The following is a 121897-nucleotide window of genomic DNA, read 5'->3' as shown; positions in this document are numbered from 1 at the left end:
GTTTGAGAGTATAACAGATTTTGTTAAACCACTGCTGGGAAGCTTGTCTTAGGCTGTATAGAGATCGAGTAAGTCGGCATACAAGTCCTTGGTTTTGTTTTGGATGCCCCAAAGGAATCTCCATGTAGACCTCTTCATCTAAACTCCCATTTAAAAATGCATTATTTATGTCCAACTGCATGAAATTCCAGTTTCTCACTGCTGTAATGGAGAGTAAAACTCTGACTGTCGAGACCTTGGCTACTGGACTGAATGTGTCTTTAAAGTCAATGCCAGCTTGTTGCGTGTAACCTTTGGCAACGAGCCTGGCTTTGTATCTTTCCAAACTACCATCAGCCTTAAGCTTTGCTTTGTAAACCCATCTAGAATCGATTGTATTTTTGTTAGGAGGTAGAGGAACCAACTCCCAAGTGTGATTGGATTCCAGAGCGTCCAGCTCTTCCTTCATTGCTTGCCGCCACTCATAATGATGTACTGCTTGGTGATAAAATTGAGGTTCATGTATAGTACTGACTTGATAGATTGCTGCATGGTAGATGTGGTTGAGTCTGTGGTTGCTTATGTAGTTGGTAATAGGATATGGTGTATTAAGGTTGCATACATAGTCATTTAGGTATCTTGGTGGTTGAATGGTCCTGGTGGTTCTTCGGGGTGGGTTAGAATTGGTGGAGGGAGCTGTTTGACGTGAGGCATTTTGGTGGGAGCTAAAGGAGTTTGTTGAAAGGCGTTGTGTGTTCTCTGTGGTAGGAATATTAGAGAGTGTTAAGTCATCAGTGACTTTTGGAAGTGGAATGTGATCAAACGGGTCAGGAAGTATAAAGGTGTGAGAGCTTTTAGTGAAGGGTAGTGTCTCTTCATGAAAGATGGTATCTCTAGAGATGAAGAATTGTTTTGTTTTGAGATTGTAAAGGCTGTAGCCTTTGTAGCCAATAGGGTATCCCAAGAAGACCATTGGGTCTGCTTTAGGATTAAACTTAGGTCTGGAGTCTGATTTTGTAGCAACATATGTAAGGCAACCAAAAACCCTTAGAGCTTGATAATTTGGTTGTTTTTGAAAGAGTTTCTCAAATAGAGACTTTATGTTGAGAAGTGGGGTTGGGGTTCTGTTTACTAGAAAAACAGCAGTACAAACACATTCTCCCCAAAAGGCAATGGGGACTTGGGATTGAAAATAGAGGGCTCTGGCCACATTCAACAAGTGTTGATGTTTTCTTTCTACTACTGCATTCTGTTGAAGTTTGTATGGACAAGAAAATTGATGGAGGACTCCCCGTTCCAGTAAAAAATTAGTGATTGCTAACTCTTTGGCATTATCAGACTTGAAGAACTTGATCTTGCTGTTAAATTGAGTTTCTATCAAAGAGAAAAATTGTTTCATACATGCTACAGCTTCAGATTTGTTAGTTAGCAAATAAATCTATGTAAAACGAGTAGCATCATCAACCAATGTAAGAAAATATCTCTTGTCATTATAGGTTGGAACATGGTAAGATCCCCATACATCACAATGTACAAGATCAAAAGGATATGAAGACAAATTATTGTTGGATTCAAAAGGAAGTTGCTTGAATTTTACTAATGGACAGACATGATAATTAGACTTTTTCGTAAGCAAACTATCTTTATTTGAAAATTCTAAGACCGAAGTAAGAGAGTTCAAAACTTTATTTGAAACATGACCTAAATGAGAATGCCATAACTGTGAATTATTGCACAAATTTATGCTATGATTATCTTTTTGTATTATCAATTGGTTGGAGGAAATTGAAACTTTTAGGATGTATAAGCCTCCATCAAGCTCACCCTTCCCAATTTTCTTCTGTGACTTGTTGTCCTTAATAGTAAAATTACAAGAGTTAATTGTTATTGTGAGTGTAGTGGCTTTAGGGAAGGAAGACACTGAGAGCAAATTGACACTAAAATCTGGCACATATAAAACATTTTTTAAGATGATGGTTGAACTGATAATGACAGTGCCAATGAACTTGGCTTTGAATTTGGCATTATTGGGGAGTGAAACAGAATAATTCTGAGATGTGTAAACTGAATGAAAAAAAGATAGATCACAAGCAATATGGATAGTGGCTCCACTATCAAGAATCCAATCATGTTTTGATAGTTTTGATCTTGAGATTGAGGTGTTGAGGACAACACCTGTTGGAGTAGACACTTCAGTTGCTGCATTTGTTGCTATTTCTTGAATCTTGTGACTATTCAACAAGTTCATTAACTGCTGGATCTGAGTTGCATTCAGAGTCAGGCTTGAATTGGATTTTGGACATTGTGCCTCAGTGACGTTATCAGTAATATTGTGTGCAGATTGTCTAGCTCCTCTACCTTTGCCATAACTTGGTGGAGAACCATGTATTTTGTAACATTTGTCCACTATGTGTCCAAGCAATCCACAGTGTGAGCACAAAGGTCTATCCTTCTTCGTGAATCCCCTTCCTTTCCCTGAGGGATTTGGTATGTTCTAGTTTCTTGCTAAGAAGGCAAGTTGATTCGGGACTGATGGGCTCCCCAAAGAGCGGTGTTTCTCTTCTTAAACCACTAAGGACAGAACTTTGTTTATTGCAGGTAAGGGCTCCATAAGCAAGATCTGGCCTTTGATTTACGTGAAAGAATCGTCCAAACCCATGAGAAAACAGTGCACATACTCAGCTTGCAAGAATTCTTGAAGCGGTTTAGCATCTCCACAATTGCATTGGACTGGGCGATAAAAGTTCAATTCCTCCCAAAGGACCTTGATCTTCATAAAGTATTGCGAGACTGTTAGGACACCTTGACATAAATTCATCAATTCCCTTTTGATTTCGAAAATTCGAGGGCCATTTTCATGTTGAAATCTTTCTTTAAGATCATTCCAAAGCTCTTCAGCAGAATCAGCATACACTAGCGAGGTGGTAATCTCTTTGGACACAGAATTCAAAATCCAGGTACTTACCACATCATTGATACATTGCCAAGTCTCAAATTACTCTGGATCGAGCGCAGGATCAGGTCAGGAAATGGTTCCAGTAACGAAACCGAGTTTGCGTTTTGCATTTAGGGCTTTCTTCATGGCACTGCTCCAAGAATGATAGTTCTCCTCTGTAAGTTGCTGTGTTACTAACACTAAATTCGGTTGATCAGCCGGAGCGAGAAAGAAGGGGTCCGCCATTGATGCAAAAATTGGTAGCAAGAAAGGAAAAAGAAAGGTTCTGGAAGAAGTTTGAAGAGGATAGAAGAAGTGGTGTTGAGAGCGAAAGAGAGAGGTAAGGTTAGAAAATTTCTTCTAATACCATGTTAAACCAGTGATTTTAGAAAATAGAAAAATGATTTCATTTTCATCAAGTAATGAATGAGAGAGGTTAGGTTTTATATACAAGTGATTGAGGAGTAAAAAACTAACGTTGGTAATTAATTATTGTAACTAATCTAATTTTACATAATTAATTTATAAATACATGTGGGTCTAATAAGTGATTAAGACTCATAGATATAAGTGATTTATTTTTAAGACTCATAGATATAAGTGATAAAAAAAGATTAAGACTCAGATATAAGTGATTTATTTTTATCTCAACTTATAATTCTTTTTTTCTTCGTCTCTCTGTTTCCTTTTCTTATTGTACAAGCAATTAATTCAGTTTTGTATCAAGTGTAAGGTAAGGAGTCTTCAATTTATTTTTATATAATTTATTGTAACTTAAATGAAAAATTCTATGAGCATAAATAAGGATAATCTTTAGATAGTTTTATTATTCTATTCACTGTTTAATTTTTAAACATGATATTTGTATTTTTTTTAAAAAAATATTTTTTATTATTTTTATATTTTTTATTTATGTAAAACTAATTCTAACAATTTAACTTATAATTTATCGGTTGAATTAATAAATTAGTAAATTAATAATTTAGTCAATTGGATTAGCGATTCAATTTTGACAACTACACGCTAGAAAGGCCATTATTTAATTATAGGAACCGCAAAACCAAGTTGTATTGGTACTTGGTACTACTTTAGCAATTAACAAAAACAATAAAATAAAATAAAATAAAACGACGAGTAGCTAAAACCAAAGTCAATAGAAATTGTAGAGATCCGAAATCTCGTCTTGAATCATATAAGTTAAATTCAGTTGAAGTTTATTACCCCCAATAAACTAATCTAAAATGCATGATTTTTTGGTACTATTTATATGCAGTTCACATACACATACATATACATAATATTAATTAAGTACAGCATTTTAGTTTAATGTTTTTCTAACTGTGTTGCTGGCTTCAATTGGATCTGATCATGTGGTATCATTGACCAAACTACAAAAATAGTGTACTAGTCAAAGGCCACACAGTGACTCAAATAGTCAAAGGGAATACCACCAAATTTAAATTAATTAATTAATTAATTAACCCCCCACCCCCCAAAATTACTACATATATATAAGACAATGCCAGGTAGGATTAGCATCATGCTTACATCGTTAATTACATGAAAGAAGATGGGAAATTAAAGTGATGATGGAGAATTAGTTAATAATTAAGTGCTTGTGACCACCAGCATGTTTCTACAATTATAGGTTAGTTCCATTTAGGTGAAATGAATGATGTCATTAAATCTTTATTCCATAATTAGTGACAGCTATTAGATTAGTTAATGATTATTCATTTGGTATAAGAGGTGTTAATAAATCGGATCAAAATTGTAAATTTGTATTTATACACAACGTTACTAAAACACAAACATAACATAACATACGTCTCTAGATTAAAGATCACTAAACCAATAAACTATATGTAACAGTTTGGGGAGCACAACATCAATTTATTTCAATCTAGATATTGCATGCTATTGAATAAAGGCTGATAGCAACTTTTCCTTTTTGGGCATATCTTCCTTTAGGCGTTTGACATTTAATAGCAACTAAAAGCATTCTCAAATAGCTAGAGCTAGAGAAAGAAATAAAAAAGTTTATATATTTTTAAATTTATTTATTATTAGATGAAATATGAATTAAAGTTAAATTTATATTTCGTCTAATAATTTTTAAAACACAATGAGTGTTTCTTTTAGTGTAGATGCACTTATTAATTTCTTAGAGCAGCATATATAAGTGGCTCATTTTTTTTATATGAGAAGTATGTGTGTGTTGTGCGTTGTTATAGAGAATGTGAGTGCTCGATATGGATGTGGGACAACTTTTTTTGAAATAATGGATGAAAAAATCGGACTATCTGATTTCTTTGTAAAAAAAATTAAGCCTACTAATCAGATAGTCCAATTAGTGTAAAAGAGAAAATTTAAATTTTGGCGAAGGTAATCGGACGGTTCGATTTTTGCTCCTAACACTACAGTTGTGTAAAGCACCTATACACTTTATAACTGCGTTCTACACCATTCCCCGTACAAGTTGATATAACAATGGAAAATAACTTATATTATTTTTTTTTCAAAAACAAAAATGATCCTAATTTTTTATTTGTCTTTTGAGAAAAAAAAAAGAGATGAATAAAGAAAATGATGGAAATGATGTGTGACAAGAGGGTAAGAATAAGGAGAAAGGGACTTTGGTGTAAAAGGCTTTCAGTGTAAGAAAGAAACTCATTCTCTCACTCTCTTCTCTTCTCACTTTCTCACTTTAGCTATACCAACCAACAAACTCTCTCTCTCTCTCTCTCTCTCTCTCTAATGGTGCCTAGTAGCTAGAGAGTAGAGAGAGTATAGTGAAGTTAAGGCCTTTTGATTTGTTTGTAATTGTAAGAGCAAAAAACAAAACAAGAAACCAGGCTCTGAAATTTGTATTACCGGGGGACCAATTATAAAATTAGTGGGCATCAAGTTCTATGCATATTTTTGGATCTCTCTTCTTCTTCCATTGACTTTCATCCTCAAAAACCCTTATTAGCTTCTCCTTGCTTCCCACATGCCATGATTTGTGTAAACCCAAAAATGGTGTTAATTTTGTTGATCTTACTATTGACCACTACTACTCCTCCATCATCTATTGAAGCTGCTTATGATGGGAGGATGATGATGAGACCAACATTATCTCAACTCAAATCTTCTACAACATTCCATGGAGGTGGTGCCACCAATGGGAAGAACAATGATGATCATCAAGTTTTTGGTGCAGACAAGAGGAAAGTATACACTGGTCCTAATCCTCTCCACAACAGATAAGTTTGTTTTATTTATATCTCAAAAGAGATATATTCACATCTTGGATATTTCTAATTCATGTCCTCAATCCTAGTTTCTTCCTTTTTTTTTATTTATATATTACATTTTGAAAGAGCATTTTTGGTGCTCCCACCATAGTCTTTTTCCGGTAATTATATAAGTTTACAGAGATGTATATGATGATAAATTTAGGTTTCATGAGATATAATATATATATATTTTGGTGATGATCATGATGATGATGAAGAATATTATGAGTTTAGATTATTTTTTTTTTATGATATATAGATATAGATATAATGAATAATGTTGATGATGAATTTGGTTTAGGTAGTAATTGATGGTGTTTGTTTGCATGCTTATAAGCTTCTAAATTCTCTTCCCTCTTTGTCCTCTCATGTTTTGGTTTATTTCAAGATTCTCTGATCTATTGTCTCTATACACATACATCATCAAGTTTTCTACATTTGGTTAACACTCATTCCCTTACACAATAAAGTCTTGTGTATCCATATATATATCACAACAACAACAATAATTACATTGTAATTATTCTTTTATTTTCTTCAAACTTCTAAAAATTATATTCTATTTTGTCCTTAATTAATTTAAAACAAAACACAAATGTATGTATGTCCAAGTTCCTATAACATATATATATGTGACTGTATATATATAAGAGAGAAAGCTTTTGTCTGTAGTTCACTGTATGGAAATTAAATAAATCTGCATAAAGTGTTGGGGATCTATGAATAATGAACATGATGCATTATGGGGGCCGGCTAGGGTAGCAGAGTATGGTGAAAAAATAATATATAATTAATTTCATAGAGTTAAAACTACTAAAGGGGGTGTCCTACACATACATTAGGAAACATTTCAAGTGTACCGGGAAATACCGATACACCAATTTTTTTAACCGTTAATTTTAATTAATATATATTATATATATTTTTTATAATTCAGATCAACGGTTAAAACAAACAACTGGTGCATCAGTCTTAAAATGTTTCCCATACATTATATTGTGTGATATTGTTCTTGGGAATCCACAGTGTGATAATATATAATGAGATAGATGAATTCTTAGCCATGGATCCACATAAAATTTTTCAACCTACATTAACACTTTTAATCATGAAGCTGAGTAAAGAATCAAATGTCCATAGCCGTCCACTCATCTTAATTTCTCTTTCGTTATTATGAGCCAGGTCCCACTGTAATAACTTTCAATTTTCATTTTCTGTTTTTTTTTTATATATATTCTTTTTTATTTATTATTTGCCAGCCATATATCCACTTTAGTGGGCTTCACATAAATAATAATAATAATAATAATGTTCTACCCATTTGCAAGGGAAAAAAAAATATAACAATTTAACAGGGATTAATTTTCTTACCCTTTTCTAATATTTTGGCAAGGAGCATATAGAACTATAAAGTGTTTTTGAAAATTTTCTTTTTGGCTGAAAATGCATCAGAATTATAGAGACTCCTCAGAAACGGCCAAATTTGACATTTAATGCACTTCAAAAGATATATAATATTATAATATCTTTAAAGATTGAGCAAATCATTGAGGACGGTGATTTAAAAAACTATATGGTAGCTATATAATAGTAGTAGTACTTTCTTTTATTGATGAGTCTATATATATGGTAGCAGTAGTACTTTTAATTTAACATGCATGAATAAAATTAAATGCCACACAGCACCATCACTTGCATTTGTATACACAATTCAAGTCCTTGCTTCTACAATCTAAAGTTGAAGGACAACATTCATCAATGATACCTATATCTATGTAGATACAAAATAAGTAGTAGTAGTATATATATATATATATATATATATACATGACCAAAACAATATAGAAACAATTCATATAGGACCTGCATCCTAAAATGGATGCGGAACCATATGCTAAACTAATAATTAAATTATTTGATTATTCCCACGAAAATATAAATTTATTTTATTTGACTAAATTACTTAATATTTTGATTATGGTAATTAAGGTTTGAGTGTGAATGTGAGGTCACTTTCAGGGCAACAGAATGTCACAGGGATGCATAAATGTAAGACGACAAGGTTCTGGCATTTAAAGTGAGAGACCCCCATTTGAGTATCTTTAATGAAATTCAATCAGCAGCATCCATATTCATCATCATCTTCATGTATATGCTCATATAGAAGACAACAACACAATGATGATGATGATTATTTTTTTTAAGAGAAAATTCTTTATTAATTAAGAGGTATAGTTGACAGTTGAGAGCTCAAATAAGTTAGAATGTGAAATAAATAACATGATAATATAAATGGATCTCAAATTCTCAATGATATGACCATATAATAATATAATAAGTGCATGTATAGATAAAAGAGAAACTCCAATCTGGTGAATTTACCGAACTTTGTCTATCATATGATTTTAGGGAGAAAGCGACAATATAATATGGGGTCTATTAATTTATGACAAATGACTAATGAGTTTTATTATCACGTGATTTAAGCAAACTTTTGCTTAAGAATTCAAAAATAGAGAATACATACAAGTTGACTGATAATGATCCTTTATAGTTAAATTTAACATAAATTTTCATGGACTTGGGATTTCACATTTTAGTATTTACCAAGTAGATTTTTGAATTATTTTTGTATATTGTGCGTTTCACCAGAATATGTAAGTTTGATTATGTGTAGTTGTGTACCCCTATGAGGGTGAAAACAAGGCTAGCTAGGGAGACAAAATCCTCAGTACATTAAATGTTGAAACAATGAAGCAGCACAGATTGAGTTGAAAGTCCACGTTAAAAAGAAGGTGCAATAACTACCTTGTTGATGCCACCACCAACTCCCTTCAATAACTATAAATTTCTTTCTGCTCTCACACAGTTATAATGTATACACATGCATGCACAATTCTCTCTCTAATTGGGAGGGAGAAAATCAAAAACAGTGTCAGTTAAAAGGACATAAAGATTTTTCACTTCACTTCACACAGTGACAGTGGTATACACATTCAGCTTTCTAGTTCTGTTACTTGATACATAACATTGTTCATTATTAGTGATTCTTGTGTTATTAGTGTTTGGATTCTTTATGTGCTCCTCAAGTAAACTGTACAACCATGACATCAAATTTAAATGTTCTCAGCATTGATGTCATCTAGATTCTTCATTTGATTTTGTTGGACTATTTTGGATTCAACTCCCTATTCATATATGGGATTGGATTCCAGGGATCTTTATGAATGGAAAGGCATGCATTTCTTCCTAGTTAACCTTGTGTCACACATCATATTATTGGAGTAGAGTACAAGGTAATCACAGCATGAAAAGCATTAATGTCTTTAATCATTTCATTATTTAAAACATTTGTCTTTAAGATCACAATGCTGAACATGTGATGCTTCAATAATCAAAGCGATGCAACTCTCCTCTTTCTCTTTCTCTATGGTCATAAAAGCACATGAACAGAAGTTATGCAGTGGATAAATTCATTAACCTATGTATCATGTGGATTGCATTGTGTAGCTTTAACATATTCAAAGTTTGGAAGCATGAGCTTTAACTTTACTCAACGCAGTTGCGGCTCTTGAATTCGATGCACGTCCTAAATGCTTGCAGATGAAATCTCCGGCCTGCATAAGCTTTCCGAGGTCCACGTTGGTTTTCACTCCAATTCCATCCAGCATGTAAACAACATCCTCTGTGGCAACATTTCCAGTTGCACCCTTTGCATACGGACAACCCCCAAGGCCGGAAACAGATGAATCCACTACACTGATCCCCATCTGCATAACGTTACACATATAGTTATAACAAGGGATAGGTTCAGAACCAAGGTTATCCATTATGATTAGAGAAATTCCAAGTGTTTCTTTCATTGTTTACTTTGAGAGAATGGGGACACAACTCAACACCAGAAAAATCCCAACGCAAACTGGCTACAAAATGACAAGTATAAGCGAAAAAGAAAGTAAACGAAATCATTTACCTGAAGTGAAATTAGAGTATTTGAAAGCGCCTGACCATAAGTATCATGAAAGTGGACAGCAAGCTTGTCAACTGGAACAACATCAAGAACAGCTTCCAGCATTGGAACGACAGTGCCTGCGAAGATGAAGCAGATTGAGTCCAATCAAAAAATTTGAAAATTAAAACTAAAACAGCAGGGTAGAAAATGGAAGGGAATTTTAAGTAAGATTATTGTAAAATATGCAAGGACTCCATACAATTCATCACTGACGAGACAACATTATAATATAACTAAAGAAGGGAACCAGATCAACACAAATAAGAGCTAAAAACTTTAACATATCTATACATACAGCACCACTGCAATCAAATCCAATATAGCTAAAAAAACATACATGACAACAAACAGAAGAAACATTACCAGGTGTACCAACACCAATCGTATCACCTAGTGAAATCTCTGAGCAACCCATCTCATAAAGTGCCTTTGCCACATATGCTACTTTGGCTGGAGCAACATGTCCTTCAAAAGGACATCCCACAACACATGATATATATCTGAAGTATAAAACCAGTCACATGGCTGATTATATAATTTACTATGATGGTTTTGAAATTTAAAGTGAAGAGTAACAGCATGGTCCTTTTGTGATTGTTCAAATAATTTGAAGGAAAAGTACCTATATTCTAGTTAGGACGAAAGATGAGTCTAAGATACATCCTATGATCAACAAAACCATTTCTATAATCTAAATCATCTTTTCATTAATTCCCTCTTACAACCATCGAAATGCAAATATAATAGGAAGAGACTATGGTTGAAAGTACTTTAATAGTGGGCATACCATCAAATGTTGCCATTGAAAAAACAAATCAGCATCTATATATCATGAAAAATGAATTAGGATGTGTCAATTACAACAACAATTCAAAGACGTAAATAAACTCATTTTGAATAAACTAGTAGAAACAGAAAACCTCAGAAAATGTTGTAACTTTTCTGTAGAGATTGACAAGTAACAATTGAAAAATGAAAACTATACCCACGAACAGGGATTGAGTAGCTTCGAGAAGCTGAAGCAATGTCTCGGCAACGAGCAAGATTATCCTCAATGCCAGAGTTGAGATTTGCTTTAGAGAATGATTCAGAAGCTGCTGGAAAAACAGCCACTTCCTTAGCCCCAGCAGCAACAGCTGCCTCAAAGCCCTGAAAGAAACAGGTTTAGATAATTAAATGCATATGCAAATACTTAATGAATAATAATTTTTAAAACATATATATCTTACTTTGACATGTATATCTTACTTTGAGGTTTGGAGTTAATACAGGAAAGCTAACACCTTCCACATCTTGAATGCCTTCCAATACATCCTTTGCATCTGCCAACTGAATTTGGTTTCAAAGATGTGAAATCAGTTTGTCAGATAACTTGTTTTGAAGAAACATGCAGTCTGAAAAACTTTTATGGCTGCAACACAATTTTAAAAGTACAATAGAAATCATAACTAACTCTACCATCCCAGGCTATAGATCATGTGAAGAATTGAAGAGAGGAGGGGGGAAGGGGACCCAGCAAAATATAAAAGAATTATGGGAACAATAATCAAGAAGAGAATCTCAGCATACAATAACTTGACAAATAGCAGCTTCCTTAACTTCTAATAAAATAAATTATGTAAACATGGTAGAAAACATACCAAAAACACATAATTATGATCAAGAACATTGCAGGAGTTCATCATAGTGTTGACTAGAAAATTGTGAATAGATCAATTTTATCTAGGAATAACAGTTACCTGTGGAACCCATTTTGGTGATACAAAACTTGTTGCCTCGACGACAGACAACCCAGAAGAAACCAGCAGCTTTATCAACTCAACTTTTACATCAGTTGGAACGATAGACTTCTCATTCTGCAATCCATCCCTTGGACCAACCTCCACTATCTTTACAAAGTCTGGAATACCTTTAAGAAGCTGAAGCATTGTATAAATTATGAGTCACAAATGATCCAATATGATGCAACAAATAGAATGAAAAATGTTAATAAAGCAAAGAAATACTTAATTAGACATAATAATGGAGATATCATATCGCATCAGCATTAAATGTACAACAGAGAAGTTTGAGTTTTTCATTGAAAGAAATTTACAGATTCAACATGGCTGCTAGCTTAATATTTTATATCGGAGGTTAAATACATAACAATAGAAGGTGGATAGGGAGTATCATAACATAAGATCCACTGCACCTTACTTGAGAAATCCTTTGCATCTGTATTTCGATCAGATGTAAAATGATGGTTTACCAAGTAGCTGGCAGGATGAGAATTATCATTAAACCTTTTAGGCCAATTCAGGCATTGAGATAGGCCCCTTATATTGTATTTGTTGAATGCACTCCTATGTTCTGTGGCCTTTGTACTGTCCCTTGTGTATTCAGGATAACTAAAGCAGAGCACATTATTTAAGATCAAGCCAATTGATTTCTTGAAAATGCTGATATAATGTTAAAATTAATTATGTACCAAAAAATAAACCATTAAAAATGAAAATCCATTAGAGCTTAATGGACAGAGCTCTAATGTCATCATGTCAACATCCAAAGAACATGCATGGATAAAGTTCCAAAAACCAATTACCCTGCCTCATCTACCTTTAGATAGACTCCAAATATTATGTTAAGTAATCACCAAAATATCTCACAATACAGAGCAACTTCCATTATGCTCAAACAATGCTGATTCTACCATGCATTATCTTTAATTCTTTATATGAGAATATAAACGAGCAACAAACTGATATTAAATTTTATGCTTGGAGCAACAACTTTTACAAGTACTGTTCAGCATCCCCAAGACATATCTATCTAAATAAACCATTAATCCAACTTCTTAGTCACAACTAATTAGGTTCGATCCAAACACAATGTAAATAGAAAATTCCAGCTCAATGAGAAATCAATTGAAATTGAATAATTAACTAAAAGGTTTCTGATTTACCGAGAATGAAGAGATTGCAGTTGATTAGCTGTATCCATGGCATCACAAGAGCTTGCAGCAGCAGAGCTTGATAATCCAGTAACAAGTTGGGGTATAGGATTCAAGAATCGCCCCCTTTGCATACCCTTGATTGTAATCATTGAGTTAGCAACAAAATCTGAGTCCAACAAGAGAAGGAAAAATCTGGACTTGAATCCAGAAAGAAGAGAGAAGTGAAATTAGTTTGATATTGAATGAAAAGGAATATGGTGATTGTGATTAACAAACGTGTTTATCCTTCTACTTTCAATGCTCCTCACTTTTTTGGTTTTGTTCCAATATTAAATATTATCTTCAGGATGGGTTCTAAATTTCAACTATATAATATAGTTCTAAGTACTTTAAAAATCATAATAATACATTTTTAAGGGCCCAACCGGGTTCGAACCGGTGACCTCTTGATCTGCAGTCAAATGCTCTACCACTGAGCTATGGACCCATTGATGCTATTATTTAGATTGTACGTTACATAGCTTTGTTTATTTTTTTTGTCATTTGGTCTACAGTCAATTCTAATATTCTCTATGAGACATTTAGCCCATGACTTTGTATCCTCTTTACAAGTCTCTCTATTTGGGCCATAATTTAAAATAGTGGGACAGAATGAAAGCCCAAACTTGTAAACCTAATAAAAACTCTCTTTGGTAAAACAATACTGGGAAGCCCGTCCAAAAAAAATTACAGGGAAGTTCACGTCCAAAAAATATATGAAAGTTTGATAAGAAGCTGGGTTAGATTTATTACAGTTGACATGACCCATTAAATATGTGACTTTTTCTTTTGGGCTTCGAATATGCGACTTGGTATGCCACTCCAAAATCTGCAGTGTCCACAAATGACATACCCAATGAAAAGCTTTCGATAATATAACTAATTATCTTTTTAAGTCCAAAAAAAAAAACCCACATGATAATATTTTTTTCAAGAGAATGTTATAAGGCTCTGAAAAATTCAGCTGAAGCCTAGATCCGATGGCAAATTAAATTGTTCTCGCACTCAAGGTTTACTTTAATGGTGAAATTCTTTGCCTTGTAATAGATACATCCGAATTTGAGACTTTGTTAAAGCTAATTGTGGCTGAAAACCCTTAATATTATGTGTATGAATGTTAGTATGCGTGACGTGAATATTATGATGTTATAATGTTTTATAGTTGGTTGAATGAGGTTTAAAAACCTCATATTGTGGGTATGTGACTTGTGTGATAAATAAAAAAGGCTCTCACAAATAAAAAGAAAAACAAAAAAGTCTTCGGTCTGACTCTTCTATAAGCATCGGATAAGAGAACAAAAGTATCTAGTTTTAGTTTTCTCTATGCAATATCAATGCATAAAAAAAAAACTAAAAAAAACTATATATATATATATATATATATATATAACGAAAGTTTTCAAGTATACTGATACACTGATATTTAAATAATTTTTAACTGTTAATTTTAATTATATATATTATATATTTTTTTTTATAATTAAAATCAACGATTAAAAATCACTAAAATACCGATATATTGATACACTTGAAATTTTTTAATATCTATATTCTTAACGAGTGTTATAGATATATAGATGGTTGGCGCATTTTGTTAGACATAATTATATTGTCCCTCTTTGATTAAGACCCAACAATGAAAAGTTATTGATATTTGGGCAGAGAGCGCTGCGATATTCACTTCTTCCGCACGAAAACAAGATACAAAAGTGTATCTTTGGGATTCTCTTCTTATGTTTTTTTTTTAATAATAAAATTGGAGTATTTAAGCTATCCACCACAATTAACAAGCTTTTGATCTTAAAATTAGTATCTTGAAGGTTTGTTGAGAAAACACTGAATATAATAAGTGAAAATGGCACATATTTGGGCTTTTATGGTTATATACCTAATAGATCCACGGTTGCAGAGTATTCAATTATGTATCAGTAATTCAGTAGTACTGTGACTGGAGTATTCGGTTGCTTGTTCCCATAATACAAATACGTCACACTCATCTCATTATATCATATCATACATTATTGTATGATTAATAATTGATTTACTACTTGTCATTCCATTCAATACAATGTTGCTGCATGGTCGCTTTCTTGCTTACCTATCCTTAGAAATTATTCCATACATGTCTTTTCTTCATGGTTTTGCTCCTTTAATTTCAAGTTTAATAAAACAAAAATTGTCTACTCATATATTTCATTTGAAAACATAGCACTAACTAATTCACGGTAAATTAAATTATAGTTTATTCCATCTCCAAACTAGGAATAATATTGTTTAATATTAGTATTAATTGAAATGGTAGAGTAATTGTGATGGGAATTTGGGCTTTTGTAGATAACGTGTGAAGAGGTGAGTTGTCATGTGTTGAGGGTATGGGAGACACCGAAAGGGACAGGGCCCTGTCACTGAATCCAAACGCAGTCGTTTTCGGCCTCCAAACATTCAAAATGACCATTACACCCACCGTAATAATTATTGCAATTTTATTTAAAAAGGAGTAATGTGTAATGTATGTATGGTAAAGTTACTGTATCTAAAGAGCGGCGCCGCCTGTGGCCTGTCATAATAAGTCTTAAATATTTTACACAAGAATGATCTTATCGAAATCTATTAAATTGAGGTATATATAAAAAGATTATTGAATTATTTATTCTTCAATTTTTCCTATCTTGACACACACACTATATTTTGTTGTAAATGAATTAGATATTGAAACAACATCATTCTACCTTTTGAGGCCATGCTAATTGCTAGTTAATTAGGAAAAAGATCCTCTCCAGTTTTTTTAACAATTGATAGAATTCAGTGTGATCTATCACCTTTAATTCTATGAGTGGGACCAGAAATAAATAAGAGAGAGAACGCAATGAATGATTAGATTGAACACTGGATATCATTCAGTTTTTTTCTCACTGGAGAGGATCCACTCCCAATTAATTATGTATTTGGCAGAATTGGTTCCAGAGCCATTTGGGATTTAATTTGTCATTTGTTCTTTATGTGTGCGTGGGATAATCGAGATGATTGATTCTAATTTCTAAGCCATTCACTACTCCTTTTCTTAATTACTTACATTCTTCTTCTTTGTTCTTTTCCTCGTTTTAATTACTTAGCTTATTTGCTATGTTTGTTTACAAACACAAAATACTAAAATAAAATATAAAAATATAAAATTATATTTATTAGATAAAATATAAATAAAAATATTATATTTAAAAATATTAAATTTATATATTTTATATTATTTCTGATAAAAAATATAAAAATACTAATAAAAATATAATTTATTTTTTATTTTTTATTTATTTATATTAATTTTATATAATTATATTTTTTTAATTTTTTGTATAAAAAATTAAATATTTTGTCAATCTCTTGTCTTAGTCATTTTTATAACCAAATAGAGCTTAATAAGCGAGCCTATGCGCTATACCATGCACCTCCCTCGCTCACACCAGGCAACTGTCTCAATAATAATAATAATCGCTTTTTTAACTCTTTATTGTAGTTTCGAAGTCATGCATCATATATAAGTAACTAACTAACAAGCATGCATACAATCCCAAAATTTTAGCATTTGATTACGTACAGTATGTTGTTAAGCTTTTTTCTTCGCTGAAATGATATTGCAATTTTATAATGATATCATATACCAATTATTTAGAGTTCTAATCCCTAATTCATATCTAATAAACTAAGGTTGTTAGAGAATGGTAAAGATTGCAGAGCGCGTTAGTCTATAGAGCAAGTTTAATTAAGTTTTAAAAAGGTTTAGTCTGTTTCTCTATATTACTATATAGTAAAAAAGACATTCTAACGGAAACACTATAAAAAAAATATATTGTGTATCATCGAATTTATCATTAGATTTAGCAGAATTAATTACCATCGGATTTAGCGTTAGTTTTTGTGTCGGATACAAGGCAGCTTGGATCTTCCAAAATGTTTACCGTCGAATTTCATATTCCAACTCTAAATCTGACGGTGATTAGTGGGGCAAAATATGATTTTGTTGGAGCCAACTTTACCGTCGGTTTTATCGTCAGATTTAACCGATAATTTTGCCGACGGTAAAGTTGGTTTCAAATTCAAACGCAAATCCCTCCTCCCTCACTTGTCCGAGATCACTCCATTTCTTCTCTCTCCTCTCGCTCTCTTTCTTAGGGGTGTCAAAAATCTTCAAGGGGCAGGGGGATCCCCGCAATGACCGCCCCAAATGGAACCCCGATGGCGAGAAATTTTTCCTGTGGAGACGGGGATGGGGGACAAAATTTTCCCGAAGCAAGTGCGGGGACCCGAGTAGGGATCCCTGTTCCCGTATTCCCCACAGTCCCCGAATATATTAAATTACTTAAACACCCTTAGTAATTTATTTTTTACTTTGGTTTTTTAGTCATTTCACCTTCCATATATATATTCAAAAGTTAGAAACCCTAATTCCTCTTTCCAGTTTCCACACTAGCGCCGCATTCCAATTCCCAGTCACCCTCACCCTCCTCGCGACACCCCTTTTGCATTCTCTTTGGCGTCTTTGCACCTAGCAAGCCACCTCCGAACACCTCCCTCGCGGCCTCGCCACTGTCCGTTTCAGCCGGCCCACTCACCGCGTCATCACCGCACTGCGCCGTTCCCTCTCTTCCTTCGCCAATGTCGCTGCTCTGTTTAGTCAGTTTAACTACTACGCCACCGCCGTCTTGCATTGCTACTCTGCGTCTCTGCTCTTCTCTTCTTCCCACCACTCTGCAAGTCCGAAAATGGCATCAAAGGGAAAGTTGATTTCTATTCCAATCTGTTGTGTATCTACGGTCACAAGTGATTCTTGGAAACCAAGTAGCTTCTCAATGGCTAAGATCCGGTTTACCATTGGAAGACTTTTGTGGTTGTTGTTTTATGGCTTTCGGTCAACAAGAGAAGGTCAGAAGCAAAGTTTTTACTCTGATGATTAATGAGAAAAAGTGAGTTTGTGGGTTGGTGAAGCACAAGACTCAAGAAGTTGACCTAGGAAGAAGAACCCAGCAACATGCAAGGAGATATAAGAAGATTTTATGTTCATTCAAAGGTAAGGAGAGATAACCAGAGTTTGGTGAGTTATGTTCTGAGAAGAGTTCCCTGAAGAAGTTCCTCTACTTGGACAGTGCTTTCTTTCAAAGAAGCATTCCACCAAAAATGAAGAACTGAATCAGAGACATGCAAATCTGGTTTATCACATAGCAAAGAGGCTGTTGTAGAGTCAATCTCCTTCATGTTTTACAGATTGTAATTTACTTTTCAATGTTTATCTTTTTGTAATTTCTTGAGTGAAAAGGCATATTGAGAGAGCTCAAGTAAAAGCCAAAGAGTGGAAAGAGGCTGAGTGATACACTTGAGAGAAAAGCCTAGAGTTATTTTCAGATTTCTTTAGGTAAGTTTGTGTCTTATGTCTAGTACCAGTGAGGTACCCCTTTCTTAGTTGGGTAAGCACTAAGAGTGAAGAGTTAGGTATTAGCATAGCCAATGTCAAATTAGGTTAGAACTTGAGTGTGAAAGGATTGTGTCAATCCTGTGGAATTGGTGTATGTAATACTTTAACTATAGTGGAAATTCCACCACTGTTGTGGTGGAGACTGGATGTAAGTTGCATAGCACAAGGCAACCGAACCAGGATACATGATGGTGTTAGCTCTTCTCCTTTCTGCTCTGTTCTATTTTCTGATATTCATGAGACAAAAATAAATTGTCTCATAAATTTTTGCTGCTGAGTTCAAACTGAATCAGAATTGCAAGTTTAATTAAAAAAGGGTTATTTCAGTAACTTAAAGAAAGGCATAGATTCAACCCCCCTTCTCTAAGCCTACTACAACCTTCAATTGGTATCAGGAGCTAAGGTCTCAAGAATAAATCTTAACCGCTTTGAGCAAAGATCCAATGGCGAACAACTTGGGCACAACCACAGTGGCATATACCCTCACTGAAGGCCAATCAAACAACAGGCCTCCTTTCTTCAACGGGAAGAACTATGCCTACTGGAAAGAGAGGATGAGGATCTTCATCCAATCCATTGACTACAACATTTGGAAGATTGTTATAAGCGGTTCCAAGATTCCAACAAAAATAAGTGCTGATGGAGTGGTGACTCTAAAAGAAGAAGCTTAGTGGAATGAAGAAGATAAGAAGAAGATGGAGCTAAATGCTAAAGCAATCAACCTTTTTCACTGTGCTATCAGCTTTGAAGAGTACCGAAAGGTGTCTAGATGTAAGACAGTCAAAGAAATCTAGGAGAAACTCCATGTTACACACAAAGGCACTAAACAAGTCAAAGAAACGAGGATTGATATGATACGAAAAGAGTACGAGATGTTCAACATGAAGGATGGAGAAAGCATTGATAAAGTGTTTGAGAGATTCTTAATCATAATCAACAACCTTGATGCTATGGGTACAAACTACTCAGAACAAATCCTAGTGAGAAAACTCCTTAGAAGCCTCACAAAAGAATGGGCTAAACGGGCTTAATTTTAGAGGCAAAGCCCGCCCATTTAAACGGGTAAACGAGCTAGCCCGATGGGTTTAACCCATTTTGACGGCCCTAACCGAACCTACTTCAAATAGGTCAGGTCTGGGGTACATTTTGAAAAATGAGGTTGCTTTCAGGAAACCTTCATTTCACAACAAAACCTCATCTTCGAAAAGCCCAAAAGTTTTCAAAAATTCTGGTGAAAATGCTTTTGCAAAGAGGAATAATTATAACAAAAATCAATTTGTCAAAAGAAAAGCACCTCTTCCAAAAACTAGAAAATTTCAGCCCTTTAATCATTTTCAGCATGGTAGCTCATCTCGATTTCAGCGACATGTATAAGAAAATTATTGTTTTAATTGTAAGAAATTTGGTCACTCATATGCACAATGTTTTATTAAAAAGAGAGTGGTGGAAAACCAAATTTACAATGTTGTTTGTGATTTCAATGCACTTGGGCAACCAATATTGATTAACTTCAAAGGATCCAAATTAATTTGGATACCTAAGGTTACTTGAAGTTTTTCATGTAGATTTGCCTAGCATCCAAGAACAAAAAAGATATGTGGTACTTGGATAGTGGATGCTCTAGGCACATGACTGAAAGGTCAACTTGCTTCATCAAACTAAACAAGTATGATGGAGGTTTTGTGACCTTTGGAGATGATGGTAAAGGTAAAATAATTACTGTTGGAAAAGAAGGTAATGAACAATCTACTTTCATTGATGATGTATTTTTGGTTTATGGACTGAAGCACAATCTTTTGAGTATAAGTCAGCTGTGTGACTTAGGATATTTAGTGACTTTCAAAAGACTTGAATGCTATGTTGTAAATGAAAAGATTAATGAAGTGATTTTTGTTGCCAAGCATTGTAATAATGTGTATGGACTTACCCTTGATGAACTAAAAGATCAAAATGTAGCATGTTTTCATTCTAAAGAATCTGAAATTCAATAAGATTTTTTTACAATTAGCTAAAATTCATTACAAATAATGTTCAAAATTAATTAACTTCTGTACTCATAGGACTTTTTTAAGCATATAACTCTTATTTTATATATACGTGTGAGTGTGATCCTCGCTATCCCATTCTTGAAGATTAATATAGTCCCATAAACATTCCAAGGACCATTAACCAAGAATTTGGCAAGGTAACCAATTTAATTTCATAGGAGATTACAATCTTCGAACTCTACAATTTTATATATATGGCAAAGTGATCCTTACATCAATAGTGAAAAATAAGCTTAAATTCTTACAATCATCTTTGTAACAAGCTAAGTTGATTTTTAATTCAAGGCCCAAGTTTTTGTTTACTGATGGGAGTATCTACAAGGCTCTACCACTAATGGTGAAGACAGTGTTGACATCTGAAGAATCAAAGGGTGACATGAAAAGTGAAAGAGGAAAGAAATTGGATGAAGAGGGAAATTGCAGGCTGGTTGGTGTGGCAAAAGTTGATATGTTAATGATTTTCTCATGAATTCTTTTCTTGCCTTTCCAACTGAGTGCCTTGCTGACCTCAATGCTGTGATCTCAATTTCTGGCTCATTTTAAAAAAGAGATCATCGTCACACTTTGGATGTTGTTGAAACCTATTTTAATTCATTTCATAATCCAAGTTGAAAATATTGAGTAAAGGCTTCAGTGAATTGATCATACTATTAGTAAAGAAATTGCTTTATCTTTATAAAGTACTAAAGGTAATTGAACTTTATCTTTTTCTTTTGTTATTGGATTCTTTAGTTGTGAATTGTTCAATTTGTTGTATTACATTTATCTCATTTCAGATAAACATGACTTCAAGAATGCATAAGGAGCAAACAAAGGAAAAAAATCTCAAGGAATAAAGCTACAAGAGGAGAAGACAAAGTCCTAATATCTTATGATGGCTGTTGGGATATTAATAGACTTTGAAAGTTGTATTTTTCTTTTGTGATATTTGGCTTTATATCTTTACAATGGATCATGACAAACAATAGCATAAGACTTATATTGGTATAGCTTTAGCAAATACACAATTGATTGTTGGGTCCTTCATTTGTAATGAAATTATATGAATTGAAAATTTAATGGAAAGTTGTTTCTTTGATGTTTATTTTGGTTTGCTCTGTTTCTTTTTTTAGCTAATAGTATTTGGAGAATATCTTGTATGATTTGCACAAATATATAAGTGCAGAATTTAAGAATTCAAGTTATAAACATCAACACAGGATTAAGAAAACATAAGTTGTAAGCAAGACTTGATTCTAAATCTGCAAAAGTGCATAAATTTTTGAGACAAAATTATACAATACAATTAATATTCACCTGATAAATAAATTAAGTGCAGAAGATTAACATAAATAATACAGAATTCAATGAAATTTTACATTTTTGCACAAATATGAGACAAAATTGCACAATACAAATAACACTCACTTAATAAATAATTTAAGTGCAGAAAATTAATATACATAATGCAGAATTCAATAGAATTTGGTAGGATTACACAATTTTAAGTGCAAATTGCACAACACAATAAACATTTGCCTGATGGATAACTTAGTTGCATAATAGCAGAAAATCAACACAGAAAACTGGACAATATGAATAAAATTCTGTTCACGCATAAAAGAGTTGCAAACTAGTTAGTGTACTTCACTTGATTAGCATCCGAAAAAACAACATAACACTAAAAAGTCTAATAAGTTCTAGCAAAATACACATAATAAGTTAACAACTAAGACCACCAACATCACCAACAATAGCTAAAAGTTGTCTATTATATCTCGTGCGAATGCCGCCCTTTCCTCGTCCAAACTCCAAAAGGTTGCCTTCAATTATGGATTTTGCACAAATTTCTTTGCAATTTGTATGATCTCCATTGTGTCGAAACCAAGACTCTTCAACGTTCGGCCAAGATTCACTTGCTCATTAACCCCAGACATTGCATTGGCTAGTACCTACACATGCTTTCCTTGATCCTCAATCGCAGCCTTAAAAGTTTCAGCCAAGTTTGATAGGATTGCAGCATCATTGCTTTTTTTAGTTGCAGTTTGACGTACTTGATTTCTCTCACTTGATGAAGCAAAAGAGGTCGAAAAGGTGTTGGGTAGTTCGCTCTTGGCAGCTGCTAAATCTTCAATGTCAATATCGTCTCCGCCTAAACCTAAGCCACCAAATGTGGCCGCAGCAAATGTAGAGCCCGGTGTGACATCTTCTTCGGCATCTTTTTCACTGCATGCATCAAGACCGGTAGCTCTATCCTTGCCAAAAATGTTCCCAAGACGTTCAAACAATGAAAATGGCTTGCCTGGAGTGTAAAGTGTAACATTGCGATCCTATACAACATAAAACAAAGTATACATTATAAATTCATATACGTACAATTACATGAAAATTAAAAAATACTTGTAAGAAGAATGATTAAATGTTCAAAAATTCACACCTTTCCCCATGCTTCTAATACTTGTTTACTATCCACTTCAACACACATCTTTTCAGAATTCCACCCAAAACCACTACAACTCAACATCTCAACCACAAACATATATTTTTCTTTGAGGCGCTTGTGTTTATTTCTGATGTGCTTTACAGTGAGACCACATCCAGAAAACTTCTCATTCATTTTGTCTGCCAGCTTTTGAAATGTCCCTGGTTTAAATTGACCGGCATCTGTCCTCTTGTCTTCAACAACCAATTTCTCCATGAACACCACAAATTGTTCAGTTTCTTCTTCAGTCTATTGGCGGGGTATGGAGGTCATTTGCTGCTAGATAATATTCATGCACAATAACGAATAAAATAAATCATGGCAGCAAAATTACTATTAAAATTAGAGTTCAATGGTAGTAGAATTATCTTGTCTAATTAAAACAATTAAAACAAACACTTGTAATACAAGTTATAAATCTGAATTGGCAAATACATATTGCACAACGAAAAAAACTCAAATGAATTCAAATACAAATAGTCTAGGACAATTGTATACATAACAAAACTTGCAAAGATAAAAACTCTACACGCCATGTTCTCCTCTCCATATTTGCCACATCTCGGTTGCTAGGTCCTCACGCCATTGATTCCACTCATGGCTACTTTCCACAATATCAATTGTATCAGCTTCATCAACTATAGTGTCATCTTCTACGGGTATATGTTCTGATAAAAGAGTTGCATCTTCTTCAGGATCAACATCCATGTTCATACGAATAAAATTTTGTAACAAACAACAAGAAATAATAATGTGACTTTGAATCCTAATAGGATAGAACGGGGGACTTCGTAGAATTGCCCATCTTTTCTTAAGCAACCCAAAACACCGCTCAATCACATTTCTAGTCGAAGAGTGCTTCTTATTAAATAACTCTAGACAATTTTATGGTGCCCGATGATCTTGAACCCACTCATTCACATGATAGCGGACATTTCTATAAGGAGATAAAAATTCTCTCCCATTAGTATAGCCAGCATCCACTAAGTAATAACACCCTAAAATGGAAGGATGGAGAGATATAAGAAATAGATTGTAATTCTCATAATAAATAGTTATTATTCTTTTCAAAAGATTGATTTAGACATACTAACAAGTATTTTCAAGCCATTATGTTGAGTAATAGCATCCCTAAGTATCCGTGAATCAGATGCCGATCCTTTCCAATCGCTAAGGACATAGACGAAATTCATGTTCTGATTGCAAACTCCTAAGACATTGGTGGATATTCTAGATTTTCTTGTCCGATATCTAGATTTGTCACTCTTCAGGACTGTGACATCTATGAAAGTTCCATCTAATGCTCCTATACAACCCTATCAAATGTAAAAAGAAAAATTTATTACATGCAGAGTTAACTTGACCAATAAAAATTGGAGCTACATACACGACCTACCTTGAACCATTTTCATCTGGGATCTACACAATCTTCCGGTACAGGGTCTGCCTTTGCAAATAAGATACTTTGGACACGCAAAATCGAACACAGTACCTTGTAAAAATACCTACTAATAGTTTCACCAGATCTATAGAACCTAACTTGTAAGCTGTGATTTTTCGTATGGTGAGCTAATATGATGATTAAGAAAGTTGCTACTTGCTCACCTATGCCAACATGACCGTCTTCGTCTAATTCACCTTGAACTTGTAGCAATTCACATAAAGTTGCAAATACATTTAAACTCATTTTTAACTCCTATATACAATTTCTATCTCCATCCTCCCTGATGATATTATCTAATGCATCTCGCCTTAATGGTAGTGTGTTCACTCTTCGACCAATCGAAGAATGACCCCGCCTTCTATTCCTAATATACATATATAAAGTAACTAAACATAGCAGCATTAACGTATCAAATTGCATTCTCATAATCCAATAATATCCAACACATAGCTTAATATGTTCAGAATGATCCATTATCACTTCCTAAGAAATAATAACAAGTAAATACATAAATGAAGAACTCTAATAATTTGTACGAATAAGAAAAATGCTTAATTAAACTAAAAATAGGAAAAACACTCGTTACATAAGCATATGTAATTTTATTAAGTAGCGATGAACAAAATAAAAAAGACATGATTGAAATCTAATTAAATACATATCAATAAAAATATCAGCTAAAAATAATTAAGAGTTTTAATATGTAATTTTATTAAGTAAAAGAAAGGAAATAATACTTTGAGATAGGTGATTGATAACTTTTTAAGACAAAATTGACTCTAACTACTACCATAATGAAAAAAGATCAATTTCTACAAACAATTATCATCCAACTTAATCAATTTCTACGACACATAATACAAACAATCTGATCAACGGCTTAGTAAGCAGATTAATAAGCAATTTTATAGACACAATACAAATAAATTGCCCTCTTTGAATTAGAAACATGGCTTTTTCCATTATTTTTCCTCTTCAATTAGGGAAAATAAACAACCACCACCGAAATTATTTATTGTGTATTGAAGAATTCAGATGAAAATAAAATGAGTAATTATAAAGAAATCTTAGGTGTACCTACAATTCGATCAGCCATATATCCAAACACTAGATAGCACTCAATCAATAATAACACATCTTATCAATAATCAAAATTAAAAAATATACATCACAAGAGAAAAATACCAGAGGCAACAAGGCAAAGCATAGATAGGAGGAGGCTAATGCGGTTGCGGGATGGAAAGGCAAAGGCGGTGGAGTAGCAACACAAGCTCATCGCGACCGGAGCACAGCACGCAATAATCAGAGAGGAGAGTCAGCGAGAAACGGAGACGATGTGCGGCGGTGGTACAGCTTCAATAGTGCAGAACAATTGCAGAAGAAATCATCGGTTAGGGTTTGTAACACAAAAGGGAGATATTTGGAATTTCAGAAAATGAATGAGGATAAAATAGTCTAAAAAAAGAATACAGATCCGTGTCCATCACCCAAAATCCGTGTCTCACCATTTTATTGAGATATGAAATACATGTATTTTGTGTATGTTTGTGTGTAAGCATGTCCTTCTTATTTTTGTGTCTGACAAACCAAACAATAGACACGTCCCACCGTGTCTATGTCTTTGCAAGACGCGGGCATCAAACAAAGTAACAAACGGGGCCTAAGGTATAGGCTGAAAATTTTTTTCGTTTACAATATTTTTTTGCATACAAAATCGTCCCTAAAGTTTAAAACCAAGTTTTAAAATCGTCATTTTTACTTAAATTTTAAAATTTTGGATCAAATTACGCATAACAAAAAATTATAAAATAAAATAAATAAAAAAAATAAGAGAAAGAGATTATTTTTGCTCCTGCAAATGGAAAAGGAAATAAGAAGAAGAAGCTGTCCACGATCTACTTCTGTCTCTGCTTCCGCCGCCACCTTCGTATAATTTTGGTCCCTAAAATAAGGACGATTTTAAAACCAAGTTAATCTTTAGAACGATTTTGTATGAAAAAAAAAAGGTTAAAAATAAAAAAAATTCGACCTATACCTTGAAGACCAAAATCGTACTTAACTCAACATTTTATTACAATTTTCAAATTGAATTAGTAATAGTTTGACTCATAAGCTATGAATAATATTAATTTTTTTTTAAATTTAAATATTCACGTACCAATGAATTAAAGACCTATTTATCCTTTTCTTATAATATTATTATATAAAGTTATAACCACCTCTTATATCATGTCATAGGAATCAAACTCCACCATGAATTAAATACATTATGATACTAAGACGACCCATTAAATTATGAATCAATTATGCACTTACAAACTGAGCCAAATCATAAATATGATTACTTTTCCTTAAATTGCGATGTGTAAAAATTTAAACAATATGCGATGATGATCATATTGTTGCATCACGCTCTCATCTCTAGTGTTAATTTCTGTAAGATGAAATTTAATCAACGAAGTGGCATTTATTATAAGATATTTTTAATTGATGTCTTTAGGATTTCTATTTTGGGATATTAGTTAAGATATTAATTTAATCAACATCACTACTAATTTAACAATTTTATTTGTTAATAAAATTTTCATTTAAATTTTTTTAACCAAAGTCCTTATTCCTTAGGCATAATTAAGTAGCAAAACCCTTTAATTTGTTACACTTAAAAACAACTCCTTTGATTAGATTAGTTGATAGGTACGTATCTCTCTACTAATATATTATTATAATACGGAAATTCTATGATGAATAATCTAACATTTATAGGAAAAAAAATAAAATATTAACTAATATTAACTTAAATAAACAAATATAAAGAAAAAATATTAGTTAATAATATTTTTCAACTAACCACTAATAATAATACAATCCAAAACGGATATATCTAGATGCATTTGGATTTAAGTGACTTCGTTTAAGTTATTCACTTATATTCTTCATAAAACATGTACCCCGAATTTTCTGGATTCCATTACAAAAATAAAACAACCTGACGTATAGCTTTTTTATTTTTTATTTTTTTTCGACGTTGATTGGTTGGCGTACACAAGTCTAAGTCCAAAAGTTCCACCTAAACGTTGACTCTATCATGCTGAAGCGATAAATGCGAATTTTTCCGCTCCAAAATTATAGGTTGGAAACAAAAGAGCTTTTTTTTTTTGTTATATGAAAGTAAAAGTGGTGATATATTTTAATATTGTAATTTTTGGTGTTTTTTAAAAGTGTAAAAGATACACAAATTGGAGGGTCCAATTTCTATACTTCAAATTTTTTAATTTTTTTTAAATAGAAATTTTTCGGTCCGATTTTTGTTTCCTCACAAATCCCTCAGTCCGATTTCTATATCCTCATAAATTGGACGGTCCGATTTCTGTACTTCTCACAAATTGAACTGTCTGATTTTTATTTATCTAATTAAACAGTTACACATTTGAGAATAACACCCCATCAACACACATTTTAAAAAAATATCGTTGCTACTCTAATATCAAAAACAAAATCTAAACAAAAAAAGTCATCATATAAATTCCATATAAAAAAATTTTGGCAGAAACTTTTAGTATTTTTGTTATTATTTAATCAGTATAAATATTAAATTATTTTTAATAAATAAAATTTGTTAATTTATGTATATAAATTTTAAAAAATTTAAATATAAATTACATTAATTTATATGCGTAAAATTTTAATAAATATAAATATAAATTATATATTATTGTGTATAAAATATTTGTAAACATAGATATAAATTATTATTAGCCAAAAATAATAATATTTTATTCAATTCAAAAGACGAATTTATAGTGAAATTATTATTATTAATTTATTATCTTGTATTTTTAAAAAGTACTACATTTCACTCTGTTCAAAATAAAATATTTTAATAATTAATTTACTAATCTATTTAAATAAATATCAAAAATTTAAATTTTGTGTTGCGTATGTAACAATATATTTATGAGTAACTATCTTACCTATCGGGTCGGAAGATAAGATTAAGCAAGTGTTGGGGGTTCGAATTTCGCCTTGTGCATGCAATAATTCATTGGCTAGCGACAAACCCTTAAATGAAGCTTAATACCGCGACGGATTAGTCCTTGACCTGCTGGTTTATGGGATACTGTGGAAAACCAAAAAAAAAAAAAATTAAATGCCATGTAAATTGCGATCAATTAAAACTCTTCCTGACTTGATCTTTTTAATTTTAATCGTGTGAATACTCGTTTATGGGAAATAGCATTATATCAATTTTTAACATGTTAAAGATGTTAATAGTATATGAAAGTGAGATTATTTTTGTACGTGACATAAGGAGCACGTTTTAAGTTTTTAAAATATACATCAATGATTAAAATTTAAAATTATTAAAAAAAAAAAAAACTCATGCTCTGCTTTGTCTTTCATTTTTTTAGTGTAATAATAAAGAACTTTTTATTACACTAGAAGTTAAATAAAATCAGAGTCAAACGATCTAAATACCGTATCACATATCATAACGATAACAAGTCCAAGTAACAAAAAATATAAAACATATTAAATATAGACACATAGTAAATATGTTTTGTGGAGAAAAATAAAAAATGGTTAATAAACAGAATAGAAATAATAGAGTCTTGTAGTATTGATATATATCTTTCTAGTATGCAGTAAACAGATTATATTTTATTATCTAGAAGCGATTTTTACAGTAGAATTTCACCTATACTAATTGGTATTTGCTATTAGAGTTTTTCATGAATTATGCGGAGTCATTGAGTGGAATAATATCGAGATAGTATTGATTAGATCCAAATATATCAAGATGAAAATTTTGGAATTATGTGTATTATTACATGTGATTTTACACAGGACTCTCATTGATTTTAAATCTTCTTATTGATTTTGGTGTTAGAGCTTGTATTAGATATGGTATTTTAGTTCCTGTTTTTTTTTTAGATTAATAACGATGTTCTATTCTTAATTATTATTCTTGATGATAATGTAAAAAAAAATATAACAAAAAGTTATATTTTATTTGTATCTTTTCTCCTCCCTTTAGGTCGAGTTTATAAGTCAACCATTGGAAAAAAATAGACACATATTTAAAGCTCCCAACAAAAATCTGGTAAATATTTTATAAATTAGTAAAAATTCAGGTGTAGTTAATTTTATATGAAATTAATAGTTAAAAACTGTTAAATAAAAATTTAATCAAATTAATTAAATTATTTTATGATTCTCAACTATTAACTTCAAGTAAATTTAACTACACCTTAATTTTCACTTTATAAATTCTATCTTTCTCATATTTGCACTTGATATGCTACTTGTCTTTTTGTTTTTTTGACAGTGATGTGTGCCTCTACTCTCTAGTAAGAAAGGTTGCCAACTTGCCAAAGAAAAGATGGCTTTTCGAAAAAAAAAAAAAAAAGAATATTACAATATTTTTTTTTTTAAATGGAAGAAGTTTATATTAGAATTTATTATTCCCTCTCTCTCTTTATAAAACTTTTACTTAAATAATGAAAAGAATAGTTTAATAAATAAAAATATTTTATAACAAAAAAAAAAACAAAAAATAATAATAATTTACCTTATTTAATATTTATTAATTATTATGATAATTAATAAATATTAAATAAGATAAATTCTAACTTTTTTTTTTTGTCTTTTTAATATTACCAATAACTTAAACGCCTTATTAAAAATACTTACAACAATACTAATTTAATAATCCTATAAAGTTAGGTACTTTATTGAATATCATATTTGTCTTTAACTAATTTATATTTAAGTGATTTATTTTATAATTTTTCTGTTGATTTGTGATTGCCCTAAGTAAATAATGCACATATTTAATAAGGACAAAAAATTAAAACCATTTGTTATCTAAAAAATAGAGACAACAAAATTCACATATAATAAGGTATTTTATATAAAGTAGTTAATAATTAAAAATTATTAAATAATAAATTATTTATATAAAAATAATTATACGTAAATTTTAACTAAATAAGAAAAATTTCTTACAAGAAAAAAGAAAACAGAAGAAAATAATAATAAAAAATATAAAAATAATAATTAAATAAAAAGAGAAATAAATAAATAAAAAGAAATTGTTAGAAGGTTTTTTGTGTTATAAAATGGTGGAGAAAAGGCTTCACCTTTTTCATTTGTGTTGAGCTTTCCCTTCTCCTCTGATCTCCGGCCACCCACCAATGCCCCTCTCTCCTTTTCAGCAAAGTCTGCATCTTTGAGCTCTTAGAACCACAAAAATGATAAGCCTTTCGGACTTGTACCATGTTCTCACTGCAGTTGTTCCACTCTATGTAGCCATGATCCTAGCTTACGGCTCAGTCAAATGGTGGAAGATTTTCAGCCCCGACCAATGCTCCGGCATAAACCGTTTCGTTGCTCTCTTTGCGGTTCCACTTCTCTCTTTTCACTTCATCTCCACCAACAACCCTTACGCCATGAATTACAAGTTCATTGCAGCAGACTCACTCCAAAAAGCCATTGTTCTTGTGGTGCTTGCAATATGGTCTAGAATAAGCTCAAGGGGTTCTTTGGAATGGTCCATAACACTCTTCTCTCTCTCAACTCTCCCTAACACACTCGTCATGGGGATTCCATTGTTGAAGGGTATGTATGGTGATTCATCAGGGAGCCTCATGGTTCAGATTGTGGTGCTTCAGTGTATCATATGGTACACTCTCATGTTGTTCTTGTTTGAGTATAGAGGTGCCAGGTTACTCATAGTGGAGCAGTTCCCTGATACTGCAGCCTCTATTATCTCATTCAAGGTTGATTCTGATATTATTTCTCTTGATGGCAAGGAACCTCTTCACACTGAGGCTGAGGTTGGTGAAGATGGCAAGTTGCACGTCACTGTGAGAAAGAGCACAAGTTCAAGGTCTGACATTTTCTCTAGGCGTTCACATGGTGCTGTTTCAATGACTCCACGCGCTTCTAACTTGACCAATGCCGAGATATACTCTCTTCAATCCTCTAGGAACCCTACACCTAGAGGCTCTAGCTTCAACCACACTGATTTTTATTCTATGGTGAATAATGGGAGGAATGTTAGTCCAAGGCAATCAAATTTTGGCAACTTGGGGTTTGATGAGGAAAATGGTAGAGCTGTGTATTCTTCTCATGCTGGTGGTGGTGGTGGGGTGTATCCTGGTCCTACGAGTGCAGGGATCTTTTCACCTGTGACAGGTCCTGGGGCCAAGAAGAAAGGTGGCGGTGGTGCTGCTGATGGTGGGGGAAAGGATCTTCACATGTTTGTATGGAGTTCAAGTGCTTCTCCTGTCTCAGAAGGTGGAATCCATGTCTTCAGAGGTGGAGATTATGGAAATGATCATCTTGGTGGGGTAGCTCACCAGAAAGGTAATGTTTTTCATGCTCTATTCTCCCTCCTTTTGACTTGTTTTTGGTCTTTGGTTGTTGGTTGGTTGGTTTTGTTTATGTCCATTTAAGCGTTAAATTTTGCATTTGAACATGATCATTTATTGCCCCTTGGAACTTTTCCTGTTTTTGTTTTTCAACCATGCATGTTTCTTTTGTCCCTTTGTATAAAGATAAATGGTTGTTGGTGTTCAAAGTTGGAGTGTGGGGTTTGTTAGGTCTTTGTTTTGTTTCTATTCCCTTTTTCATGTTCACATCTCCTATTCTTGTGGGCTCTCATGTTTTTCTTGGTTCTCTTCCTATTATTTGGTTGGTATATTTAATCTTTAATAATAATATTGTAGTAATTAGTCTCTTATATGCTACTTCAGTGGAGTGTGTATTTTATTTTCCACTTTGTTTTGGTTAGATTATGAAGAGTTTGGGCACGATGAGTTCAGCTTTGGTAACAGAACAGTTGCTAATGGTGTTGACAAGGAAGGGCCAGTGCTTTCAAAGCTTGGTTCAAGTTCCACAGCTGAGCTTCACCCCAAAAATGGAGCTCAAGGTGAGTCCAAACCAGCCAACATGCCACCTACTAGTGTTATGACAAGACTCATCTTGATCATGGTTTGGAGGAAGCTGATTAGGAATCCCAACACTTACTCTAGCCTAATTGGCCTCACATGGTCTTTGATCTCATTCAAGTATGCAATCTTTACTCATTTTAATTTGTTTTAATCTTAGACTTAGGAATTGTTAACTTTCTTAATGTTGTTTTGAAGGTGGAATGTTGTTATGCCTGCCATTGTTGCCAAATCAATATCAATTCTATCTGATGCAGGCCTTGGCATGGCCATGTTTAGCCTTGGTATGATTTTTCTTTTAAACTCATGACATTGTTTGATTTTCAGTTGTTAGGATAATTGAATTCCTTGGTGGAATTTGCAGGGCTATTTATGGCATTGCAACCAAAGATCATTGCCTGCGGAAACACGGTCGCTTCATTCGCCATGGCGGTTCGTTTCCTCACCGGCCCTGCAGTAATGGCTGTAGCATCAATTGTGGTAGGACTAAGGGGAGTTTTGTTGCACGTTGCCATTGTACAGGTAAATAATAATAATAATTTAAACAAAAATTTGATTATGAATGTTTTGTTCTGTAATTTATAGTCTTATAATCAATTGAATTCTTCAATGTAATGTGCATATTTTCAGGCTGCCCTGCCTCAAGGAATTGTACCCTTTGTGTTTGCTAAGGAATACAACGTTCATCCTGATATATTAAGCACAGGGTTTGAACTTTGTTCATCTTGTTCTTGTTAGTAATCTTAAAATGTGTTGAAAATCTGAAAGCTTTGTGTTTATTTTGTTGCAGGGTTATATTTGGGATGCTAATTGCTCTTCCTATTACTCTAGTTTACTATATTTTGTTGGGGCTGTGAAGAAGACTAATTGTAGTGGTGTTACATTTACATTTACACCCTTTTGTTATATTAATATTATTATAGGGTAATTTTTTTTACCATCCTCTAACAATGTAGAATTTGGAAGCTTAGTCAGAGTTGGGAATGAATGAAGTGTGTTTGTAGAGAGGACTTAATAGCTATAATTTAATTACTACTAAATAGGAAAAGCTTTGTGCTTGGGGCATGTTTTTGCCTTTTAACTATGGAACCCCACTCTTGTTATAATATTTTGCTTGGTTTAATGGAAAAAAGAGAGAAAAATGAAGCTTGTTTTCTTGTCCACAACACCCTTTTTCACTCTTTTCTTTTCCCTTGTACTATACTACTGTATAATGGTAGCTTGCTTTTATTTTTTTTAGCCCCCAAGAACAGGTGGGAATCTCTATTATATCCAATATGCAAAGTAAAGTTAATAATAATGGATCAGAAAACAGGCTAAAATTTTTAGATATGGATAATTTTAATGTGAAATACGACAATATTTGTTCATTTTGGTATTTTACAATGCTATGATGGTAGTACAAAACGTCACTAACATTTTGTAAAACAAATATTTTTTTAAATATAAAAAAACAAAACGTCACCAACGTTTTGTAAAAAAATATTTTTTAATTATAAAATGAGAAAACGTCATTGACGTTTTGTAAAAAAAATATTATTTTAATTATATAAAGTGAAAACGTCACTGACGTTTTGTAAACACCCACAATAACGTTTAACACCTAATTTAGATCACTTTTAAAGACTTCACCACTCATAATCCAATATACAAAAATAAAAGTTCTCAGAAAACACAAGTGGTTTCTATGTAGAAAAATAGAAAGTGGGAAACCAGTAGAAACAACTTTTGATGGGGTTTGTCTACTTGATGTTTCTACTTTCTACTCTCTCTACTCTCTAGTATTTCAACAAGGCTAAGCTGTCTTCCACACACACCATAAAAATATTGTTGGGACTTGAAGCTAGCACAGGGCTATTATCTATCCATCTAGATTGATTTTTGGTGCTAGCTACCATTCTAGCCCTCACCACACCTTTCAGCCTTTAAAGGACTCTGCTTGCCTTTATTTGCAGGGTTTATCTATTTTCCTATTCTAACAAATTTTAAAGATATATGTTAATATTATAAATTAAAATAATTATTAAAAATATAAAAATGTTAAATTTTTTATGTATTTATTATATATTTATTAAATAAAATAAATTAAAATTTTTATTCATAATAAATTTATCATATACTTTTAAAAAATATATTAGCTAAATCCCTATTTGTATTTTTACTCATTCAGTATTATGGTTATGAAAATTGAGAGATGGAATTAGAAATTTAATTGGAAAAGTTTATTTTTAATAAAATTATTATGTATCTTAAAGATACATATTAAAATTATTTTTAATAAAAGTTTTTAAATTTTTTGTATTAATAATTATGTAGTAAATATATTGAAATGTTAATTATGTATTTTTTGTTGATAATTTTAATTTTTAATTTTAGAATATATAATAATTAAATATAAAAAATAATATATTTATATATATAATATATAAATTTTTAAAAATAATTTTTTGTTTTATTTTTTAAACGGATTAATTACTAGAAAATCTAATTAATTCAACTAATTTATATTTTTGACGAAATTTTTCAATTTTTTTACTGATTCATGAATAATTGGTTTTTACTTTGAATCAGACTAATCAAATGAATAATTTTCGATTAATCTGGTCGAACTAGTCGATTGGATTTAGTTTTAAGAACCATGTTCATGTTCCGTACATGTTTATTTTATGGATTCGGTGAAATGTAAAATGTATGGATTAATTAATGCGTCGCTAACAAATATTCAAAAGACATTTATTAAAAAAATTGGATAAAATTTATATCATCTCCAATAATAAATGAGCGTACGTTGTCTAATCGAAGAAGCAAATAATAAATGAAATTATGAAAACACTAACATTTATGTTTGGTTTATGATACATTTTACATGGTTGTGTCGTGGTTATTTTTTGCTGAGCTATGTTTTAGTAATGCTGTGTTTGCCTTATTGGACACGCCATGAATTTATTGTTGGTAAATTTAATTAATGTCTTCAAAGCTATTTAAGGTTTTTGTTGGGGCAATTTTCGACAAATTTCCTAACCTGTTTCATAGTGCAATTAATGGAACCACAAACCACTGTTAGGCTTATACGGTTAGTAGTAATTATTATCATGGTTTGTCTAACAAATTCACCTTGGATAATTTCATGTTCAAGGAAGATCATATTCGAATGAATCTCCATGATTCAAATCGCCTAGCCTTTCACCACTTATATGCATCTGTCAAATCATGTCAAGAGTTTAACCGTAATGATTGTTAACTAAAAAGGTGAATCCCTTTGTCATAACTATAACTATTCTATTATTGTAATTAGATTACATGGTCACAACAAAATTATAATTTTAAAACTATTATAAAATTGTTTATTTTAAAGTAAAAATATTATTTATATATTAAAATTAATTATTAAAATTAGTTTATATATATTTGTATATAAATATATGTATAATTTTATTTATTTTTAATATATATTTTATATTTTAATATATATTTTATTCTGATGATTAATTTTAATATAATTAATTTTAATGTATACTTAACATAGTTGAATAAAAAGAAGCATATGAATAGTTATATTTCTAATACATCTCCTTAAATTATATTTTAGACTTTTCAATCATTAAAATTTTGATACTATATTAAAATACTATTTTTTTAAAATTTAAATTAATAAAAAAATATACATAAATAATTATATTTCTAATGAAAATTAAAAAAAATTAACATTTATCCTATTGTTTATCTGTTTGTCCATTTTTAGGTATACAACAACTTTTTTATTTAAATTAATACTAATTAACCCTATTTGTTTCTACTTATTAAAGTGCTAGTTTTCTAGTATTTTTCAATAATTTTTTTTATTAGGTTTAATAAATTCTAACTGATATTCTTTATATATTATAAAATAAGTGTTCATTTAATTCCAATAAAATCTACTAGTGAATAATAGTATATAAGAATTATATCAAAATTAAGAAATATTAGTGTGTAGTTTTATAAATAATGATAAATAATGATAGATTGAATATCATCAAGTTGAATGTTTTTCTTATAGTTTTATACTAATATCTTGCCTTAATTGCTTGTTCCTCGCTGAATATTGAATAATACAATTAAATTAAATTATTAATACCGCTAAAGCTACTTTAATGATGTTGCATCATTTCAGTGAGTGTAAAAGGCCGCATTTTCTGATAAAGCAAAGCCGAATTCATGAAACAAAAATAATCAAACATCAACAACATATAACAATATTAAAAACACATACATCAATAAATCAAACTATGATATTGAATTTGTGTACTCTACACCTGCAAATTTAGTAGTCAATGATAGCTGAAAGTGATCATCTAAAAAGTGCTTTAATTTTTTTATGTGTATGACACCAATCTCAATCAAAGGAGACAAGTATTGTCTGTCATGTTGCTATAATATTAAAAGGGCCATAAGCTTTTTTCCATTCTCTTTTGATTAGCTCAAGTGAGAAAAAAAGAAAGGCTCAATAAATAATTAAATTTGTGAATATAATGTTGAAGTCAGTTTAGTTTTTCATATATATTTATTGAGGATAAAGTATATTTTTTATTTTTAAAATTTTTTAAATTTTAAAAATATCTTTAAATTTTATTTTGTTCTAATTTTGTCTTAAAAATTTTTAATTGGCATCAAATATATTTTTGATGATTAAATTTTTATATATGACAATAATATATGACAATTATCTCTGATTTACTGTGTTTATGATTATTCTTATAAAATTTTTATTGAATTAGTCATAAATTTTTTAAAAAATTAGCCTTCATTAATAAATTTGATACAAATAAAAAATTTTTATAATAAAATTAAAATAAAATAAAATTTAAAAATATATTTTCAAGTACAAAAAATTACTTTATCCTATTTGTTTATATTTTGAGAGATATATGTAATTTAATTGAAAGAATGTGCAGCACATGCGTGTGCCACTTGAGCCAGGCAATTGCACTTTGGCTTTAGGCACTATATGAGTATATATGCTACTTTGAAATATTTTGTTTATAATAATGTAATTTATTACTTTATTGAGATATTGATGGACATGAGTGATTGGTATTATAGGGATTAATTAGAAAAATGTTTTGTAGGAGCTGTAAAGTCAAACTAAAGGATAAACTGGCATGATAATATAATGTGCATACCTTGTTGAAGTGCAATTGATCATGATTCATGAACAATAAGATGTAGTGTCTGTGAAAAGAATCAAAGATAATGTAGTACAAAATATGGTGGAAAGATGATGTTGAATTTTGCTCATATTTTTAATCAATTATTGTTAGAGTAAATAGTCAAATCAGCCCCAAAAAAAGTACGCAATCTCCAATTTTGTTTTTAAAATTTTTTTTAAATCAAATTTATCTCCAAAAAATTTCAGTTTAGTCACTTTAATTTTTCTGTTACTTTTTATATTGACAGTGTTAACAATGACTTAACAAAAACGGATGTGACACATTAAGTTACATATCAGCACACCTTTCTATATTTTAATCACCATGGTATCTTTATGAAATTTGGTAAAATCAGTCCCTAAGTGACAAATCCTAATCCCAAAATGTTTAACCAATTAGAACGAAATCCTAACTCTAAAAACGATTTTCAGTTTTAGCAAAACCAACAAGAAACATAATTTAACAATGGCACAATCCTAAATAAAAGTTCATTAACAAAAAAAATTTTCCTTCCACAAAATTAAATTTCATGAAGAAAATGCAAACACCATAACCAAATAACAAAACAAAACACTAAACATAAATTATGAACAGAGAAATTGATAGCTAGTAGACATTTTTAATATTCAGAAAAACAAAATCTTTGATCAACTTTCATGGTCAATAAAGAGTAAAATCTTAGCCTCACAAATTGTTTTCAGTTCCAACAAAAACCACTAACGAAAAACAAATTTTATCAATGGCAAAATCCTAACAAAAAGTTTGGTAACAAAAAAAAACATTAAACAACAATGAAAATGACCGTCGGTACCCCACAAACAGTTTTTAATTCCAACAAAATCACTAATAAGAAACAAATTTTATTAATGGCACAATCTTAACAAGTTTAATAACCAGGAAAAAAATAAAATCTTAAACAACGAAAATGGCCGTCGGTCACGTCTTCAATCATTGTACTAAAATCACTTCTCAATGGCAAACTCGCGAACACGCTATGCCGGATGCTTCAATCGGCGACGATGATAAAGGCTTTTTCGTCTTCTCCTCAGCGACGTCGAAAAGAAAGTGAGAGGAAGGGTTTTATGAGAGAAATAGAGACGCCGCGCCAGATGCTTCAATCGGCGACGATGATGAAGGCTTCTTAACAAAGAAGGCGAGAGGGAGAGTTTTGTGAAAAAAATAGGAATTACGCCGTTTCAATCACTACCTCTCACCCTTTATTGCCATCTCGTGTGCGAAACGTGAACCGACCTTCACCGAAAGAAACGCATATGACACCCGTCGTTTAATCGCGCGTCGAAATCTAACTTGATTTCTCTTCCAGTAAGCATGTTGCTCGGTTTAGAGAGCAACAAAGAACATGGTTTTTTTTTTTTTTTTTTTGCTGAAAGTGAAAGAAAGTGTGCTTGAAGAATGAAAAGTGATGGAAGGATTAACGTGACTAAACTGAAATTTTTTGAAAATAGATTTGATTAAAAAAATCTTTCAAAAACTAAATTGAAAATCATATAATCTTTCAGGATTAATTTGACCATCTATTTATTATTGTTACATAAATTTTCATGATATAATTTGTTTGTTATAGTAATAATTGATTATAACTTATAAGTTGTATGGCCACTCTTCAATTCGAAATAAATATAACATTTAACGGGTGACCAAGAAAATAATGGATTATACAGACATAAACATGAAATGCACGAGTTATTGGTAGGTCAGGACACAAACATGACTTTAGGTTCTTGTAAATTTAAAGGTGTCATTTAATTAATTGATCCGTACAATTTGATAATTATTTTTAAGTGGGCACTACTATCGAATACAAACGTACACATCATTATTATTTGATGTGCAAAATAGTGAGTCTTATGAAAGATGATGTCAGAAATCATCCCTAGTTAAGAATTTCTGTTGAATACTTATTATATATCAAATAGTTTTTAAGCAATTTGGTTGTTATATATAACATTATAAATTAAGGTTCACATTTTCTAGGAATATACTTTAAACTATTAATTGAAAAAAGATTGCATGATGAATTCAGAAGCAATTAAATTAACTAAATAAGCAAGAAGATTAAGAGCTGCATTTTCTATTGATATACTAAGAATTATAATGATGGAGATGCGGGGTATCGATCCCCGTACCTCTCGCATGCTAAGCGAGCGCTCTACCATCTGAGCTACATCCCCTTATGAAGTTGTTATTTAGTGTAGCTTTATAATAATTGTGAATTGCTGAGAGCAGTTTTTTTTTTTTTTTTGACGTTAGAGCTCGTCTTTGTTGGGCCTGGATTGTTTGAACTTTGAAGGGCAGTTTTTACACTCTGCTTTCAATCGTTACCCAGCCCAAACTTTATTAACATCGTGTTTGTAGTGGCAATAAAACCCACTAGGACACATAATTAAGTGGTACAATTCCAACATGGTTATGGCTTCAAGAGCTACTAACTTAAGTACTCCCTTTATTCTTAGGGATGGCAACACCACCCGAACTTGCGGGTACCTATTTTGTTCCTATTTGCATGGGATGGATTTTTAATGGGATGGGTTCTTGGATGGGGCAGGGCGAAGTCGGGTTTATGTACTATCTGTCCCTACCCGCCCCGATATATATATAATATATAATTTTAATATATAATATGTGTAATATGTATAAAATAATTAATAAAATAATTGATAATATTGTATCATATTTAAAAATTTACTTTAATTTATATTATGTATGTTATTATGGTTATATAAATTTTGAAATTTAATTTTATTTATTAAATTTTAATAATTATAGGGACGGGTAGGGAGAGAGGCAGGTTAGAGTTCAACCATTTACTACCTGCAGGTAGAAACGGACCGAATTTTATGTGGATTATTGTAAGGTGGGACGGGATCGGGTAGAGTAAAAATCTGCCCTTACTTGCCCCATTGCCACCCCTATTCATTCCATAAAAGCATATGTTTACTGTTTAAATAAAGTGCTTAGAAGAATAAAAAGGTATCTCTTAAGAGTATATTAAATCTTTTAATTAAAAGTATTTTGTTTGGATATTAATATATATATTTTTTTTTTTACAATCTTGAAGCATTTTTACTTCTTTAAAATTTGAAAAACTCTATCCATCATTGCTGAAACGAGTCTCCAAGTTCATACATACATAGAGTGTGCAAAATATTTTCCCTTAACAATATATCAAAATCAATGAAAGACACAAAATTATTGAACATCATTTGTAATACTTAGGCTTGGTTTTTTCCAAGTTTATTATATTATATAACAAGTTAGAGAACCTCATTTGGTAATTCTTGAGAATGGGAAAGGATGGCCGAAACTGGAAGATATATTCTTTTGTTCAACCCTAAAATTACGAGACATGTTAATGATTACTTGTGTTCATAAAAGGAGGGCACTTTAGACGCATGTAAAGTAAAACCATTTGAAAGCAAGGGCAAGCCAGACAAACCCAAAGTAACTTTTTACTCGACAAACTCATTTTCTATTCAAACCAATAACATCTACTCTATCATCATATTCCACTCACCTTTTCTTCCTACGGATATTTTTCTATTCAAATCAATTTTGTATCACTCACTTAATAAATGAATCCATTGCTGAATCTAATTAAATTGCTTGTATTGCCATTGTTTAATAATAATAATAATAATATGCCAACAATTATAACTCAAATGATATAGTCTCTCTATACTCATTTAAAAGTTGCACATTCGAGTCTTATTCTTAACTTTGGAATAATAATAATAATAATAATAATAAAGAGATAGAAAGTTAGAAACTTATATCCGTAAAAGGCTAAAGTTTTTGCTTTTTCAGCATTCATGAGTTATGATGTTTTTGTTTTCGAATTTGTTTTTTTTTTTTTTTTAATTACTCCCTGAAAGAGAAAGTTTGGAAGATAAAAACATCATTTACACATTAAAATTAATGTTTGTTTTATGGATACTCATTGAATTTATAAATTTTTTATTTATAAATAAAATATATACTTTTATTCACCAATATGTGTTCTGTTATTAAGCATCTCAAGTTCAAAGGACAGAAGATAAATAAGTACAAAAATTAGTACTGTATACCCGAGATGAACCCACTTGAAAAATAAAATATTTTTTTGTATATCCAGAATATATCTGCGTAGATGCACATATTTAGAGTGTTGTACACTCGAAATAAAATATAAAAAAAATTTAGCACAGTCTATTCGAGGTATATTACAATCTAATTTGATTTATTTTTTTTGTCTATCCAATTTTATTCAAATAATACAAAAAAATAATATTCGTATCATTGATTCCTATGGTTAATGAGAAGTATTTTTTAATTAATTTATATTTTTTTAAATATGAGTATAATGATACAAGTATGTTTATTTGTATTAGATTGGATTAAATCGTTAATATTTTAAATTAAAAAATTTGTAATTTAAAATTATTTTAATAAAATTAAATGAAACAGAGAAACAAAAATTAAACCAATACAACACAATCGAAAACATTATATCCACGTATAAATTTTGAGTTGGTTTTGCACATATTTTAGATATATTTAAAATTTTAAATTGTTAATTTTTTAATTTAAAAACTTTAAATTATTAATTTTATTTTTTAAAATGGAATATATAAACATAATTAACCATACTAGTATAATAATACAAGTAAGCTTTATAAAGCATAAAGAGATAATCATGCATATTCTTTATAAAAGGTCGTCTTAATAATTGTAGAAAATAAGAATGTTCGTCTTTAAATTTCATTCGAGAACCACAAAATAAAATAAAACAAGACAAAATTTTCTAAAGTTCTCTTCAACATTGTCATTAGCAAAACTTTTGAAAACTAAATCATATGTTCAATTACCAGAGATTTTTTTTTAAATGTTTATCGTCTCTTCCTACTTAAACTATTCTATATCATCATATTTTGGTTTAAAAAAATGTCTCGTCCAAAATTTTATCAACCAAGTTTATTTTAATTTCAACCGATATTATAATATGGAATTGAGCTCATAAACTGCTATAAGCTACGCAGAATTATCTTAAACTATCTCTTCATCATAAACTACTACTCCTCTTTGCGAATTTATTTTAGTATTTCGTGTATAATCCGCTGTATCATATAGCAATGTTTTGTGTAGCTTTATTTTTGTGCATATAGCGTTTTATGCTTTGACATATAAATTCTTCATAATCCATCATAAGTTATAGCGATTTACATAATAACAGATTTGAGATGTAAACCGTTTTTAAATGTTACATCAATATATATAATTCTAAAGTCCAGTTATTTTAAATATGTGATTTGTCCAATTAATCAAGTATTGGCTCTCTAAAAAGTAAAAACTAATCATAGGAACAAAATTAAATTTATTTACACATTAAAGATAATTTTAAAAATTTAAAATTAAAGCAGATTTTATCTTTCTTTATATATAACATGTTCACAATACAAGACTAATTTGATGTATATAAGAAAACAAATTTTGGTAAAGATATATATTGTTATTAGAATTTAATTTTGATATATTATTAACCTAAAATAATTTTATATATATATCTAATAACATAATACCATTTCAAATTTTCACTAAAAATACTTATTTTTTAATTAATAGTCTTTATATATGACTATTTTAAAAAATAAATATAATTAAGTAAATGTATAAAATATTCACATTATCAAAATTAAATTTTTATTATTATCGCAAAAATAATATGTAATAAAATATAAGGAATGAAATGAACGCTAAAAGGCTAATGAACTATAACTCAAATGGTATAGTCTTTTCATACTCATTTGGAAGTTGTATGTTCTAATCTCCTTATCTAAAGAAATAGGCACCGAAAGGCAATGGGAAGATTAAGTAGGAAGAAGAGAAGTCGATGATGTTGAAGAAAGACAAAGTGGGAATGGTGTGAGTCAAAAAGCGTAATCATAATAACCACAATATCCTTCATTTTCAACATTCAACGCAACACACTATACATTCATTCATAAACACACACTCACTCATCAAACTCAACAACCAACATGGACCATAACAACTCTGACCTGTTCCAACTGCTTGGTGCCGGTGCCGGTGGTGGGTATTACCCGGCTGCTGCCATGTTGATGATGGATCATCATCATCAGCATCAGGTGTCCTCTGATGATAACATGAGCGCCATAGAGACACAAGCCTCTCATCATCAACAACAAGATAGAGCACTGGCTGCCCTCAGAAACCACAAGGAAGCTGAGAAGAGACGCAGGGAGAGAATCAATTCCCACCTTGCTCGTCTTCGCACTCTTCTCCCTTGCAACTCCAAGGTCTCTTCTTATTTCTACACTACAATACTGCCTCCATTTTTCTCTTACTCTTAACAATTAAATCCATAGTCTGGATCATCAAGTTAGTATTAATTAATCTCATTATCATCTATCCAACTTTGGTAGGTTAGTCAAGTCATCAACACACTTGTTATAAAGATAACTGCATATGAATTTTTAATAAATTCAAGGAATAAATATTAAACCACTCTTTCATCTTAGTCTATGACAACAATAAAAACATCTCACGGCACACAAATTCAGTCCAACAGAATACACAAATCTGAAGAAGATAATAGTAATTTGTGTTATGGTGCAGACAGATAAAGCATCGCTTCTTGCAAAGGTGGTGCAGAGAGTGAAAGAGTTAAAACAGCAAACATCAGAAATAATCACCGAATTCGAAACCCTACCCTCCGAAACAGACGAGATCAGCGTCCTTTCCACCGCAGACGGCGGCCACGGAGGGCTGATATTCAAGGCCTCCCTGTGCTGCGAGGACCGCTCCGATCTCATCCCGGAGCTCATAGAGATTCTCAAATCTCTGCACCTGAAGACGCTGAGGGCAGAAATGGCAACCCTAGGCGGAAGAACCCGCAACGTTCTGGTGGTTGCCGCCGACAAAGAACACAACAGCATAGAGTCCATTCATTTTCTTCAGAACTCGTTGAGGTCCTTGCTTGAACGCTCTGGTTCCGCCGATCGCTCCAAACGACGCCGTGCCATGGATCGAAGATTCACGCCTGCTTCATCATGAAATTCAAATTCTAACCGCCCATATAAGATATATTATTAGGTGTTTTTTCTTTTTTTAATTGGGAAATTATGTTAGGTACTTTGAATTTTGTTATTATGCAGATTTTTATTTTATTTTTCAAATGTAGCATCCAATGTCTTATCAATATAGTCCAAAAGTATTGGAGAGTTTGAAAAAGGAGTGACCAATTAGTTAAGGTGGTTAATTAAGGGGTTTAAATATTTAGATTTAATTTGTTAAGATTTAGGGTTTATGTGATGATGTTTGGAATGATGTGGATCCTTGCATGCAAGTAGAAAAAAACAGGAGGCAAAGAATCTTACTGAGAATTAGTGTAATTGAAGAAAGAAATGTAGTTTTTGGTTATTAATATTATTGTGCAAGTTGTATAATGTATTTGAATTGTCTGAATTCTCTGGAAAAAGCAAATGGTTGTGTGAGTTTCCAAGCTATAGAAAGAATGGCATATTCGGTTTCTATATATATTACACTGATTCTTAAGAATTGGGAGGAAAAAGAGAAGAAATACATACATGTTGGGAACTGGGTTTTATATTTAGGGTTAGATTCTAATGAGAATGCTGAGGTTTTCAGTTACAGCACAGTACAGTTGTTGTGAGTGTATGTGACAGTGAAGTGACAAAGTGGAAGAATGTGTTCCCAAAATGTTGTTTTGTAGTGTCTGCTGAAATGAACTAAAGGGATCACTACTACTCTTGTAGCCTAGCTACAATCAAAAAATTATTGAAGCCTTTTAATTCAAATCACAATCTATATCTACACTTTCTATATGCTCTTTGTAAAGGAGAAATGGATAGTTGGATTGGATTATTATAAGGGAAAGAATGAGGAGCCAATATTTGTATAATGTGTACAATGGAGGTTTAGGGAGTATTAGAGATATAATCATTAGTGTTACCTTTTTCCATCAGCTGAAGTTTTTGGGATGCGTGGTATCATGACATGGTATTAGAGTTCTAGATTCGAAAGATCAAGAGTTATTATCCCTAGTACTTAGATGGTTATTCTAGATAGTATGGGAGATGTTCATTTTGTAACTCAATAGCCCATTGTACACATTATACAAATAGTCCGGTGACTCTCTAGCAAGACTCTTATTATAATTATATGTTGCCACTCATTTTTTTTTACTTTAATTTTTCTTATTCTTTGATTGAAAAGATAATATAGTGTTTAAACAAACATAAACCTTATTGTAAAACAAGATTTTTTAGAATTCATGATAATAATTTAAAAATAAATTTAATATTCAGATATTATTTAAATATATAATGAAAAGTATCTGTTTATAAACCATAAATAGAATTTTAAAAATATTATTTGTATATTAATATTTGTGTATAAATATATATATGTTGTTTAATTTATTTTCATTATATATTTTATATTTTAACATATCTTTTAGAAAAATATTAGAAACTATCAGAATTTATTATTTTTTATCATCGCTTATCTATCAATTTAATTTTTTTTATTTTAGTTTAATTTCTTTAATCTAGTAATACAATAATTTATCCCATACTTTTAAATATTCATGGTTAAGTGATAACAAAAAAAAAATTGATAGTTCTTTAACATTTTTCTATATTTTATGTTAGTAACTGATTTTAGTATACACCTAACATAATTGATATAATTTAATCAGAATAACAAAATTAACCTAATATATATCAACCAAAATGGTTAGGAGATAGATTCATCTTATCTTTTTAATCATTTTGAGTTCAAATCTTAAAATGAATTATTAAACAGAAAACTGTGTTAGGAGATAGAGAACTTCACCTTTAATTATTACTATATTTGTTTCCTTGATGAAGTCTCTGGAGAGTGGAGTGTTCAATTTTTATTGGAATCCAACGTAAGATGTTGTATCATTGGTTTGAATGTCTTGAGTGTTGACCAGCATAGTGCACTAGTGAGGGTAGTCATGCAGGTTAAAAGCTTTTTACTTCATTATTTGTGTCTCACTGCCATCGATTCTTAATCATTATAATCCGTCCTCGCCTCTTAATTATTGAATTTTCTTAGTTTTAAATTAAGTTACATTAAAATATTAGTAAATGAACCAGTATTACTTAAAGGGATGGAAGAATTTTAAATGTTTTTGGAATAACAGTGTTTAAGTGTTTTAATCGCTAATTTCAATTATAAAAAATATATAGAATATATATTAATTAAAATTAACCATTAAAATTTCTGAAACACAGTATTTTAAGAATATTTAAAAATTTTCCTAAAGAAACTATTGGACACACCGAATATAAATACCATTTCTAACTGAAATTCGAACTATAGCAGTATTATTGCATATAAAAAATAATAAAAATATTATTTTTATATTAAAATTTACTATTAAAATTAATTATTATATATTTATGTATAAATATATATGTAGTTTAATTTATTTTTAATATATATTTTATATTAGTAACTAATTTTAATATATATCTAATATGATTAGAAAAATAATTAATCGGTTTTAACAATTTTCGTAATAAAAATTTGATAGAAATGGCATCTAATTATTTTATTAGAGTTAGAAGATGTTTTAAAGTTATTTAAACATACATATATAGAAACGCCTATTTATAAAATGTCCATTCAAATAGTTCTAACTTTAATTATGGGAATAATCAAACCTTGGATATTTTTTTTTTACAAAAAAAAAAAAAAATAAAATACAAGCTTATTTCTTATTAGTAACTGTTTCTCTATCATCTTTGATTAAACATATAAACCCACCTCTACTGATATCGTGAGTGCGATTATTGTTAAAAGTTAGCTTTGTTGTTTAACACTAACAATATAATAACAACAATAATGTAGTGCAATTATGATAGTAATAATAATACTAATTATGGCTAATAATAATAAGGGTTTTAGTGATGAATATTTTGATGTATATATCGATGTGAAGTTAAACATAGTACCATCATTAATCAACAAATAATATAATTAAAATGTTATCTAAGTATACAACAAAATTAACTTATAGTTTAATTTGTATGTGTCATTGCTCATTGTGACACAAAATATATAGTAGTGTTACATAAGAAAAGGTTAATTGTAGCCAATTAAAATCAGTTCGGTTCTCATCACAATCATTCTACTAAGCCTCCTTATAACTTTTAAGTTTAATTCTTAGGAGAGCTTGAATTCATGTCCTCATCTTAACTCGAGTCAATATTTTTGTTAAACCAATTAAAAAGCACAACGATAAAATTGTCGATCTTTGTCATGTGTCATGAAGAATAATTAAAAAAAAAAAAACCCTTTTTTTTTAATATTGCTTTATAAACTCAGCAACAAACTAGGGAATGAATGGATTAATTGTGGAAAATGCAGGAGAAAGAAGAGCAATCACAAAAAGGAAAAAGCAAAACTGACTATAATGTATATAGATAGGTGGCATGAATTATAGCTGCTGCATTGTGAATGTGTACGTATTGAGATTTATATGTAATAATAATGTGAACACCAAAGAACACGCGAGAAAGAAGCGTGCATAAAGGAAGCTGACAAAAGGTAACACTATAATCTATATACTCATATACTAGGGACCGAAACAAAAAGAAAAAAAGAAAAAAAAAACTGTAGAATAGAGAAAGAAAAAAGAAATACATGGTATATAGAATTGAATTTGAGCATATGGAATTTTAAATATTAAAAAATTTTTGTATCTCCAAATGATGCAAACATAAACATCAGAATAATCAAAACTATTTTATATTGGTGATACACAACTATATAATTATAAGTAAGGAAAGCTTTCAAGCATACATCGGTGTTTTAATGAATTTTAACCATTAATCTTAATTATATATATTATATATTTTTTTATAATTAAGATCAATAGTTAAAAATTACTGAAATATTAATGTACCGGTTTACTTGAAAGTTTTTCACAAATATATATAGTACATATAAGAAAATAATGCTACCTAATAAAAAAATAATAGTAGAAATTTTAATAAATACCACATAAAAATATGTAATAAAATAAAATGAACTATTTATTCGTTCAAGGAACTAATTAATTCTGAATCTGTTCTCCTTTTCTTTACTTTCTATACTTTGTAATGTAAGATAAGGTTTCAATATTTTCCTATGTTAGATAGAAAAACCGAAGGAGTGAATCTAATTTAATCTAATGTTTGTCTTCATGTGGAGTCTATGAAAAAAAGGTTTTACTTATCATAATGATGGCAGTACTAATAAACAGTGGGTTAAACTTTAAACTTGAGAAAGAAGATGAAGTAGTTTTCAAAGTGCAGACAAAGTGCATTGTGTAAAGAGTGATTTGTCGGGAACGTGCTTAGCTTGGTATACACACTTTTTTTTAACTCGATTCCCTTTTTGTCCTCATAAGCATTGTTCTGCCTTCCCCTTTCTTCTCCATCCAGACCCATAAACTACAAGTTTCATTTTATCTCTAGAACTAGAATAAATCTTCTGCTAAATCTTTTTACATGGTTAATCGTAGAATGCGATTCAAATCGACACACGATTACATGCAACCAAGTAAAAATCGGACTCCGTTTGGTTTCTATTCTGAGATAGAAATATATATACAGAAATAAAATATTTGAAAAAAGAGACATGAACAGATATAGAAAAAGGATTTTGTCTCTATAACTTTTCTATCCACTCTGAAATGAAAGACACATCAAATGGAGAGAGAGAGAGAGACAAAAGCTTTTGTTGGTCAAAAATAGTGTTGAAAGAAGGAAGATAGTAATTTGATGTGGATGGAATAAAATAATAAAAGCAAAATAAAAATATAAACATTTTTTTTATATTTTTATATCTCTATCTCTCTATTTTCATATTTATTATATCTAAGATAAATATCCAAACTAAATCAGAGCTTTATGTTTGTTTCAGTTTAACAGCATGTACTAAGCCGACAATCCACACACATTCTTTGTTTGTGAAGAGGTTTGTATCGGGCTCAGAGGTCAAATGGGTAAAAAGGACACATTCTTTACCAAAATTATGTAAATGTACACTATATATGATTCTCTAACTTCTGTTTCAGCCATACAAAAGCAAACACGTGTCTACAAATTACCTGGACTATCTAATCAACAAAGGGGTTTCCCATCCTCGTACTCACCGTTGAATCTGCAGCTGAGAAATCTAGCATCTAATTATTCTATTGTTATCCTTAGTTAGTTCAGTTCGAAACCTGTGAATAATGGTAACTCTTGAAATCTGAATCTCTCCTGCCCCTAATTGTTTTCTAGTTCCTTAGAAACAATAAATTTCATAGGTCTACTAGCATTATGACCTTATTTTACCTCTTGATTAGTAAGAAGTTGAAGATTAATGCGTGGATTATGTTAAAGAAGAAGAAGAAAACCACACAATAAGAGAAAATCTGAATCTGAATAAGAAACAAAAAAGCGTCTAGTATATATTCTGTAAGTGATACTGATTGTAGAAGTTCTATAAGGCGCACACACAAGATTACAAGAATGATAACGAGAACAAATCTTCTATGATAAACTATAATAAGAATATCATGTTAGCTGCAGTTAGAAGTTCATAGCAATGATTGGCAAATGTAAATATCATGTAAATATTTTATGCAAAGCAGTGATGATTTAATAAAATATTATCTGCAAGCAAGAACAGTGGGGTCAGCCCAGAGATTTTTTTAAAAAAAATCTACAAGATTTTACCGCTTACTTCTAAACTTGACATAGAGATCCTCATTCAAATGGGACAACCGTTACATGTGCCTCAATTTCCAGCAAAGAATAAAAGGCGGAAAAGGATCAGTTGTTGTTGCAGTTTAAAATGGTAAAGAAAAATCTCACCACAGTATAAATAATCTCCATTCGGTTCCTGCAAAGCATTTCCTGTTCAACGGCTTGCATCAAGATCAAACCATTCTGATCCATGAGCATATGGTAATGTTAGTCTTATGCCTTGAAACACAAAAATCATCAGTCCAGTAGGTGGATTGAATCTGGTAATGAGACAGTATAGAACACCTAGGTGGATGTTTTAACACAAGGGTCGAAGCTTGGCAATCACTGTGCAGTGGTTACTGAATTAGAATGCCTGAAACTCTCACAGCCTGGGCAGTTATGTAAGCTCTCGTGAATGTAAATATCACAATCGAGGCAAAATTGTTGCTTGCATTTTGGGCAAGTAACAGAAAGTCCTGGCTTGTTTCCTGCGCCACAAACAGTCAAGGGAGGGATTTTAAGAAAATATTGAGCAACAGCATACTTTACAAGCAATACTATTTGGAAGAAATGAGAAATCGCAAGGATAATACAACATTAACTAATGCTACAATCATTTCAGGTTGGCTTATGTAGCAACAAACTAACTAAATAAAGCACAAATACCTACCTAAGGAGACAAATTTTTATTTTTACAAAAAAAAAAAAAAAAAAGAATGAAACAAAATCTCGGTCTTGACTATCTTTCTGCAGAAGCTTACCCTGACTTAGAAGACTTTGTTGACAGCCAAAACAATCACTGGAAAAATTGTGACTACTACCATTTTGAGATGTTTGAGAGACCTCATCAAATGGCACTATTGGAAAAAGATGATGATATGACCTTGCCAAATGGGGTGAAGAGATAAGCGTCAATCCACAGATGCGACATTCAGTTGGTAGCTCACAAACACGAACTTTGCATCTTGGACAAGTGTAACCTCCTCCTGTCCTAGCCTCTTCATGACATGTACAAATAGCAACAGCACTCTCGGCGGCTCTTTGTGGAAAACCCATCTTAATTAGATTAGCAGTAGCATACTCTGCTATTGCTGGAGGTGGTGGAGCATGCTCCAGAACTAACTCTTTCAGGTGGGACTGCATGAGAGTATATAACTATATGAATTCAAACATCCATGTATACAAACTCCAAGCCTACTACAACAAAAAATAAAGTCTTATCCCATTAAGTGGAGTTAGCTACATAGATCAAATGACACCATTGCACTCTATCATCCATGTATATACAAACTAAAATTTGAAAACATTACGACATTTTAGGTGATGAGCAATATTCCAAGTTCTTATTTACAGGAAGTTTGCTTGACTAACTAAATCAATTTGATACAGGAGGATTTTTTGTATATGAACAGTAATAATAACTAACCTCATCTAGTGCAACAGAGTAAGTTCCTCCAGTTTCTTGGCTGAGATGTTTGCATATGAACATTTCAGCAGCAAGGCCAATGACAGAACACCTTATTTTACTCTTTTTGCATTTCTGGATGGTTTCCATGAGGTCACCAGGATCACACGTACTAAGAGCTGAATATAAGATCAGAACTTCTCGATGGCCATATGATGGAATTTGGTTTAGATAGCCAAGAACAAGCTCTAGTGCGTTTTGCAGGGAAGCATCACCTGAGCATTCCAGTTTACCCATCAAAGCTTTAATGTGGGACTCAGGACTGCCTCCAAGTTCTGTTAAACAATGTGCAATCCCATCTTTTATGGTCACCAGACCAATATGACTAAGTGGATTCTGATCAAAGAACTCCCTGATAAATGCCTCAACCTGTCTTCCAATCACAGCCATCCTACTTGGTTTTAAATCTGTCTCCGAAGCTGCCTTCAAATAATGACAGAAACCAAGTTATGAATACAAAGAGGAGGAATGAAATAGGACACATAAATAAATTTAATGTTTTACATTTATTTTTAGAACTTTTATTACATATTTCTCCGATATCTTTTTATTATTATTACTACAGTTGCAACTTCAATTACAATTTGAATGAGATACTTCTCAAGTCCTTTCAGGCATGATGTTCATGGAGAAACTACAAAGGAATTCAAATCAAAATCCAGTCTCAAATACGATGTTCATGGAGAAACTATAAAGTAATAATTAAAATACCTTGGACAGGTCAACAACAATGTATAGGTAACGGATAAGACCCTTCTGAATTCGAGCAGTAGCTGCTGTGGAAGCAAGGGCACGAAGCCGTCTGCGATACTGGGCATGGTGAATGGCTGTAGTATCTATGGGGCGAAGAAGTCCAGATTCATCCTCTTGCAAAGACTCCCATGATCTATCTTCTGCATAAGTTCTCTCCCAGGCTTCAAGGTCTGCACCATCAGCTTCATCCTCATCATCGTCTTCTACCCCTCCGTTAAGTGGTCTTTTAACAGTATTATTCATAATTCCTAGAGCAAAAGATGTGCTAACAGCTAATTATCAAGGGCAACAATAGCAGCAATCAAAGAAATTGTGTGTCTTAATCCACTCATAAAAGACATGAATCTTTGAACACTAAAGAAAAAGAGATCTTAAGGTGTAATCACATCACAAACACAGAAAGTAACTGTCTGTAAACAATAAAAGGCTACAAAAGAAAATACATTACACGTAGTAAAATTAGGACAAATGAAATATGCCAAACCTAATAACAAAATTCTGATTTGATTTAAAAAAAATAAAAGATAAAAAACATTTTGCACAAATACAGGCTAAGTGTTTCACTTTTGATTTGTGACTCCTTTGGAATTTGCCATACTTTAATTATGATTGACGCATTTTCCATAACGAGTAGCATACAACCAATCAACCTGAGACGCTCCATTCACACTGTGCAGAGGGCTGCTCATGGTTAAGGTTAACGAAAAAACCAAATATAATTCCAGAATCCAGTTAACCAAAAATTTGGTTAACATTAGTAAACCAAACTGGTTTTAAATGAGAAAACCAATTCTTAAACACTTACAAAAGTAATAAACTGGTTTTAAATCGGTTTTGAAAATAAAAACTGGTTTTAAAAAACAACTGGTTTTTTCATTTAAAAACCAGATTTTGCATTTCAAAACCAACTTTCATTTAAAAACCAGTTTTATGCAAAATCAATTTTGACTTATAAACCCATTTTGTATACTTTAAAAAACCAGTTTAGCCTTTTTAACCATGATAACACTGATTTAAATCTATAAAATGGTTTTTTCAATAAGATTATATTGCACCATTGAAAAGATATGCTTCAATAACAACAATAGAAAAAAATCAAAATGTAGAAAGAGATCATTCACGAAATTAGATAAAAATTAGCAAAATCAAAACATATGCAACAACTTACAGCTAATAAACTAGGAAACTATGAAGTAAAGAACAAACAAAATGACAATAAGCATTGTTACAACTAAAAGCTATATGCACACAACAATGTAAAAGAAATCCATGGGAATATGATAATACTTGCAAGACCTTAGCAACAAGAAAAATGTATGTTTTGATCAATTTCACCACAACCTATCATTCTTTTCCTCTACTTTCTACAAACAACCACTAAAATCAAAGAAAAAGCAGAGACAATTATGTTAAAATGACTATTTGTGAACAGAAAACAAGAACTGTATACATGTAAAATGCAGAATTAGTTTGCATCCAAACAGGCTCAATATGCAAGCAAGTTTTCACAGCATCTTGTACAACATTCCAACATATTTTAATAACCCAAGCAGAAGAAATGTAATATAATTAGAAATTGATTTCATATCATGGTACAACATGCCATGTCTTGCATCCTATACTCATTTGTGGTTGCCTTGCCTTATATAGCTTTTTGTAATGTCACAGTAATACATTTTGATTGCCAATTAACAACATATAATATCTTGTATTTCCCAATATGAGAAATTCCTAGTTTGAATGTAACACGCTCAAGTCTCAATAAATTCATTATTACTATTTAACAATTATTTCCACTGTTATTAGCAAACAAATCAGTGTAGGCATAGAATATATAAAAGAAATATTGTCTTCAGAGGGGAAACAAGAAACAAGAAACAAGACATGAGATGAAAAATCAAAATAGATGCTTGATCAAAGTGGAAACAAGGAAAACTGGCTGAAAAGGTTGTTGTTTTCACCCTAGAGATAAGCCAGAAAAATAGAGAATAATCATGTAATCATCATTCTTAACATACAATGTAGATCAGAATATCAGACTCCAAAAGAATCATATGTTAAAAAAAAATAAAGAATAAATTCAACAGAGTAATCCTAAATAAAGAATAAAGTCATGCTCTAGTTTGACTAGCTTGACGGTGGGCTTGCTTAGCAGTAGGAATTGGATATAGAGCTGCAAAAGCTTTACTTGGTTATAGGGTAAGGTTGGAGTTCACACCCGCTTTAATTTAATATTTATAGAAACCCCTGTAGTTCAGTGAGCTGAGGGCAAGAGTCCTTCATGGCATGCTTTTTCCAGGTCCTACCGATCAACGAGAGACGGACTTACCAGTTATGATAGTCGCTAGTCCAGAGTCAGTCTAACACACTATTATTAATTAGCTTTACAAGAACAACTAACAGTCTAACACATCAGAAATATGAACATAGCAAATAAATTAAAAACCACCTTAGCACCAAGAAGATAAACCAACAACACAACAAGGGATCAAAGAGGAGTAGAGAACCTACCGGAACTGAGGTGATGACAGCGACCGGAGGGCACTGCAGGAAGGCAGCAGCACCGATGACCGGACAACTACTGGAAGGTGAGGACTGCAAAAGGCAATGGCGACGGGAAGGAGAAGACGGTGAGAACTGAGAAGGAGAATCAGGCTGGAGAAATTCGCACAGCTGGGAGAGTGAGAAGGGAACTCACAGCAGCTGGCTGGAAGAGAACGATGGAACTCGCAGTTGGGCTGGGAGAGGAAGAGGAGAGGCAAAGACTGGATTTCATTTTGGAATTAGGTATTTTGAAAATAAATATAAAAGTTTTTTTGGATTTTACATGTATAAGCCTATTGCGCATTTCATCAAACAGCTCAAGTGCAAAATCACCCGAAGGAGCACACAATCAATAAGCTCATAAATCAAACCAGCAACATTATTAACAAAACGCGCAGGCTTCCTATCTCTATCTCAGCATGCATATTTCTTACCATAACAAAACAGATCATCCAACATTCAAAAACAAAAACAAGGATCCAATAGTGGAAATTCCAAAAGCAAATTCACACAATAAAATAAAACAAATAAAAAAGCTACTAGAAAGCAAGCTGACTCTGACACTGACATTGTATCAAACACCTTGAAGGTGAGCAAAACTTGAAACGCACCAAACCCTCAATTACTAAGTTCCTTATATATATACATGGTCATAAAAGAAACATTATAATAAATGAGATTAGATCAGAGGGAAGTAGCAGTAGATGGTACTTACTAAGTAGATTCTTCTGAGTAAGATGATGGCTCTGCTATGAACTCCGTTCCTACGTAAGAGAAGAACCTCCCTTCCCGTGGCAGTTTGGTTTCGCCGTCTTGTTAAGTTGGGCTACTTGGGCTTGGGCCTTTAACTTTAACCTCTTTGTTTGGGCTACATGGGCTTCTCCGCTAATTGAAGGAAGAGCGAGCAATAACGAAGCCGTGTCTATCTCTCTTCGTCGTCCGTTCCGAGCATCTGCCCTGGAAGCGCAGCGGTGTGGCGCCTATCTCATGCGAGTGGAGCAGAGGAAGAATGAAGATCTGCAACCCGAAAAGAAAGGCGTCTCAGCAGCGGCAGCCATGGAAGACGATGATCTGGGTTGTCCGGGTCGGATTATGCTTGGGTGTTGTGGCCCGGTCCAGTTGGGCTTCTCTAACTGGGTTGGACCGTGACCAAAAAGCTATGAATATATGGGCCTAATTATGAGTTCCATACTGGGCCTCCCTAAATGGGTTTATCCGCTCATAGGCCCAAATTATTTATTTAGTAGTTTTACGTAACATAAAGCAAAACATGAAAGAAAAATAGAATGAAAATGAGCATCAAAGTTAAACTTTGGGAGGGAATTTGGGCAGAGATTCTCTAATCCCTAAGGTAGCGTTTGTTTTGAGGTACTGAGACAGAGACTGAGAGACTGAGACTCAGTATCATGTTTGTTGGTTCAGAGACTGGTACTAAAATTTCTGTCTCTGTCTCCAAAATTTCAGTATTTCAGTACCTCCAAAAAGTGGGGACACAGGGGACTAAAATTTTTAGAGATGGAGACTGAAACTTTAATAACATTTTATACCTAAAATACCCTTATTTTAATTAATTAATTCCAATTTTATCCTTTGTACAAATTAAATTAGAGTTTTATTCTTGTTTCAATTTCTGTCTCTCATTTTGCACCAAACAGAATACTGAGATTTATTTCAATCTCTGTCTCTTAGTCTCTGTCTCTCAGTATCAGTCTTTATGTCTCTGTCTCTCCACCAAACGCTACCTAAGAAAGTTCTGCAAAGCATAATCTTTTGCCCAAGAAATTGTCAGAGATTCCATCCACCAGTCTTTGACATGTTTTTGCCGATGATTACTCCCAGTCTCCCACTTCTAAATTATGTAAATATTTTTTTCTTAAGGACTAGCAAGAAAAATAATGAAAAGAAATAAAATTAGTTAAGAAATAAAGTAATAAACAGTTTGAAAATAAAATAAAATAAAATTTTAGTAACTGCCACCAATACCATGGTGTTGCTCAATGATCAAAAACTCCCAAATGGTTGTCCCTTTCTTGTATTTCCCTCCATTCTTCTCCTTGGTCTGGTCATTTGGAGCAATTCCAATTTCATCATGAAGATAAAGTGGGCCATTCCCACCAAAGTCCTCTAATGATGGTATTTTTTTCGTGAGGTGAATTATATTAGATGTATATTAAAATTAATTATTATATATAAATATATATAGTTTAATTTATTTTTAATATGTATTTTATATTTTAATATATATTTTATATTGATTTAATAATTAATTTTAATAATATATATATATATTATTTTTCACTATCCAAAAATAAAAATTAAAAAAAAAAGAAGAAATTAGAAAGTAGCTTCAAGTTTCAACATCCAAATCAATACATAAGAACTTTATAGCATTACTCCATTTAGTAATACTCTAGGCATTACTTGATTACTTCCTCCCAAATAAAACCCCAACCATAAGATTATAACCCTAAATTTCCTCTTAAAAAGGGGCTTCCAACGTTTCACACACCATTTAGCAGCTTCCTATCCAACTTAGAGAAGCACACATTCATTAATTAATTAAGTAATAATTATTTCAATTATTAGTAGTATTATTATACGGCTGTATTTATTTACAAAAATAGGACACTGACAGAGAAACATAAAATCATGTTTGACAAAAAAAAATATAGACAAAAATAATGTATTCAGAGACACTATTAAGAGACATAACTTATTTTTTATTTTTTTATTATTTTGATTAATTTTTTATTATTATATTTTTTGTCTCAAATTTTTTAATTAAAAAAATGAAAATAAATTGAATTCATAATTTGTTCTAGTTGATCACTAAAAAGAATACAAGAACATAAAATTTAGTGTTTCTGTCATTTATATCTTATTCTAAATGTCTTGTCTTATCCTGTTTTCATAAACAAATGCAGCCTAGTAGTAGTGTTACAACCTAATTAACCATGATATTAATCCTAATTAATTAATAGCTTGTCCGAAGGCAATTCTCAGTTGGCACCATGAAAACTTTGTCCCTTTACCCAACAACTTCAAATGGAAAAGTTTGTCAAAATCCAATTAATTAGACACTTTTGCTTGCCAACTTAGAAAGAGAGAAATGATTAATGTGATGAGGAGAGAGCAGATGCAAATAGATGTCGTGATTAGCGGCGCTTAGAGCCATTGGATTCTTAAAAGAATGATGGGTGTGATTTTAACAAGCATTTGACCCAATTTTCAGTTAACATTGTCTTCTATTCCCCTCCCTCGCTTAATTAGGACACAACTGTATTCCATGTTCTGCCACGTTTAAAGTTTATCTTGATTAATTAATATTTATTACAATTAGTTCTGTTAATCCAATCCGCTGACAAAGTATCTCTATGAGTAGTGTATGAATATGTATACTATTTGCATATATTTGGTATGTATTGCGTGTTATTATGGTAATTGAATATGTACAAGTATTATATTATTGTTATATTTATCTGATTTAATTATTGTGTTTGTGTTAGTTTGATAGTTTTTTTAAATTTTTAATTAAATTTTTATTTTTTTAATTGATTTTTATATTATTTTTAATTGTATAATTAGGATTTTTAAAATAAAAAAATTTGAGTTAACTGAATATTTTTTTATAAATTAAAAATATTAATAATTAAAAACTTAATGAAATTTTTTATTACATGTATTTTAGGATAAATATTATATTAATTTTAACGTTTTTTATATGAAAATGACCTAATTACAAAATTAAAAGTAATGTAGGAATTCAATTAAAAAGAAAAATAAAGTATGAAGACCTAATTGAAAATTTGGTGAAGTTATAGGGATCAATAGTGTTACGGCCTGGCCCAAACTCGCGCGGGTCGACCCGACCCGAGTTCTCGCCGGCCATATAATACGCCCTCCACCCGACCCGGACACGCGTCCCGTACGGCTTGCACACAGCCGAATGACAACGCCCTTGAGGGCATGGGCCTGGCCATTGAAGGGGCCCACTACTGACATGTATATAAGGGGGAGACTGGCTCTCCCCCCAAGGTACGTCACATTCACACATCATTTCCTCTCCGCCTGCACATATTCTGACAAGGGCGTCGGAGTGTCTACCAGGAAACACAGACGGCGTATTATATGGCCGGCGAGAACTCGGGTCGGGTCGACCCGCGCGAGTTTGGGCCAGGCCGTAACAGTGCCCCCGACGCGTCAGCGATGGTCGTGGGGGCCATGGGTGGCGCGTGACGTTCACACTCGTGCGTTGTCGTCGGGTCGGCTGATCGTGGGAGGGACGCGTCTCTTGCGCGCGTCTCTTGATCTGCTGTGGCATCTGTTGCCGTTTCGTTCTCCGCGCTGGGCATTTAATGCTCATAATGATTTGAAAAACCCGTGCGTAAAGACAGTCTTGCCCCTGCTTCCTTTCGCGCTTTTGGGGGTGGTTTTTAAACAGTTTTTTCCCTATCCACCTCCCACTCTCACTATTTCCATCCCCTCTTTCTCCCTAGCATCCAAAGCTTTCTGTGCGAACTCCCTCTTGCTCCAACTTTCAATCCAGATTTTCTTCATCGTTTCAGGTAATCTTCTGGTTTCTTTCTTCTGGTATCTATGTTATGTTCTGCTGTTGTGTGATTTGTTGTTTGCATTTGTTGCATGGTTGGTTTATTTTTGTTAAGAGGTTTTTCCAGTGTTGGGATAGGTGAGTTAGGGAAGGGGTACCATTCCAGGATAGGCCTTTTTGGGTGGTTTGTGAGGTAGGTGTAGTTTTTAGTCGTATCTGGTTATGATTGAGTTGAAAAGGTGTAGTTTCTGAGAATTTTTCGGGCTCCCGACCTCATAGACTAACGGAGTGGTACCCCGCTGTAGGTATGCCTCGCGTTGTCTCCCGGTCTTCCGGATCTGCTGCGGCTTACGACCCGTATGCTTGGGTGACAGACGATATAAGGAGTTCACCCAACCAGATGGACTTGGGGGAACTGACGGAGTTCCGGCAGGCCGGCTACTTGTGTGGGGGTACTGACGAGGAGGCCAACTACGAGGCCATTGTTCCGCTTCCTCATGAGCGTATTTATGAGCTCAATTTTCATTCTCCCCGCGTCCCCGATTGGATCTGGTTTTATAAGTCCATGTTCACACAAGTTGGTGTTCGGATACCGTTCTCCGATTTTCAAATGGCGCTGCTGAACCGGATATCCGTTCCCCCGTCTCAACTTCATCCGAACAGCTGGGCTTCGATCCGCTGCTTCGAGATGGTCGCGAGTACTTAGAGCTGCCGGCGTCGGTGGACGTTTTTCTCTTTTATTTCAACCTTACCAACCCCTCCAAACAGGGGAAAGCAAGAAAGGGGTTTCTTTCTTTCCGTGCTGCCCAGGGTAGGAAGATTTTTAGCCTTTTTGAGGATTCCTACCATGGTTTTAAGGATAAGTATTTCAAGGTTCGTCCCGTCAAGGGTCGCCACCCCTTCTGGTTGTCGTTAGAGGGGGAGCGCCTTATCCAGACTTACTGGAGCTTCGGCGCGGGGTCGAATCCTTTTGTGAAAGTGTCGTACAAGAGGTTGTCGGCTGTAGATAAGCAGATAGCGAACGTTCTTCTTGCTATCTTTGAAAAGAATCCTGTGAACCCCCACCTTCTTATGGGTGAACGGGAGGCCGGTCGAAGCTATATTCGTGAGTTGCTTTTCTTGTTTGTCTATGTTTCTTTGTCGTTGTTCTTCTTATTTCCGGTTTGACGACTAACGTTCTTGTTGTTTATTCGCAGTGGAAATGTCTGCCACCGTGACCGGTCTCGAGAATCTGATGAAGACCTTTTTTGAGGCTAGTGATGATGAGAATGCCGAAGAGAAGGACGCCGGCAAGTCGGAGGGTCCGTCAGGGGAAAAGGAGGGTCAGGCTTCCCCTGCCCAGGATACCGAGACGTCGGGAAAGCAGGGCTTAGGGGGTCAGGCTTCCCCTGCCCATGAGGAGGGTCCTGCTGACGGGAAGGCGACCCTCTCCCCTCATCCGGATAGCGACGTGGAGCTTATCCACACTCCTAAGAAACGAAAGATGTCTTCCAGCCCGGAGGGGGTCCTAACCGTAATGGAGAGGAATTTTGATGCTTCCAAGTTCATTGACTCCCAGCTGATACCCGGGACAGAAGAGCATTTTCATGCAACCGAGCTGTCCGGGCAGGCGAGGTGGATGTATCGCACCTTGCTTCGTGGGGCCGTGATAGCTCGGAAGGCCGAGTTTGAGCTATCTGGTATGGAGGCGCTTCGGAGGAAGCTTGAGTCTTCTGTTAAGGCGAATAATGACTTTAAGGCTCAAGTTGAGCTCCTCCAGGGTCAGCTGTCCGAGATGGGGGGAAAGCTTAATGCTGCTGAGGAGAAGTCGTCGTTTGTTGCGGAGAGGCTGAAGGCGTCCGATGAGACCGTGGCTCGGCTTCTTGAGCGTGAGATGACATTGGAAGGTCAACTGAACGCCGCTCAGGGTCGAGTTGTCGCTTTGGAAAAGGAGCGGGAGCAGGCCATCTCGGAGGCGAAAGCCGCTAAGGCAGAGGCCGTTGATCTTAAGAAGAAGCTTAAGGTGGCCAAAGAGCAAGGGAAGAATGCCATCTTGATGACCGAAGATGCCCTGAAGGCCCAGCTGAAGATTGCTGCTCCTGATTTCGAGACGTCGTCAATTGGTGTTTTCAAGACTATCCAGGACGGGAAAATTGTCGATATGCCGAGGAAGTGAAGTCTCATAACTTAGGATATTTTGTAATGCAGTTGTTGAACAACTTGTTGATACTTTGTCGTTTTGTTTGCCTTGAACAATTTTACTTGTCCGTTCCGTATTTTGACGCTTTATAAGTTATCGTCGTTTGATTGCTATGATTTTTGCTTGTTTCATTATTTTGTCGTGTTGTCGTTTTCGTGTTACCGTTTATTCTGGGCGGGCTTATATCTTGTGCCCGTCTTGCCGTTTTCGCATTTGGTAGCAGTTCGGACCGATTCGGTCGCGTAGTCGTCGAATTGGTTGAGGCCTATGAGCCGTCTGGCTCCCGGGGTGATCAGTCCCGGGGTGCCGTTTTATATTTTGGTCACGAGGAACAGATATGAAGTAAGAAAGTTTTAACAAGTAAAAAATTTGAACAAGTGAAAATTACTCGTCAGTTGGGTAAGTATTTGACAAAGTAAGTAAACAAGTTGAATTAACATGTGGATGGGGCGAATACTAACTATCTGGCTAGGTTCCCTGGTCGGTGAGCCGGTGGGTCAGGAGTAGAACCTCTTTAGGTTACTTGCGTTCCATGTTCTGGGTATTTCCTTGCCGTCAAGTTTTTCGAGTTTGTAAGCGCCCTTGCCGAGTACCTCCCTTACCCTGTAGGGACCTTCCCAATTTACCGCCAGCTTGCCTTCTCCTGGGGTCGGGACGCCGATGTCGTTGCGTCGCAGGACGAGGTCCCCTTCTTCGAAGTCTCGTTTGAGGACTTTTGCGTTGTAACGCAGGGCTATTCTTTGTTTCAGCGCCGTTTCTGTTAGGTGAGCCATCTCCCTTGTTTCTTCGATCAAGTCTTTCTCAACCGCTTCGCTCATGCCCGCGAGGAGTAGTCGGGGGCTTGGTTCGCCGATTTCGACTGGTATTACCGCGTCGACCCCGTAGGTTAGGCGAAAGGGGGTTTCCCCCGTGGCGCTTTGCTCGGTTGTCCGGTAGGACCATAAGACGGAGGGGAGTTCGTCGGCCCAGTTTCCCTTCTTACTGTCCAGGCGCTTCTTTAGACGAAGAAGGATGACTTTGTTTGCGGCCTCTACCTGCCCGTTTGTTTGGGGGTGTTCTACTGAGGAGAACTTTTGCTTTATCCCCAGGCCAAAGAGGAATTCCATGAACTTCTTGTCGGTGAACTGGGTCCCATTGTCCGAGATGACGACCTCTGGGATGCCGAAACGGGTTATCACCTGCCTCCACATGAACTTCCGGCAGTTGGAGGACGATATCGTGGCTAGTGGTTCAGCCTCTACCCATTTGGTATAGTAGTCAATGGCTACAATGAGGTATTTGACTTGTCCTGGGCCGACCGGGAAGGGTCCCAGGAGGTCGACTCCCCATTGTGAAAAAGGACGTGTAGTCGTTAGCGAGCTTAGCTCGGAGGCTGGTGCCTTGTGGAAGTTGGCGTTTTGTTGACACTTTGTGCATTTTGTGACAAATTCCTTCGAGTCCTTCATCATTGTTGGCCAGTAGTATCCTGCTCGGATGAGCTTCCTTGCCAGGGCTTTGCCCCCGATGTGATGTCCGCAACACCCTTCGTGGACTTCTCTAAGCACGTAGTCCGTTTGGTCGGGGTGCAAACACTTCAATAGGGGCTGGCTGAGTCCCTTTTTGAATAGTTGTCCCTGTATGATTGCGTATCTGGCCGCCTCCCTTCTTAAAGCTTTGGCCGCCTTCTCATCTTCAGGCAACTTGCCGAGTTCCAGGAAGTTGGTAATGGGGTCCAGCCATGAGGGGCTCGACTCCGTCAGGTGGAGGGCGACCGTTGGTTCCTTCACCATGCCCTGGATGAGCGACCGGTTACCCGATCCTGGCTTTGTGCTCGCAAGCTTCGACAAAAGGTCTGCTCGTGTGTTCTTTTCTCTTGGAACGTGCTGGATAATGACCTCCTGGAACTGGCTTGTCATTTGCTTAACCTTTTCCAAGTACTTTTGGAGGAGGGGGTCCCGGGCTTGGTAGCTTCCGTTTATCTGCGAGGTGACGACTTGGGAGTCGCTGCATACTTCGACCCTCGTCGCCCCGACTTCCCGAGCCAGCACTAGTCCGCCTAGGAGAGCCTCATATTCTGCTTGGTTGTTCGACACGGGGAACTCGAACTTGGTCGATTGCTCATAGATGACCCCTGCTGGGCTTTCCAAGATGACCCCTGCTCCTCCGGACGTTTGGTTGGAGGCTCCGTCCACATGAAGCCTCCACCGTGTGCCCGTTTCCTCGGGAGGGTCGCTCGTTACTTCCACCAAGAAGTCTGCCATCGCTTGGGCCTTAATTGCGTGTCGCGGCTCATACTGTAGGTCATATTGTGAGAGCTCGATGGCCCAGGTCATCATCCTACCAGCCAAATCAGGTTTTTGTAGTATTTGCCGAATCGCCTGATCTGTCCTCACGACTATACGATGACTCTGGAAGTATTGTCTTAACCTTCGGGAGGATACTAGGAGCGCCAGCGCCAGTCTTTCCAGTTTACTGTACCTCAGCTCTGGTCCCTGGAGTGCCCTGCTCACGAAGTAGACGGGCTGTTGTGTCCTTGCTTCTTCTGTAACGAGGACCGCGGCAAGCGCTTCTTCGGTTACTGATAGATAGAGGTAGAGCGGTTCTCCGGCTCTGGGTTTCCCGAGGACTGGTGGTGCCGCCAAGATTTGCTTGAAGTGGTTGAATGCCTCTTCGCACGCTGGTGTCCATTCGAACGTCATTCCCTTTCTCATTAAGTTGAAGAAGGGTATGGCCCTTGCCGCCGATGCGCCGAGGAAACGGGACAAAGCTGTCAATCTCCCAGCAAGTCTCTGGACGTCTTTGATGCAACCCGGACTCTTCAGGAAACACCAACAAATAGAATAACTAAACCTATTTATATTGTATACATGTATTTGTATTTGCTTGGCACGTCTAGAAAATAAGTTCTATAAAATTGCATTTAGAAGGAAAATTGAGAATGAAAAATAGAGACCGAAAGAGATTGAGAAACACATATTAAATTAAATTATTTGTATTATGTTTGATATAAAGTGTACGAAGCTGAATTATGTTATTTTTCAAGAGAAAGTTTCAGTGTCAGCACTTTTATTAAAATTTAGTCAGTACTATTAACCATTAAAAAAGAGTGTATAATTCTACATCATTGGATGTAATCTCATATAATTAAAAATACTAATGATGACTAATTAATAGCTACAAATCATAAAATATGCTAATTTCTTAGTACTACTAATGTCTCAATATACTATTTAGTTTAAGATAAATATAAAAACTAAAATAAGTAAAAGTACTTGTTAATTGAAAAAAGGAATATTTTAAAAAAAATATTATTAAAATTTTAGTCTATTTTTAAAAATTTTAATTATTTGTATTTTTATTTTTTAAATGTATTGAAAAAACTAAAATTTTAATTTTAGTATCTCAATCTTTTGATCTCAATTTTAATTTCCAAAAACAAATGCTACCTAAGTTTTACAATTTTTTGTTATGTATAAGTATGTGTCAACAATATTTGGGGATTATTATTCAAATAAATATAAACACTAGGTATATAATTAGTTGATAACTATATGACTTGACAAAAATTGTTCATGCATATGAATACTAGTTAAGCAAAATTACTCAAACTCTAAATAATTGCATAAAATTCTCAAACTACCCTTTTCTTTTTTCTCACGCACGCAACCACTCTCACTCACTATCTGCAGCATCTAAACCACCATTGCCGTAGCATCATCTCCTTTTCTACTCTCTCTCTTTCTCTCTCTCTCTCTCTCTCTCTCACTTTTCCTCTCTCACCTCTTGAACATCAACATAGCCCAGTCACTATCCTTTTCAAAATCACAAAAAAGAACAAACTCAGATCAAATTGAAAAATAGAACATGCATAAATTCAAAATAAAACCCTAATTACTTAGAACCTTCACAAAAAATTGTCAATTTCTCAGATTCAAGATTACTATTTTCGTTGTAAATAACACATAACATTAATTCGATTTTGGCGATGCTGGGAGGAGATGACGAAAACGCATCGCTAGGAGGAGAAGAGAGCAGCGACCCCGAGAGAAGAAGACGAAGATACGACATTTGAAAAATGAAGGAACTCAACGTTGAAGAAGTTGTGGTTGCAGAAAATAGAGGACTCAAAATTGCTACTTCCTGAAGCCAAAAATCTCCCGAAGAAGAAGAAGAAAAAGAGGAGGGGAGGAGAAGATGGAGCTCGCGACAGCAAAAGGAAGAACCACCATTAATAAACAAAAGAGAGAGAAGAACGACATAGATGAGAGAAACATCAATAGGAAAAGAATATGAAGGAGAAAAGTGCGAAGAGGGAGGAGAGAAAGAGAGAGGAACGATTAAAGAAGATAGAGTAGAAAGAAGAGAGAGAGTGTGCATAAAGGGGAGGGTGCTGCGGCAATGCTGGTTCACGGTTTAGATGAAGATGAAGAAGATGAGACTCACCAATGGTAGTTTGGAAATTTTATGTAATTATTTAAGGTTTGGTAATTTTGTTTGCGAAAGTCAATTTTTATGGGTACAAATGGTAATTTTTATCTTTTATGGGTAGATATATCAGGGTTTTCAACTTTTATGGATAGAAATGGTAGTTTACTCTTTTAATAATATATTTTGTCGGGATGAGTATTGTTTTGGTCCTTAACGTTGGTGTCAGAATCGAAATCGTCTCCATCGTAATTGTCGATTTAAAATCATACTTAATGTTTTTTCCTTATTAAAATCGTCCTTTTTATTTTTTAGACATAAATACTCTCACCACTATCATCACCACTACCAGCACTTTTACCTCCACCACCAGCACCACCATCAACACCACCACTAACACCAACACCAACACCAATACCACCACCACCACCAAAAATAACATCATTAATGAAATGAACACAAATTCAACAAATCAAGAAATCAGAAATTCAACAAATCAACACAAATTCAACAAATTCAATAACTAAATCAACGAAAGATAAAAATAAAATAAAAAATAGTAAATCAAAATCGGAAGCAGAAGCAGAGGCAGATGCAGTCACAGAAGCAGAAGCAGAAATTCAAGCAAAAGCAGATGCAGAAGAAGAAGAAGCAGATGCAAAAGCGAAGCAGAAGAAGAAGCATATACAGAACCACCGGTGCTTGGCCACCCATCACCAGCGGCGGCGACGGAGCGTGCGAGGACCTGCGACGCACTCCACCCTCGAATCCCTCTCTCTCCTCGACCACCCATCACCCGCGGACCGGCGACGGAGCGTGCGCGGACCAGCTCAGCCTCAGATCCCTCTCTCTTTCCTTCGCGCGCCGCCCTCCTCGCGTCGGGCTCCTTTTCCCGGCGATGCACTCCACGGCGGCAGAAGCATGCATGAACGGTCCTCCCCCCACCGGCGCTCCCTCTCTCTTTCCCCTCTTCTCTTCTCCCCCGTCGCAGCCCCTCTCCTTTCTTCTTTCTTTCGGCGACGGCAACGGCAGCTCCAAGCTTCGCCGGCGCCATCCCCCTCCTCCCCTTCCCCTTCCCCTTCCCTTTCCCCTCTCCCTCTCCCTCCCATCCCCCCTTCGCGTTTCCTTTCGGCTCCCCCCTCCCACCAAAACGCGTTTCTTTCTCCCTCCCCAAAACGCGTTCTTTTTTTTTTAATTTATAATTTTTTTAAGTAGGGGATATTTTATGAATAAAATTAAAAATTTTATTAAAAAGGACGATTTTAATACGAAAAAAAAAACATTAAGAATGATTTTAAATCGACAATTACAATGAGAATTGTTTCGATTATGACTCCCAACGTTAGGGATAAAAACAATACTTATCCCTATTTTGTCCAGTTTATACAGTAATGATGATTTTAAAGATTGATATATTCTTTAATAAATAAATAAATGCATATTAAAAAATCATTAGTACGGTCAGTGATAATGAAAGTATATATTATTTTATTAATAAACATAATGTTAAAATAAATAACTTTTCTACTATAAATATTTTAAAGTGGCTCAGTCTTTAATCATATTTGGAGATAAATAGTTAAATATTAATTATTTTGTAATATAAATTGAAAGGGACACATTTGATGATTGTATTAAAAATAATAAGACTATTTAATGCTTTCAAATATGAAAATAAGAATAAATTTATTGTGCAATAAATTAATCTTTTTAACACTAATAATGACATTATTTGCATATTCAAATTAAGTTCCTTCTTTTTGTGTCAATATTCAAATTAAGTTTTAAGTGTTCGAAATGTAATTATCTAAATAAATATCTAAACATTTGAAAAAAAAAAACATTTATTTTTTGTATTGACCATTTAAATCTTTTAGATTAGTCATTACCTATCAATTTGGATATCTATGCTCTATGTAAAGAAAAATATTCCCTTTTTTATTCTCCTTCTTCTCCCCACTTTTACAAACACAAGCTTTATTCTATTACCACCAAATCGAATGAAGGAAAAAAAAAAAAAAAAAACTGGAGAACAATGTAGGAAGATCGGAAAGCATCAAAGAATAAGAATTTTTTTCCACCTTTTAAAAAATTACTAATAAATAAAAGCATCCACTATGAGGTAAAAGGGCCAATAATTATTGGAGTATTTTTCAGCTTTTGTTAAATCTAGTGGCCAGGAAAGAGTTTCCCAAATGCAATATATATTCTCAATTAAATTCTCACACTTGGTTCAGAGAATATCTAACTTTTCAAGATATATATATATATATTATTTCATTTCATTCATATTTGTTCTGACATGTAACACAATTATATGATACCATTATTATTATTATAGTCTAATTTTAATATATTAATAGTGTAAAATATTTTATACATTCGTACAATTATATTTATTTTTTAAATAATTATTTATACCATCAATATATAAAAAAAAAGAATTATTTTTATTTATGTAATATTATTACGTAATTTAATCCACATCTAAAATTATTCTATACTGCATGAAAATTAAATTATTATTATTGTTATTTATAGTTAGAATTAGATGAAGGCCACAAAGTGTATTTGAATGTGACGTGGTGGGTAAATATATGTCTCCACAAGCTTGGTTTGTTTGTTTTGTCCTCAAAGAAAGGTAGTCAAACTTTGATTTAGATTTGAGAACCAGAAAGGGAGAGAGGAACATATCCAAAAGCATTTGCTTTTTTTTTTCTTTTTTTTTTTAATGAGACTGTTGTGCGGTGCAATAATTACACTCTCAATTGGTCAATCATGCAATATGAATAAATAATGGTGAGTAGATTGATTGTACCACAGAATTAACATCACATGTTTAGTGTATCTCATGGAGTGGAGCATATAATGACAGGGAGGGATGTATAATACACCTCAATAGTAGTAAGTATAGCAATCTATGATCAAGTTTATTTAAATAATAATTGAGAGTCATATTTATGTGATATGAATTAGCTAGGAGATCAGATAAGAGTTTGCATGATTTTTAATTTAATTTTTAGGATTGTAAAATTATTTGGATTCATTAGTGTTCTGGGATTACCTAAAATGTTGATTTAGGCCTGAACGTGAGGTTCAGATTTTTTTGTGTGGCAGCATCCGACTTGATATACCGAGATACCGGCTGAGTTCTTCGTGAATAGGTGGGGGTGGTACTTGCAAGAGACTCCAATACTTAAGTTAACAAGGATTTTAGACAAATTTTTAGTAGATTATAACGTGAGTTATACCTGGGTTCCAGTATATTTATATAGAGTAGATAACTATCTTTGTTAGAGTAATTCTATTTTTTCTGATAGATAAATATTCTCTTTATCTTGGGAGTTTGTTAGAATGAGGTAGAGATAATAAGAAAGATTTAAAGAGGTAGTTACTCGTTAGGTGAAGTAAAGCTGGACCTCCACGTCATTGTCTGACCTCTTTAAAGAGGTCGGGTTTATTGTGAAGCCTACTTTTTTTATGGGCCTTTTACGTTATTGGACCTAGCTTTTGTTCTATTAGTCAGAGTATGAACAATTAGTAGGAATTTTTTTTTTCAAAAAAAATAAAAGAAAATAACCAAACACATACAATAAGATGGATCATATAATTAAATAAAATATGAAACTAAACAACAAAATACTATTTTTATGTTAAAACTCCTATATTATCATTAACAATAATAGGAATTCACTATATATAGTTCCATTTTTTATATTTGTTGAAAGTCCTGTTAATAGTGTTTGTAGTCTCTGTTGTTTTGTTATGGAACACACTATCATTATTCATGTTTAACAAAATATTCTAAATATTAGAGAAAAAATCAATCAATTATTTACTGAGTACTTTTTTTTTATTCTCAAAGTATTGTTTTATAATTCTTGGTGTATGTAGTCTAATATTATCCCACATCAACTATTCAAATATACTATATCTATCAAATAATTAACAAATGTATATTATATCATTTCAACTTTTTTTGTACAGAAAATACATATAATATCAGTTTGTTTAATAATTTCTAATTTCCTCAATTTGTTCTTAATTTTAGTATTAATCCGTTCAACTAAAGCAAATCAGAAAAATAGTTCAATTCGAAAAAAAATATATTATTTTCAAATTTTTTTAGTAAAACTGTAATTATTAGTAGTTATATCTCTTATCAAAATTTTTGCCTACAACATTTGCAGAAAAAATTAATAAAATATATATCATCTTTATAAAATTTCCATATCAATTTATCTTGCAATGCAATGTAGTCAATAATATTAAAAGAAGTCTACTTAAATAAAAAAACTATTTCCTTAATACCATTCAATTTTTTAAAATACTTATTTTTTTTTTGGAAAAAAAATATATCACCTTTTATGTAATAATATAACATACTTCAAACATATATAAATTATTTATTATATATATTATATTATTTAATTCATTTTAAAAATATATGTTCTGAATATCATATCATATACGTGATAGAAATTATTTTAAAACTTTGATATAATATAGTACACCATGTAAAAAGGAAGATGGTCAAAGCTAAACATATCGAAATTGGAGCATCAAAGTTATTAAATTCGCAATATACATCATTGCCTGGTTTTATGAAAGTTTCTATTGGAGCATTCACTTCATTGGAGACATTTATACACAAATATACTTTATTCATTCATTCATTCATTAAATAAATTAAGGAATAATTGAGACATATCTCTGACAATGTAATAGTACCTTGTCATTCTTCTTGAGCCATTCCATAATTCCATGATTAACTAATTAATAATCAGAAATATTTAGTAACAAAAAAATTAATTAAAAACAGTTATAATTTATTTTATTTAATATTTATTAGTTATTACAATAATTAATAAATATTAAATAATATAAATTCTGGCTATTTTTTTTTTTTAATATTGTTGGTATAAAATTTTCATTCTCAAATTCTTTTTTTGAAAAATAATAATTACTTCGTGTGATTTGGTGTATTAACATATAGAAGTTTTTGACTAATTTAAATTGATTTAGTAATCACTAATCAATATATTTGTCTGTTTAAATAAATGTTAAAAGTTTAAATTTTATTTTATATATATAATAATTTATTAACTAATGACAATTTTTTAAATAGAGTCTAAATTGATAACAAATTTATTCTTAGCATGTCGAATTAAAGAATATCATTGTGAACCAAAAAATATATATAGAAGCTTCTCATTATTATATTATCTATTGAGGGTGACTTAACTACCATACAAATTAAATCAAAAGCAATCATGTGTTGGTTGCAAAATGACAACCTGACTGAATAATAATGATGCAATATTAATTTGCTATCACCAAGCTAAGCCTCACTGGACAGAAATATTTTAATTTATTATTCTTAAAATACATATCCCAATTTCATAGTGCATATGTTAATATAATAATAATAGTATTGTATAATTAAAATCAACATCTCCTTAACCGAGGCCCAAATTTTCAAACCTTAGACTTTTCGTTTTCTTCGAACGGAAAAAAGAAATAATATGTAATAATAACTGAAAGATTTTGTTTTTTTTTTTTGTTATATCAAATTAAGTAATGGAAAAAAGAAAAGAAAGAGCATATAGTAAAAGCTTGGTGCTCAAGGAATATATACTATTCTCCTTAACTTTATTAAGATAAATGGAGTTTCTTTTTGTGTATTATTTGTAATGGCTGGAAGAAATGGCGAACACAGAATTTAAATGTCATAAAAGCTTAGGGCCATTCACATATATAGATCCTACCATACAAAAACAAAAGTGCATTTGATGCTTGATATATACCCGAAAAGCTGCCCTACAAAATAAGTCATGCTTATATAAGATATTGGTGTTTAAATGCCATCATCATCGAAGCTTGTTTAATTAATGTATTTGGATATATAGCCATCTTATAATAAAGGGTGAATATTCATTCCGATAAGTTTTTTTGAAAGATTGTGAAGTCTCAATAAAAAAATGTATTTTTTAGTTTTTTATTTTTAATTGTGTAAGATTGGTTATTTTTTTTGTTAATTTTTTTTTGAATTAACAAAGCATATTTATGTAACATGTTAATTAGTTGATCTATTCATTAAGCATCAGTTAAGATTGACAAATTTTTTGTTGGAAGCCCTTTTTTTGGATAACTATCAAGCTGTTTAAGATTTTTTTTGTTATTTTTTTATATACATTGGCCAAATTTACTATATATAAAAACTGATAAATATTAGTTTTTTTTTTGCTTATAAAATTGAATAAAAGATATACACATTAATAAGAATGATATTGCTAATTGTTGTTATTAATGTTATCTATTTGTTACTAGTTATTCTAAAATGTTAAACTTTAAATCTTTGATGTTATATCTACTTATTTAGTTGATATAAATATTTTCATTTTTTTATATATAAATAAAATATTGCATCAATTTTTTTATTACCTATTATAAAATAGAATATGTATTTCTTTTAATAATAAGAAATTTATATGAATTATAATGGTTAATTTAAATTGAGTATACCTAAGACTTAATATAATCATAATAATATAATATGTTAACAATTTTTTTAAGCAACAGTAAAGAGATTTAAAAAATTATTAATATTTTTCAATTCTTACACACTAAATTTAGTCAATTTATATGAAAACGTTAATAAAAATAGAAAAAAAAAGTTTAAAACGACTCTTAACAATTACTCTCAAAAGATAATAAGACTCTCAATAACAAAAAAAAAATCAGTCAATTTTAGTTTGTATTTAATAGACAAATCAACAATTTAACGTGTTATATATGTAGGCATATTTTGTTAACTCAAAGAAAAAATATCAATAGAAAAGTTAACCAGTTTTAGGAAAATAAAAAATAAAAAAATATATTTTTATTTTTTTGTTAGGAAATTTGTTATCTTATGGAATAATTATTAAAAACCGTTTAGAATTTTTTTTCTATAATAAAATTACTAATTCTATAAAAGATTAAGTTGATAGTTAAAAATATATGAATGGTTATATATTTTGTATATTTTTTTGTACAAAAACTTTTGTATGAATTGGAAGTGTGATTATAGATAAACAACAATTTTTTTTATTCAATGATATGAAATTTTTTTTTTGAAATAATAAGGAGTAAACTTTAAATTTAATTATAAAAACTCTAAATTATATTATAAAATTCTTAATTCTAAAAATTTAAATTAAAAGACAAAAATATACATAAATAATTATATATCTCACGTATAAAGTATGTCAAATAAGGTTATGCATTACCTGATTCTTAAGCCTCTGAGTTGTACCAATTGAATATTTAAAATGGGTGTTAATTAAAAATATATAAAACGTTTATAGATAAAAAAAAATAGAAACAATCCAGTGTGTTATAAAATAAAAATTATTTTTTATATATTTTTTTTAAAGAAGACAGAGAAAAAACAAAACAATAAAACAAAAAATGATCATATTATTTATTTCTTGTCTTTATATTTTTGTCTCATTTCTAGAACTAAATAATAATATGTAATTTATATAGTTATAAACTATTCAAAATAACATTTCTAAACTCTCTTTAAATATTACTATAATCGATGATATGGGAATCAGATTCATGATATAAAGGACTCAAAAGGTATATTAAGGGTAAAGTACCCCCTAACAAACTAGAATAGTAGTTAAGAAGAATAAAGTGATACTACTCATCATCAAGGACATGCAATGCAATGCTTATTATCTAAGTCATACATTGGATTATTGGAATTGAGTTATATAGTTTTATGATTGAAAATTTAATTTTCTTTCTACTATCTATTCTTTTTCCTTATCTAGCTTGTCAGCTTATACTTATGAAGTCTTTATGTAGGAGCTTAAAAAGTAGGTGCACCAACTTTGTAGCAAGATTACTATTTTCAAATAGTAATCAAATGCATGTGACACATGTAGACATACATATGGTGAAATTATTATAACCATACTCATAAGAAGTACACATTTAATAGTTGCATGAAAAATCCAATTAATCAAAATAAATTGAGTGGACATGTATGTTGACTTAATTACTTGCATTATTGAAGTCATAGGGTTTTTTCCATAGTTAGACAACGGAAATATTTGGTAATTAAAAAAAAATTTATTGTATTTAATATTTATTAATTTTATGATAAATGTTAAAAATAATAAGGGTAAAATATATTTTTTGTCTTTGAAGTTTGGCAAAATTTTTAAAAATATCCTTAAGTTTTATTTTATTTTAATTTTGTTCCAAAAGTTTTTTATTTGCATCAAATATACCATCAACGGCTAAATTTTCAAAAAGTTTAAGGCCAATCTAACAATAATGTATGAAAATTGTGCTTGATTTGCTTGTGTTGAGGGGTTGTTCTTATGAAATTATTGTTGAATAGGTCTTAAATTCTTTGAAATATTAGCCGTCAGGAGTATATTTGATGCAAATAAAAAACTTATGGAACAAAATCGAAACAAAATAAAACTTAGGGATATTTTTGAAACTTTTGTTAAATTTTAGGGACAAAAAATATACTTTACCCAAATAATAATTAATAAATATTAAATAAAATAAATTTTAATTTTTTTGTTTTTCTAGTTAGAAAATAGTAGAATACATTTTTTATTTATTTTCAATTTAATATATATAATTATTCATGTTAAAAGCACTAATTTAATTCTGCTAATTAATATATACAGGGCGGATTTATTGTATTGACAATGCTAATAAATTGCTAATAATAATATGCGGCTCATGTAGCGGATACTGTCCCCTTTGACAGCCAGAAACTAATGTGGGATTAATAATATAATTAGTTCTTCATTTACAAAGTTCAAATTAATAATCTAGCAAGGTTAAATTTATAATAAACCTTTCTTCAAATTATATTTTGGTGGGAATTTTGATGCATACGAAAGAATTAAACGAAACATATACTATATTATATGAAAAGTAGTGATTGACAAGTTGAGCTTGAGATAAGGAAACATGCAGTGAGAGAATTAAAGCAACTTGAAATTTTCTCTTATTGGACGATGATATGATTTAATATTCAACGTTATTGTATGTGTTTTTGTGGAAGTTAGGTCACCTGCATCCAGCAATATAATGTGCAAAACTCAAAATTATATTCATTTATTTATCATTTCAAACACTGCTTCAAAATGTCAAATGAATGAATAAAACTACTGGCTTTGTTTAGAGAGACATAACATTGAAATAGAAACACAAATACACAAAATTATGTTTGATAGAAAAGACATAAATAGAGATAATGTGTCAAAAGATATTGAATTAGTGTATTTTGTGTCCAAAAAGACACAAAAATACTAACAAAAAATACAACTTATTTTTTATTTTTATTTTTTTATTAACTTTTTATAATTATATTTTTATTATTATATTTTTCGTCTCAAATTTTTTGAATGAAAAAAAAATAAGAATAAATTAGATTTTTATAATTTGTTCTACTTTATCACTAAATAGGATATAAGAACACAAAATTTTATATTTCTATCATTTGTATTTCGTTTTCAGTGTCTTGTCTTATCCTGTTTTCAAAAACAAATACAACAATACACAGTGCATCATTTGTGCACATTATTAATATGATGCAAAGTATATTATAGAATATATAGGATTAAAATATTTTTTTGTTCTTAAATTAAATTTATAAAACCTTTTTTTTTTGGTTTAGTTAAATTTATAAGATGCCCATTTTAGTTTCTGTGGTTAGTTTATTTGATTAAACGCGGAGGTGACAATATAAATAAAAGACACAAAAATATGACAAAATATATAGACAAATAACTATAGGAGTTTTGTTAACAAGTGATTACAGGAGTATATCATTGGTAGCTTATTAGGCACTTTTTTTTTTAAATCTAAATTATATATTTATGTAATCATTGTAAGTCCTTGAAAGCTTCCCCTTTTAAAGTTCTTAAACCAAAAAAATAAATAAATAAATAAAATCCAGTTCTTGGTTTACAGGTATATGGAATGTAGTCCATGGTTTTTTCTGACATGAAGTTTATTATATTTCTTTGCTTGGAACATTCTATCTGCAACTTCTTACATGCATGTTAGTAGTAGTAACAGTAATACAAAACTTGATGTCCTAAAATAAAAAAATTTATATTCATAAAGATTGCAATATGTCTCCGACATAATCATAGAGAAAAAAAAATTGCTACATGAAAAAATAACTCATCAAATAAACATATGCATTCAGCTTTAATTTGTTCTTTATTGGTAATCAACAAAAAAATAGATCTGCCATTAAAAACTAATAATTATTTTTTATTTTAATTTTTAAAAGCAGTAAAAGACAATTTTTCATAGCTTTACAAAGTGAGGTCAAAGTTCAGAACTTAAATACATAAAATAAATAGATTATTAGTTCCTTAACATATCATATTACAAAGTTCTGAGTATGAAATGAAATGTATACAGTATTCATCTTGGTTTGTTTTTTGGGATCAATAAGGACAGGCTGGAAGGATCCAAAACTAACCCCACTAACTACTATTATTATTATTAGAAGGAAGAAACCAACACTACCCTCTCCAATAAAGTGTGTTTTTCTCTTCCTAAGTTCATAGAAAAAATTAAATTAAAAATTTAAAAAAGAAGGCTTACAATACATAAAGCAGCAAAAGAAAGATTGGATTTTTTTTTTTCAGTCTTCTTTTTCTTTTTCTTGCAGAGTCTGCTAAGCATCTTTGCCTCACTTTTTTTCATCCTTCTTTTTTTTTTGCCCTTTTTTTTTGGGGTTCTTCCTTGCCACTTCTGCATTCTTCTCTAATTTTATTTGTTATTTTTAACCAAGTTCTATTTGGTATAAGCTGCTTCTACTATTACTCTTATTAGCAGCATCATATTCCTTGCCTCTTCTACTCACAGATATTGCTTGTTCTTTAGGTGAATTCTTGGTGGTGTTTCCTCTCTATTATTCTTTACTTACTCACAAGAAGGCCTTGTTCTGTTCCCTTTTCCTTCACATGATTTTACATTATCAATAATATCCCTAGCTTCTTAAATTTCTCTCATCTTTATTACAATTGAAATGATAAGTTTTCTGATCTTTTCTGGGTTTCATTGATCAACCCAGAAAGGAAGAAAAGACCTTTTTTTTTTCTTCTTCCAGGTGTTTTAACAGCTTCAGAAAAAGCTCTCATTTTTTTGTTGGGTTCCTCACTCTAAGTAGTTCATTTTCTTCTCCAACTGATCTAAAAAATCTAAACTTTCTCACTGTTCAGCTACCAATTTTGGATTTTGCTTCTGGTTTTCAGCCCCTCATGGGACTCTGCCATGGAAAACCCATTGAAACCTCACAGAGAGGAGTAGGAGGAAGAGGGGAAGACCCTTCATCATTCATTGATGAGAAAGGTGTGGTTGTTTCACTGCCACCACCAACACCAAGTTCCCAAACCACAAAACCCTCATCAAAGTTCCCATTTTTCAGCCCAAGCCCTTTGCCAAGCTTCTTCAAGAACTCACCTGCACCAGGTTCAAATCCTTCAAGTGTGAGTTCAACACCTTTGAGGATCTTCAAGAGGCCATTCCCTCCTCCTTCTCCGGCAAAGCACATAAGGGCTTTGCTTGCAAGGAGGCATGGCTCTGTGAAGCCCAATGAGGCATCAATTCCTGAAGGGAGTGAGTGTGAGGTTGGATTAGACAAGAGCTTTGGGTTCTCTAAGCAGTTTTTGGTTCACTATGAGCTTGGGGAAGAAGTGGGGCGTGGCCATTTTGGGTACACTTGCTCTGCCAAGGGTAAAAAAGGAACCTTCAAGGGCCATGAGGTTGCTGTCAAAGTCATCCCAAAAGCAAAGGTCTCATTTTTATTTTTATTTTTATTGTTGAAGCTTTGGTTTTTGGTTGGTTCTCTTGAGTTTCATGTTTTTAGAGTTTTGTTAACTGTCTTTTTCTAAGTTTATTGTATTTTATAATTTGAGTTGTGTGTTAGTTACACGATGATGAGTTACCTTGTGCATATTGTTATGGAAGTACTGAAGGATGCAACCTTTTTTTTTTTCAACTGATTTGTGGTATACCGACACTGCATTATTGATGGGATGTTGATATTTGAGGAACATGGTTTGTTTTTGTAGAGTTTGTCGGTGTAGCTGTTCTGTGATGGCCGATGGATACTGTTTATGAAAATTTCATGCTTTCTGTTCTCTCTGAAGATTTTCCAGGATTAATTTTTACTAGGCAAAATTCTGAATTTTAGATATGTATGATTGTATATTTTTAGTGGACTACTCTAGCACTTTTCTTATATTAATTAATGACATCATTTTTCTTTTGAAGTTTGATTTGTTTTCATTCCAGTATCATGCAACGGTTATGGTTTAATCAGTTGTCTGACTTTGTTGTTGATATTCAATAGTCTGCTCTTTGTTCTTATGAAAATGGGGTCATGTATGGCAGATGACAACTGCAATTGCTATTGAGGATGTGAGGAGAGAAGTAAAGATATTGCGAGCTTTAACCGGGCATAAAAACCTGGTACAATTCTATGAAGCCTATGAAGATGATGACAATGTTTATATAGTTATGGAGTAAGTTCATATTACCTGTTGCTTTAACTTCTGTTATGAATTAAGCTCACAATTTTATAATCTCAAGATAAACTAGTGTGATGAGGGAAGCAAAACTTCCATAAATGTGCATCAACCCTCAACTGATTTGGAGCTCACATTCTACTGTAACCCATGATGTTCAGGTTATGCAAAGGAGGCGAACTGCTAGATAAGATTCTTTCCAGGTAAACAATCTCAATTTTTTCAAATTTCATTTTTTTGTGCCACAAACCAGAAAGAAACTAGGAAGTGGCATTCTGGTTTGTTTATTTTTTCTCTTGCTGTTAACCATATTATATTAAATTCTGATCGACAGAGGTGGAAAGTACTCAGAAGAGGATGCCAGGGTTGTCATGATTCAGATATTGAGTGTTGTAGCCTATTGTCATCTGCAGGGTGTTGTTCACCGTGATCTCAAGCCAGAGGTGATTAACTGATATCTAATTGATTTTTAGCTTGTTGGGATTAACTAGTGACCAAGGTCACAGAATGATGATTTTTAGTTGTGTTAACTTTGCTGGTTATCCATGTGCCATTTTCTTTTCATTGGTATGATTAAGCCTTGTTATTCTCTTGCTCTTTCATTTTGCCATGTTGTACCTCCCTTTTTAATTATCAAGGTTGATTTTTCTGCTACAGAATTTTCTTTTTGCTTCTAAGGAAGAGAATTCCACTCTGAAGGCGATTGATTTTGGACTCTCCGACTATGTGAAGCCAGGTCAGGCCAGTTGCCTTTTTCCTATGTATTCTGATTTATTAACAAAAGATAAAGCAATCAGCACTAAGTGTGGAAGTTTTTGCAGATGAGAGGTTGAATGATATTGTTGGAAGCGCATATTATGTAGCTCCTGAAGTTTTGCATAGATCTTACGGGACAGAAGCAGATATGTGGAGCATTGGTGTAATTGCCTATATTCTTTTATGTGGAAGTCGACCGTTTTGGGCACGGACGGAATCTGGCATATTTCGAGCTGTCCTGAAGGCAGATCCAAGTTTTGATGAAGCTCCTTGGCCTTCTTTATCCGCTGATGCAATAGATTTTGTAAAGAGGCTGTTGAACAAGGATTATCGTAAAAGACTAACTGCAGCTCAGGCACTCAGTATGTTTTCTATTCACTCTGGATGGCGGATTTGGTATTTAATTTATTCCCCTATAGTGTTGTGAATTCTCTTTCTTATAGCTTGATTTTATGCTTAGGTCATCCGTGGCTGGCGAATCATTGCGATGATTTGAAGATACCTATTGACATGATAATCCCCAAGCAAGTTAAAGCTTATATATGCTCATCATCTTTACGTAAATCGGCGTTAGGGGTATGTAATGTGTACAATCACTCAGTGTTGCTTTTGTTTTTCTCATTCATTGTTATATCTCATTGTGGAGTTTGGATTTCTTTACCTGGTGATTACCTACTTTCATTGTTAAATGTGCTGTAAACTTGATTTGAGATTAATTAAGGTAATGATGAAATGGAGAGAATCTTAGAAATCTAATCTAGCTAATTTAGAAGTAGTAGAGCTTTCTTTATGTGCATTAGTGCATATCATCATCATTATTCTCTTGTACTATTCTTGTCTCATCTAATAAATTTTCTTTTACTATTTGAAAAAGCAATATTCAAGTTTATCGATATAACCTTCAGCAATTCCTTTTGAAGACATGCATATCATGATTAAAGTTTTGTCATTTTTCCAGGCCCTTGCAAAGACATTAACATTAGTGCAGCTAGCTTATCTCAGAGAACAATTTACTCAGTTAGGACCAAACAAAAATGGGACAATTTCTATGCAGAATTTCAAGACGGTGAGCATGTATTATATAAGGTTTTGCCCTGCTTTTCCAAGTAACTTTCACTGCCACTAACATTTATATTTGCAGGGTGTTTTAAGGTGTGCCACTGATGCCTCAAAGGATTCTCGGGTCTTAGATTACGTGAGCATGGTAAGTCTATGAAGAATTGTAGCTCCTCATACTGATTTTTGATTCTGCTTTACCAGAGACTGAATTGTTACTGATCATCTCTCAGGTTAGTTCAATCCAATATCGGAAATTAGATTTCGAGGAATTTTGTGCTGCTGCTATAAGTGTGCATCAGCTAGAGGGAATGGAGACCTGGGAACACCATGCAAGGCGTGCCTATGAGCTGTTCGAAAAGGATGGAAATAGGCCAATCATGATTGAAGAGCTAGCCTCGGTATTATTCCATTTGTGCAATATCAATTGTCATCATTTACCAATATCTCTTGATCCTGGCAATGTTAATGATTCCCAAGAGTGATTTATAAAACAATTGGATTTCAAATTGCTGGTTATAATTGTTCCGCTCTACAAGTCCTTGTGATGATTTTTTCCCTTGCTTTTCCTGTTAACTCTTTCGAATTTTTTCATGAGTTAGATACCTCTGATCATATTCTTGATCAGCAAGTTATCTACAAGATGCATAATGGTACTAATACCAAACTTTGTAATTTGATTTGTTCCAGGAACTTGGGCTTAGTCCATCAGTACCCGTCCATGTTGTACTCCAAGATTGGATAAGACACTCGGATGGGAAGCTTAGTTTCCTGGGGTTCGTCAGGCTTCTGCACGGAGCTTCTTCTCGCACATTTCACAAAGCTTGACACGAATTAATACATGGTCTTTATTATTTTTTTCTTGCCATCATTGGCCATAAATCTTTAGGGGATTTGAATGCATGACTCATGAGGAAAAAACACCATCAGAAGATGATAGTGTTGATCTTGACTGCAAAAAAGATGGATCCTTCATGCCTAAAAGTTTGATGCTTGCTGCTGAAGCTATTATATGCAGCATCTTTCTGTCCAGAGTTGTGCAATAAAAAACAAACCCTTTTTCCTCAATGCTATTTCTAACTCTGGTCAGTGGTTGGTGGTGCTGGGAGTTAGAAGCTTGTAAGTTGTACAGATGAAAGTAGAGCACTGATTGTACTTAAAAGACTAGAGGAACTACTCTACTAAAAAAAAAAAAAGAGTTAGTGTTTTTTGGGTTTGTCCCTTGTGTACCCTTGCCACTTTTCAATAAACTCTTGCCAATTCAGTGAGTTGCTTTAAAACATCATATTTTTCCAGCATTGTTCATGGTCATTTTGTTAGTAGAGAACAACAAATGACAGAACATCCCTTTCATGATGTCTTTAAACGAGTCCAGTAATATCATGAGATTCCTTAGCTGTATGAATTGAATACTCATTAATTGTTTGATTTAACTTTTGTGTGCATGCTTCTTTAGAACATCCCTTTCATTTTCAAAGAAGCATAATAGGAGTAGGGTCAAGGCAGAGAGCACAGAGAAGTAGTTGCTTCAATGGTCCCTTGTTTCTTCACAAAAGAAGCATGGCAAAGTTTCTTCCTTTGCGAGTGGACTCTGCTTAATTATGTTGTGTCAGCTTCATCATACCAACAAACAGTTCAACGTTTACACGTATTTCACAACTAAGTAATATAGGAAACATTTCAAGTGCACCGTGGAGTACTTGATTTCAATTAATATATATATTATATATATATTTTATAATTTAGATCAACTCAACGGTTAAAACGTATTCTTGGTGCATTAGAAATGTTTCCAGTAATATATGTATATTTTTAACAGAGAAGGACTTCTTTGGTAAACTTGAACAGTAATGTTACAATAAAGAGTGAAGATTATTTTTTAATAAAAAATATGTACAATGTAAATATTTTTAATAAATATACTTCACTTAATTTTATTTTTCACAAAAGAAATTTTCTGAAGTTTAAATTTGCAAGAGAATTAATATTAAAAAATAAAACTAAAAATTGATAAAAAAAAAAGAAAGAAAGAAAAAGAAAAGAATGGCTAAGAAGTTGAAAGAAATTCTTTCTAGAGAAAATTGGTCATAATTACAACATTCTTGAAGAGAACTTGGCTTCTTCATAAAAACTCATTGTTCCTTGAAATCCACTGTTTAGAAATCAGGTTGAGAATTGCCATCCACTAGTGGATACTGGATGCAAAGCTCAGATAAGCTCATATCAGTTTTTTTATAGGATAAAGTATTATTTTAGTGGATCGAATTTTAATTTGATTCGTAATATTTTAAATATTTTATTTTAGTTTCAAAAATTTTTCAACGTTATATTTTAATTCTAAAAAGGTTTCACGAGTTTATTATTATCTCACTATTAAATTTGATACAAACAAGTTGCATATTAAAAAATTAATAGCATTCAATTTTAATAAGACATTTAAAATATTAAAGACTAAACTAAAATTTAATTAAAATATTAGAGAATAAAATATTATTTTATTTTTTTCATATTATAATAATCTAAAGTACATCCTCACTGCATTTATATATATATATATATGGCAACACTTTTGATCATTAAGAAGATAATTCATTAGGTGATTGTTATAGTGTATTCTATGATGTCTATATATAATTACCTAATTTATTAAAAAAAGGATAAAAGTTAGGATTTAAATTAAAAAATTTAAAAATAAATAATTTTTTTAATATTTAAAACTTACCATAAAAAACAAGTTCGACAAATTCGACACTAAAATTATAGGCATCAAAGAATTTGCCGATTGCTAATTTGGTATGACAGGTAAAAGGTGGTATTTAATTTATTAAAAATTAATATTTAATTTAAAAAGTATAAAAATAAATTATTTTTAAAAATTTAAAATTTATTATTTATGCACTGTTTGGATTAATAGAAAATGCAAGGAAGGAAAATGTAAAGAAGAAAAATGCAAGAAAAAGTTCATTTTTCATTGATTGAATGACAATGAAAATTGGAAGGAAAGGAAAAATAGTTGCATGGGACCACCTCCAAGTTTTCCTCTCAAACTTGCCATGAAAATGGATGATAACTTTAAGAGTATATACTCATTTTGGTCCTCAAAAAATTTTAGACTGGACATTTTAGTCTCTAACTAAAATTAATTACTTAGTTGATTCCTAACAATTAATTTCATCAGTCACTTAGGTCCTTTACACCGTTAACTTTAACGGAGAACAAAATAGTCCCTAACAACTCTAACAGGGGACAAAATGGTCTCTGATCTCCTCTGTTTGGAAACGACAATGTTCTCTCCCAATTTCAATCATATCTCGCATAACATTAGCAGTCTAACACTGTAACTTCAAACTACACAATGCATACTCTATAAATTTAATGTTCACAAGAAAAAATCCTCAACTTGTTCTCAACCAATTCATACTCAGGAAACTAATGCCTATGTCTCTCGACTAGTTATCGTCTTCGATGGATCCTATGAATCTAAACAGCAAGTCTGATTTGTTAAGACCCGTCATCGTCGTTTCCATCTCCCTCTTCCTCTGCCCTATCATCTCTATGACCACATTGTCCACCACTCCGATCGCTTTCTTCAGCTTCTTCTCCGAACTAATGTTCAGTAATCACTTCAGTTTCCATATGAGCGGCAACGGCAACATTGCTCGTTGTACTGATAGCTTGGATGCGAGGTCGAAACTGTCTGCCAACTTGGACTTTGGAAAAGAAGGAATGAAGCACTCAGTGTCTATTTCAATTCACATATGATGTCGAAGGAGAATCTTCTCATGATATCCTAATGTCCAACAATCTATATTGCTTGTCTGAGAGTGGAGAAAGGCGTGCCCTTGGAGTAGTTATGGAACTTAATCTTGAGGATGTCGTGGACGTGTCGGGGTTGGAGGTGATGTTATCGAAGACGTGGAAGTTGATGCTTTTGGTGGGTGAAGTGCAGAGGAGGTGGATGTACCAGTCACAAAGATTTAGGAAGTGTGTAGTCCATAACATATTGAGGTAGGTTCGATACGTGTGACAATTACACCATAGCTTAATCTTGGAGTTAAAGAGAAGGAAGGAAAAGATGGAAAAGAAGACTGTGAAGGTGAAGAATGAGAGTATGAATGTTAGGGTTATGCGAGATATGATAAAAATTGGGAAAGAACAGTGTCGTTTTCGAATAGAGGGGTCAGGGATCATTTTGTCCCTTGTTAGAGTTGTCAATGACCATTTTGTCCCCTGTTAGAGTTGTCATGGACTATTTTGTCCTCCGTTAGAGTTAACGGAGTAAAGGATCTAAGTGACTGACAGAATTAATTGTTAGGGACCAATCAAATAATTAATTTTAGTTAGAGATTAAAGCGTCCAGTTTGAAATTCTTTGAGGACCAAAATAGGTATATATTCTAACTTTAAAATGAAAGTCAAATTACTAATTTATCCATAGTGTTAAAAAAAGTAAAAGAAAAATGAAGAATATTAATGTAATTTTACTTAGTTATGATTTTTTTCTTTTTTTTATCTATTTTTTCTTTATCCAAACAATATAAAAAAATCAACTTTTTCTCTTATTTTCTTTAGGGTAAAAAACAGAAATAAGCCAAGGAAGAAAATAATTTACGTGAATAAGCCAAAACAAAAATTGCTTCATGAATCCACCAATATACATTTATATATAATTCGAACCAGCTTAGTTCGAACTCCATTTCTACATAATTCGAACCAGCTTGGTTCGAATTATACACAAACACACGCACACACTAATTCGAACCAGCTTGGTTCGAATTACACACAGTAATTCATGGTATAATTCGAATTGTGCTGTTAAAAAATTAATAATTTATTAAAAAAATTTTATTAAAAATTTTATTAAAAAAATTAATAATTTAAAAATAAAAAAATATATTTTATTTCATACGTTAAAAAAAAGCTAACAAAATATTGAATTACGAGACTTCTTTAAAATATTAATGAGTTATCAATTCGAATTCCATACAATACTTTTCTGTCCATTTTTAATAGCTCATGAATATTTTTAATAAAGTCTTTTTAATAATTTTTTTTAAATTATATTACAAAAAATATTTTATCCTATGCAAAATAATTTTAAAAAAATGGCTTAAAAAATGTTAGGAGTACTATAAAAATTTGTAATGCTATAATAACTTAGGTAAATACATGCATGTACTCAAATTTTAAATAAAATATTCTACATAGTCAATAATAATTTAGAAATGAAAGAAAATATTTTATTCCATACAAAATAATTAAAAAATATATTTTATTCTATACAAAATAATTTTAAAAAATGGCTTAAAAGATGTTATGAGTACTATAAAAGTTTGTAATATTCTAGTGATTTAGGTAAATACATGATAAAAATATTTTTTCTTTAATTTCTAAATTATTAGTGACTATGTGGAGTATTTCTTTAATGTCCTAAGTCATTAGGATATTATAAATTTTTATAGTACTTCTAACATTTTTTAAATTATTTTGCATAGAATAAAATATTTTTTTGTGGTATAATTTAAATAAATTTATTAAAAAATATTTTTTTTAAAATTATTTTGCATAGAATAAAATATTCATGAGCTATCAAGAATGAGCAGAAGAGTATTGTATAGAATTCGAATTGCTCACCATATAATTTGAATCAGAGTGATTCGAACTTTCCTATGCGTAATTCGAATCATGTAATATCTCACCATATAATTTAAATAATTTTATTAAAAAATTATCATGAATATTTTTTTAATAAATTTATTTAAATAATACCACAAAAAAATATTTTATTCTATGTAAAATAATTTAAAAAATGGCTTAAAAGATGTTAAAAGTACTATAAAAATTTGTAATGTCCTAATGACTTAGGACATTAAAGAAATACTCCACATAGTCACTAATAATTTAGAAATTAAAGAAAAAATATTTTTATCATGTATTTACCTAAATCACTAGAATATTACAAACTTTTATAGTACTCATAACATCTTTTAAGCCATTTTTTAAAATTATTTTGTATAAAATAAAATATATTTTTTAATTATTTTGTATGGAATAAAATATTTTCTTTCATTTCTAAATTATTATTGACTATGTAGAATATTTTATTTAAAATTTGAGTACATGCATGTATTTACCTAAGTTATTATAACATTACAAATTTTTATAGTACTCCTAACATTTTTTAAGCCATTTTTTTAAAATTGTTTTGCATAGGATAAAATATTTTTTGTATTATAATTTAAAAAAAATTAAAAAAATTTATTAAAAAATATTCATGAGCTATTAAAAATGGACAGAAAATAGTCACAAAAAAGAATGGACAGAAAAGTGTTGTATGGAATTCGAATTGATAGCTCATTAATATTTTAAAGAAGTCTCGTAATTAAATATTTTGTTAGCTTTTTTTTTACGTATGAAATAAAATATATATTTTTTTAATTTTTAAATTATTAATTTTTTTAATAATTTTTTTAATAAATTTTTTTTAATAAATTATTAATTTTTTAACAGCATAATTCGAATTATACCATGAATTATTCGAATTAGTGTGTGTGTTTGTGTATAATTCGAACCAAGCTGGTTCGAATTAGTGTGTGCGTGTGTTTGTGTGTAATTCGAACCAAGCTGGTTCGAATTATGTAAAAATAGAATTCGAATCAAGCTGGTTCGAATTACATATAAATGTGTATTGGTGGATTCATGAAGCAATTTTTATTTTGACTTATTCACGTAAATTATTTTTTCCCTTGGTTTATTTCTGTTTTTTACCCTTTTCTTTACTTCTATTTTCTTTTCTCTTATTATTTTTTTTCTTCTATTTTCCATCTTCCATAAAAAAAAAAAGTGTAAGATAATTACCAATTTACATGTATTATATTGATTACACAATCGTTTATTTGTATTCTTGCTTTACTACTTTATCAATGCATTAAAATTATCTATTGTCTCAACAAATATTAGTCTACTTTATAAAATTATTATTTATTAAATTTTTAATATATTTTTTGAAATAAAAAATAGTATTTTTTATTAATTATAATATAATCTAAACATGTTTTTTAAATCATATCTTAAACTCATAACTCAAGTGAAGATAGATCCAAAAGCGTTGATGAGAATGCTTGAGTGAAGATGGCAATTCAGAGAGGGTTCTCGAAATCGAAAGCTACGAAATCAGCGAGATCCCCGATCCTGGTGCTAGCAGCAACAGTCACCGCCATTGCCATTATCTTCCTCATCTTCTCTCTCCTCTCCACCACTTCTTCAAATCCCAATTCTCCGCAACACCGGAAGTACCTATATTGGGGCCACAGAATCGATTGCCCCGGAAAACACTGCGATTCCTGCGAGGGTTTGGGCCACCAGGAATCAAGCCTCCGCTGCGCCCTCGAAGAAGCCTTCTTCCTCCAAAGAACCTTTGTTATGCCGTCTAGGATGTGCATCAACCCCATACACAACAAGAAAGGGATCCTTCATCATTCTCTTGCCAATGCTACTTCAGAGGAAATGTGAGTTCTTTCTCATTACTCAATTCATTGATGCAGCTGCTCTTGCTATCATGATTCAGTTATAGAAACGGTTACATCTGCAATTGTGTTTTTGTTGTTCCCTTTTCGAGTCCTGCCATAAACCAATGGAATATTTGTATAATGTGTATAATGTGCTATATGAATTAAAAATAAATATCATCCATACTATCCAGAATAATTATCCGAGTACTAGGGATAATAAACATCTCATCCCAAAAGCTTAAGCTGATTTTGGGTTCACCAAGGATCGAACTCTTGACCTTTTGGATCTAAAGCTCTGATTCCATGTTATGATACCATGTCATGATACCAATCATCCAAAAAGTTTAGTTGATGGAAAAGATAACACTCATGGTTATATCTCTAATACTGAACTGGACATCTCTAAACATCCATTGTACACATTGTACAAATATTCCATTGACTCCCTATATTTTCTCTTTTCTTATTATTTTTATGTTGCATTGCTTAGGTGGGCAGGGAGTTCTTGCGCCATGGACTCTTTGTATGACGTGGACAGGATGTCCGAGACTCTTCCTGTGATTTTGGACAATTCAAAGGAGTGGTATCGTGTTCTGGAAACGACCATGAAGCTGGGAGCCAGGGGAGTTGCACATGTGCAGGGTGTTAGCCGCTTCGAGCTTAAACAAGATAGTCGCTATTCGACTCTGTTGCTTATCAACAGAACCGCTAGCCCTCTTTCTTGGTAGGTCAGCCAACCCTGTTTGGTTATGACGTATGTTTAATATAGAATTTTGTGCAATTTTGATTATTGATTGTAAAATCATGGCTAGGGATTTATGTTATGAGACCATGTACATACAGGATTCCTCCTAATATTTGGCAGTTATCTGGGAACTTAATTAGTACTTTTCAGTAGAAATTATTCTTCTGAAAATTTCCAATTTTCCTGAGATATATGAGTAATGATGGTGTTTCAGGTTTATGGAATGCAAGGATCGAAACAATCGTAGTGCTATAATGTTGCCATACTCGTTTCTGCCATCAATGGCAGCACATAAACTAAGAGATGCAGCAGAAAAGGTCCACCTGACACGCAATCTCTTTAAAGTTTCTCTTTAAGTTTGGTAAACTTCTCATGCTAGATACGTTGAATTTTCATATTTTGTAAGATGTTTATTACTTGAATAATAGATTACTGTAATGGTAGTCCTTTATAATATACTTTAGAGTGTGCCTACAGTGTTCTGTGGCCAAATGTCTTCATTGCTTTATAATACACCTTTTCTCTTCCTTTTGAGAGGTTATAGATGAGAATTTAAGATTTAGGGTGAGTGAGTGAGAAGTTTGTTTGTGAAAATTTTCAAATCATGCAAAGGGTTGGATGTTATTGTCTAGATTCTTCTTGAATCCCTGCTTGCATATTTCATTTATGTGACACTGTTCAATTTCTGACCTGCTTACTGGTCACAGATCAAAGCACAACTTGGTGAATATGATGCCATACATGTTCGTCGTGGGGATAAAATAAAAACCAGGAAGGACAGATTTGGAGTAGCAAGGAGCCTGCATCCTCACCTTGACAGAGATACACGAGCGGAATTTATACTCTGCAGAATCGCAAAGTGGGTCCCTCCTGGAAGAACCTTATTTATTGCTTCAAATGAAAGGACTCCTGGATTTTTTTCACCACTTGCTGTCAGGTAACTTTTCTATTGTGCATATGGGTTCCTAGAAAATTGAATCTGTTAAAGGTATTATAGTATATGATTCTATATGGCATAATCTAGAGTATTTGTGTTGATCACTGGATGATGTTGATCTTTTCAATTTTCTGATGTTATAAATATGAAATACTTGTCACTCAGGAACCATCAAAGGATGTGCATTACATACTGGATTTATGTGTGTCATTTTCTAGGTTAGAATTACATCTGGATTTATCAAATGGTGCAACAGCTGTATCATACTAATCTGCATAGCTGTGAAACTGAAGACTTCATCTGCATGCATGTTTCTGTGTTTGTGTGTATGTGTGTTTGTTTCTTTGTGTGCATTCATCGAGACATGAGACTAGGTATTTTCTCTTAAGTTGGGATATATCATATGTTGTATCTGCTTTCTATTGGTTCACTTATTGCGGTGAAAATGTTGTGTTCATATGCAGTTTGGACATCACTTAAGTCCACACCCTATCCAATGGATGGAGTGTGAGTGTGTTCCATTCCATCGCCTATAAGAACATATAACACAATTCTATTGCGGTTGGTTCTTTGATTTTACCCAGTCATATTGATGTTCATGATGATGCAAATTGAAATTTGCAGGTACAAAATGGCATATTCTTCAAACTACAGTTATCTCCTGGATCCCTTGATTGAGAACAATTACGAGTTATTCATGGTGGAGAGGCTTATCATGATGGGTGCAAAAACGTTTATTAGAACATTCAAAGAAGATGACACGGATCTTAGCCTCACCGATGATCCCAAAAAGAACACAAAAGTTTGGCAAATACCTGTCTACACAGCAGATGAACCATGCTAACACCTATATGCATACATAGTACACTACAATTTCTTTGTAATCAATCCACATTAAGTAGAAACATTGCATAACCCCAAATCTTTGGGAAGAAATGCTGAGTAAGGGACTAAGGGGAAATGTGAGTCTTCTTAGTTCATGTTGTAAATTTTGAGGTTAGTTAGAACTAAAATTAGATTCATTCACTAAAATGCATGTATTATTTCGCTCTGAAGCTGACGAGGCCACCTCTTTTCTTTCTTCTTTGGTTTCACTATCGTTTGCTTTTATGTATTCTAGCATTTCCCTCTCAATTATTCCAATCAAGGATTTTTTTTTTCTTTCTGTAATTTATGGGATGTCCATTTTTGAAGAGTTATGTTTGGTGTATTTATTTTATATAGAATGCTGAGTTGATCTATTTAAATAGTTTAGAATTGAATTTTAATGAGATATACATATGTTATCCAATAATGGATGAATTATTAAAATATTATATGTAAAATTAGTAGAATAATCAGTTTTTATTCTTGAATGTCCAAAGAGCATCTCTATGATTTTAGTGTTCCAAATAGGCAATCCAAGATTCAGTTACTAGTCAGTAGTCACAAATTCTATTGCATTAAGAAATTGGACTGAAAATTAAGGATTCGCTTGATTTGTGTTTTTATTTTTATTTTTACTATTTTTTTTAATTTTATGAAAAAATATGAGGTAAAAATAAAAAATAGAATTTTATTATTTTTACTATTTTTTATCTTTATAAAATTCAAAAAATAAAAAATAAAAAGCAACTAAGATTTCCTAACATATAGTTGATATTTAAAACTGTCTTGGAAGCCAAAAGATTTAATCAAAAGTTAAGGTAAAGGAACTAAATTATATTATATCCAACAAGTGTTGAATAAGGCTAGCTCAATTGTATAGAACTCTAAGATAGTGTTTTTTCCTTTTCCCATGTAGGTTTGATACCCACTTAAACCAAAAAAAATATTTCAAACAAGTGTGATGTGAGAATGTGACCCCAAAACTAGTTTATAGCTGTCTTCTTATTGTCTCTCCCTTTCTTCCTTGAACTGTTTTGTATTTATTGTTGGCTTTCTTTTAGGCAACGTTTTAGTTTCAAAGACACACGAAATGGATCCTCTCAAATTTTTTTAACACTTGAGAAAATACAGTGTGATCTCTCACTCTTAATTTTATAAGTGGGATTAAAATTAAAAATGAGAGAGAGAATAATGAAAAGTAAGAGATCACAATTGACACCATCCAATTTTTTTTTCACTGGAGAAGATCCACTCCCTACAAAGAGATATAGACACGTTAGTATATGTTTATTTTGTTTGTTGAGACACAAATTTTGAATAAATATGTTAATATATAAATACACAATTAATTAGACACAATTTTTTTATACTTTTATCTCTTATTAATTTTCATATAATTAATTTTTACACTTTTATTTTTTATCAATTTTTTACACTTTTATCCCTTATCAATTTTTATAAAATATGAATTTTTTTAAAAATTTTATTGTATCTTATTTAATGTTTTATTAAATACAATACGTATACATTAATAATCTGTGTTCATATCTTTAATATCTATGTGTCTGTGTATCTATTTTAAAAAAGACATAAATCAAAAGCTGCCTTAAACTCTTGTGGACAAGACAGCTGTGTAGAGTGGCAGATTTTGATTGGTTAAGCACGAGCTAAGACTGAAGTGTATAAATGATACGTGTGCATGTGATGTGCTAGCCAGATTTCCTACCGTTGTTCTGCTAAGTTCCTAAGCATACAAATTACAAATTGGTGGTGTATATCACATAATTATGGGATTTCCTGTCAAAAAATGAAATAATATTTATTTTACTTAATAATAGAGTGTCAATTTTTTTTATTTGAGTCAAATATATCTCTTAAAAAAAGAGACAAAGAAGCAAAATTGGTGTCAACCGTGTTTCTTCCATTGAATGACTTGGATGGACGCAAGTGGAACCTACATTCCCGTGTGTGATGTGTGTGCACTTTCTGTTGCTTTCAAATAGCATCTATGCCAAGTTGCCAACACTTTGTTAATTGTCCAGAATCAAATTCCCTACCATATTTCATTCTTTTGTTTTCTATAGTCACGATTCAGAGTTTCATTTATTGGTTCGTTATTGGTCAATGGATTAGGTTTCTGCATGCATAATATTAAAATTCAAATTTCAAATATTTATTTAAAAAGACTAATGAATTAATCACTAAACCAACTTAAATTAATTAAGTTTCCTGTTATATTTTTTCCTCCGTTGCCTCATATCTTTAATTTTATTAAAATTACACACGTAAATCCGTTTTTGATTGACCCCCTTGGATAGAGCAACAAAACTTTTGTTACTTTAATTTTAGAAAAAGTATAGGATATCAACATATTATCTGTCAATTTATTGTCAATAATAATTAATTATTATATTTTAAATACATATATAAAGAGACACATCTAAAAAATATATCTATAAAGACACTTCTATTAAACACAACCATAAAAAAGACATTTTTATTAGACACATCCACGAAGACACTTTCATAAAACATAGTTATAAATAAGAGTTGGAAGAAGTTAGCAGATATGCTATTAGTAACGTAGCGGGACCGTTAATTTTAATATCTTTCTACCTGTTACAGAAGTCTGATCTTGTGTGATCTAATCTCTAGATTACACATATTTGAGTACATTTTATGTTAACAACACCGGTTATGTCTTTGTCACAGTAATTTGATTACATTAATCCTAGTACTTGGTGGAAGACACATCATGCGAGTTAGGGCTCCACATATTTGACCCTGAAAAAGGAATGCAGATTAGGTGTAGGATATCAACTTATCAAGCCACTCACTACCTGAGGCTGAAGGATTCAAAATTGAAATGCCATTTATCATGTGTCTGCTTAACTTGGAATCTTCTCCATCATGACACGATAAATCTGAGTTTTATCTGTGGTTATAAATTAAATGAAACATGAAGAAAATAAAGAAAATTCATTAACACTCTACTCTTGAGAGAATCTAAGCATTTTCAGTTGTTTCTCCTCATTGAAAGGCGATATAGCATTGTGATCATTCAGTGGCAAAGCCATCCATCTTCACATAATAATGGACCTCAATTTTCTGCTGTATTGTTGCTTAAACAGCAGGTTGCATGATAATAATAATAATAATAATAATAATAATAATAATAACTATCTTTTTAATATGGTATAGAGATCTAATTGAAAGAAAATATAAAAATTTAATTAAAAATTTAATAAAATTATAATAATCAATAAAATAATTAAAATTTTTTAATTAACCTTAAATGCTCAATAATAAGTTAAAAGATACGTATAATAATTTTTTTAAATAATTTTAATCAAACAACAATGATTTTTTGTTTCAATTAATATTTAAGAAGATGCCAATGAGCTATAACTCATATAGCATAGTCTTTCTATACTTACCTCAAAATCGCGGATTCGAGTCTCACTCCTAACTTTAGAAAAAAAAAATTTAATATTTAAGAATATAGTTATAAAAGACATACTAGGAGGCTAATGTCAACAGTAAATTTTAGAAGGTTAGATTTAATCGTATTTGTATAATTTTCTAGAGTGTTTGAGAATGTTATAGATGGTTTCGGAACGTTCTAGAATGTCCTAGAAGGTCTCGGAATATCCTAAAAGGTTCTAGAAGACTTTGGAAGATCATGAAATATTTTAGAAGAGTGTGGATGTATATAGAAGTATGAATAGTAGTATGAAATAATCTAGAAGTATTTAGAAAGCTGTGGTGGTATGATAGCTATTTGTAATGAAGGTTTTAGATGATTAATCTATACCATTGATTATATTTAATCATAACCATCCATTGAGGAGGTTGATGGCTATAAATAGGGAGTGAGAGTTAGTGTGTGAGTCATGTGTGAGTGATTTGTAACAAACACTTGAGCCATAAAGTGTTCTTTTCACCAAAACTTTATTTCTCTTGTGTTCTCTTGTGTTCTTAGCTTTCTTGCTAAGTATTTGAGGGTTAGGCTGACTTGGTCTTAGCTCAAGAGGTTGAGTAAGTTCGAGTGCTGGCACGGTAGTGTTGGAGTGTATCCAAGGCCGTGACAATTTGGTATCAGAGCAAGGTTCGAGAGGGAGCACAAATGGTTTGTGGGTATGGCTTCTAGTGTAACCATGGAGCATGTTGAGTCTCAAAGAGGAAGGGACGTTATTCCTTCTCAATGGGGAGGCAAGAAGGTCTGTTCTTCAAGTGAGCCTAGAGGTAAGGACTCTAAGTTCTTAGAAGAGAGAGTTTCTATGTTGGAGAATGTTCTATCCTCTGTGGATGAGCGCTTCCAAATGATAGAACATGACAAGGAGACCCTCGAGACTTACGTATTGGGAAAACTAGATGCTTTCAAAGAAAGCATGCTCCAAATCGAAGAGAAGTTTGAGAATTCCTTGAAGCTATTTGAGAAAGTTCGAGTTTGGTTCGAGAAGGCAAAATCTCGACCAACCATTATAATAAGGGAGATGACAAAGATTGATCTCCCAAAGTCAAAGGAGTTCAAGGGCGTGAGGGACGCTCGAGAGGTGGAGAACTTCCTATAGCAAATGGAGAGGTACTTTGAAGGCCAAAAGGTGATCGAAGAAGCAATAAAGGTACGCACTGCAGCTCTCTACCTTTCTGATAATGCTACTTTGTGGTGGAGGAGAAAGTGCGTATACATGGAAAAGGGTACTTGCAACATAGCCACATGGAAAGATTTCAAAAAGGAGTTAAAAAGACAATTATTCCCTGAGAATGTGGTTTATGAAGTAGGGAAGAAATTGAGGGAGTTGAAGCACAAGAGTACTAGCGACTACGTAAGGGAGTTCACTACTCTTACGCTTCAAATCCCCAACTTAGCATCAGAGGATGCATTATTCTTCTTCATTGATGGACACTCCAACCTTGGGCAAATCAAGAACTACAAAGAAGAAATGTTAAGGATGCTGATGAAGTCATCGTGGTGGCCGAATCACTCACTGAGTATCATAAGGAAGACTCTAAACCTAAGTCTTTCCCCAAACCTAGTTCTACTAAAGGTGGGAGAGACAAGGAGAAGAGTTTCTCAACCAAGAAGGAGGGGAAATACTCTTCAAAGAAAGAGTATGAGGAAAAGAAGAAGGCTTTTGTGCCCAAAGGAGGATGCTTTATGTGCAAGGGACTACACCAAATGAAGGACTGTCCCAAGCTAGGGACTTTGGCGTCTATTGCCGAGGAACGAGAGGTCCAAACTCAAGTAAATGAGTGTGTTGGATCTATCCAACTCATGAATGCTGTGAAGGGCAAAGAGACAAGCACCGCAGAAAAGAAAGACTTGATGTATGTTAAAGCCTTTATCAATGAAAAATCGTCATGACTATGATCGACACTGGTGCTATGCACAACTTCATCATGCCTGATGAAGCAAAGAGGCTTGGGTTGAAGATCACCGAAAAGAATGGCTGGTTTAAACCCATGAATACCAAGGGTGAACCCCTTAAGGGAGTAGTAAAGTGGGTTGAGATGACTCTTGGTTTTTGGAAGGGCCTTGTGGATTTCTCAGTAGCACCCATGGACGATTTCAAAATAGTCATCGGGATCGATTTACAAAGGAAGACAAATATAATACATATGCCATACTACGACATAGTATGCGTCATGGAGAAAGGGTCTCCATGCATGGTCCCTACAGTCTCTAAAGTTGGAGGACCACCGATGTTCTCTGCTATGCAACTTAAGAAAGGGTTCAAGAAGGGGGAGATTACATATTTAGCTCTATTACAAGAGGAGTCAACACTTGAAAGAGAAGACGTTCCTCCCAAAATCAAGGAAGTCCTTGAAGAAAATAAGGATGTGATGCCTCCCGAGTTGCTAAAACAACTACCACCTAGGAGGAAGGTGGACCACAAGATTGAATTGGAGTCAGGAGTAAAGCCGCCTGTCTCAGCACCTTATAGGATGGCACCGCCAGAACTTGAGGAGTTGAAGAAGCAACTTAAAGATTTTCTAGATGCTGGATTCATCCGTCTATCGAAGGCACCTTATGGCGCACTAGTCTTGTTCCAAAAGAAGCATGATGGTTCGTTGAGATTATGAATCGGCTATCGAACACTTAACAAGGTAACCATCAAGAACAAATACCCTATTCCTTTGATAGCCGATTTATTTGATCAACTTGGTAGAGTCAAGTGGTTCTCAAAACTGGATTTGCGGTCAGGATATCACCAAGTGAGAATTGCTGATGGTGATGAGCCTAAAGACCACGTGTGTCACGATGTATGGATCGTATGAGTGGTTGGTGATGCCTTTTGGCTTGACCAATGCTCCTGCGACCTTCTGTACCTTGATGAAAGAGATCTTTCGATCTTACCTTGATCGGTTTGTAGTGGTCTACTTGGATGACATTGTTGTCTATAGCAATACCTTGGAGGAATATGTAGAATACTTACGAACTGTGTTCAAAATCTTGCGAGAGAATAATCTTTATGTGAAGAAGAAAAAGTGTTCCTTTGCAAGGGATGAAGTCCACTTCTTAGGACACATCATTAAAGATGGAACTCTCTGCATGGATCAAGGAAAGGTGAAGGCTATCAAAGAATGGGAGTCGCCAAACAAAGTATCTGAATTGAGGTCATTTCTTGGGTTGGCTAATTACTATCGGAGGTTTATCAAGGGATACTCCGCCAAGGCTGCACCATTAACTGATTTTCTCAAGAAGAATCACTCTTGGGAATGGTCAAAGAAGTGTCAAAAGGCCTTTGATGAGTTGAAGACTGCTATCACAAAAGGACCAATACTAGCACTACCCGACTACTCAAAGGTGTTTAAAGTCCACACCGATGCTTCTAACTACGCCATTGGAGGGGTTTTGATGCAAGAAGGACATCCTATTGCCTTTGAGAGTCACAAGTTGAATGATACAAAGAGGTGATACACCGTCTAAGAAAAGGAGATGACCGCAGTGGTGCATTGTTTGAGAACTTGGCGTCACTACTTGCTTGGTTCACACTTCATCATCAAGACAGACAATGTGGCTACAAGTTACTTCCAAACACAGAAGAAGTTAAGCCCCAAACAAGCTAGGTGGCAAGATTTGTGGTAGCAGATGCGCTGAGCCGTAAGGCTGAGTTGGCAGCCATTTTCATGGTCGAAGGAGATATTTTGCATACCATCAAGGAAGGGTTGCATCATGAAGACCAAGATGAACTGAGTAGAGGTGACTCGAGTCGTACTCCGCCTGTGGTGATTAGATCCTTTGATAAAGAAATCGAAGAGATCTTAGCTAATCGCGTCGTGCGACGAAGAGGAGTACTACCAAGTATCCAATACTTGATCAAGTGGAAAAGACTCCCGATAACCGAAGCTAGCTAAGAAGTTCGTGAAGATTTGTGGCAATTCCAAGAACACCTAGAGAGCACTGTCATAAATAGAACGCGACGAGGACGTTCGCGCATTAGGTGGGGGAGAATGTCACGGTAAATTTTAAAAGGTTAGATTTAATAGTGTTTGTATAGTTTTCTGAAGTGTTTGAGAATGTTCTAGATGGTTTCAGAACGTTCTAGAATGTCCTAGAAGGTCCCGGAATACCCTAGAAGGTTCTAGAAAACTCTAGAAGAGTGTGGATGTATATAAAAGTATGAATAGTAGTATGGAATAATCTAGAAGTGTTTAGAAAGTTGTGGTATGATAGATATTTGTAATGAAAGTTTTAGATGATTAATCTAGACCGTTGATTAAATTTAATCCTAACCATCTATTGAGGAGGTGGATGACTATAAATAAGGAGTGAGAGTTAGTGTGTAAGTCATGTGTAAGTGATTTGTAATAAACACTTGAATCATAAAGTGTTCTTTCCACCAAAATTTTCTTTCTCTTGTATTCTCTTGTGTTCTTAGCTTTCTTACTAAGTATTTGAAGGTTATACTGACTTGGTCTTAGCTTAAGAGGTTTAGTAAGTTCGAGTGTCGGCACGATAGCGTTAGAGTGTGTTCAAGACCGTGACACTAAGGTTTCTCGCATATAAAAATTAATGTGATTATTTTATAATGGAAACTCAGGTGCAGTTGACTTCACCTGAAGTTGATAGTTGAGAGCTGTTAGATAATTTGACTGATTTGACTAAATTTTCATCTAACAGTTCTCAACTATCAACTTCACGTGAAGTCAACTGCACCTGAGTTTTCACCATATTTTATTTATTTATTCCTCGTTAAGTTATAAGTCATGGCTCCGAGTTTACATGGCAGGTGTGGTGTGCTTGGTTGAAATGTGCTCATAGAGATTGGTGTGTTCCGGGATCTGTCAAAAGACTTTTTGAGAGCTGGGTTGGAGCTCCGAGTCAGAAGTCTGAGCATAAGAGGTGGATGACAAGCTTCTTTGCGATTATTTGGAACATATGGTTGGAGCGGAATAGCAGAGTCTTCCAGAATTCAGAGACAGATGTTAATGGAATTATAAATAGATCGTTTTTGAGATATAGGGAATGGTGTGATATTGATCCGTTTGGTTGTTGATGGCTATATCAGAAATGACAACGGATTATACCTTGACTTGTGTTTTACTTGTGCTGTGTAGGTCTCTTATGCTCCACTTTTGTATTGAGCTTCTTTTATTAAAAAAAAAAAAGAAAGTTATAAGTGATGACCCACATACACGATACACTCAAAATTATGAAATTAAAAATTGAAAAGGGAAAAAAAAGAAAGTAGTGATAGAATCATTGAATTTTGAGTTGAGCGCACAAAAACAGGAGAAAAAGAAACCTGTTTCGAAATCCCTCCATTTTCTTCTGAATTGGATCAGCATCACCAAATAAATTTCCAGAAAAAATCATAAAATCCACACACAGAAAGTAATTAGGGTTAGGGCGTCATGCCTTACCTTGTCCGCGAGAATCTCTTCATCGGAAACATCAGCGACGCGGCGGAGATCCTCCAGAACGGTGGAGGTGGCGGTGGTGCCGGAGGAGGAGACTTCACACACATACTCTCCGTCCTCAGCTCCGCCTCCATTTCCTTCTTCTCCGAATGGCGCCCATCCGTCTCCATCCCCGTAAAGGAGATCAACAAGGTCTACGTCTCCGGCGCCGGCAGCGGTGACTCCGGCAAGTGTGCCTTGTCGCCGGAGAAGCTCCTCTACTCTCTCGAGTACGCCGGACGTGACCTCAAGCTTGTGAGGATGGCGGTGCCTCTGAAGGACACGGAGAACGAGGACTTGCTTGATTACCTCGAAGTTTGCATCGACTTCATTGATCGTAGCAGGAAGGAAGGTTCCGTTTTGGTTCACTGCTTCGCTGGAGTTTCTAGAAGGTTCCACCACTCTTCCTTTCTTTTGTTAAAACTTTTTTACCTTCGTTTTTATTTTTCATATTTTAACTTTTTAAGGAAGAAGAAAGCGTTTTGATTATTATTATTATTAATTTTTCCTCCGGTTGTTTTGTTGCAGTGCGGCAGTGATTACGGCGTATTTGATGAGAATGGAAAATCTCTCTCTCGAAGGTGTGATACTTCCCTTTTTAGAATGCTCAACTTTAATTACAAGCTATTTTGAAAGCTTCTGTTACTGCCACTGTGAATATCATCATCAGTGTCTATGTAAATATGAGTGTCTTCTCTAATTCGGGCTTATTTTCTGAAAGTAGAACCATTGAAATATTGACATTTCTCAATCTTATATGATGTTATCTTTTCCCCCCCTGCAGATTCCCTTGAATCATTAAGGAAGAGCTATGAATTTGTTTGCCCCAATGATGGCTTTCTTGAGCAGGTGTGATATGAATGGGGTCAACTTTGTATGACTTGCTGATATCTTAAGTCTTCTGTAACTTATTTTATCTACCAATTAGAACTATTGCATTATTTATTTTTATTTATTTTCTCCTGCTCTAGTTGAGAATGTTCGAGGAGATGGGCTTCAAGGTTGATCACTCCAGTCCTATATATAAGCGCTTTCGTCTGAAAATACTTGGTATGGAACTATGGATCCATCTCCCTGTTATGTTTTTCTGGTAACTTGCATTCTTGCTAATGTTCCAAGGTGGCATAGAGAATAAATACAAGTACTATTTGTTTAGAATTTTGGTTCTACTTGTATGGAAAATTGTTGGTTGCTTCTAAGCTACATGTCATAGATTTTCTGGTTGCATGACACATTGTATGCATATAATCCATTAGTCTACTATACTATGAACACTGAAGTTCTCAACCCTTAATTGATGTCGTCTTATGTAACATTTGTCTTTGTCCATTTTCTTTCAGGTGAGAGTCATTTCTCGGGGTCGAGAATAGACAGTTCCAAACTGGGTGCAGACCCTGGCATGCCTGTCCAAATTTCTTCAGATGTTGAAGGAGCTACTAAAGTAGAAAATAATAGGAGTCCTACATATCGCTGTAAGAAGTGCCGACGAATTGTCGCATTGCAAGAACATGTTGTGGATCACATTCCTGGTGAGGGTGAGACGTCCTTTGAGTGGCATAAGCGAAGAAGTGGCAATCCTTTCAACAAGTCTAATGAATCGTGTTCGTCCATATTTATTGAGCCTCTCCGGTGGATGAAAGCTGGTAAGAAAGCATTCACTACAATACTAGTGTCTCTGTTTCGGCAATTACCTATGACGTCAGTGCAGAGTATTTTAATAATTCTGTAAATGAGTGGTCTTAAACATTTTGAAGTGTATCCAATTCTTTTCTTGCTTTGCTATCTTGGAGCATTTCTGGGTGGTTCCCTTAACCATATCTCATTAAGTAGACTGATGTACATATATTTGATTCTTTGGTGATATACACTGGTTGAGACATATATATGCATAAAAAGTGCCAAATTCTTTGTACTGATATCTCTTTCACTCAGTTGAGGAAGGCGCGTTGGAGGGAAAACTGTCATGCGTTCATTGCGATGCCCGTTTGGGATACTTCAACTGGGCAGGCATACAGTGCAGCTGCGGAAGCTGGATAACCCCAGCTTTTCAACTCCACAAAGGCCGTGTAGATATAAGCCCTGTATGAACCTAGTTGTAAAACTTTATGCATATCCTCTTTCCTTGATAACGGATGCCACCTATATTCTTTTTGTTGCTCCTGGACCCATCAAATTTTCCAAGCTGGTCTATTGCCAATGAAGTTGTTGAGGGAGAGGATTAAAGTCTTGTTTCCATGGACCTGGCTGTATTCTGCTCAGTTATTGCAGGCTCAACCAATGCAATTGTGAGGGGGAGGATTCTAGTCTTCTTCCACTTCTCTTGCTTCTTGCTGAATGGATTTAAGAGATATTATGCATTTCTAATACATAATGAGGCACGAGTTGGGTTTTCCATATTTGAGTTTGTTTCCTTGAAAATTAAGGTTGTGAGAAGAAAATGATCTCCCTTGTATCGTGTTTTTCACTTTTTCTATTCTTTATCTGCATTTAGTTTTATTTCTTTTCCATGGTGTTAAGAGATCCGTACTGTCGAAATCAATGAATGAACGAATCATCGATTACTTGAATACCAATGCATTTCGTGGCTGGCGTTTATTGTCTGTGATCCTTCCCTTGCATTCTCTTTTTTAATGCTTGGATTAGATAGCTAAATTAGAATGTACGTATTTAGCAAAAGATGGAACTAATTAGATGTATTGTAATATAAAACATTTTTCTTTTTAGCGTAGCGGGGATGTCGTTAAGAGCATGAGGTCATACAGAGGAATTATTCTGATTGTTTTATACTTAACCAAGTTTTGTATGCAAATTTCGATGGTAAAACCATTGCCATATATTTAAATCACAGAACCACCTCATTCTTGAGAAGATTTGTGTGTGTAATCCTGCAGGATCTACTAGCTGCATACTTTCGTCTTTGCTCAAACTATCTAGTTGATATCTTCCTTATTGTTGGAACTTAAGTATTGACATATGTATAGATTTTTCCACGTTACAATTGCAGTGACACATCGCTAACCAATATTTGTATCAACGTTTTAAGAACGCCCAATAAATAAATATATGCATTAATCGGAGTCAATTAGGCACCGACTTTCTATGCCCATCATCTCATTTTACAAAATTTCTGAATCATATTTCCATACTACATCGGCATACTAATCTTGAGATGTGATCATGGGATTACATGAAATTTTGGAGTCCGTTTCAATTTCAAGTGTTTCTGCTTTTTTATAATTGTGAAGGAACGGAAACCATGAATGAAATCTCCCTTTTTTTTCCTTTTTCCTTTATGAACATTGAAAATGAAAACGAGAAACGGAAACAAAAACCAAATACTTTCCTTTTCTCTTTCTATTTTATATAGGGGGAGAGTAAATAAAAAAATTGCTTTCATAGACAACAGCATCAAAATGTACTACAAAGAAGAACCTGCCACTTCAGATATCCGATTCAACATCTCATCAAAGGATAAGCAATTAAGCATGATTTCCATATTGTGCAAGTTATTTGTACAGGCTTCTAAATTCTCATTCATCTATCAATTAACAATCCTGTGATGGATATCTAAACATTCAAGTTAAGGTGGAAAAAAAATGATTACCGTAAAGGAGGAACCCTGAGGATGATAAATACCATGAATCCCTCAAGTTCATAAACATCCTCACATCATGATTAGTGTATTCCTTATACTTCATCATTTGTGCGTATCACTTCGGAACAATGTCGCTCTCGTTACACGGAACATTTACGGAATTAATGGGACTGCGCCTCTAGAAGGATGTTTGTGGCCACATTGACATCATTTCTGGCCTGCACCAGTGCTTGTCTTGCAGAGTTCCTGTCGAAACCCATCGAAACAAGTGTAGTGATCGAGTCCTCTGATGGTTCTACTGCATATTGTACTGGAGCAGGGTAGTTTCTCTGCAACCACCATATATAATACTTCGGTCAGCCAACAAAAATACCGATAATTAGTTAGGAAAAAGAAGAAAAAACCATATATTTTTCATGCAACAAATGTTCGCATTGAACGGAATGCTATAAATGAGTTCATCAAATTGCAAAGCACAATGAATTTTTCAGCTAAATCTCCTACTTCAAAGGGTGAGACATGTTTTGATAAGGCAATCCAAGAAAAGCTCCATGATGCTCAGTTGTAGTTCGTAGCTACAAGGGTTACTTGAAACTGCTGTATCACATATATACCAATCCAAGAGGGAATCATTCTTATTACATAAGATGCTAATATAATGGCTGCATAGAAATCTGAACAAGTACTAAAATCATAAATGGATAGCTCCATAGTAATGGAAATCGAACAATATTAGTTACAGCTACAAAGTAAAACTTGCCTCCATTTGGTGAGTTGGATAGGATGGTACGTTTCCCGCAACATTCCTTGTTGATGGGCCTCGTGGACTCCCCATAGATGGCAATGAAAATCGTGAGAAGAAGGATGAGATGAAATCTGGGAACTGCAAAGCATCAACACATCAGCACAAATGAGTAAAAACAAGAAGTTCCCTGTAATCACTTGGTGTATAATAATCTATACTGCATAGTCATTGAAAAGGGTTTAAATTTTAAATAATTGGATTAAGTGTGAAAGGAAAAGGTCTGAACATAAAAATTGTTTGTTTTTTTGTAATTGTGTGTGTGGTGTGTAAATCGTGAGGTAAGCGTGTTATATTGCCAATCTCAAAGGAAATTGGTATAATTTACCCAAAAAGTTACTCATAGGTGAAAGATTGATTTGGCTCAAACCAATTTCAACTAAACCTATTCCTATAAATTTATACACACATTACTTAATGGAAGCTTGTATTAATAATAATGGATAAACAAATTACAGGCCATCTGAATTGCTGTCACATAATTTTCAAAATTAAAATAACAGAACAAACCTATATTGTAGATTCAAAATTACCTTTGCTTTGCGGATATAAAAGACATTCAAACGGTACAAGGATCCCGCAAGGATGCCACACATTCCTGGTAAGAGGGACCTTCTCCATGATGATAACACAAGCTGCTAAAATAACATAAATTACCTTTACGTCTCTGAATGGTTCAGAACATGCATATAGTTATTAATATATAAGCACAAATAGTTCAGTTATGATTTACCTGCAAACCAGCTAGATATATGAATGACTTATCAGAGAAGGGGATACCAAATACACGAATCCGTGTTGAAACTGGAATGTCTAAGAAAAAAGGTACATATGAAGCAAATATGAGACCATAAGGTCCAGGAGTGACTAGCTTCGCTGCAGGATCTGCAAGAGTGAGCATACAACTTCAAATGCAAGAATTTCAAAACATTCTTACTTAAAATATTTTATTTGGACAGAGCTTTAAACATCAAATCAGAATAAGTGACATACAATTACCAACCAAATAATAGCACCATAAATAGACAACCGCTCTATCTAAATTAAAAAAAAAAAACAAAGGCACCAAAGATGTTTAAGTTAATGAAGCCCAAAGTTGTATCAACATAAAAATCTCATATAAAGAGAAGTTCCTTGTCAATGGATAACCATATATGTTGTTGTATATGCTCAGTACTAACTCTGTTTAGAATGCCCACCAAAAGCAAAAATGTCAAAAGACAACGAAGAAAAAAATTGAAGGAAAACTAAGCACCATAGAAGTGAGTAGTGACATGCACAACAAAGAAAGATGGAGCAAAATATATTGAAATAAGATGCAGCATAAAGAGATTCATCAAAGTTTGAGTGAAAGGCATGTTATTTATAACAATCAATAATGAGAATAATACCTCTAAGGAGTGCTAAAGAAATCACCTCAAACAGTAGAGAAGTTAATACGGAGAACACGATAAATACCTGCACAGAAGGGTACAGACAGACATTTTAGAACTACACATAGTAATCTAAGACAAAGCACTTCTCCCTCTTGTCATGTAAGATCGGCATACTAAAGTGCAGATGGAGGGAAAAAGGGAGATGCAGGTATATATGTTGAAAAATGAACATAATAGTATAATACATTTAAAATGCATAAATCTGCAACGATATATAAAATCTCATACTATTCTATGCCTAACGTTTCATTAACTGAACTTGGTTTCAGAGTAATTCTAGAGAAATTTATAAGCATAAACATAAAACTACTTACCGAATATTTGTTGGAACCTATCTGTCTCTCAAAAACCCTGAAGTAGTATAGCAGGTAAAGTCCAAACATCATCTCTGGTGTCGATGAGAATGCAAATACAGACATAATCAATTTCCAGAGACGAAGCTTTCCAAAAATATCCTGCCAGAAATACAAGAACAAGGGAGATGTTATGGTCTTGTTTGAGTGACTATAAAATTGTAGCCTTTCAAGTGTTCATTATATACTATAGAGTGCAAAACATGAACAAGTATCAGAAGATTTCTTAGTACATATTCTCCATTAGATTTGTTCACTGATAGCAGAAGTGCATAACCCCTCAGTGTCCTTACTAACATTCCAAGAAAAACAATGAAAAAAATCCGAATCTCAAAGTCACAGCAATAGAAATCTAACCACTAATATCAAATCCCCCATCTCTCCGTAAGTCCTCTATCACATGGTTAACATACCATACAACTAATCTGGCACCTTAAGTAGAAGTAAACTAAAACAGTATCATGACCTAATCTACATTAAAATCCAAATAATTGCATTGGAAAGAGTAATCTGAATAAACCCAGCAGATCAAAATCAACTCAATCCTAAAACACTTGAAAACTAAAACCCAGACCCAATTGTACATACATCCCTAAAAGGAAACCCAATGAACCTGATTACATGATACAAATAGAATCCCAAATTCAAAAATAAATAAAATAAAAAGGTAAAAAGGGCCACCTGATAAGACAACCCCAGAGAGTTGAAACGACCCTGGATCCCAAAGAAGATTGTGAAAAGCGCTGAGGCGATGATGAAAGCCCTTGTGACCGGAGCATTTGCTGTAACATAAACAAATCATCAATATGCGAATCGAAAAGACGCAAACTTTGTCACATAAATGAGAAATTGAGCTTAAAAAGAAAATTGGGGTGTGAAAAATTCAACACCCCAGATGATTGAATGGGTAGGGAGAGAGAATTGACGCACTAAAACCAGAGGGGCCTCCGTTCATCTTCGCAGTGTTAGCAGAAAGCAACAACCTTTTTCAGTGGCTGTAATCTTTTGTGTTTGTTGCTCTTCTGGGTTGTTCTTCTCTTTACTCTCTCTCGCTCGCAACCTTGGTTCTTCCCTTCTCCCCTGTTCTGTTTTCTTCTTCTTTCCCTTTTCTCTTCTTGGCGTAAATTTTTTTTCCCCAATAACAGTGGTATTTTATTCACTAAAAAAAATAAATATAATGACAAGAAAAATAAAAAATATACAAGAAGTTAACATAGATGGTAAATATTTTATAATGGAAAAGTCTAGGGCAGCAACTTTATTAAATTTTGGTCAGCATGTTACCAGCAAAAAAAAGTGAGTCATTGGATGAAATCTCACACCAATCTCACACCATTAAAATCATCATTGATGGCTATTTGATGGCTACAAATTACAAAAGTTGCTGGCCCCTAACACTCCTCTTTTATAATTTAATCAATAAGTTTTATTTTAAGTCTAAAAAATCCTAAGAGAAAAATAATAAGAGAAATGCTAGGGGCAGCAATTTTTGTGTTTTGTAACCATGAATTGGTCATTAATAGTGTTTTTAATGGTGTGAGATTACATTTAATGGTTAAATGCTGGCCAGAAAACACAAAAGTTGCTAGCCCCTATATTTTTCGAAATAATTTTTAGAGGAGTACTAGGGGGCAGCAGATTTTGTGAGTTGTAGCCATCAATTAGCCATCAATAGTGTATTTAATGGTGTAAGATTTCATCTAATAATAAATAATCACTCATTTTCTTTTTGTTAGCTAAGTGTTAGCCAGATTTTAATAAATCTGCCCTATACTTTCCCTAATTTTTATAAGCTATATATAATAAAAGATATTTAATAAAAAGGAATTTATACACCAAATTTTCATATCTTTTATATAGTAAAAATAAAAGTGAATATTATAAATTATATATAATAAAACGAACTTTAAGAAAAAATAGTATATGTTAAAGCTCTAAAATATTTATTTATTGACATTGAATTTGATTAATTGGTTGATGGAAAAGAGAAGGATGAAAATAAAAAAAATTAAGATATTTGACTTCTTTTGGTTCTTTGGAATATTCTATGTATAGTCTGTCGACCTCTTTCTTGGAATGAGGCATGTGCTAGGTAAATTCCTGTTGAGTACTTGAGTTATTTAACTTTTTATTTTTTAAGAAAATCAATTTAAATATAAGACCAAAATTAGTAACATTATTTGAGTTTATAAACCTGTTCAGAGATTGATTAATTTAACGTTTATATTTTCATAAAATTGAAGTGCTAATTTAAGTAATCTCCATCATCTAGATACCCATAGAGAAACATTCAAATACTTATCCCATTGAAATTTCAAATTTTAGGAATTAATTTGGGCATTAAAAACTAGAACAAAATTTTTTATTCGGCTGAATAAGTATCATTTTTAGAATTTTGATTAATTCATACAGATTGCAAAGGAGATTTTAAGTCTCCTAATATTTTATTTTCTTTTTGTCTTCGAGTTTATATTTAAGATGTCAAAATACCTATCTCTTCAATCATTTCACATTGGTAGTAAAAAAGAACAAATTAGGGCATTGTTATATGCAACAAGTCAATAAAACATAATTGTGTTTAACACAAACACATTAACAAATATATGTCATAATTTATAACTAAATGGTTTAATTCTTTAACAATATGTAATGTTATCACTCCATAAAGTGTATTAGAGATGAACACTAGGACCAACATTGTGGATTAAGAAAGAGAATGAGCATAGCTAGCAAGAAAATATATAACATATACACTACTATAAATTGGCAATAGAGTGTGTTAAGGAGTGTGTGAAAATTCATCCAATGTAGTACTCTTTAGTCTTTTCTATGCTATACCTTTTGTTAGGAATGACATCATTCAATGACAAATTCATCCTTGTAACAATTAAAATATACAAAGATCTAAGCTATGAGTCAACTCATTCATTCAACAGTTTTGGTTGGCCAGAGGCTTTTCCACGTTGTAATCTCCTCATTGCTATGCAGCTTCCTAATTCCACCATAGAAACCATCTATTTCATTTCCTTCTTCTCTATGATGCTTCCTGTTTATCATGGTTTGTCTCCACCTTGAACCAGGGGTGTATTGGTTGAACTCCAAAATCACCATATCTGTCACAAATTACCACTTTGTCACATAAATCAACTCAAACTTTGTTTACCAATGACCAAAGCCAGAAAGGACAAACCCATGATTTATATGTGTAATTAATTACTAAAAGTGGTTTATGACATAAGACTCTATAAATGATTATGTGAAAAATCCTGTCATACCAGAGATGCAACAAAACGAAAGCTCAATTTAATGGGGGAGAAAAATGTAAAAAAGTGGATTCTCTTACCATTTTTGTGACAAAGGCACTGGTTTGCATATCCTTGACATGATTCCAAATGACCAATGACACCATACCACCAACCTAAAACAATACAATTAAAGCAAAAAAATTAGTAAATGTAGGTAATCAAACACACACACACACATAAAACTTATAAATTAAAAAAAAAAATTTAAAAACATCAATGGTTGTTGACCAAAGTGTTATACAATTCTTCACATGGGATAATTTAGAAACTAGTCCATTGAATCAGAACCATTGATTTGATACATTTCATCAGACATACCATATGGAAACTCTTTATTTCTCCTCCACTGGATCTCAATATGATCACCAGGTCTTAAGTCATCTAAACAATCAGAGATATGAAGAACATGTGGAGAATTGTCAATTGGTGGTACTCTCAACCTGTCCCATTGTATGTTTTCTTCAGTTGTCCATCTTCCATTAGGTGAGTACCTGCCAGAAATTATGAACTTATTCATGTTAAAGAGAGCTACGAGTTTTCACACTTCAACATTATAACTCTGAAAATTGTCTAAATGCAAAGATTTCAGACAATTTGGAAGTCTAATTAACCACATTAGATTGGACTAAGCTCAACTATGAAGGAGTAAAATCTTTCAACATACCTTGCCTGAAAGGTGTCAGTTCTAGAGTCATAGCACAAAAGAGCATCATAACATGAAAGCATGAACCCAGCATGACCATTCTGAAAAAGGAAAAGTGGAAATCAATTATAAAGAAATACAGTATCCCAATGAAGTTTAATCACTGTGCAATATTGGCAACCTACCAAAATCAACAAACAGGTTATTATTATCAGCAATTGGTTAATTAATTACCTCACGGTTATAGACTTGAGCAGGGAACCAAAACATGCCACTCTCAAGAGAAAGATACAAAGCCATGGTTGAATCTTCAGGCAATGAGTTCCTTAACTTATTATCACCCTTTCCTGTTCTTGGTTTGAGCCATAGGAATGGGGAAAAACTACGAAGAGAAGCAAATATTCCTCTCTGATTGCTTTGGTTGAACATCTTCTCTTTGGTTCTTGAAGCTACATGGCATTGCCATTGCCTATAAGCAACATCACCTATCACTTTACCCCATTTTCTCTCCATGTGTTTCTGCCATAGATAATCACTTCTGCTTCTGTCCATGAGAGATTTGCACACTGCTCCCACACGGCATAGTTCAGCAGGTGAAAGGTGCTCAAGGACAATCTCTAATGGCAAATCAGGCAAATCCAACAGAGAAACCATGTTTTTTTCCTTTTCCCCATTATTATTCACTTTATTAGACACCAAACTCTTCTTCTTTAGCGGCATTCCAAGAGAGAATTGAAGAAAACTAAGACCAATAATGCTTCCTTTCTTGACCCTAGAAATCAACACACTTGGAAGATTCCCCAAGAACCAAGTTGAAACTAGTTTTGATTCCCTACCACTACTATCTCCTCTACAGTGTGGTTTTCTGGTGAAGGACTTGGAAAGGATCACAAAGGACACAAAAGATATAAGGAAGTAAAGCATTGTGATTTGTACTTGGAGGTTGGATTTCAAAAGGGTCTATATATTTAGCAGAAGAAAAAGAAACAAGGAAAAGTGTTTCTACTGTTACAAAGAAAATATTTAAAAACAAGATCCACCATTGGAAGAAGAGTGAGTATTGGTTAGGCCAAAGTAGTGCCTTAAAAATCTCAATGCAATGCTTTCATAGAAGGACTTGTGTAGACTACACAACCGACAAGGCTTTTTGTTCTCTCACAAAAGATGGTTAGTTAAAGCAAACACTTCTCTCGCACAGGACATGGAACAAACACCTAGAATGCACAAAGTGAATTCCAACATAGAAAAGAGAGGGGGCAACAACAACATGTACCACCAGTGGGAGGCAGCTGGCACTGATTGATGATGGTGTTCTTATGATCTTTGTTTGGTTATTACTAGATTGTAATCATGACCCCCAAAAGAGACATGCCCATGATGTTCTTTTGGATCATATCAAAAATCTAAATTCAAAATCAAAATCAATGAACTCATTTGCTGTGAACTTTTGACATATCATATCTGGGAATTACAAGCTGAAAATCACTCTGCTAAATGCAAATACTAAAAACACCTATTTAAACCAAAAAAAAAAAACTTAGGTAACAACAATAATAATAATATATGGTCACCAATTATGGTACATGCATATCACCCTAACTCCAAATACTAAAATATGACAATGGAGTTTAAAATGTAACTAAATTATATATATATATATATATATATATATATATAAATAAAAGAAGATAAGATGATGTATGCAATTTTATGTAATATATAGTATTATTATTGTTGTTGTTGTTGTTGTTATAACTAAATACAAAGTGGGGCCCCTTTTAATTGAATTAAAAGTTTCTATTACTTTAATCACAACTCATTAGTGTGTGAATATGTGTGGCGTGATTGTGTAAAAGAAGAGAAAGGAAAGGGACTACTATCTGAAAAAAGAAAAAAAAAATGAATGAATGATGGGGGATTTTAATTAAATTAAAAAGTTTATGTTACTATTAAATTAAAACTAGAATATTATAAATGTAAAAGATAGATGAGTGAATGACACACAATTGGGTGTGTTAACATCACGAGGGGTTGCAACGGCATTAAAAAGATGTACCTGTTCCTTTGCCTAACTTCCACCAAACTCACTCAAACAGCACCAACAATGCAATGTGTATTGAAAAAGCTCAGAATTATTATTGATTTATCTGACACACACATTTTCCATACTCATTACTCAAAAACCAAAAATTGTGTCCTAAATTGGTTCAGAACTCACCAAAAGAGAATTTATTACATGTTATTGTAATAGATTCAAAGTAAAAATTCAGATGCAGTCAACTTCATGATGTAAAGTTGATAGTTTAAAATCGTTAGATAAAAATTTAGTTAAATCAGTACTATTAATTTCACATAAGTTTTCACCTAGATTCAATACGCATTTTAAATTTATTGATAACATTTTGTGCTTATTTTTCTTAGGATTTAGTGACACTTGCTAAGGTGTTAAATATAAAACGTTTTCTTATTGAAAATTGAAAATTTTAAGGCTTACAGCATTTTTGTACTGCATTTATTTTTTCAAAAATAATTAAATACTTATTTTAAATAATTTTAACAAGTAGTAGCAAAATTCTCTTTTTTTTATAAGTTATAAATATTATAAATTTAAAAATAAAATTGTAAATATTTTTAAACCTGTATTAAATATTTCCTTCATCTATAAATAAGTGTTTTAAATTTTAATATTTTTTTTCAGACGCTATTATTTTAGAGTTTTAACATAATATTAGCTATTTTTTTTACTAATTCTATTCTTATTATAATCTCTTTCAACTTGTAGTAATAATTTTATAATTTACCGAAAAGGTCTTTTCTATTAAAATAATATAAATTTATTTTAGAGTTGTATATTTAAATAATCTCTTAATAATATACATACTATTTTATATTTTTTATTAAAAAAAGCTAATATTTATTGCTTTGTTTCACCAGAAAAGGACGTGGGACCAATATTACAATGCTTTGTTGTGTGTGATATTTCCAATGCAATTAAAACAACGTTTTCCAGTTTAATTTCCACTACTGCATTAATTATCCTATGTGCCTAATAATATCGGTTTCCCCTTTTAAATTGGAGTAGCAACCTACAATTTGATCTGGTCTTGTTTACGATCCTTATCAAGTTTTGCTACTTAAGGACAACACTGCTTGAGGTATTTACAAAGTGTTATTATCCTTTATTTAATTAATTACTACTATTTACTATAAAGACATCTACGCATGAATAAAATATTTATTGAAGATGTGGAACGATATATTACATACATAGGTAAATACGTCATGAAGCTATATATATAAAATCATAGTTGTCCAAATCGAATTGGTAATGGAACAGATTAAACTATTAAATTATCAAATTATTAATTTAACCATTAAATTACATATTCAATTGATTGATTTTTTTATAATTAAATAATTATATAAATTTTATTTTATTTTTTATTTTTATAAAAAAATATCTTTTTTTAGTTTTATTTTATATTAAATTAATTATTATTTTTAAATATTAATAACTCATCAATTAGTTTATATTTATTATACTTTATAAGTATCTATAAATTTATATTTATTATACTCTTTAAGTATTTATAAAAAAATAAAAATAATAATTATAGAAATAGAAAATATAGTATAATTAATAAAATATTATTTTTCTTTAATTTGGTAAAGTAGTAAATATAATTTAATTTTATTTATGTAATACATTTAATAAAAAATATTATGTATAGAAAATAATATATTTTCTTAATGTAACCAGATTTTATCAGGTTTTACTAAATTTAACTAAATTAATTATTTGGCCGATTTAAATTATGAGTCAATCCAAATTAATAAGGGGTGACTGAAGTTTTAATCTGAGAGTCCAACTGGATTTAATAATTATGTAATAAGATTTAATTAATATGTATCTTAAAAATATATAATAAAATTATAAATTAAAAAATTATATAAAATTAATTTTCATTGTATTTATTGTGTTTTTATTAAATAAAAAAGTTTAAACATTTATATTAATAATAATTTCAACATGTATTTTTAGAATTGCATAATTACTTATCAAGAAAAAAAAAAGGGTATGGGATTCATGTGATTTAGACAGCATTAGAGTTTTTTATGTGCATGGCTCCATATTTTTCTCATGTGAGGAGAAATAGACTTTTGATGAATATAATTAAGGAATTTTATTGGGAGGTTACAGGTCAAAGACTCAAAGAAAAAGAGAGTAAATTCGTGTATGTCTTAGCACCAGGTTAAAAAGTCCACATAATTTAGGTGGTTATCAAAATTCCTGCGAATAATAAAATAAATAATTTATTGCCACGTATTAAAAAATAAATAAAACTAGCGAGGGATGAGATCATATGGCTGGTGATTTTAGAATTTAGATCCATCTTCCTTATTTAAGTTGGTTGGCCTGACTTGCCATCTTCTTGAACGGCGGCAGCCCCACAATTATTAAATATGCTCACTGCTCCCAATTTCGGATTTTTTATTTTAATATAGTGAATGAATAAAGTTTTACGTTAATGTTATAAAAAATAGAATTTTACAGTATTCTAAAAGTGCTATTCTGTGTAAACATAATACGCAGATCATATATTGTACTGACAATACATAGTCTGTGTATTGTAATTTAATATTAAAATAATACAATACGCAGTTTGTGTATTGTTTTTATAAATTAAAAAAAAATTGATCTGACAATTCGCACTCTGCAAATTCTATAGCCCTCAAAATTTTATAAAACACCATAATTTTTAATATTAAAAAATTACACTAATTACTATCCAATATCCAAAAAAATTAACCCCCAATTTCTATACTATATGTATTCAATATTGCTGTGTAATTATTTAATGTATATATGAATTATGTCATGTGAAAAGTAAATAGATATTGAGATATCCTTGAATGAGGTTATATTATTCTAATTGATGGTGTATTGGTGTGTGTTTATGTACGAATTTATTATCTATTATATTTAGTTTATCTATGTAAAAATCAAATTTTTATACTTAATAATAAAGTTGACGTAGTATGTAAGAATCGGAATTTTCATGCAAAATCGTTTTAATAAAAATAATAATTTTAAGTGTTCGAGATGAATTCAAAATTTAGAAGTTTTAATTTAAAAATATAAATATAAAATTTGATTTCAGTGAACTATTCTGAGTTGGAAAATATTTTTCTTTCGAAAAGCTTTTGTAAAAAAAAAATGTATATTGGCGCTTAAGCTGGCAGTACCGGCTTTAGTCTATCCAGTGCCGCATATCTTGAAAAATAATATTTTGAAGATTGATTTATTGTTTTGAAATGACAAAAATAATTTAGAATTTAAAACTGAGTACTAATCTCAAAGGTTTTGGCTCAAAGTGGGACAAACGGGCTAAAAACGCTAACGAGTTAGACTGGACCAAATATAAGCTCATTTAATGAGCTTTTCAGCTCATTTCTTCCCCCAAACGAGAGAGAGCCGCGGTTTTGAGATGAGAGGAGAAGAGGGGAGTGGTTACTATTCACCTCCACCTTCCGGGAGCCATAACTTTTGATTCAGAGCTTCGATTGACGAGCTGTTTACGGCCACGCGAAGTTCCCGACGAGCTCTTCCTTTCTATCTAAAGAAATCTGGTAAGATCTCACTTCTCCATCCCAAGTTTCCAGTTCTAGATTCTGCGCATTTTTATGTTTGGTTTTTGAATAGATTTTGTGGTTTTGGTTGTTTAGGTGATCTCTAATAACGGGTAATTGTTGGATTTTACCCCTACTCACGTTGGATAAGGTAAAGTTCCACTAAATCCTTGTGTTTAGTTGTTTTGTGTATCTTAGGTTTTGATTTGGTATATATATATATATGATGTTAGATTGAGTTTTGGGTGTTTGTTGGAGTTGGTTGAGGCTTTGGATCAAGCTTGGTGGCTTCGTTTGGTGTTTGGTGCGTTTGAGAATCGGCCAAGGTATGGTTTCGGTTTCCTTTATATAATATGTAATGTTTCTTGACACTTAGACTTGTGACCCATAGGATATGATTGAATTAAATTGGTTGTTAGAATTGTTGTACGATGATGTATGAGAATTTGATGATTTGGGTTGTTGATGAATTGAAATGTTGATGTTGATAGTATGGTATTGAGGATTGAGATTGAAATTGATTATGATGATTGTTGGAAATGGTGGAATGGAATTTGATTAATGTGTTGATTTGAAAAATGAATGTATTGTTATGTATTTGATAATGGAAATTGATGAATGTGGTTGGTAGAGGAATGATTATAGTGTTATATATTTGATATTTGAGGTTGAGGATATTAAAGGGTGAGTTATGAGGTAAATTGAAGTTGGTATGATTTTGGTCTAATTTTGGTTGAAATATTTTGAAAGTTGAGGTTTGGCAAAATTCTGTATAATCTATTTTCTGGTAGCAGTTTTGGACGCTTTTTGGGAACGATCTAACCATCACAATTGAATGGGATTAATTTTTCTTGAATCTTTGTGATGTGTAAAAAAATTCTGAAAATTTTGGTTAAAGTTTAATGGTTGGATTAGGAAATATAAATTTTTGAAGTTTGCTACTTTAAAACTGATTTTCTGCTGCTACATAATCAAACCAGCAACTTTCTAAGCCTAGATCTCCCAATCCTGATCATAATTTTGAGTGGGACTAAAAGGACATTGAGACTTGGACTATTTTCTTGTTTGTGTCAAAATTTTATATTATTATAAATTTTGTAGAAGGAGTTGTGCTCGTTTTAAAAATAGACCTCTTAGTTATTTTAACAACAAAACTAGTTTTTAAAAGTAAACTTGTAATCAGTAAAACTCTCTCCAGGAAAATGATTTTTCTATGAGACTTTGACTTATTTAAATCTCTATGAGTCTAGTTTATTTCTGGAAAATTTCATATTCATCAAATGAAAATACGATTTTTGGTGGATTTTCTAAGAACGGGGTAGCTTGCTGTCTTGGTGCAGAGATTTCAAACTTAAAATCGGTTTTTGCAAGTGAAATGGTTTTCCTTTCTATTTTATTCAACTAAACTATTTCAACTGGGTTCGAATCTATAGGATACTTTCGTTTTGAGTCTAGAGACGGAGAATTAGGCTTGTAAACTTCTGTGACACTTATTTAAGACTTTTGGCTCATTTTTTGGATATCAAAATGTAGAGAAGGTCCTAGGTGATTTTAACTTGGTAATTTGATAAAAAGTTAGCGAACTTGGTGAGTATTGACAACAAATTGAGAAACTGATGAACTAATGAGTTCGAAATGGAATTAAGAACTGATGATGGATATGGAAAGAAAGTGTGTAGGGCCTATAACCCTGACGTAGCAGGTTTCTCTGCTGCATGAGTAGATGTTGTTGGAAGTGATTTGAGATGAGAAATGGTGATGTCTGGTGATGATTTGAGGATGAAGTTATTGGATTGTTGATAGTGTGCGGAGCCTATATCTCCGGCATGGCAGATTGTTTTGCTGCATGACCAGTTGTTATTGATAGTGTGTGGAGCCTATATCTCCGGCATGGCAGACTGTTCTGCTGCATGACCAGTTATTGTTGAAAGTGTACGGAGCCTATATCTCCAGCGTGGCAGATTGTTCTGCTGCATGACCAGTTTTGGTAAGAGTGTGCGGAGCCTATATCCCCGGCGTAGCAGATAGTTCTGCTGCATGATTTGTTGTGGTTATTTTCTTCTTTGCTGCAGGAAGTGTGCGGGGCCTATATCCCCGGCGTAGTAGACTCTCTACTACATGAGTATGCAGAGCACTATATCTCAGGCGTAGCAGAAGAACTGCTGCATGAGTGTGCAGGACACTATATCCCTGGCGTGGCAGAAAAGGCTACATTCGGGAGGATGTGTCGAGCTGGCATTTACGGACCGATAAGTGATATCACGAGCCAATAGGATAGGTATTCATCATATGCATCTTCTATATGCTTGTTTGCTTTGATTACTTGAGTTTGCCTAATTGTATAACATGCCTACTTGCTTCTTGAATTACTTGCTATAAATGAATACTATCTGTGTTTTACTTGCTTGCATTATTTGTGATTGTCTTGTGCTGAGGAGGTTAGGCAGGCGGTGGCGATGGGATCGCACGGAGGTTAGGTTGGCGGAGGCTGTGGGATACAGCGGTGTGATTAGTATTAGTTAGAATTCCCCTAAGTTTAGATAACCCGGTTTATGGTTTAAGCTTCTTATATATTTATTTTATTTCGTTAAGCTTGAATATCCGTATGTGATGTGAAGTTCTAGGATTGCTTTCGGCATCCCGGAGCCTTACATCTTACATCATTGGGCGTTGTTACCATACTGAGAACCTCCGGTTCTCATTCCATACTTTGTTATTGTTTTTCAGATGTAGGTCGTAATCTTCTTCGGTGAGATTGCGAATATGGTGACAGAGCAGAGTATGGTTCGTTCCTTGTTTATTTCTGTTTTACTTTCGTCATAGTATTCTCTCACCTTTTGTATATTTATCCTTATGACCTTAGAGACTTATTTGAGAGATAGGTTGTATAAGCTGTTTTAATTCTAAAACTCTGTATCTTTCTATTTGTAACTAGTCGGCTTAAACTCCGCAAGTTGCGGCTAGTTCTCTATGATTATTATATTCTTATATTTATATATATTTTATTCTCTTATACTTTTATCTTGTATCTTATACGTTAGCTTCGTGTGAACGTCTCGTGCTATTGTAAATCTGTCTTTGAGCTTAATCCTTCATCGGGCTCCTAGAATATATTATTTCTTTCTATATATAAATATGTATAAGCCTTAGGACTGTCGTAACCTCTTATTAACCTTTGCTTTACGATTATAGGTAAGGCTTAGGGTAATTGGGGTGTTACATAGTATACTTCTGAGAGTATTTTTTAATTTATTTTTTAATTTATTAAATATAATTTATTACGATAAATTAATTATATCAACTAATTAATTTGATTAAATATTTAAGTATCACATAATTTAATATTATATATATCAATTAATTGAATATAATAAATACAAATTAATTTAGTTAGAACTTCATTGTTTTATAGTCTTCTATATATATATATATATATATATATACATGACAGAATAAAATTGTAAAAATTATATTTTTATCACTTTGAATATTTTAACTCTTTTTTCATTGTTTTTTTTCTCTTTACATGTAATTTTATTTTGCGTTAACTTTGTTTATTTAATAATGAAATATAATCATGTTAATTTTATCATATAATAGTCTATTTTTCTCTTATGTATTTTGATTTGTATAATTACTATTGATTTTGCTGATTTCGTTTTCTTGAATTGTTCTTTAATTTTTTATCACTTGATAATTTAAAAAAAAAGAGCAAAAAAAGAGAAAAAAAAATGATAGCCAAAGACAGAGATTAGAATCCTAAAACAACAATATCATTTCTCAGCATTATTATTATTATTAATATGAATTTTATTATTTTTTTTAACATTCTTTCATATGGCCTTCATTTCTTATTCTTTATTATTATTAATATTTTTATTATTATTTATTCTCTAATTATAAATCTCCATATAATAATTCTTTGATAGAATATTTTTTTGGTCTAATAGATTTTTTTCTTTTTTTGTCAAAAATAATATATATTAGGAGAAAAAAAAGAACATACAAATTAAATTTTAAAATTTAAATTTAAATAAGATGTGTAAAGGACAATTATTGAATTGAGATCTAGAATTCATTTGGTAGATTTAAACTCTTTGTATTATCATTATTTAAAATTTCAAATACTATTATAAAAATCTAGATATTTTTTAGCTTATTATTCATAAATTAAATATTATACCGTATATTTAAAGAGTTTTATTTATTTTTTAAATAAGTGTGACATTCTATACTTTTTTAGATACAAAGAGATAATGAAATTGAAGTGAGTAATAAAATTTAGCACAATTAACAAATTTTTAGTTTCAAATAATTTTTTACTCTACTTTTTATCTTTTATTTGATTTTTTATAATTTTTTTTTGATTTTATTAATTAATCATGATTGTAATAATTCATCATAAATTTGTGTTTTGTAGAGAAAAATTGTCAATCATAAAATACAGTAGACTTAACCAAAAAATTTAAAAAATGTTGGTTAATTACAAAATAAAAAATTATAAATTGTGTTTTAATTATGTTGTAAAATACAAATTGGGACTATTTAAAATTAGTTTTTTACTATTAATGTTAACTTCAATTATAATAAAGTAAAAAGTAAAAATTATATATAATAATTTAATTTAATTATTTATATTACTAAAATTATTTTTTATTATATTTTATTTATTTTTATTCATTGGTAATCTTTGGTTATCTATTTTAAATAAAAATTTGAATTGATTGAATTGATTTTTTTCAATTAATAATATAATTATTGTGATATTTGCTTTATTCGGTAATATTTTTTAATTTATTTAACCTGATTAATCTCTTTCTTATTTTATGCTAATTTAACTAATTAAAGTTAATAAATTTTAATTATTTTAATTCTTGTAAATTTTTATTCTAATAATATATTTCAATTATGTATTAATATAATTTTATTATTTTAATATTTATATGCCATTAATAATAATAATTTTATTTTAAAATAATATTTTATCCCCATATATATATATATATATATATATATATATATATATATATATATATATATATGTCTAATCGTAGAAAATCTACTATTTCTTTATATGATTAGATTAGACATATTTATATTTAATTTATTTGATTATTTAATTAGAATTAATTATATTAAAAATTTAGGTTAAAATTATAGTAGACTAATTATATTGTTATTAATTAATTATATTAAAAGATTAAGATTATGATGAATTATTATTATTTTATTATTTTTTATTTTTTATATTAATTCAGATATTTAGTTTTTTTATTATTATTTTTTATTCTCTTATTCTATGTATTTATTTTCATAAATATTATTAAATTAAACAAGGTACTGTATATCTTCTTTTTATTCCTCTTTTATATACATATAAAATTTATTAAATTATTTCTCTTTCGTCTAATAATTTTGTTTTTTTTTATTTATATTTCTTTCTTTTAATATTTTATTGGCTTTTATTTTTTTAAATTTTACTTTAATTTATGTATTTGTTCTTGTTACACCTAATATTTTTTATTTATGTGTAATATACATTCTTATATATGTTATAAAAATATGATTTGATTTTATTAACTTGCCAAATTTTTTTGAAAAATCTAAAATTAAAGCACAAAAATATATTTATAGATATTTTGCTTTTTTAACTAAAAAATATAATATGTTTTTGTCATATTTGTTGAAATCTTAAATTAAATGTGAATATTAATTTTTGAAATAGAATAAATATATTTTAATTTTTTCTATCTAAAAATAATATTCTATCAATGTTAGAATTATTTAGATGGATAAGTAATAGTGAATATAGAATTATTTAGGATGGATAGAATTAAGTACATCTTTTTTATTGAAAATATGAATTTAAAAATATTATATTCAATTTTCAATAGTCAACCTCTAATTGAACCATTATATGTTTAAAATATTTTTGAATAAATAAAATAATTTCAGGTATATATTTTTTTAAAAATTTAATTAATTCAAGATATTTATTCTTGTTCATTGAAAAAATAAATTAAAATGACAATTTAATATTTTTATACTCTAAAAATATTATTTATTTATTTTCTAACATTCTTTATCATTCAATAATCATATTAATATAATTTAATTCAATAAAATTATTTATTATCATTTTATTGAATAAAAATTCTATTTTATCTGAAAATTTTAGTATTTCTCACCTCAAGATCATCCATGTTAAATCATTAAAAAATATAACTGAGAGAGCGAAAGCGTCCCTTCATTCGAGAGCATGATTGAGATCAGAGAGTTTGACTCTTGTGGTTCTTTAATCTTCGTCAACCAAAACCTTCTATATCCCTGATAGGGCTGAATCGCAACTCTACTGTGGGAAAAGAGCTACGGA

General features: G+C 32.2%; 11 protein-coding genes, 1 long non-coding RNA gene and 2 other non-coding genes across 18 annotated transcripts; 7 read left to right on the top strand and 7 right to left on the bottom strand.

Moving 5' to 3' along the window:
- Positions 1–9502: 9502 nt before the first annotated feature.
- LOC107623330 (uncharacterized) lies at positions 9503–13484 on the bottom strand. The gene is made up of 8 exons (XM_016325544.3): positions 13149–13484; positions 12399–12594; positions 11944–12123; positions 11453–11533; positions 11190–11353; positions 10568–10704; positions 10166–10281; positions 9503–9962 (listed from the first exon to the last, which is right to left on the bottom strand). Exons 1-8 carry the CDS (start codon positions 13286–13288, stop codon positions 9714–9716), a joined length of 1263 nt encoding a protein of 420 aa, XP_016181030.2. The 5' UTR covers positions 13289–13484; the 3' UTR covers positions 9503–9713.
- Positions 13485–13554: 70 nt separating this feature from the next.
- Positions 13555–13626, bottom strand: TRNAC-GCA (transfer RNA cysteine (anticodon GCA)). Its single transcript has one exon. It is a non-coding gene; the product is annotated as a tRNA-Cys (tRNA).
- A 10407-nt stretch (positions 13627–24033) lies between these two features.
- LOC148582011 (uncharacterized) lies at positions 24034–24835 on the bottom strand. The gene is made up of 3 exons (XM_088494981.1): positions 24572–24835; positions 24239–24464; positions 24034–24146 (listed from the first exon to the last, which is right to left on the bottom strand). Exons 1-3 carry the CDS (start codon positions 24833–24835, stop codon positions 24034–24036), a joined length of 603 nt encoding a protein of 200 aa, XP_088351107.1.
- Positions 24836–30703: 5868 nt separating this feature from the next.
- Positions 30704–33710, top strand: LOC107623879 (putative auxin efflux carrier component 1b). Its single transcript, XM_016326274.3, has 6 exons — positions 30704–31960; positions 32388–32664; positions 32743–32828; positions 32909–33066; positions 33175–33251; positions 33335–33710. Exons 1-6 carry the CDS (start codon positions 30844–30846, stop codon positions 33399–33401), a joined length of 1782 nt encoding a protein of 593 aa, XP_016181760.1. The 5' UTR covers positions 30704–30843; the 3' UTR covers positions 33402–33710.
- Positions 33711–39849: 6139 nt separating this feature from the next.
- Positions 39850–39922, bottom strand: TRNAA-AGC (transfer RNA alanine (anticodon AGC)). The gene has a single exon. It is a non-coding gene; the product is annotated as a tRNA-Ala (tRNA).
- A 3701-nt stretch (positions 39923–43623) lies between these two features.
- On the top strand, positions 43624–45197 carry LOC107624400 (transcription factor bHLH106). Its single transcript, XM_016326897.3, has 2 exons — positions 43624–44044; positions 44364–45197. The coding sequence occupies exons 1-2, from the start codon at positions 43766–43768 to the stop codon at positions 44799–44801; spliced, it is 717 nt and encodes a 238-aa protein (XP_016182383.1). The 5' UTR covers positions 43624–43765; the 3' UTR covers positions 44802–45197.
- A 5209-nt stretch (positions 45198–50406) lies between these two features.
- On the bottom strand, positions 50407–56420 carry GTF2H2 (general transcription factor II H2). Of its 4 annotated transcripts, XM_088485166.1 has the most exons (7): positions 55996–56110; positions 55435–55501; positions 55248–55331; positions 52695–52984; positions 51945–52406; positions 51280–51655; positions 50407–51006 (listed from the first exon to the last, which is right to left on the bottom strand). In XM_088485166.1, exons 4-7 carry the CDS (start codon positions 52977–52979, stop codon positions 50861–50863), a joined length of 1269 nt encoding a protein of 422 aa, XP_088341292.1. In that variant the 5' UTR covers positions 52980–52984; positions 55248–55331; positions 55435–55501; positions 55996–56110; the 3' UTR covers positions 50407–50860. The 4 variants fall into 4 exon arrangements, with proteins under 4 accessions (XP_088341292.1, XP_088341280.1, XP_088341288.1 ...); XM_088485154.1 differs by having other exon boundaries at positions 55248–55501; positions 55996–56306; XM_088485162.1 differs by having other exon boundaries at positions 55248–55474; positions 55996–56087.
- A 20505-nt stretch (positions 56421–76925) lies between these two features.
- On the top strand, positions 76926–82073 carry LOC107622881 (CDPK-related kinase 7). Its single transcript, XM_016324942.3, has 11 exons — positions 76926–78246; positions 78848–78978; positions 79143–79184; positions 79316–79424; positions 79639–79717; positions 79803–80099; positions 80198–80313; positions 80696–80803; positions 80879–80941; positions 81027–81194; positions 81484–82073. Exons 1-11 carry the CDS (start codon positions 77713–77715, stop codon positions 81619–81621), a joined length of 1785 nt encoding a protein of 594 aa, XP_016180428.1. The 5' UTR covers positions 76926–77712; the 3' UTR covers positions 81622–82073.
- A 5802-nt stretch (positions 82074–87875) lies between these two features.
- LOC107624028 (uncharacterized) lies at positions 87876–91155 on the top strand. The gene is made up of 5 exons (XM_016326463.3): positions 87876–88300; positions 88794–89027; positions 89263–89365; positions 89756–89985; positions 90610–91155. The coding sequence occupies exons 1-5, from the start codon at positions 87924–87926 to the stop codon at positions 90827–90829; spliced, it is 1164 nt and encodes a 387-aa protein (XP_016181949.1). The 5' UTR covers positions 87876–87923; the 3' UTR covers positions 90830–91155.
- Positions 91156–96216: 5061 nt separating this feature from the next.
- On the top strand, positions 96217–96939 carry LOC148582010 (uncharacterized). The gene has a single exon (XM_088494978.1). The coding sequence runs from the start codon at positions 96217–96219 to the stop codon at positions 96937–96939; it is 723 nt and encodes a 240-aa protein (XP_088351104.1).
- A 2105-nt stretch (positions 96940–99044) lies between these two features.
- LOC107622706 (uncharacterized) lies at positions 99045–102359 on the top strand. Its single transcript, XM_016324690.3, has 7 exons — positions 99045–99063; positions 99481–100151; positions 100288–100340; positions 100544–100608; positions 100731–100809; positions 101100–101402; positions 101692–102359. Exons 2-7 carry the CDS (start codon positions 99715–99717, stop codon positions 101844–101846), a joined length of 1092 nt encoding a protein of 363 aa, XP_016180176.1. The 5' UTR covers positions 99045–99063; positions 99481–99714; the 3' UTR covers positions 101847–102359.
- A 775-nt stretch (positions 102360–103134) lies between these two features.
- Positions 103135–107103, bottom strand: LOC107622707 (rhomboid-like protein 20). 2 transcript variants are annotated; one of them, XM_016324692.3, is made up of 8 exons: positions 106876–107103; positions 106627–106727; positions 105907–106047; positions 105548–105614; positions 104890–105041; positions 104690–104791; positions 104115–104237; positions 103135–103683 (listed from the first exon to the last, which is right to left on the bottom strand). In XM_016324692.3, the coding sequence occupies exons 1-8, from the start codon at positions 106898–106900 to the stop codon at positions 103516–103518; spliced, it is 879 nt and encodes a 292-aa protein (XP_016180178.1). In that variant the 5' UTR covers positions 106901–107103; the 3' UTR covers positions 103135–103515. The 2 variants fall into 2 exon arrangements, with proteins under 2 accessions (XP_016180178.1, XP_016180177.1); XM_016324691.3 differs by having other exon boundaries at positions 104690–104794; positions 106876–107091.
- Positions 107104–108715: 1612 nt separating this feature from the next.
- LOC107621315 (F-box protein At2g26850) lies at positions 108716–111548 on the bottom strand. Its single transcript, XM_016323344.3, has 5 exons — positions 110128–111548; positions 109915–109994; positions 109569–109741; positions 109289–109363; positions 108716–109058 (listed from the first exon to the last, which is right to left on the bottom strand). Exons 1-5 carry the CDS (start codon positions 110815–110817, stop codon positions 108871–108873), a joined length of 1206 nt encoding a protein of 401 aa, XP_016178830.3. The 5' UTR covers positions 110818–111548; the 3' UTR covers positions 108716–108870.
- A 3842-nt stretch (positions 111549–115390) lies between these two features.
- Positions 115391–115844, top strand: LOC148582009 (uncharacterized). Its single transcript, XR_015902433.1, has 3 exons — positions 115391–115524; positions 115621–115675; positions 115758–115844. It is a non-coding gene; the product is annotated as an uncharacterized LOC148582009 (long non-coding RNA).
- The last annotated feature ends 6053 nt before the right edge of the window (positions 115845–121897 follow it).

Source organism: Arachis ipaensis, chromosome B10 (genome assembly GCF_059453495.1).
Source record: "Arachis ipaensis isolate K30076 ecotype BB chromosome B10, ASM5945349v1, whole genome shotgun sequence".
Taxonomy (NCBI): Eukaryota; Viridiplantae; Streptophyta; class Magnoliopsida; order Fabales; family Fabaceae; genus Arachis; species Arachis ipaensis.
The sequence above is the reverse complement of the archived record's forward strand: the minus strand, read 5'-3'. Positions and strand labels throughout refer to the sequence as shown.

Coding starts and splice junctions, on each gene's coding strand:
- LOC107623330 (XM_016325544.3), bottom strand. CDS start 13,288: ATGATTACAATCAAGGGTATGCAAAGGGGGCGATTCTTGAATCCTATA. Junction 12,124..12,398: donor CAAAGGATTTCTCAAGTAAG/GTGCAGTGGATC, acceptor ACAATGCTTCAG/CTTCTTAAAGGTATTCCAGA. Junction 11,354..11,452: donor TATTAACTCCAAACCTCAAA/GTAAGATATACA, acceptor TGTTTCTTTCAG/GGCTTTGAGGCAGCTGTTGC.
- LOC148582011 (XM_088494981.1), bottom strand. CDS start 24,835: ATGAGTTTAAATGTATTTGCAACTTTATGTGAATTGCTACAAGTTCAA. Junction 24,465..24,571: donor ACCCTGTACCGGAAGATTGT/GTAGATCCCAGA, acceptor TACATTTGATAG/GGTTGTATAGGAGCATTAGA. Junction 24,147..24,238: donor TGGCTTGAAAATACTTGTTA/GTATGTCTAAAT, acceptor CTTCCATTTTAG/GGTGTTATTACTTAGTGGAT.
- LOC107623879 (XM_016326274.3), top strand. CDS start 30,844: ATGATAAGCCTTTCGGACTTGTACCATGTTCTCACTGCAGTTGTTCCA. Junction 31,961..32,387: donor TGGGGTAGCTCACCAGAAAG/GTAATGTTTTTC, acceptor TGTTTTGGTTAG/ATTATGAAGAGTTTGGGCAC. Junction 33,252..33,334: donor CCTGATATATTAAGCACAGG/GTTTGAACTTTG, acceptor ATTTTGTTGCAG/GGTTATATTTGGGATGCTAA.
- LOC107624400 (XM_016326897.3), top strand. CDS start 43,766: ATGGACCATAACAACTCTGACCTGTTCCAACTGCTTGGTGCCGGTGCC. Junction 44,045..44,363: donor TTCTCCCTTGCAACTCCAAG/GTCTCTTCTTAT, acceptor GTTATGGTGCAG/ACAGATAAAGCATCGCTTCT.
- GTF2H2 (XM_088485151.1), bottom strand. CDS start 52,979: ATGAATAATACTGTTAAAAGACCACTTAACGGAGGGGTAGAAGACGAT. Junction 52,407..52,694: donor TTGTTGTTGACCTGTCCAAG/GTATTTTAATTA, acceptor CATTATTTGAAG/GCAGCTTCGGAGACAGATTT. Junction 51,007..51,279: donor ACAAAGTCTTCTAAGTCAGG/GTAAGCTTCTGC, acceptor TTTGTGGCGCAG/GAAACAAGCCAGGACTTTCT.
- LOC107622881 (XM_016324942.3), top strand. CDS start 77,713: ATGGGACTCTGCCATGGAAAACCCATTGAAACCTCACAGAGAGGAGTA. Junction 78,979..79,142: donor AATGTTTATATAGTTATGGA/GTAAGTTCATAT, acceptor CATGATGTTCAG/GTTATGCAAAGGAGGCGAAC. Junction 79,718..79,802: donor CTCCGACTATGTGAAGCCAG/GTCAGGCCAGTT, acceptor AAGTTTTTGCAG/ATGAGAGGTTGAATGATATT.
- LOC107624028 (XM_016326463.3), top strand. CDS start 87,924: ATGGCAATTCAGAGAGGGTTCTCGAAATCGAAAGCTACGAAATCAGCG. Junction 88,301..88,793: donor AATGCTACTTCAGAGGAAAT/GTGAGTTCTTTC, acceptor TGCATTGCTTAG/GTGGGCAGGGAGTTCTTGCG. Junction 89,366..89,755: donor TAAGAGATGCAGCAGAAAAG/GTCCACCTGACA, acceptor TACTGGTCACAG/ATCAAAGCACAACTTGGTGA.
- LOC148582010 (XM_088494978.1), top strand. CDS start 96,217: ATGACTATGATCGACACTGGTGCTATGCACAACTTCATCATGCCTGAT.
- LOC107622706 (XM_016324690.3), top strand. CDS start 99,715: ATGCCTTACCTTGTCCGCGAGAATCTCTTCATCGGAAACATCAGCGAC. Junction 100,341..100,543: donor GGAAAATCTCTCTCTCGAAG/GTGTGATACTTC, acceptor CCCCCCCTGCAG/ATTCCCTTGAATCATTAAGG. Junction 101,403..101,691: donor TCTCCGGTGGATGAAAGCTG/GTAAGAAAGCAT, acceptor TCTTTCACTCAG/TTGAGGAAGGCGCGTTGGAG.
- LOC107622707 (XM_016324691.3), bottom strand. CDS start 106,900: ATGAACGGAGGCCCCTCTGGTTTTA. Junction 106,048..106,626: donor CTCTGGGGTTGTCTTATCAG/GTGGCCCTTTTT, acceptor TATTTCTGGCAG/GATATTTTTGGAAAGCTTCG. Junction 104,795..104,889: donor TATATCTAGCTGGTTTGCAG/GTAAATCATAAC, acceptor ATGTTATTTTAG/CAGCTTGTGTTATCATCATG.
- LOC107621315 (XM_016323344.3), bottom strand. CDS start 110,817: ATGCTTTACTTCCTTATATCTTTTGTGTCCTTTGTGATCCTTTCCAAG. Junction 109,742..109,914: donor ACTGACACCTTTCAGGCAAG/GTATGTTGAAAG, acceptor AATTTCTGGCAG/GTACTCACCTAATGGAAGAT. Junction 109,364..109,568: donor AAATAAAGAGTTTCCATATG/GTATGTCTGATG, acceptor GTATTGTTTTAG/GTTGGTGGTATGGTGTCATT.